Here is a 107,549-nt window from a genome sequence, read left to right as displayed (position 1 = left end):
TCTGTGAAATAAGTATGGCGTGCAAATTTAATATTTAATAGTATTTCTATTAGAAATAGAAATATCTCTATTAATAGATACAATATCTCTATTAGGAATAGATATCTGTATATGCAGGTTAAATGTTAACTTTGCATGCCATAAATAAGGGAAATCGTGTGTCTTGGCGACATCTGGCGCCAAGTGGTTAATGAGGCGACACGCCTCCCGCTTTTGACCGGTGGGATTAGCTATGAGCCCCGGGTTCGACCAAGAGAGGGCGCAAGTCCTAGCAATTGAGGCTCTCGGGGTCGGACCTGCACTTCATGGGTTCACGATTATGAAATGCGAGCGTATAACGGTCGCGTCCTCCACTTCTAACCAACCTGACTCCATGGGCGTAGCGAGGGAGGGCAAGAGGGGACACTCCCCCTCCCCCCTTAAAAAAATGGAACTAAAAAAAAGCTGTGTAAAACAAAGTAAATAAAAATGAGAGGAAATGGGGTGAAAGTCACAGTTTAACTTTAAAATGTCGCCACCCCCCTTCGTGTCTTTCATTTCACCACTAAACCTAGCTTGCCCTCAGGAAATTTTCCACCTACTGGGGGTAAAAAATTTTGCGCTCCCCCCCCCTTAGAAAAAAATCCTGGGGACGCCCATGCCTGACTCCATTCATCCAGCGAGAGGGGTTCTTCTGCTCTGAGGTGGCTCGAATCATTCCGCCACTTTTTCCTGGTGGGAAAAAATCAAGGCGGATGTTGAAGAATTTTCCGGACTTCTGGAAACCAAAATGCAGTCAACAGCAATACAATGAAGAAGCCATAAAGACGTCATTTTGATGTAAGTTTCTTCAGGAACATCTGTATCATGAACATCGTTCCCTATTGTCATATGGTGTGCACTGTGCAACCCCCTTCAATTTCCATGGCCAGGCACGTCGTGGCTAATCATTCCCATCCTGGCAGTTCCCGGCACAAATTGACTCGACTGGGAATCCGAGTTAATTTAAGATTGGTTTTTATCAGTCTCAGAGGACCTTCGTATATATAATTTACACAAGTCATATGCACTGATAGCGTGCAGTCTCACTTGAAGCAAATACGGCGGGGGGAGGGGCTGTGATCATGTGCTTAACCCTAACAGTCCCAAACCCCCAATTTCAATACGATTTTACATACACCCTAGGGGGTTAGGGTTAATACTCGGGGTGGGGTGGGCTACATTATCCCCCTTCCTTTTCAATACAGGCTTTGGACCATTTATTACTACATCCCCACTTTTTTGTATGTGAAAAACACTAAGTACGTAATCTGAGGGTATTTTGAACTTCCCAGAAGCTCAAATAATGATCAAATGGGACAAAAAATCTTTACTGCGCTGTGCTCGTGTAAGTTAGTAAGGGAAGACTACCAGCGATTATTCATGTTTGTAAATACAAGGGTAAATAAGGAAAATGCTTTCAAAATAAATCCTATCAGTGCTGTGAAGGTTGCTTGATCTTGGAAAGCTAAAAAAGGGATTCTACAAGTCTTTGCTGTTAAAGGCAAAAAAGGTGTTAATTAAAAGAAACTTTCCTCATACCAAAATGGGTTAGCTGTGATTGTCGCGTATTTTGCTCTGCCACTTAAAGCACAACCGTCACGCAAAATGGCTCTTGGCAAACATTCCCTTGCGTACAGAAACGCAACAGGTGTTCTTTTTTAAAGCGCCTTAAGTCCAGGTGGATTTGGGAATACCATTTCCAAACGCGCATTGGGTCGACAGATTTCGTGCATTGTGATTGGTCAGCGCGTTGCAAACTCTTGGAGACGCACTATTGTGAATCGCAAGTATTGTATGAATGAATTTTGTTATATTTTTGTTCTGACTTAATGTAATGGCTTTAACGGTAAGAATTGATTGTGGGTGGAGCAATTAACCTGCTATGTTGGTGTTCTTTGCAAAGATATCAATATTAAAGGAACTAGGAAATGGAAATATTTTTATAAATTTGACTAAAACTCTTGAAATTGCATCTTTGGTTTCAATTAACCTAATTTTAAATTTTTTGGTTTGCAATTTTAACCCATATTTTGATGCTTTTTGTTTTTTATGCTAATGCATTTTTGCATATTCGTGAGTAGAACTATGATGTCACCCAAGGCACTGAATCTCAATGTTGTACTGATTTGTGAACAGAAAATTTCTAGATTTTTTTTAACCACTGTTATGGCAGATTTCATTTTCTTTGGCAATTTATTGCTGTGTAAGTATATGGCAATAATCCAGCAAAAATCCTTTTCACAGAAATGTTCCCAGATAGCAAATTTGGGGTTCACAATTTGAACATGAAAACATGCTACCTGAACCATATCTTCCTGCATTTAAATCAAAGCAAAAGCGCCCTCACTTGTCCATAAATGCTTGGTCAATTTTTAACGTTTGAAAATGTGCACCGTTCAGTTTACATAACTCAAAAAAGGTGCCAAATAATCTTCATACATGAGGAAAATATGGAGCTACACAAAAAGTGATTCTAAGAAAAATTCATTTCCTGGATCCTTTAAGTTTAATTTTACGATACTTGTATATCTTTATGCTGCCCTCATAAACAGTTCCTCTGTTTTTTTTTCAAATCTGCGGCAACTTCTGATTCATTAAAATACATGTAGTCTCCTGCAACTTATTACATTTCCTCAATTTTAATATAATTTCGTGTTTAATCAACGCAATACAGTCGAACCTCGTTAATTTAATACAAAATTGTATTTATAACAAGGCAATTTTTAGGTCCCGATCTTTTCTTTTTCACCGTTTTCATTCTTGATAATACATATACAAGGACTCTGTCATAACAAGGTAATTTGCCAAGTCTGAACGACCTCTCACTAACGAGGTTCGACTGTTCTGACTGTTTTGTCACATTTCAGAATATCGAAGGTAATCGTATTGCATATAGGCCTAAGCATTGTTTCTTACATCACTTTTAGCTGATACGAATTACTAGAAGCTCCAATTTGTATTTTTAGCTTTTCATCAGTATTGCTTTTGCGGATCCATAATGGAGATAACAAAATCATAAACCTTACTGCCGAGAATGTTGCCGTGTCATGTATGTATCAGCGGAGAAAATCATTAACTGCGCAAGTCCCATATTAAGATCATTTGCATCGGACCTACATAACGAGGGCCATGAGAATTCGTGCCAGCAGGCGAGCAACGGCTTCATTTCACGAAATCCCTGAGATTTCTGAAACACAAATGAAATTCTTGTCTGGTCACTTATCTTTCAATTTCTTTTCAATTTTTTGTGGGTTAACCAATTACATTTTTAATTATTCCCACAAAACAAAATCACCCCCCAAAAAGTGATTTTTCCGAAGTCTGATTGCAGCCATTTTTCAAGTGGCAACCCTCAACTTTCTCGGGCACTTAGGACCATTTTTCAACCGTAGTTTTCAGCCCTTCTGCCCTCATATGAAAGCTCAAAGACCCAGGGAGTTGATCCTGGCGACGATTTACACAATCTCACCATTTTGGGGGCCAAACAATCTCTTTTTTCAAAAGATACTGTGGAAGGGGGCACTTTTAATGCTAATGAGCTGGTCAGAAATTCTCACTTGAATTAGTGGTCTGCACCCTTTAGTCGAGTTCTCCATCTTGCGCCGCTAAGCGGCGCTATACAATCATATGGTTGGGGCGTACAGATTTAGAAACACGCCTGTCGTTCGCGTTGGCCCTGTAATAACATGTATGAGATGACCATTACATTAGGCCCTACCGCAGCATGCGTTGGCGCTCGCGACAGTGTGACATGTGTGAACGAGTGTGATGTTAGTTCTTTGCCTCAAGTTTGCCTGCTTAAAATGGACGAAGATGAGGAGGTGTTGCTTGAGGTATCAACTGTCAGACTGTGTACTTTATCAGACTGTTTGTTACACTAACGTTACTGGCAGTGTCGTTTTTACATGCACACGTAGGGCCTACGTGTATAGACTCTAGAGCAAGACTGATGTTGACAAACAGTTAAGCCGGGCTGTAGGCCTAACTTTTTAAAAAAAAGTATATAGGCTCAATAGAAGCATGGCAAGTGATAGGCCCGATCGCCTCCAGACACCCGACATCCAGCTTCACGGTCAGAGCGCAACCTGTCCCTGACTCGATATCCCGCTACGTAGGGGTTGGGTTATATGTGTGTGGCGGGGTAGGCTATTCTGTCTGTGGCATTTTCCACAAATTCTCCAACTTTACTTCCTTTTTCGGGGATTTTAATTTGGGGACTCTAGTCCTTTAATAGAAGGGTGAGCTACATTTTAACTTTTGGATGCGCTTTGCTTGGTAGATGACTATGATATCGTGCTCAATAACTGCCATGACTGTAGGGTAGATGTCAAAAAGGGCTGTGGTTTGAGTTTTGAGGGAAATAATCAGGGGAAACTGGAGGTGTTTTAACACACGACACATGGTGGATTCAAATTTGCATGGTTGGTTTATCAGTAAGAAATTCACATTTTCTCACAATTTACAATTTGAAATGCCGCTTGACACCCTGTGCATAAACGCTATGGGACTGGTCTGAAAAATTCTAGGCCTTTAAAAAAAAGTCGTTTGAGTTGGTTTTTCTTGCCTAAATTGAACTTTTCTGGAGGACATGGTTTTGGTTTCTGACGGCTAATAGGTCAGTGTAGGGAATAATTACTGGCATCCGTATATGGAACTCTTCCTGTCCCCAAAATACGGTCAGCACAATAAAGAGAGCATTGCTTTTTTTGGTTGGTGGGACTGACCAGTTTACAAGATTAAAATGACAAAACACTAGGGGTCCCCAAGCATACAATCCCCCTTTTTTGAGACAGTTGTCCACTACCAATGAATTACACTGCAGTCTGTGCAGATAGAAAAGACAACTGGCAGAGTAACCTTTGACTGACCTCATAAGAATCAAGCAGTCTTGCACAAATGAAAAGATTTTGCCCAGCATTTACACAATTAGGGGCCTATGAACAGACAAAATGATCAGACATCTTTCTTACTGTGTATGTCATCTTTCATACTGTGTATATGACAATCGGAGCAGTGTTCTCAGGTCATTTTGGATGCACTAAAAATATGATCAAAAATTGTCTCCTCCTTGGTTAGTTTTTCTGCCCTTCTTTGGGCATTTTACCATCAATGGCTGGAATAATAGTATTGCAGAGGCAGAACCGAAGCTGCAGAAATTGACTGATTAGGCTTACTACAAAATAAAAAAATTCTCCCTCTCAAAAGTTCTCAACAGCAAAATGTGCACAAGGTTGTCAGTTCACGATCGTATACCTGTGCGCAGTTTACAGTTACCATGCGCAAACATAAATGGCCTGTTAAAAATCATTGCATTCTGTTTGCACACTGGATGGACTGGCATAAATTTTAATGTGGATCACATACATATACGCACTAACTTGCTCACATGTGTATGTGTACCTGTATGTACATGGATGGTTGATGCATCCGGCCATGATGCAGCAGAGTGTAATGCCAGGCTTACACAGTGTGATGTGGAGGATAGTAGGCAGTTTTGTCAATGAACACATGATTCCCCATTGTTATTCCTGCAGACTTCTCCTCTGAGCCAGTACTTAAGGGAAGCCTGCCCAGATGAGGATTTTGAGACAGCCCCTGTAGTTGGTAAGAAGACAACGCGGGGCCTTATGAGCAAGGACTGTAATGAGGAGGTCAGCTTCATCCACCAACCAGGACTTAAGGTAGAGCAATGCAGAGACCTTTGAGTTGATAATTAATCCAAATCTCCTTGATTCTTCAAACTCTCACTGGAGATTCCAGAGGAGTTTGGAGGATGGAAGAGGGTAGACATGGTAGGCCATGTACCCCTGCAGGGTAGGATGAAGAGGGAAGATGCATAGAGAAGGATTTAGGAAAGTTCCTAACGCACTGTACGTGTCCAGGGAGATAGGGTGACGTTGAGTGGAAGCGCTCTTTGCTGATCTCCCAAGTTGTATTTCTAAACTTCAAAATTAAATGGTGTCAGGAGAGATGCAACGTTAACCTTGAGTGTTTTCTATTTATTGTTCAAGGTACAATGTATATGCCATCTGATTGGGGTATTGGGCCCCTATAACATCTAGGCTTTTAGCATGTCAGGAGAGTACACAGCTTCATCTGTAATTCAAATTCAGTGCAAACAAATCATCCAGCACAGCAGCTGTGTCCTTTACTGCACTCACTCAGGGACACACGTACATGTAACGTCCCCGCACACACATTGGCACATGTACCTGTAGAGACTAAACTCATTTCTCTGCAGATGAGAACCCCAGGAGTTGAGTTTGAAACTCCTTAGCACAAGGGTGTGGTACGCCATCCGACCAATATTGAAATAATGTCCTGGACTTTCGTTGAACTCCAAAGATTTTGAATTTATGGGGGATCATGTGTATTTGAATTGTTTTAGTCAGGAACATGACGTGAAGTTGTGAACCCTCCATGGTTCAGCCTCCTAAGACATCTGTCTTGTTTGCTTGTGCAGCCTTTGTTAAGGGAATAAATGTACATTTATAGATGTGCAAGTGGCCAGTGTGATATTAAAGACCAGCTCAGGAAAATGAATGCTAACCATGCCCCTTGCCTTCGGCTCAGGCATGATTAGCATCCTTTCTCCTGATTGGGTCTTTAACAAACATTCATAAATACCAGTGACAGTTTAGCTTTCCATTGGTCGAGAGCCCAGTCACATGGCCAGTCTTAAACACCTATGAAGGCACATGTACTCGTAAGATGGTTAGATGGGTACATGTACAGTGTATTTGGAAAAAAATGAAGTACATGTATAAATGTTACTTCAACTTCAAACCCAAGTGTTAAAAGATTAATGAAATGTTTTAAGTTGCTTTGACTTTACAACTCACAAAGTATTTGTGAATAAGAATAAATATGTCTTAAAGAGTTGTTTATTGCTGGCCCTAACCTTCCCCATTCACACAAAGTCAAACACCCATATGGGACTTTGTGCACTGAGGCTGTTGGACAAACCCAATTGCCAAACCCAATGCAAAAGCCAGCTGTTATGGGCCTACCAGACCTATCCCCACAGAATTAAACACTTTACTACTGTTCAGTTCTGTGTGGTTGGGGAAGGTTAGGGTTAATAGACTTAAACTGTACCTGTCACAATGTAACACATTGTCACGAGGCAGCACCCCAGTGAACCTTAGGTTGGTCAGGTTCACCCTCGTGAAGAGGAGTTGAGCATATCGAGAAGAAAATGTACCACCAGACAATAGTTGCCCACCAGAAATTTATTTTCATGAATTCCAGATCAGGAAAAGAAAATCAAAACCCCCCGATGCACTATGTAATGTAAACAGTGAGTGCCTCTCTCCTTGTGCAGTGCCAATAATTATTGTAATAAGGGGCACCAGCCGAGGAAATGGCCCCCTAAATCCTGGAAAAGAGAGTAATTTGTGATGCTATTATGTCACCAATATAGGCAGCAACAAAGCGGTAGCGAGAGAGCCCGAAACCATGTGCGTGCTATTCTAGTGTTGGGTACCGCCCCCCCATTGTTCATAAAACCCGGTTAAAATGTATCTGTCTTCTAAATTATTCAGATAATAGTGACAAAAGTAATCTTACCTAAAAATTTCACTAATGAGGTAAGTAGAAAGTCCAACTCTTGCACAATATTTGAGACTATTCAAAAAGAACCCAGTAGTTGTAATAGCAAGTACACTGAAACAAATAGCCACTGAATATTCATGACCTCTATGAATGAATTACTGTTACTTCAACTAGACAGCTGCTAAAACTCATATCCCTACAACATGATGCAGGATGTATGCGCGTTCTTATGTATTCTGCCAGTTTGCATTCATATATATGAGTACTTTGTACCTATGCTGTATTGATTGAGTGAATTGTTGTGAGTCATTGATGTGTTCTTTGTCTATTTCAGGAGTCAGTACGACAGGCTTTTCAATGGATGTTTCCACCAGTTTCTACCTGCATTCTAAATGTGGTAAGCACATACTGCTGTGGTTGGATATTGAGCAGTTGCGTCATTAGAAATGGGCAATACCGTATGGCAGTGAACAGTGTCGTCTGGAAATTTGGCTAGCATGCATTAAATCTGAAAATCTCCAATGACTCACTGCGCATGTGGGCAAAGGAGAAGTGTTCCTCTCCAATACCACCCTGGTCCTTTTAGCCACCTATTGTCTGACACGCTTGCATGCGTGCCGTCTGTTTGAGTATATCTGTTGGATACACCTGTGATTCGTAAAAACACTGGGATGGGACTTAATGGACTGGACTGTCTTTGCCAATTTATTGACTGCTTAATGGAAGTGAGTCTTACAGATCTGAACAGTGGTAGGACATTAGTACCCAGTACATTCAGGGTTAATCATATTTAGGAAGCATTGATGGCCACATTGCAGGATGAGTGTAATACGTAATAGCTGATCAAGGTTGCATCGCATCAATAATGAATCAGTTCATGGTTTGTATGACTCTTAATTTTCTCTACCCATCCCCAGGACAAGGAGTTCTTGCCACAGTATTCGTCACTGGCATTAGACAGCCAGCTCCTCGTGGATGCAGACCAGCAGATCGTTCAAGCATACCGCCTCAAGAAGAGTCAGGATAGTACACACTTTTCCCCTGCCCACCTGCAGCCTGTGGTACGGAAGCATGCCCATGTTGGGTGGTAAGGCTTATAGATGTGTCCGTTGACTTCAGAATTGTGGTCAGGTCGGCCACAAGTCAGTTACATGTCACTGGGGATAACAGTGGCCAAGATGCTGAGTTGTGAGGACATGTGGTTACACTCATTTGTGCATGCAAGCAGCCGGCTTCTACCTGAAAGTGACTTCAACTACACCCAGACTAAAACCTAAAGGTCCTCAATCTTGTAGCAAGTGAAGGATTGAGACACTACAATACTTGGCAGGTTGTTTGCACCTTTTTTGACCACACGAGCAAAACAATGGTCTCTGTGGCCAAGCGAGGCTGGAATTCTTGGAGTCGGCTTTCAGAAAGAAATTCCCGTCGTCAAGGGGTTAACTGTATTGATTCATGTAAACAGACTAATCTCTGACATTATAAATAATACAGAGCTACTTCTGTTTTTATCTCGTCAGTACTCTGGCTGTCCTGTGTGCTGCCTTAGCTGTACTTTTTCAGGATGTCTTGGATCGTAACTTTTCCTACACATGCGCCATCCTCTGCTTTGCCTTGCTGCTGTCCTTTGCCGCCTATTTATTTCACTCGGCACGAACCTGCTGGATTTCCAACAGCCAGAGGAGTTTGCATAGAAACAGCATGAAATGCTTTGAGCAGTGCCTGAAGCTGTTGAATCGGCAGGGGGTGTTACTGAAAAAGAGTATTCGATATATTCAAGAGGTGGAGGTTATATCAAGAGGATTCACCATGTAAGTAAAATACAAACCAATCTTGCAGCCTTCCTCCCTACTGTACCAGTACATACAAATTATGTTGCTCATAAATTAGCTTGGGGAGATTTGACAGATATTCACTGCTTGAATCAATGGTAATGACAAGGGCCATTTTTTTTATCAGTTCCTTTTTTGGTGCAAGTCTAAAATGTCCCAAGGGTAGTTACATGTACAGTGTACATGCACATGTATGTATCAAAGAAAAGACCAGTATTTGGAGAGTAGGCTCAAGGGTAAGACCTCAGCCAATTGTGGGAGCAATTGTTTGTGGGTGGTATCTGTTGGCTAGAACAGGGAAGCTGGGCCCTCGCATAATGATTTGCACATGTATTTACAAAGCATGTACATGTATCCACCAGCACACTAATGCCCAAAGTGCACACTGTTATCATTATTCCCTTTCCCCATGCTTGCTGGGCCCATAAGCCTTCCCCAAAACAGCTTCCTGTGGAATTATTTACGATGGCTATTCAGGAGCTAATTAGGTGCTAATTAATCAAGCACCCTAACCATCCCTGCCCTCAAGGGAACACATACCCAGTTATACACCTGGGTGGAGAGAGGCAAGAAGGGTTACAGTGACTAAACTGAGGTCATAACAGACAGCACCTGCACAAGGTTTCTGTCGCTAGGCCAGCTTGAACATGACTGATCAGTTTTTCATCAGTGGTATGTTTAAATTCTCAACACCTTTTTTTATGCACTGCACTGACCAAATCCTGTACAAACCAGTTTAAGTGCACAAACTTTGAATTGAGATTTGTTACAGTTAAGTTATACTTGCTCTTAAGGTTTTGGTTAATAAGCCCTTTTATAGATTTCAGGTAATTCAGCGTGGCAACTGCTGTCATTTTTGTGATTGCATTAAAAAAAATCTTTTTCTTTTAAAAATTTCTTTCAGGGTGAGCCCTTACACGCCTGTTGTCCGTCTTGAAAGGGCAGTAACCACTCGACCAAACCGTCAGTGCGTGGCTCTCAGGGAAGTCTGCTTCTCTGTTGCAAGAGCTCAGTTCAGCACCCTCCGGGATGCCACTCTAGAGGTCATGGAAGAGCTCCCTCTAGTGGCAGAGATTGACCACGTCAGTAACTACCTGGCTATGGTTAGGCTGGAGGAGACCGCTCCGTGGATAAATGTGGTAAGTCGACAGAGAAGCTAGGCACTGATGATACTGCCCTCTGTTGATTGTGCACAATTTCAATATTGCCCATTGTTACTGTACATTTTGTTATCTTAATCGTTTGTGGTATTACAGAGCCTCAATTTGTTCTTTAACTTGCCTCCATGGATTCGGTGAATGAGGCTTGTTCCACTGATGCCAAAAATACCAATATCATGAAACTCATACACAGGTTTAAACCAAAATGACCCAAAAAGTTAGCTTCAAATCTGCTTATTTTCTGGTAGACAAATTTTAAAAGCAGTGATGCATGATGTAGGTTGGTGTCAACCAAAATTTTGATTCAGTTGCTTGCCTGTTTCTAATTAAAGCTTGTGGACATATTTTCATATTCCCACCACCCAATCCAAGGAAGTCTGTGACCTTTTAATTTCATTTAACTTTCACCAATTGAATTACACATCGTAGCCTGCTCTGTGAGGACACACCGTCACATGCAAAGTAAAAAGAGGCTGATGAGCGACTGTTTCATTTTGGCATGCAGAACTCATGCGGAGACTACTTTCTTGTGAAAACTGGTCAGCCGCATATCAGTGGTGTGTGACCCCCAAAGAGTTGTTTGTGGAGTTTGTGAAGATTGTAGGCAAACACTTATTTTGTCTGCAAGGCTAGCCGCGATGTGCACAATAAGTTACAGATTTTGCCTTCGTTTGTTCAACTTTGCTGTTGTACATGTAGATGACTGATGATACTGAGAATGGTTACAACTCCCTTGAAGAGCTCACCGGCTTTTTCTCCTTGGCTGCCCTGAAGGTTGGTGAATGGTGTTTACTTTTCTGGCAGGTAACAGGACCAAGCATTGACTGTGCAACGCGACTGAGCAGACTTGTTCACTGGAGCTGTTTTCCCGTTGAACTTTTTTGTGTAAAACTAGCGTGGCTGAGCGGAAGAACTATAAATATCAGAATGCCCAGAATTGGACATCCCTGGTTGGTAGTGTTATGGGCCCTCATTAAACCAATTGGAACAGGAAACTTCTATGAATGCACTGTAAAATGCCTTGTGTGAAGAAGGATCTCTGGTCCATTTGTGTGTTCAATACAGTGCACGTACTGCTATTTTTTCATGGCCAGTGTGACAATGTGTAAAATTCTGTCAAGGCGGTGCGGTCCTCTGCATCAGGAATATTATGGCAGATTTAATTGAAATGGTGAGAAACATGCCCGGGTTTTATGCAATTAAAAACCAGGAAATTGAGGAAATGTGGGTCTCATAACCACTTATACAGCATGGTAGCGTACAATTGTAAGTGCTCAAAGATACGCTTCAGATGTTGTCACTGTAACCCAATCCGGCATAGAGAATTAATGTTCTAATTTGGAATGAGTGGGAATGCACAGGTGTTTTACACAAAGGAACGACTACCAAGCAGTTGCCATAAGTTTCCACAGTGGCGTAGAAGAGAAATTCCAATGGTAACACAGCTTTTGACAGCTTGGGCAAGGTTTTCTCACCAAGTTACTTGGGAGGGTTAGAGTTGAATTTTTTAAATGATTTACTGAAAATTAAATTCTGTGAATCTTAGTTTAAAGGGAAGGATTTTTTCTACAACATACATGTATACTTAGATATTAAATTTTTTACAATTGATAAAAAATACCAGTTAACAGAAACATATAGATGTATCCTGTCAAGTCAACATTCAAGACATCAAAAGAAATAAAACTCACATTCACAAAAGTCACATTTATGTATCCCAATGTTTTGGTACTGATGACATTTTTATGTGTGGAAATGATCACTTACAGACAATTCAGATCAATTGTTTTTGTTGTTCTAATCATAGGCAATGAACAGTTTGTTCCTGGAGCAGAGGTCAGAGTTCATTCGCAGGTTTGTCCTGTGCACGTGCTCTGATGCAAGGCTGGAGCCAAAGACAACAGGTCAATCATCAGCAGAGTTGTTAATGTTGAGTCCCTCACAAGTTTAATTGAAAATCTGTTCACTTTTGACTGAGGATGAAAGTAGAAAGGAACACCCCTGTCGTAGTCCATGTCAACATCTTACACGATAACTAAGACTTGTCTTTGGGCTGGATGACTGATGCCAAGAGTGCTCATGATCATGCTTCAAGACACTGCAATCATAGTACTGGGAGATTTTAGCACACACTGGAAATTTGTGGCTCATTTTGAATAGGCCGAGTCATACTCTTACTAGGCTATTAGAGCAGTGCTCTACTACCAAATTCAAAATTCAAGAGATTCAAAATTATAGCTTTGTAATGCTTTTCCTTCGTTTGCAAGGTTTATATCTTTATTTTTGGTTTCATGTTCCAAAACAGCAAATTTTCTGAACTCGTGGTCTGGCATTGTCCGCAAGGTCAGTGCATCGTGTGAGACAGCACTTGGAAAACTGCAACGAAGCTATGATTGTCATAGGCAGAGGCCCGACCGCAACAGAGATCAGACCCCTGGAGAGAGGCCCTCCCAGGGCGATGACGAGATGCAGAGGGTTGGCTGTGCTGTGAGAAGCTTACGACTTCACCTGGAGGCAACACTAAACAGGTAGAAAATTTGTTCGTAAAATTTCAATGGTAACCATACAGTTAAAAATTCCATATTTAATTCTAACTTTAGCATCAACTTTTTGGAGTTTGCAGCAAAACTAATGTCGTTTGAACCATCTCCTAGTCAAATCTTGGGGCACACTGATATGTCATTCCCCCTGTGACTTGAGCCCCATGATCAACGGCATTGATAGTTTGGGCAGTTGCCTTTATCAGGCTTGATCACTCAGGAGGTACATGCGCATGTACAGTTCATTGCAATTGAAAGTTCAGACTGAGAATTGGAATGGGAAAGTTTGTGAAAAGAATTCACTTCCACATTCACACTCACCTTTCACAAGGCGTGAAAATAATTTCATAATTTCCCACCTGTGTCAAAAGGCTGAAAATGTTTTCCCACTTGAGGGAAAATCTGTGAAAATCTTTTCTCATGTAGGGAAAATCTGTGAAATCTTCTCCCAAGTTATTGAAAATCTTTTCCTCCTCTTGTGAAAATCTGTAAAAATTCACCTCCCACGTGTGTGAAAATCTTTTCCCTCTTGTGGGAAAATCTGTGAAAAACTATTCTCACTTGTTGAAAATCTGTAAAAATCATTTCCCACCTGTGTTAAAACCTGTAGTTTTCCATGGTTTGTGAAATGAAGAGGAATTACCTTGGACGAAAATTTTCCATTCCCAGGTTAACTTTCAATGAGCTAGTTCAATATTTAAAAAAAAAAAGCAAGGTCATACGGAAACAAAGCACGCGCGAGTCCAACAAGGGCCTTGCTGATAGGGCACACTCCCACACACATCCGAATGACCTCTGACGTGCTTCATATCAGGCCTGTACTGCTGGACTACCAAACTGGCACGTTGCAGTGTACTGTAGATTGCTAGTACAGTGGTTGCAGACAGTCGGTTTCTAGGTTCAACAAACGTGGTTCTTGCTCTCGTGTGCTAACACAGTGCCGCTCTTGTGTCAGACAGCTGTTGTGCCGTTCTATGTTCAGCAGGGCCCCTTGCAACTGTTGCGATCTTTATAGGAAGACATTGATGGTTTAACTCTCAGAAGGCAATGGGTTAATTATCTCTTTTCCACCCCCGCCACTCCCCCAAAGCATAAACTTGAGGTTGGAAATCAATCACAAAATAAAGACTGAGAATTGGTTGGGCCTTGTTGGAATTTGTCCCAGGGTGATAACCGTTGAGGAGGCTCTTGAGGGGGTTGACCGTCAGCTGGCTGGTGGGAAGGATGATGTCGGTGCCTTGATGTGCGAGATGTTGGATTCCGTCCGGAGGGAATTGACTGCATCCCAAGACTGTCTGCAAGAGGCTGCATCGTCACTGGAGAAGATGAGCCATAAAGACCTCAGTAAGAGCATCCATTTTTTCAGGAATGGACCAATGTTGCATAGAAGGGTCATTCCATAAATTCAGAGTCCAAAAGTGTGACATTTTGTTGTCCCTTTTACACCTGACCCGTGTAATTTGACATGAAACTATCACTGAAATTGATTTCAAACTATTTTTCTTTGTTTGGCAGGTAATTTGCATTAATTCATCACTCTCGAAAATTAGAGAAAGTGTTCTCAACTTACCAAATCATACGTCAGATGTGAAAGGGACACAAAAAATTGGACCCCAAATTTATAGAATGACCCAGAAAGGGCTTTGCCGTGTCCACAAAATGTGAATATTTAGAATGTGAGGGAGGAGATAGACTTGATGATGAGTTAGGGGAGAGTCGAGTCTTGTCTGTTAGATTGACTGAAATTTAAGAGCTCTTTGCAGGGTTTGGAAAGACCTTTGAAGTTCCTGTAAGTTTTCTAATAAAATGCCTATGGAATCTGAGTCAAAGCAGAAGTGATGCATTGTTTCATTCCTGTACCCCCATCCAAAGTTGCATAGACTTCCATTTTCACCAGTACCAAACATTTTAGCTGTTTATCAGATGTGAGAATTTTTATAATACCAATTGATAGCCATAGCTAACTGAAGAAACGATTTCTTCGCAGAATGGGTTCTTCGTACATGTATGTAAATGTCGATGTATTGCTTCTGAATTTCAAAATGGAAAGGCTTCGTGCATGTTCTGTTGCATGAAGGCCTAAATAATATTCCAACTTTTTGGGTGGTTATTCCCCGTAGGTTCTAAACAGCATAAGCAAGATGGTCAGGGAGGTATTGTGCAGTCCAGTGTCAGTGCAGAAGGCAGGGAACCCATCCTGTTGTTTCCAATGAGGGACAGTGAAATAGAATTTGATGATCAGGTACGGGCTCAATGATGTACAGTCAAGCTTGTGATTTTGCAACCAAGGTTGTGTATTGTATTACAATTTAAAGCAGATCTCTCTGATTTGTGTGACATCTCATCCGATGGATGAAGATGCCCAATTTTTCTCTGAGCCCCTGTCACACAGAGCTGATATTGAGTTGGGGGCCAAGCACAGGTAAACCTTGAAGAAATTTGCAGAACTGTTGGAACAATTAAAAGAATAAAAGAGTTTAGTCTTCGGAAGTTGTTGGTAAAATAGTGGATGACTGGCTGTAACCCTGCATTCAGCTCCAGGGTGGCTTTTATACCCAGAAATTTCATGATTTTTACCCTGAAATTCCCCCCCCCTTTCATGTCTTTTTCGTGGTTATCAAAAAGCTGTGATCCTGCGTTGATCGTGCAACCTGACGGCCTAGCACCTGTAACAAGCCTGCAGGCCCTACCCAGGGCTGACCTGGCCCAGGTCTGCCGCCGCAGCATTCCCCTTCATTAGTGTTGACTACAGCCCCGTTGTAGCCCGTTGCTCCTTCACAGGCATCATGCGTGACATAAATGTAGAACCACCACCAACAACCTGCTGGCTTATCTGCAGTAGAGAGATGGCAAATCTGTTGTAGCCTCACCACAAGAAAAATTGTACATGCATAGCTTAGTAAGCGTTGCGGTAGCTAATTTAAGCCGGCGGTCGCCGGCAGGACGCACTGCACCGATCTGCACCGACCTTCACCTGCCCTGGAGTCATTTTACCGGCAGTCATGTTTTTTTCCTTCAGATTTTGAAAAATTTGGTTGCAATCAGCGACTGGCTTAAAGACTTCTGCGACGGCCTGCATCGCTTCCATATCACTCCGCAACTCCCCGCAGCGATCTTGAATTCAACTTTCTGCTCATTCTCGGTGTTCACAAAGCACGCCGCAGCCTCTGTGTGAAAGGGGCTTCACTGGCCCCTCTCATGTATCCAAATTGTAATGTAGGGGTTTGTCCTTCATTGGTCAAGGTGAACCCATGTAGTTTTCCAGTATTTGCTCGTTGATACAATTGAATCCTGACTCATTCATTTAGAAATTTGGACTTACATGTGCATCGGGGGGAATTTAGGGGATAGAGTTTTATGAAAAATGAATAATTTTAAGGTAACCTTTGCCCCTTAGCTACAGGCATGTAGCTCATTATTTGGTTTACTGGCTCAGTCAGAATGCACGCTCACACATTTCAAATTCGAAATATAAGAGTAAAACCTTGTCTGACCAAGTATTATTGTTGCATGTGGTCCTCAGATTTTTGAAGCATACACGGACACTGACCCAGGGCAGAGAGATGATGAATTTTGGGGAGAGGAAATCTCAGATGCCGAAAAGGTTTGTTTGTGGTTCTCGGTAGTTCACGGAGCAAGCTTAAAAATCGCATACACTATATCGCATTTTGTAATGATTTTTCCTTCCAGTACTTCAAGACTTAAAAAAAAAAAGGGTTTTGTACATGTAGATGTGGATACTGTATACGGTAATGATGCAGTAGTGCTGGCAACCACCAATTCAAATGCGAGAGCTGTCACTGTGCATGATTATTATTATTATTACTGGTTTATTGCCACTTACAGTGGTACAGTGCACAGTGATACATCAAAATATATTAAAAATCATAAAAAATGCGTACAAGAAATATTACAATAGATAATAAAATAATGAAAACATCAAAACCATAAACAACGCACATAAGTTCTATTATAATAAAGCATTGGGATCATGCAGTATGCATTAAGACGCATTACATTAATAGACATTGCATATACTAGGACACCAGAGGAGAAATAGTCATCAGTAATTGTGATTGTACACTGCAACATTGCATTGCGCAGCCAACAGCAACTGTCAATTCTGAGGCCAAAGGAGCTAGCCTAATTCAGCAGTTTCACTGTAGGATCCTATGGTGGCTGTTTCACTGTAGGATCCTATGGTGGCTGTTTCACTGTAGGATCCTATGGTAGCTGTTTCACTGTAGGATCCTAGGGTGGCTGTTTCACTGTAGGATCCTAGGGTGGCTGTTTCACTGTAGGATCCTATGGTGGCAGTTTCACTGCAGGATCCTATGGTGGCTGTTTCACTGTAGGATCCTATGGTGGCTGTTTCATTGTAGGATCCTATGGTGGCTGTTTCACTGCAGGATCCTATGGTGGCTGTTTCACTGTAGGATCCTATGGTGGCTGTTTCACTGTAGGATCCTATGGTGGCTGTTTCACTGTAGGATCCTATGGTGGCTGTTTCACTGTAGGATCCTATGGTGGCTGTTTCACTGTAGGATCCTATGGTGGCTGTTTCACTGTAGGATCCTATGGTGGCTGTTTCACTGTAGGATCCTATGGTGGCTCTTTAGTCGTTTGCAGCCTTTGCTTAGATGCTTCATACAGGACAGTGTTTCCACTTGGGCAAAATAAAGCTCTCTGAGTAGGGTACTTGCAAAGGCAGTCCTAATCGCCGTAGTGTTTAAGAATTGTTCTTGTGTGATTTTTTTGGTCGGAAGAGTGAACAAATGGTGTGAGAATGTAAAGGTTGCATATTGCTCTGGTATAAATCCCACTGTTTTTCCCCCGCAGATGCGACGGAGGCGGGAGGCGGAGGAAACCAAGCGCATGCTGCAGGAATTACGCTCTGTCCTGACGGTCAGGAAGGCCCAACGGGAACGCATGAAATCAGAGAGGATCAAGACGTCCAAGAAAACCTCTGGCAGGGTCAGTCCCAGCGACTCTTCCAAGACTGATGGCGGTACTGAGCAAGATCAGTGCACAGGTAGGGGAATCCCAGAGAGTGACATCGGTACAATGGATACCCTGAGTGAAAATGCAGGAGGGATCCTGGCCAGTAATAAGGCACTCAACGCTTCTGAGGATTCCAGTGATTTTAGAATGCTTCGATGCATAAATGCAGAGAATCTGGGCCCAAGAGAGAATGCAGGTGGCAGAACGAGTGGTTCCTCAAGGGATTTTGGCCCAAATTCTCCCCTACATGATGCTGCAGATGCTAGGAAGTCAAGTATTGGTGCTACAGACGATGTCGGATCAGTGGGCCTCTCATCAACGGACGCTGGAGAAATGGAAGTGGCAAGGTCCGTCACAGCACGTCCTCCCTGTTCCACCTCAGAGAGTGAACTTGTTCACAACGGCGAATTCAATGAATCAAACTGGCAAGAGGGAACAAGTGTAGGTGACTCCCACATGACTAAACTGGCCGGGAAAAGTAGCGTGATGGCATATGACATGGATCAATCTGAGACAAATCTACCTGGTAACGAACCTCTGCAAGACTCTGCTACAGTGAAGTCCCCTTTCAACCTGACGGAAGGGCAAACACAATTTGGGATGTCTTTCCTCCCATCCCTAGCAGCAGAAGCTGCCAAGAGATCCAGGCAGTGCCGGCAAGAAGAAGAAACTTTCATTGGAAGCGACGATGACAGCGAAGCATCGGAGGTCGGGGTACAGGAATGAAACATCAAAACATGTATACATGTGATTGCATTACATTATATGCTTCATCTGTTGACTTCATCAATACAGAATGGTGTAAACCCGGTTAAGGCATTCCTCCGTCTTCTCTCATCCAGAGGAAAATACAAGTATATCATCCATGTAAGCTAGTGCTTCCACCCAGCCAATTCGTCCCCTGGGGCAACACGGTAGGACCTTTTGCGGAATGGCTCATTCATTTGTCAGGTGGATCTCATGAAAGACCTTGTTGGTAGCACCAATGTCCCAATCAGCCCTAGCAAAGACATCGGCCCCTATGATAAACCATCCTGGGGATTCTCTGTCTTTCTTCATGACTCACTGGGCTCCATATGTTATGTTGTCAGGCCAGTGTGTGACGTCATGTACATGAACCCTGTCAGCTCCGCGCGGAACGAAAGAGGGCGTGCTTTTTTTGGTACTCACCGCATAGGCGCGCGTTTATAATGGAGATCAATGGCACCTTTGACACAGAGCGCACTGAGTAAGCGTAACAAATTTATTCCTTAATGTATGGTCTTTGCGTATACGCAGAACGCATGCAAGAACCTGCTTGGGAAACTTACAACCATCTGTCTATCTTTTGCCACTTGGGGATGCACTTCAGCTCAAGGCAGATACATGTACATGAAGATACAAAAACAGCAGTATTCCCTGTGTAACCAAACGACGAAATAAAGAGGCCAAGCTTCATCCCGGTGGATTTTCTCTTTTCATATACTTTTTGTCAGATTGGGTTTGCAAAATGACAGCTATTCTATATGCACGTGTATGTGTACATGCATGATATGTGAAGAAACAGAACACCTGAAATAAAATCTGTTGAACAAAAGACAATTTTACTCAGTTTACTTGTCTTTTTATAGCTATCCAGCCTGTTCTCAGTTAAGGGAACATTCCCCACATACACTCTACCAAGCCAACTCTTGCAACCGGTATACATTGTAGGCTAGCTACATGTATTAAGCACCTGGCTTTAATTGTCTTTGCCGTAGAGTCTGGAAGACTAATCTGGTTCTTAAAGGTGTTTTACTTTAATTTCAATGTGCAATAGTGAGACACATCAGGCAGCGTTCATAATGTTGTGTTTGGTCATATTCAATGCTACCCAGAATTTGTGTTATGGAATACTTTTATGTTTAAAAAAAGGCTGACTTTTCAGGTCATGTATACATAACAAGTACTGACAAGTTGCGCTTTATACCGGATTCAAAGTAAAGAACATGAACAATATTCCGGTCTTGGGACACAATCCAGTTTTTAAACCATGGCATAATTTCTATTCTTAACACCAAAACGTACAAATTGAACAGTTTGCAATAAAAAGTATCATAACTTCATGACAGGTTCATTTCAGCAAATTGTAAAGCCAAATTGATTTCAAGATGTTTACGTGTCCACTTTAAACATATATTCTGCCCAAGACCCCGATGGAAATGTTTCGGTTACAAGCTATGGAACGATTCATGTCTCAGTTTCCTGGTGTTGCATGTAAGTACTGTACACTGTAAATTAATAGTTTTCATGGAAACAAATTTTTTCCAGGTAACTTTCGCTGACAGGTAAAATACAGATCTTTTTGAACGTTCAAGGCTCTGGTGAACATGTAGTGTCTTTTTTTGTTTGTGTGGTGAAAAAAAGCTCAAGTTCTGGAAGTTAATTATCTGCATTAAGTTCTCTCAACAGTTTGCTGGTTCAAAGTGATACAGGACAATGCTAACACATAAGTTCAATACTATTCTGATACTTTTATACAAATAATGCTGAAAACTATGTACATGTACACAACCTTGGTTAGAAATTTATGTACAACCCTGGTAAACCAGTTCTGTAAAACAGCATATTAACATTTGTAAAAATATGTACATGTTATATTATTACCAGTGTGCACAAATGTCTTAGAAAAAAATGGCAGTTTTCTCGAGTTTTTCAAAAGGGCATTACACTGTACACTGATGTCGACATCTCTTGGTTGTCCAGGGTCAGTTTTATGTGCATATATAAAAACACTAAGGTAAAGGATTCCAGAAATGCCTGCACTTCAAAGTATACTTAAAAATGAGCACTTTCTTTGCCATACAGGGTCTATGGGAAATATTTTAACACCAGAATGGTTCATTTTGATGTTAAATCAACTCGGGAAGAACCCCCCAAAAAATCCACAAACTGACAAAATCTGTGCATTTGTGTATTAAGAAACAGACAGTTCAAAACAAAGAAGTCCTTTGTCTTTACAGCTATGTCTATGAATCCCTGTGGAACAAAAGCAATGACCTCAATGATGGCAGCCATGCGCAACCTCTAGATACAACCACACAGCAAAGCCATTATAAAACTCTGTTTTCACTCAGCGATGCTGGACACCAAGCCCTACTCGTGCAACCCAAATACCAAGTGCATGTATGTAGCACTTAATTTCAGACTCCAGATGTGGTCTCAAATACAAGTATAATCGTGATAATGCTCACGTCATTATAAATAAACTAGCCGTGAAGCATAAAACAGAAATACACACAAATCAATGAGTTGTTTCTTGAACACCACAAACACTAAAATATTAACATAAGCACGCTGCACGCTGAGGATAACGGTGGGAATTTACGTTTAATTTGAAAAAAGTTTATGAAAACTTTCCCATACCATTTAAACATTTAGCAAACACTTTACAGAGACCTCTGCTGCCTACATAGGTGTTTCCATATGCATAATTACATAGTTCAACCATGCACATTGTCCCAACCAGTGTAAAATGTAGCTTGATGATTGGGTATTTAAAACAAGTCATGTTTACTGTTGGTTTTTTTACTGAACTGTTTTCGTTTAAACATATAAAGTAACATCCTACCCTATTAAAGCTGAGGCACCGGTACATGTAAGTCCATTATTGGCATATTTTTACATACATGCGATTTTCGATGAAGCCATAGTAGAAACTGAAATGAATCCTCACTAGTTCGGAGTTCCAAGTATGACGGCAGCAATTCTCAATACGATTGACCCTCAACTTTTATCCTGTAAAAGGTTTTTTTCTCTGATTTGCGATTCAATATTGGTAATGCAGTAGTGCATGACGCTTTACCAGGTGATGCACTTTGAAGTGGGATCGATGGAAGTTGACAAATGGAAGAAAGTTTGGAATGACTGCGGCATGCCAGGAAGTGACAAGAGAGGGAGCTGCAGGGTTTGACAATCAAAGCATTATGAACAAGGTACGATATCCGAGAGCTGGATTTGATCAGAGTTGTAGCTATGTTAACGAGGCATCGCTAAGGAAAACATGTTTTCTCTGATTTCATCTGTTCAAATAAGTATGGAAGCATCCAAATCAAACGCAGTGTCATTTGTCTTCAGAGCTCAACTACAAAAAGCTAAAAGGGGCTTTTTTCTGTTCATGCCAAGATGTGAATTCTGAATGTAGATTGCGTCATTCGGAGAAAACACAGAATACGAGGGGAACTCTCGCCCTGTGTTAGTAGTGGATAAGCCCTTGTTTATGCCACACAATGGCTACAAACAATAGCTATATGCGCTGTTTGGCAAGCACAAGGGTTTATCCACTATAAAAGCAGGGCAAGGGTTCCCCTCGTTTTCTCCGAATGACGCAATCTGCATTCAGAATTCGCATCTTGGCATGAACAAGAAAGCCCTTTCAAGCTTGTTATAGTTGAGCCCTGAAGACAAATGACACTGCGTTCGATTTGGACGCTTCCATATTTATTCGAACAGATGAAATCAGAGAATAATGTTTTCCTTAGAGATACCTCTTTAACTTTTTTCAACAGTGTAGTGTTATTGACTGGCCCTGAAATTCCTGACAAAATGGCACAATGCCTATGAACCGATGTCTTATTTAGGGCACATCACACGTGAACAGCGTCCTCATACCTGCGACATGGCACAGAGGCTACACAATCACCCAAATGTTCCCACACCTGTACCACCAGCAGGTGCAAAGCAGAAAATAGCAATGGTGCATTGAAAACGACAACACACATAGATGAAGTGATGTAATATAAACTCTTAAAGAGCACCATACAAACAACCTTTATATTAATTCCATTCCACAAAATATACAATCGCTCTGCAAGACCATTTTGGCAAACTTCAAGTCTTCAAAACAAAACACCACAAGAGGTCTTTGATGTACCGGTACAGGCTCACTGAAGTTGTCAAGTTCTATATAAAAGATAAACCCACTTCCGAAGGGCCTACTGTTGCAGACCCTGTCAATAGTTGCCGATTCTGACCTAGGAACAAAAGACCTCCTTTGAGGTATATGAGGCACTTCTATTGCATCTCGAGAGCCAACTCCTGTAGAATCCAAACCGGCCTGTGCTTCTCAGAGGCCTGACACACTCGTCCAGTCTGGGTGTACCGTCCGTCTGGATTTCTCCTCACGAAGCTACTTGCATACCGCCGTTGAACGAGAGATTTAGTGACATGTACTCTGCTGCTGAGCTTTCTGGGTGCCTGCAGAACCAAACCAAATGAATGCATTACAAAAGGTAGCACTCCCAGATCCTTCAAAACCTACCAGGCTTTGAGAAATTTAGTGAAGCAAGGAAGACAGAGGAAATGAGTTAACTGCCTCTAGTCTTTCAAATATTAATGCTCGTATCCCGAAGCCAAAGTGGCCACAAAGCGTTCTATGTAAGAAAATCAATCTTCTTATATGTGCAGTCTTGAGGTAAAACAATGATTGTGGTAGGATTCCCACCTCGTGGCTGTACTTTGTTGTATTAATACATGCACATAATTTTATGCACACCAAGAATTACCAACAGCCTAATATGCTCACTGTGATTACTTGACTGCACTCCAATTGGCACATGCCAGCATACGAGGAAAGAAACATTCTAGCTTCAGCAGCAGAGCAAACGAGAAGTCAGTTTTGGAATGCCTACCTTGTCCCGGGCCTGAGCAGCGTTATTTGCTCCAGGCTGGTGACGGTGCTGGACGACCTGCTCTGCTGGTCGAGACTGGACGTTGATGATGACCTCTGCTGGCTGCCGCCCTGGCTAGAGTGTAGCCGAGGGAAGCCTGAGAACCGACGTTCCCTGGCCCCCCCAATCTCACCGCCCCAGGCAGAGCGAGGTCCACGACGGCCATAGGTGGGGCTGTGACAGGGAGGAATCAACTGCAGGTTATATTTTGTGGATGGTATATTTGCTCCCAAACCCTCAAGTATTGAAGAAAGCGAGACAAATTGGCCCAAAATACAGCCAGATGCCACCAGTACTGTCAAACCTGCTGTTGCGGCCGCCTTATTATAGCGGCCACCTCTCTAAACTGGCCGCCTTAGCTGGTTCCCGTTTCATTCTCACGTAAACATACTGTAACCATGTCTTGCTATTGCGGCCACTGCATAATGCAGCCTGTGGCCAGCCCGGAGTGAATCATTTGTGTACAATTACATTGCAGTGTAAATCTTTGTACTCTGGCCTCAAAAACGAAGTGGACCCTCTAGTGACTTTGAAATTCTCCCCGTTGTTTAGTTCCCAGACTGTACGCTTGTATTTTTGACAAATGACACCGAGCGCACAGACTAATCGTTCACTTGGCATGAAACATGCAACGTTGCTGCAACGTTTGTTGTATTAAAATGTGAAGTGTTTGTGAGCTAGTTTTTAACATCGTTGAGTTCGATTTGAAGTGTCCAACTTGTGTAAGGCCTACATCACAAACAAATGTCAAAAATGTATGCTGATTTCTTCTTGCCATTCTTGTGTCTTGAGAGCAAGAGATACATGCAAAATAAAATTTTTGCCTCAGACTGACACATTTTATCAGCATTGTTATTGGTACATGTATTATTCAAATGGAGGGTTTACTTGTACATACAGTGGCACCAATTTGTGTATGTACATGCACATGTATATTGTGAGCATGTACATGTACATATGTACAGCCTTGCTATAGTAGCCACCTGCCCTAGTGGCTGGAAACAGCCGGTCCCGCAGGTGGCCACTATGTCAAGGTTTGACTGTATGATACAATGTAATTACAATATCTATGATAAGCTAATAGTTTGCAACACTCCGAGGCACCAGCACAAAGCACATATTTGCTATAATGGCAGTGATCAAGTTCAGGTTAAACACTCCTGGCTCCAAAGAATTCCCACATGGGTGTACAGAACATCAGGGCATCAGACGTGTATAGATGTCTGTCCTGCAGGCTTAAGAAGCTTGTCAACTCAGGTTCGCTGCCAAAGCAGACTTCAGGGAGTGCACGCTGTACAAGCTGAAAGGAGGGGGGGGTCCAGGCCTACCTGAAGTGGAAGTCCGGCGGCAGTATTCTACCCAGTGTGGCATCCCGCTTGGATTTCAACATCTGCTTCTCAAAGTCCTTTCTGGCATTGCCGTAGCCGTTGAAGATGTGGTCGCAAAACAGGAGCCTGGAGTTGGCATAGATCTGTTGGGTTGAAGTAATGTTTTGTTAAGACCTTTTGCTGTGCTTTGTTTTGAGGCACAAACTGAAACAGTGCCAGGTTACTGAGTCAAAAGTCACAGAATGTAACAGAGTGAGCCTTAAGTTTTACACAGAAATCAATGTCACAGGATGAAATAAAGAAGTCACAATCATTACTTTTCAATAATGTGTATGCATAGTCAGTAAGGATGGCATCCCTATACAGAAACCACTCATGCACATCATTTTGACAAAACAGGTGTTCACTTTGTCATTGGTTGTTTAAAATGTTGTCCATTTCAAGGGTCATTTTTGATTGGTGGAGAGTGCTTTTGAGTGTGACTTTTGATTCAGTAATCAAGTTGCTGTGCATGTCAATTTCTTCTTTGTTATAAAGATAATCACTTGCTTTTGGGCATGTGATTAGTAAGGGGTATTGCAGCATACCTGTGTACAAAAATTGTTTATTTCTATGGAGTGAATTTTTATGTGTGGCCTTTGACAGAAGTGGCAAGTTTCTTTTGCTGTCCGGTGGATTTGATGTGAAACCACAGAAGTCTTGAAAACTATAGGTGCTACCATCTTCTGTTCAAAACCACCCACATGATGGCCCTCTATCAATTAGACTGGGCAAACTGTCAGAGGTATGGTGACTGTTTACGGTATGAGCATCCTGCTCGTGACTCGTCAATTTCAGCATGCCAAATCACCCCAAGCATGTTTCCAGTGTGCTATATTTTAACAGACAACTCAATGAATGTTATGTACATGTAAGACTGGCTGGCCATTTGCGATTAAATTTGAATAAAATCTGGTACATTTGATTGCACAGAAGTTCATGAGTGTTTGGTTTTATTTGCCTGTATCTGTAAAACTGCTACACCTGGCCATTTGTTCTCGATCAACTTTCATCATTTTCACCCAGTATTTGGGTAGTTCATTCACTGAAACAACATGCAGTCCAAACATTCCCGGGCCATATTATGAGGTATTTCTATCACCGTGTAAGTTGATTTGTGGTAAAATTGCCCAGCACGGTAAGATGTAGAAATACAAATGAGAATCTGAAAAAATGTTCAATTTCACAAAAACTTACCAGAAACATTCCTGGGACGGCATTGTGTCGGGTGAAGAGCTCTGGTATATCATTGCTTGTGTACTGGGCTGCTACCGCCACATCGTACAAGAATAATCGATACGGATCACTGCGGCTCTAGAAATGAAACAAGCAGACAGGAAATTATGGAAGTTTGAACACTGGAAAGAGTAAAAAATCCTCTTGCCTGCATGTAGTGTGGGCCCAGTGTACATGTTCCCCTACCTGGTAGCATGGTTTGGTTCTGTTCTTATTCTGCCGTTCGTACAAGTGTAGCAGCATGTCGGCGCACGGCAGTCCATCTGGCAGCAGGGAGGACGTCATGCAGACCACGACCAGCTGGGACCGAGGCACCTCCGAGGCCAGGAAACGCTCCAGCTCCAGGTCGTTGATGCTGGGGATGCGGTGGCGGCTGCAGCGGCAAGTTGCTATGGTATCACCCAGCATCTCCGCCCGCAGTGCACTGCAGTGACCTTGTTAAGGACAACGTGGCTTTATGTGTATAGTGTTCTCACTATACCGCTCATGTTAAATGGACGAGCAAACCATGGGATGCTAGTCATTTATACTGTTATGCCTACTGGCATTAACCCTAACTCCCTAGGGTGATTTACTAGCAAGCTTCCTCATCCTTGCAAATCTCAACAGCGTATAATATAACTGTGCACATAAACAGACTGTTTATTTCTGGTATGCCTAATCCCACATAAAACACAGCCACTATACCAGTGCTGTACTCATTCCAACCAACCCTGGTGTTGGAGTTTGGCTGGTTTGGGATCGTTAGGGTTAGGCATAACAATGGTACCATACCCAGTGTCCACCTGAAAGTATGTTAATTGATAGTTCAGTATTGGCGCTACTTTTAAAAAGGTGTATGTACCGGAAATATTAACCATGCAAACAATGTAGAAGGGTAAATGAACAAAACAAAAAAGCATTTCGGTCACTAAAAAATGACGTCTTCATGGTTCAGGATAAAGACTAAGTGACGTGTGGTTCTTCCATTTATATAATTCTATGCGCTTATAACAAACTCACGGGCTTTCTCGTATGTGGAACTTTACTCGAACACAAAACTCACTGAAACATTGAGTGAATAATATACGGCATGTTTTTACAACCACGCAGGCATGCAACTTCGACTCAGACAAAAAATGAGGAAATTCCAATCTTTACAAGACTTTGTAAAGTGTTTTCAAATTTCAGTAGCCTGAAGTGTGAAGTGAATAACAAGGAAATCGCTGATTCAAGGAACAGTTGCGTGCCTGTACAACTCTTCAGTGGGACGAAAAAAGACCACTGGTTTGTTTGCATTCGGAGCCACACCAGTCAATGAATGCACATGGGAAACCACCTGCACTTGAGCTCTCTCACACAGTGGCCATCTACACGGTCAACAGGAATTCCAGTAAACGGAAACAACCCCAAGTTTACATCTTTTTAATGGGACGAGGAGAGGGGTCTGCATGCATGTTGTCAAGGATACACAGGGCAGCCGGTTAGCGGAGATGGTTTCTTCCTGTCAGTGCTGACAGTGGACATGGCAATCCTGCTAGCTGGACTACGAGACCGATCACCACTGCCAGCCACATGCCTGCAAACAGGAGATAATGTAACAACTGAATGCAGAACGATTGGATTGCAAATTGGACTGAGTTGACAAGTTTATATCAAATGTCATACTGGTCTGAGTACAATACAGCATTTGTAATATTGCTGACAGTGTCAAAGGTCAATACCTGAAAACCAGAAAGTAAAAAAAAAATGTTTTTTTTTTTCATTTTTCACAACAATAGCCACGCCCAGTCCTGTCTCATTTTTGCCAGAATGCCTCAAGCACTGGCTTGATTCCTCACCCGCTTATGGTCGAAAACTTTGCGGGCGTGCCTGGTTTGGACACACCCCTGTGATCTTCCACATCCACGCGCACCCTCTCCCGCCTCTCGGTGGCCCGTGTGCTCGTGGACCGACTGCTTCTGCCCATCGACAGCGATGATACCGTGCTGAACGGCCGCTTCTTGTGTGAAGTGACCGCCGGTGCGGAAGGCACCCTGGCTTTTGCAGCCTGAGCCTTGTGCACTTGCTCCTCCTCGGCCACACCCTCCTCCAAATTCTGCGTGGGGGCCGCCTTCGCAGACTGGACGCCTCGTTTTCTCCGCTTGGACGGAGCAGCTGTGCTGATGAGTTGCATTCCGACTGCCATACGGTAATGGTCCATCCAGTCCTCACAGGCAATCCTACATAATGGTGAGTAGACACAAAATGTGACTTTCTCCTCTACACTTACCAAACGGAATAATGCATGTTTACATAACCCAACCTTAAGCTGAGTTGGGGCCAATGTTGAGTTTATAAAGGCTAGAATATTTCACAATGTAAACCAGTGCAACCCCCCCCAAACCTTTTCACCAACATAATGTTCATTCTCATCCTTATACCAAACTGAGATTTACTAAAGATTACAAGTTCAATGTGCTCTTTCTCAAATGAACTATGAAAACTAAACTTACAGAAAGTACAGCATTAAGATTTATTGCATGAGATCCAGTGATATCTACATGTATGCAGAAGAAACCTGAATAATGTTTGAGCTATGCACCAACAACTTCACACAGATATTGCTGCTTTCAGTGCTTTGTTTAAGCTGTGATGGACACTTCTATATGCTTTAATTGTGCCAGACAGTAAATGCCTGATGAAGAGACAGATTTGACAGTCCTCTTAATTTAAGCATGTACATGTACCGTAGGTCCTACCCTTTCCCCAATGAATGTGAAGAGGTGTTTATCATATCATTAGGAGCAATAAACAATGCAGTGCATACGCCTAAATGTTCATCCCCCCCCCAAAAAAATTCTTTTTCACTAATTTGCTGGCTGCCAAAGCTCTTAGATGGCAGACATCTGAGTGAGACTGATGCTAGTTAACAAAGAATTCGAATGACCTCAGCATTGAAAGCTGTACGTAATGACCCCTTCTTAGTCCTACGATGTCAACTTTTCCCAACAATGCAGGGCATGCCTCTGCTGATTTGTTCCCTCTAGTGACAGTTGAAAGTACCGTGGATCACTAGGATTCACTCTGGTGACGACAGCTGCATTGAGTACCGAAGTGTGACGTCACTGCGAACCAGAAAGTGCAGTGCAAACGAATGGAGTACGCGCGCATGTTGGTTCACGCGCTGGTTCTCGCGCTAATGCCTTTTACACACTAATTGTGCGCGTGACGTATTCACTTCGGTACACTATACCAATTGCTGGTGAGTTTGGCAGTCAAATGGTACCTTGTCTTTCTTGCAAGCACAGTCAGCTCTTTCTCAGCTGGTATCCCGTACTCCGTCCGGTCTTCAATTACCAGGTTCTTGACGATCTCGGCCACCTGTTCCTTGAAAGCATTGGGCTTGGGCGCTTTGGGATTCAGGATGGGCGTGCCCTTGGCTTTCCAGCGCTGCGGCTCACGTTTTGGAGGCTTCTTGATGATCGGCGGGGGTCTTATGCTCTCCTTGGCAGCGTTGGACTGAAAATTCTCTTCCATCTCCAGATAACCCTGAAAAGCCAGAACAAGGTGATTGCAGATGACTGCTATAAATCCTTTCTAATAATAACTAGCGTATATGTATAGTTCTATAACAAACTAGGCTGCAATTACATGTGCATGCTTTTTTCCAGCCTATTGGACTTCTCAGATGAACAAACTAAACTGGTCAAACGATAATACAGGAAACAGGCGATCCTTCAGCGTCTACTGCCAGAAAGGGGATGCATGATTGAAACAGGGAAAATGGATTGACCCTTGTCAGCACACATCATATGCAGTCTGTGCACTTACATGTATGGTATCTTGATCAAGGATGTAAGTGGGTTCTATGAAATAAGGGGTAGATAATGGCATAGTATGCATGTGCACTACCCACTCGCAACTGAACTTTGCAGAAAGCCTGGAATTCTGCAAATGCAACAGCTAACCTCTGTGAAAGTTAAGAGCTAAGCATGAAAGCACAGCTAAGCGACACGGAAGTGGGCAGAAAAGGGTAAAGCAGTCCATCACTAAGCAACACACCTCATGCAGGTTTTTACAACAACAACTTACCCTCTGACAGGATCGGCACATTGGCTATTTAGGACCAATATGGAGGAAGGATTTTGCTCGACCCTGCAATCATTCCCTACTGTACAAGGACAATGCCTGGTGCTCAGTGAAAATATGCACACCTCAAACCCAGTCTGCATACGAACATGCAGTGTGCTGGTCAGGAAACACAGAAATGGAAACAAACTGCTTCCAGTAAAGTTATCAGTTGCATTTAAAAAGACTGGGCCAGGACCATACAACGAAAAAGGCCAGATAAGGCCCCCCGGAATATCCCATAGAGAATTAATCAATGCAATACAACTCACCAAGTCCTCCTGGGTGACCGGATCAACGGCCATCAGCACCTGGCCCACTTGGATCTTGGCCGACTCCTTGTGGCACAGGAAGGACAGTGTCATCTGGGTCCGGTTGTGGCAGCGGAAGCTGATGTTGTGGTTGAGGTGGAAGAAGATGGGCGTGGCCATGCGCAGATGCGGCAGGGGCCACTCCCACTTGCGTATGACCGCACCCTCGGTGTCCATCTGCATTCCCATTTTCTCGGTGCTGAGAAATCTGGTCGGTAGAAGTTGGAGCCAAACTTTCAGAAAATAATTTGGACAATCAATTCAGCCTTTCTGATTTTGTGTTGAATAAGAGTCCAGGATTTCTCGGCCTATTCTTATGTAGGGAGCATCAGCTTTAAGGTGACCACAGATTCTGGTCTGGGCAGTTTAGAATTCTCAATGCACAGTTCTCATAATTGATCAAAGACATCAAGAAGAAATATTGGAACAAAGCATCCAATACTAGCACAGATGGCCTCTATCAAGAAGATGGCAGTATCAATGGGTCAAACCTACTGTTTTCATGACAACATTATTAGCATTATTATTTCTGATGTAATACACAGTTTCTGCAACAGCAGATTAATGACACCAAGGACAAAGACAGTAAAAAAAAATCTCTTTTAAGACCCCCCTACTGCTTTGATAAATCCTGATACAAAAGCCGCAGGTTAGTGCATGCATCCAAGTGCCATGGACACAGGGCAGAACCTCACCTGACCATTCCGTTTGGGTGATAGCATGTCCCTCTACCGGTGGGCGTAAACTCGGCCAGCATGTCGTGGCTGGCGTTGTCGTTGTACACAATGGTGTAGTAGCCTGGCCTGCCAAAACCGGCCTTGCTCAGGATAATGGCCAACTTGCCCGAAGGGTAGCTGTGGCATTGTGTGAGGTCAAGGGCAAATGTTGGCCCACTGTAAATGACTCAGGGATGCATTTTCACAAATAGGAAGGTTACTCGTTAGATACCAGGTACATGTACCACTGATTAATATGTACATAACACGTAGCAGCTATGCATGTGACAGATATTAAGACTTATTAGCTGACATAACAGTGTTGGCAATGATTTTGGGCCCATAATTAGGATGGCTTTCATGGACTCTATTTGCACTGACAGGTGTGTGCATAAACTTGAGGATGAGTACTACATACAGAATTCACCATAACAAGACATCCTCCACATTTAGACACAGAGTCCCTGCATGCTTGGAGGTCCTACTACACAAAGTGGTTAAAAGGATACAAGACGTTCATGGTTCCGTCTGGCAGGCCCGTGATAACCTTGTGCTGGCTGGCGCTGCCTGGCGGCAGCGCCGCCTGGCCGGGCAGCCTGGGAGCGACGATGCGGCCAGCGCTGTAGCTCTGCGGCTTGCTGTTCCCTCGCTTGCTTGTGTACTTCAGCATGGCTTCCCGCTTGGCGTCACCATAGTAACGGAGCAGCAGCGGTCGATCCCGCCCCACGTCCTTCTCTCTTTGCTGCTGCTCCTTTCTGGGATGAGAGGAGATACAGAAACCATTATAAATGCAAAATGTTCGTGAATGATGAGAAAGAGAAAGTTTTCTTTGTTCACTTTTTATCAACACCAATTCAAACTTCAATATTCAAAAAGTTCAAACACTGGCTCAAATAGCCACATCTGTGAGACTGAATTGTTCTAATTTCAGAAACTGTTCCATTCAGAAAACTGTTCAGTTTTGTGGTCTAGGGACCAGCAAAAAAAACATTTCAGCTCGTGTTACTCAATACATGTACATGCATACCCGTACATGTATGGCGTGCAAACATACATGAACCTGTACTATTCCCACACACTAATATTTTTGAATTTTTAAACCATAAATACCAGTTTTATGTAAATTGTAGATAATCCAAGTAGGAATAAAACAGAACTGAAAACAGTAGGGAATCTACATGTACATGCAAGTGGAAAAAAACAGAATGAATTGAAAACAGTTCAAATAAACTGCATGATTAAGCCACTCCTGTGATTTAATTACAACACAGCTCTGCTTACTTGCTTTTTAATCTCTAACCTCCAACTCACATATCAGCTTCTCCTGGAGCCATCTGGACGTGTTTATTATCAATGGTTTTAGGTTACTCTGCTGAATAAGGCCTAAAACTAAGTCTCTGTTATTCAAGCGGAACTCAAGTGAGCTGTGCTTAGTGACGTATACATTGTAATAGCAGATACTGACAAGTCTGGTTATTAATGGCCATGCAGAGTCATTTATAAACACAGATAATATGCTGTCTTTTGTTCGATGCCTGCCTTGGCCATTGAATTTCGATTAAGGTTCAAGTATTTCTGAACTGAAAAAATATATATCTGTTGGCATTATCTGCTGGTACATGTGCACCTACTAACAAAACTGGATTGCGTTTGACAAATCACTGGTTAACAGAATTTGGAATGAAAAATACCTGTAGCTTTCAACATGTTCAAATAATATTTTTTTTATATTTTTCTTTCTGAGGAGAATGCATACAAGTCATACATGTGAACCACTTACATGTAAATATCAAAAATATACCCATATGGCCCCAAACAGTCCGAACCAAATCAACTGGGCTTCACAGCTCAAACTCCATGAGATAAACCAAAACACTGTCATTTGAAATTGTGTATTTGAGTCGAGCCATATACAAAAGTATCTGATTACAGACTAATGTTTGTAACTAGGGAGAGGGGATTGTAACTAGGCAACACTAGCAACTACCGGTTTATGTTAGCAACAGCAAACCAATTAAAACAGAGTCAGATGGCATGAGCGGCATTAATTTCCAACCACAAAATAAAACTTCATGCGGTTACAAAAATACACAAAGGATCTTGATTTTGCAATGGTTTAAATAACAAGCGGTGCACCTGTGCCAATGACAAACTGGACAAAAGGGCAATTACTGTGATTAATCATGGCAACGGCCTGTGACAATTAAGAGAACACATGGTGATGCCAGGGTATTTCTGCAATTCCTGCACTCGAGAAACGGAAAAAATGATGTCTATTGAATGCCTTAGTAATGCATGTAGGTGTGATTCTCTGCTGAAAGGGAGTTTAAAACTCAAAAGCATGTGAGTAATTATGAAAGCTGTACAATTTCTCTTTGGCAATGTGCCAAACCTGTCTGTTTTGATGGACTGAACCACAACACCTGTACATTACATGTACATGTACAAGAGACACATACTGGGCAGTAGCACTACAGTCCCTGACAGGAGTCCACATATTAGGCAACAAGAAAAGAAAACAAACAAACTCTGTGTCTTACGCTAGACCCATGGCCTGCTGGAGCCGCTCCCGCGCCCATTCCAGAACGGTCCGCTGCTCAAACTCTTTCTCCGTCTCCTCCTTCTCAAGGATCCAGCCCTTCTCCTCGCACACCTTGGACGACATGGAGAAGCTAATGACCTGTAGGAAGTTGGGCTGGTGCACAACTGTTCACAGAGAAGGAAAAACAAAAGAGAATGAGTTCCTTTAGTTAAGTGGGGATGCTTCACATGCATATACATGTAGGGGCCAGAAATTCACATACATGTACCTGTACATAGATGTCACAGAGCAGAAAACTTGGCAAACAAGTGGTCAGCCAATTTTTCATCAACTCTGTTTAAAAGTGAGAGCAAGCACTTGGACAAAAGCCTTCTTGCCTCTGTGAAAGTTGAAAATTATCCACTCCTGAATATTTCACTGAATTTTGAACAGTGAAAATAAAAACCACAAAGCACCTACCGGTACATGTCATGATCACATGTGCGTGTAAACAAGGTGGAAGGTCATTCAAAAAAAGGGGATACAATTAAGGGTAATTAAACTTTTTTTTTCGGCAGCATGAATAATCCTGAAATCTTTGGACTTGAGCTACTAATGCTCACAGAATTCTTCTTTCCAACAAATCATCAGACGACAGAACTGTTATTTCAGAAAGAAAAGAAACCAAAAGCTGGAATTTCTTGTGACCAGTTTAATTTGACAGCAAACTGTCACCAAATAAATTTTTTTGAGAGAAATGAATGCTGAAAGCCTTAAATAAACTATATTTCTGAGTGGGAAATGTAGCAAGTGAAAACAATGTTAATTTGAGGGTGCGTTTCACTGGACGGTTTGTCAATATTTGTGTTGGGCTACACACTATTAACTGCCTTTTGAAGTGATTTAATATTGACACTGTGCAAGCAGCCTGTAGATGCTTCAGCATGTTAATTACAGACAGCGGGGGAATAATCAGTTGTCTGGTCATCAACACCTTGCAGATAGATCGAGCCTGGTACGGCGCCTCTACAGCTGTGTTGAAAACATGTGCTATGTCACAATCAATTCTGTTTAACATGTTTAATACTCTGTGCACTGTAAAACAGTGTCCGCCACTGGTGACAACGAACGACAACTTGGCAATGCCACGACTTGGTGGAGCTGGAATGAAGGCTACATGTATTACAAACAAAATTTCTTGAAATCCCCTCCAAAAAAACAAGAAGCCAACAGGCATCTACTGTACATACCAGGATTAAATTGAAACATTTAAAATGAGTTTGTAAGGATAGCTGGGCATACCTTCTGAGGGGGCTTCTCCAACTGCGGTGCCTGCATCGCCTCCCACCTTACCTACGACTGACAAGCGATGGTTGGAGGTGCTCGTAGATGCCCTTCTGTCAACTAGGGAACATAAAAAAATTAACACGCTCAAAGTTTTCTTGCAATTGATGCATTGATTCCAATTCATGTCCCACAGACTTATTTTTAGACTGATGTGTATATGAACTTGTACCTTGCATACGGCGTGCTGTTTCACAAGGTATTTTTTTTACATCGTGAAAGCCACGACTACATCGTAGAACAATCCATTTCAAATGTAATAATGGTCACAGATAATATGTGCATGTAAAAGGGAAACGATCCTGCAGAATCTGTTTCTATATGTAATTGTATCATGATAATCACGGGTATTGTGCACACCGCATAAATTAAAATTCCATACTTGACCAGTTTTGGAGATCCCACTTTTTCATTGTTTTACCAACATTCAACTACAACAGCAACCAACAACTATCATTTACCCTTTTATTTTTTGGGAGGGAGAATTACATGTAATTAAATCAATGCACTAATTCCTGTAAATATCTGATAAAGCATGCACAATCTGTTTAAGTGGTTGTTAAGAGGGAACCCATAAAGTCTCCACTTAAACTCGGTTGATATTTTCCTAACATTAACAATAAGCCCATTCTTCAACAACTTGCATCCATCGATGGCACACAGTTGCACAAGTGTAAAGACTTAGAAACCAGTCATATCACTTTTGTCACCGGTGACGATCAAGCAACTTCCTCTTGGAAAGTGATGACAATATTAACTTTGCAGGAGGAAGTTACCACAATGGGAATTTGTGCCCATGAATATTGTAACGTAACGTACACAAATTAGTTTTGAGATGCATAATTTTGGTCTTGAATAAAAAAGAGAATGAAATGTTCAGTATTCGTGGTATTTAAAAACATATGTACATATGCAGAAAATTCAGGGACTCCAAATGATTTGGAAAGAAATCAACTGCATTGAAAATTGGAACTCAGATGTACATGTACATGCACATAGCTTCAGTTGGCATACATGCAGCTCCTGAGGCTTAATAACGAGTTCCTCTATCAAGGTACATGTAATAATTACGCCTTCAATACCTACATGTCGAACAGCCCTGAATCCCCTTTCAGAGAACATGTAGGATTATTAAAGGAGCATAGGTGAGAGTTATCAGGGAACCTGAGTAACTTGTAGCCTACATGTACGTACCTTTGCCCTTTTCCGTCTTAGGTTTGATTCGTTGAGATGAGCTCATTGCTACACTGCTGGCACCCCCTTGTGCATCCCTGACACTCCCTAGGGTGCTGTCCATCACTGAATGAGACCCCGCCCTGCCCTCCTCCTCCCCGTCCTCCACTTTCTTCTTCCGCCGTTTCTTTTTCTCTCCCTTGTCCCCCTCTTTGCCATTCTCGTCCGGGGGTTGGTCTCCCTCTGACTGCTTCTTAGCCCCACCCTCTCCTTCCTTGGCATCCTCCCGGGGGACGTTCTCAGGGCACTGCCACTCATAGCGTGTGTACTGGACCTCGGCCGTGAGGTCGCGGTAACTGCTCTGGAGGTAGTTCACCAACTCCCTCGGGAGGTCCAGCTGCTCGTTCTCAAAGAGGTAGAGGATTTTAGTCAATTGGACAAGGAGTGTTGGGGCGGCCACCACGGCCTCGTGGTACATCTGCCGCTGGGAGTACTCTCCCTCGTCGAGGCTGTCCAGGCTGCCCCGCCGGGCGTGGCCATGCTTGAGGAGGCCATCCGCCCCCCTGTCATCTTCCGCATCTTGCCCCTCCTCCCCGCCTTCCCCCTCGAGGGCTTTCTTGTTCTTCTGCCTCTCCTGGCTGGACAAGAATGCAGCCAGGCGGGGGTTGAGGTTGGCAAAGCGTAAGCTGCGTGGAAGCTCATCCGGGTGTTTCCGTCTGCGCTTCTTACGCTTCAGCATGATCTTCTGATCAAAGAAGAACACCTGTGATGAATAGAAAGCCATCTTCACTTGGTGGTGTGGGCTACTTGGCTCTCTTCTGGAAACCTAGGAGAAAAATCACAAGATGGAACTTTCAAATTTGTGTCAAATTACAATAACTTGCGAAGCATCATAGACGTACATTTACATGTACATGGACTCAGTCATATAATTTTACAAGCTTCTCTACAATTTCATTGTACCATTGTCAAACTAGGTTAGGGCCGCATCAATTTGAATAATTCACTATTTGACCTTCAATTTGATCGAATATCCAAATATTCGGTTGTACCAACCGGCAGATTGTTGATGAACAAACCATATACCATGTATACAAAATCAGTTGCAATAACGCACACAATTGTCTATTATGATCAATATAATAGCTTCTCACATCTAGGAGTACTTGTACATGTATCTCCAGCCACGATTTAGCAATATTTAAGAGAAGAACAAGACTTCTTGCCCTGTTGAAAATTTCTATTCCTTTTAAATTGTTTAATGAATACATACATGTACATGTCATTTACTTTTTAAATCGCTGTAAGATCCTGATGCTTTTCATTTGAATCTGCTTGAAACAGCCTCTATAATGCATTTTTCTCATTTAAAACAAACATGACAGAAGAAAATTTTCCCTTCCTTTTCATGAATTTTGCATTCGAATATTCAAATTTGAAAAATAATATTCGAATATTCCACAACCAATTAAATCTTCGGTTATGTGGATATTGGGCAAGGCCCTTTGTCAGACTGTACTCTCCTGCCATATTTGAATACCAGCACCTGAAGCTCTCAAACATTACAAGAGAAACTGAGCCAAGTCATCACTCTACCCTAGGGTATGGTGAACTGAACTCTATGAGCTGGTGTGCATGCATGAAATACACATTTGCAAATGATAGGAACACTAAAAATCAGATGTGACCTCATCGTGTTAAGCAAAATGTGCGGACACTTCTTATGAGGGTGTCTTACTTACTGTCTCTTTGTTTCAGTGAAATGAAATCTCAAGTACATGTACATGCGGTAATTAGGATTGTGACAAGTGCCCAACTCCCGATTCATACATACATGTACATGTACATCTGCAAGAAGAGATTAAGCCACAGCAAGATCAAGTCAAGCCCTCGTGGCACGAATACTACCAAAAATTTGATGAAGAAACACTAAGGAGAAAAAAACCTTGTGTCTTCTTTGAGAACACTTGGACTTATTCTTTCACAACCTTTGCCTTTGAGGTTTTGTGCAAGAGGTGTGGTAGGATTATGGAAGTTATCTTTCTTTCCATATTTCTCAAAACCATGTATAAATGTAGCCTTCCCAGTCCCATTTCTACATTACTGTGAGTCTGAGTATAATAGGTTTTAGGTCATAAGATACAAAACAAGTTAAATTTCAATGAGCTTAGTTTTTAGATGTTAATTTTTCAGATAAGAGTCTGGGGGAAATTCCCTCACATAAAAAAACAGAAAGTCAAACTTTCACAAGAAAGTCACAGATGAGTTTATTGTGAATGGGTTTTTATAGGGACCTACATGTATTTACATGAGGCCCACCATACATGTAGTTCTATTGATAGGATTATCAAACCTAATTAACTACATGTGCATGTTTGTTCAACAGTTCTCATCAGATCCTGCATTTCCTGCTTGGGAATGACTTAGCCCTGTTAACCCAACGTACATGTAAGGCCTGATTGAGTGGTTTGCTTGGCAAAGTATGAAATCACCGCAAACAATCCATTCTTGAGCTGAGGACTTTCTTTTTTATACGATTTGATTTATTCACTTCTCCATAATGAAATCACATGTGATACATGTACAAAAGTGGAACACTGACAGAAAAGAAAAAACAACAGTCATTGGGAAAAGCAGGAATAAACACAAAAGGATTGGAAAAACTGCCTGGTCCCAAACCATTACCCTGAACTTAGGTCCAATGAACAAACATACGTAATCATGACAATAGTTTAATAATAAAGAGGAAGAAAATGTGTATGTGTCTACAGTTTAAAACGTCCCAATACTTAGCGATTTCAAGTGTTCATGAATTTTAAACGTTGTGAATACAATAGAGGTCTACCATTATGACCATCGTGACCATGCTTACCTGTCACTCATGTCGGTTTGTCATGTCAGAGTCTGAGTTTTTCATCATCAATGTTCTGCCACAACTATCTCCATGTTCTTGATGCGATTTACTCGCATTTAATTTAAACATCACGTAAAATACCACAAGGCCTGATGGCAGGTAAGCTAACTTCACACACTGCATTCATACAGTACATTGTAAATTCTGTATCTCAAATAGGCCATCCCTGAACCCGAGCTGCTCGAGTTCAATCAATTAGTTTCGTATACTTTGTAAGGAGCACGGTTGATTGCGCACACATTGGAGTAAGTTGCCATGCAACTAACTCAATACTGTATTTCTATTAAATGTCGTGTAGTTCGGTGTGATAAACTATTTCCACAGAGGGCGCTATATCGAGGCCTCTCCTCAAGCAGACATGGCTGCGGACAATCAGACACTGAGAGGGAGGGTCGCCTCGTTTGCCACAGATTTGTATAAGAATCCTTTCAAAAGGTATATTTTGGTATGAAAACTGTTTTGTTACATCCATTTGCCAAGCGAAGGGGTAAAATTGGACAGAATGTTGCATCTTGCCTCCACAATTTTCATTAAATAGGCATAGACCCTCCGGCCAACTTAAACTTCTTGTCGACATGTTCGAGAACCCACCCCGCGCGTCGTCATGCCCGTTGCCTACATACAGTGGGGTCCGGACAACTCGACCGTCCGTGTGTAAAAGGGAGAGACAACTCGACCGTTGAGACAAGTCGTCCGTTGAGCATGTTGAGACATGGACATGGTGGAGGAAGGGCACAAACATTTGTTTGTGTCCTTCCTCCATGGTTGAGACAATTCGTCCGTTGAGACAAGTCATTTGTTGGGACACTGCCCGCTCAGCCCAGTCGTCTACTGAGGCCACGGTGGAAAATAACATACATGTATGCCTTAAGGCTTAAGGATGGAATTTCATGTAGTAGATAGACAAGCTTAATTTTGGAGGTACTTATAAAAATGGTGGCTCTAGTAAGTCATTCTTTGCACAATCAACTGATCTTGCACCCGCGCTGCACGTATATGGCCCGTATGCATTACAGTCCTAGCTTAACCTACCTACTTGGTGTTGTCCTTCAGTTCTGCATTCTCAGACAGAATTTGGTTTAAAGTAAAATGTAAACTTCTTCTACTTCTTGAACACAACTTGCTCTCGGAAAATTTTGGCCAGAATTCTTATTTGCACTTTCCAAATCTTGGAACGGTAGCGGGAAAAAAATGATGCATAGTCTAGGGCGATATGTCACTCACTGCGAGTGATTCCAAATCCTTTTTGTTCTTACTCAACAGTCATATAAACTCTTGCATCTAATGTCTGTTTAATCAAAATGATCTTCAAAGTGGCGTTTTATTAAAACTGGCCGAAAACTGAACGCATATTGTTTCCTAGTTTTTTGGTCAAGCATTAAGTGCATGCACGAAATATACATGTACTTTGCGAACTCATCTTGCTATACCGACATTGCAGAAATGTATGTGATATAATGAGTTTATCAGCTGTGCAGCACGATGTAGTATCGTTGATGGCTCGTGCTGTGCAGCTGAAAAAGTTGAGTCGAAATTTACACAAGATTTAATTTTTTAAAAATTGATTGGAATTCTTATTTATGAACCAACTTTTCTAATTGAGGAATTTTTCATTAGACAATAAGCTTTTTGCAATGGTTCTGGCTGGAAATAGATTTGCCGCTCACGTGGTTACTTTCTGGAAACGGATCCAGAGCGAGAAAAAGTGTCACCACTCTTTCGTCGATCCTGTATGTCTGAATTAAAAGTTAAAAATTTGAAACTGATTTAGTGGTAACCGTGGTATCTCTATCACACAAGGTGGACGGTGACCACAGTTCACTGGAATTAGAGGATTTTTGTAGAGCTGCAATCTGACTGTATAATTTCGCTATCTTGAACTGGGAAAATGACTGTATTATGTGAGAGATCTCACTGGTCGAGTTATCTCTCTGTCAAAGTCGAGTTGTCCTTAGGGACGACTTGGCAAACGGTCAAGTTGTCTCAACGGTAGAGTTGTCCGAAGTCAAGTTGGCAAACGGTCGAGTTGTCCGACATCCCCTTCAGTAACCGGTCACTTCGGCACCTTGCCAGCTTGGCACCTGTACACAAACCAACATAGTACCTTGCCAACACGGCACCTCTCAAACTCGGCAACTACACGGATGGAACGTACGCGGTACGTGGTTGATAGAGTAAGACTAAGAGAATGAGGTACAGGAACATCGCACTAACCAACTAGCCCATTGTTTGGAGATTTTATTTTTATATTAATGGAATCTACACCTCCAAGTCTTTTGACAAAAAAGTTTCTCAAATACATGTAGCTGCTTTCTCAAATAAGTCTTTTTTTTTGAGTGGGTGCCTAGTCCACCACTGTCTTACTTTAGCTCTCCTTGTTAGTATAACTGGCCAGGCCCAGCCGGCATGGATCACCCCGCCCACCCATAAGCTGTGACCAGTCGCTAGCGTTGCATGCACAGCGGGCTGGGCCATGTATTTGCAGAGTAGTAGGAGTATCTAGTCGGGCCTAGTAGCTGCTCGGCTTGTGGGTTAGGTCAGGTCTGCCAGGGGGGCCGGGGACACGGGCAACTTCGATAACGAGCTTTCACAGAATTGCCAAGATAAAGCAAGGATTATTTTTCTCTTTTTAAAATTAAAATCAGACTTAGATTTCAAAAATGGGTTTCCTTCAATCTTCTCTTTTTCATAAGAAACTCGTTTCTTTATGAATTTCTTTGTTGAACTAATTGGGTTACCATAATCCATGCGGATTAGCCAATCTCAAAATCAACCAAAATTAACTAAGTGCCTGTACGGAATTAGAACCAATTGGTTCGGTTCGAGTGCCGAGTCGGTCAGGTGCCGAGTTGGACAACGCAGACCGAAGGTAAAATTGGAGGTGCCGACTGGGTGCCGAGTTGGCAAGATGCCGAAGTGACCGACATTCTTGCCTACTCCGGGTGTCATGGGTGTCGATCACTTCACCCTGTTTCCACTTCGCCCCATTCCCACTACGACTGATTTGGCTGGGTACCCAAACCGTTGACATTTTTACTTGTTGCATAAGCCTCTCTGAAAGCTAAAAGAAAAGAAACGATAATCAGTGGGGTGTAGTGGAAATGAGGCAAATTGGAAATGGGGATGTCAATATTCTGACATCCTGCACATAATTGTCACTAGTGCTGTGCACGTCTATCATGCCTGTACTCCTGAGGGATATTGTAGGAACTTCCGCTGGGGACTCGGGCTTGTGTTTACAGTACAGCTGTCCTCAAAAATAAGAAACGTTTCCAGGATTTTTTAACTGATATCACTGTAACAAAATCAAACATGCAGCCGCAAATTTCAAGCACTGACATGCAAGTATATTAGCGAATCCCATGTGATCATGATGCCAACCAGGATAAAGAACCAGCAAGAGGTGTGGTACAAGTCAGACTTAGTACATGTATTCCATGTCTTGTGGCCCTTCATTTGTAGGCAATTTATAAAGAATGCTGTCCTCTTTGGTGTGGGTGTGTGGCTAGCCAGGGAGTTTGCTGACATAGATGTTACGGGACCAGCAGTTCCTGCGTCGTGATGCAGTCACGCAAGAAGTTTAGACAGGTAAAGCACTATGCAAGCCAGCAGCTGATTTCATCCCCCTGTGCCCACTTCTGTGGTGCTGCTAAACAGATGATTTCTGTTGGCTATACATGTACGTTGCACGTTGTCCATGTTCAGTTGATCTTTGTACCATCTGTCCATTTCAACTTCATGAGATTGCATCGCTCTGACCCACAGTTACTGAAGAATGTCTCCCAAAAGGAAAGTGGGGTTTGAGATTTCACTCAGGATCGACGGAGAGTGCAATGCAATTGTGCTGATTGACCGATCGTACCAAGCATGTACTATTTGTGTTTGCCGAGCTCGTTCATGATGCATGTAAACGTATGCAAGGACTGCAAACCCTGTTTCAATTGAAAACATAGGGAGCACAACTTTATCTTTGTGGAGCGTGCGCTGTGTATAAGAAAAGTGATTTTTCCAGAACAGATGCCAAGTTTTTAAGCATGCCTAAGTCAAACTTTTTAACTTCTTGCCTTGAAATTCTTACCTCCTTCCAAAAAGATAGGCCCAATCATCGACTTCAGTTACATGAAGACCAAGTTAATGATATTTGCCAAAAGTTACTTATTCTGTTTTTATATTGGCAGCCATTTGGCCATCATTTAGCAATCCAGCCGGAATTAATCCCCATAATTCGAATCACCAACCAAGAACGTGCATGACCCCAGCTTACTACCAGCTGACGAGACTAAAGGAACCGGAGAGAGCAAGGTTATGTTCAGCAGTCATTATGGGCAGACGTGTCAGATACGCCAGCCGAACTCCCAACATGACCGATACCACACCAATGCCATATTTATCGTGTAGCACACCATGGATGTGCACGGATGAGCCCAAGACAAGCTAGGTGAGCTGCAACTGTGATTCAGGGCTCGGATTTTACAAAACTGGAAGGAGGACTCTCGTAGTACTTGGAGGCACCACACCACAGGCCCTATCAAAGGACACCTGTACTACTTTTCCTATGTTGGTCCAAGTTGGTATTGGCTGGAGGTATTTTTCTTCACTGTCTTCTGTATATACCCGGGAGGGGGGAATTTAGTGCTATTTGTATTCGAATTAAGCAGGGGTGCGCTCTATACTTCCTTGAATTTGTGAGATGAAATGGCCATTTTAGTTTGCATTTTTTTATCAAAGTTTCCAAAATTGTAAATTATTGTTTCTGGCTTTTGACAGAGGTACATGTAAGGACACCAACACTAAAATAAAAAAAAAAATCACATACACCAATAGAAGGCCAATTTATTTTGGAACACTTGGTTCTCTTTGATGTGTTGACCATTTGAGAATGCTCAGACCGTAAAATCTGTACCAGGTTTCTCTCTAAGGGGAAGTTAGATCGGCATTTGTCGGCCACCGGTCGATCTTCCTGGAATCCAGAATGCACTCGTATTGTGTGCACAGGTTACCAGGGAAATCAACCGGTGGTCAACAAATAGTCGCTTGAGGTTTTGTGCGTAATCAATCGATATCAAACTGTAAACGGATGGTATTTTGAAGAGAAAGCAAGTTTGCTTTTACTCAGGTCAGTTTTCTTGGGCGCTTCGCTTTGGTTCTGTTTTCAAATGTCATTTCAACCATGCTAACATACAGTAAAAAACAATTGTTCTGCCCTTCATCACCATGCTTTTTACTGGCATTTACAGGACTGAGGCCAATTATATGGCAGGATTTACCAACTTCGTGTACATGTACCACTTGTATGTGCAGTGTCATTGTTTCAAATTCTTCTTGTTAATAAACTGAGCCATTGGTCATGGAATTTAATCAGCGACAATGCAAAATTGGAAATGTGTTTGTTTACTGAATTCACAATACCAAATTTAAAACAAAGAGAAAAGTGTAAGGGAACATCTAAAAAGTTCAGATATTCCACCGGAGCAATCCTTCTGGCAACACCACAAGATTCTGTTGGGAACTTGCTTTCGTTCCTAATAGGACTGCAATAAGCATGTTTTTCCTCTTTTTTTTAAGCCCAAAAATTCTGTAGTGTTCAGTTCAAGACCCTTGTTGCCACAACTCTGCATTCCTGTACATGGAAAAGAAGAAACAAAAATGCTAAAAATAGGGGGGGGGGGAACAGTGAGCTTTATTCAGGTTCAGAAATCGGTTACTGGATACGGCTGTAAAACTGTGCAAGCAGTCTATACGCTTTTAAACCCTTAGGTTTTTTAATATAAGATGTGTTCATTATCTTGCATTGATAGACCCATGGCTTTCAAAATCAACTCCTTTTGGAGGCAATGGTTTGGAGAACATCGTGGCTTTGTTCGAGCTCTCACTGGGTAGAGTTCATCTGAATACTGAGACGGATCAATACTTTGGCATGCCCATGACTCGTGGGCACTGTATACATTGGCATCGATACAATGTAAGGGCAGCAGATATCCCACAATGCTCTGTGTTTCTGTAACTTTGACTTCCTTCACAAAATTCTGTGAGAGGTATTAGCTCAATTCATTGCCCAGTAAGGCTCTCAATGCGCAAGCAAAGTCATTGTCTGCAGTGTAATGAGAATCAGAGCCAATGAATCAAAAAACATGATTGCTGCTGTTCACCAGACGGCCACGTGAAGTTACTCAGGTCATGCGTGCATGTAAGTGCTGCATTCACTCAATTACTCGCAAGCTGCAGTAGGTTTGCCCACCATCATGCACACCACTGCGAGGAACATCCTCTCCCATTTGTTTAACGGGTCCATACTCTTGGAATTAATCTACAGCAGGACATGGATGTGCACTTTTGTGACCATGCCTCGGCCACATTCCTACATGGCAGGGTTCACTGTGGCGATTTTTGGAGGGCTTTGATGATGACGAGCTGAGGGCTTATTCCCTTCACCTCCCGGCTGATCCCTTCTTGAAGTTATTGAAGTGCTCCAGGTACTGCACCATGGTGTCAATGGGAGTGACGGGCATGTCCTGCTTGGACAGGAGGGTCGTAGGCAAGCTGGGCGACTGGTTGCCCATGAAGCTCTGCATGAATTCGTGCAGAAGGTTCCAGCAGTCTGGCACCACAATGCATGGGGTGTACTCCACCTGTCATAAGCAAGATTTGATTGACTTGTCAAATGACCCGCAACAGGGGAACCGACTACGGTTGCTCTGTCAATGCAAGTTTGAACAAAGAAACTGGAGTAGTGTTACTGGCCCTGAACTGAACCAAGAAAGGGCAAAACTTTCCTAGCAATGGAGGCTCCTTTGGTAGTAATGGCACAAGGCTGGTTCATAAATGACTAAGAAACGCAAGTGTTGCATTGCTACCAACAAAATACACTCCCTACCAACACAGCTCTTTTCAACCAATGAGGGGGTGCTTCTGCTCAGAGCGAACAGTCAGCAGGTACATGCAGCTGGTGAATAGAGTTGATAAATATTTGTCAACGACAACACAAAATTTGTTTGACTGAGGTTCCTTTAATGCTATTTTTGTCCATTACTTTTGGATCACGGATCATTTGGGGGAGAGGGAGGGAGGAGAAATTAAGTTTATGGGTAATAAGTCTGAAGGTCTCCGAAGCTACCACTAGACCAGGTATTTCCCCCCGGGAGGTCTTTAATCATCAATTGGATCAAGTCAATAACTAACTTCAGAGTGGTGAGTTTACCTCTACAAGTATCCCCTTGGTGTGTGGACCGATGGACACAATGCCAATCTTGACCAGAAAGTCCCCCAGCTCAAACCGTTGACCCTTGGACTCCACGCGGGCTGACTTCCTGGGAGTGTAGAATCCTGAAAGCGGAGACAGTTGCGGTTAACAAATGAGTCAGTATGCACGTAAGTGGCATTACGCCGGGCACCGGTATACACGTATTGAAGACTGCGAGTGGCAAAATCCAGGAGCAGTTTGACAGTTTCGATAACCCCAAAGTGTTGCAGATTTGGGCACTTGTATTCCAAAATGAAAAAAAAAAAAGACTTTTTACACATTACCACAGATGAGAAAACAAAGCATATTTGTACATGTACATACCATGCATTTTATATTCAAACAATATAATCTGCTTTGAGCAAACTGGGGACAATGACCATATCGCAGTTGACAGTACTTTTTGTTGTAGTACGGAGCAGGGCCATGAGCCCATTGCAACCAGACTTGCAAAAAAGCATCAAGTTCCTGTAAAAACATATACACCTACACAAGACCAATGTAAACGTAATGTGCATTTTAAGTGCAGTTCATTTCTGCATGTGTGTATACATACGTTGCGGAGAGTGCTCACTGAGGACTGAAATACATTAAATAGATGCAGACCACAAAAAATACTTGTGGAAAGATGGCCTTACGCCATCTTGTCAAATATCTATGAAGAGCAGCTTACGAACTTCTTGAGCCTAATCCACCCCCCTCATTTTTTTTTCACAAGTCGAGCCTTTAGGAGTTTTTTCAGTAACTCTCTGTGGTAATTTTGAAAGCCCTTTAGTGAATCGAGCCTACCATTCTCACGCAGCAGCCATTTTCCAAGACTGGTCAGCCTAAACTGCTATGCTCAAAGCAAAGGGGCTAGCATGTATGTGGTCTTCAGCAAAACCGTACGATTGAGTTGAAACTTCATGAAAAGTTCCTTTGCGTGCACGGTAAGTGATAGATAAAAAAATGGGTGTGGGATAGCAGAGGGCTAAGGGAATCTGCACCCCCCCCCCCGAGGTTGTGCCGAATATCCCAAATAACCAACTATTCAACCAATTATCGAATATTCGAATGCTATTTTCCGAACATTTGCTTTTGTTTTAAAGAAGAAAAATTGCACTGCAGAGGCTTGTTTCAAGCAGATTCAAATAAAAAGCAACGGAAATCTTACAATTCAAAAAGGAAATTATTCATTAAGCAATTTAAAAGGAACAGAGATATTCACGAAGGCATGTTTTAAATCTTGCTATATAGTGGCTGGAGATACTCCTAGACATGAAAAGCTATTGTATTGATTATAACGTACAATTGTGAGCATTATTGCAACTGATTTTGTATACGGTTTGTCCATCAGCAATCTGCCGGTTGATATGACCGAATGTTCAGATAGTCTATCAAATCAAAGGTCGAATATTTGAATAGTGAATGATTTGAATTGACTCAGCCCTCTCCCTGACCCCACCCCCAGTGTGAATGTCCAAAATAACCAAGCTCTTTTAGGGTTAAGCAGTCTTCTCCATTACATGCTACTCTGGTCACCAAATAACCCCATCATTTACATTAGGATGCCCAACTGAGTAATGCATCAAAACAAGGACAGCTCTCGGTTTGCTCCTCCTGATGGCAATAACAACACAAATTGCCTAACCTTACTTTAATTACTCATTTTGTGCGATCTGGTCACAAATTACAACAACATTGATCAATACCGTGCCTTTGCCAACAGACTCACCTTTGAGCTTTTGCATGATACCCTCAAACTGACCGTCGGTAATAAGACATGCCCCAGTGTCTGTGATACCAAAACACGTAAGCGGTTGCTCACTGTTATGCATCAGATGCACTAACTTGGTAGAATCTGGATTGATAAGTGAAAAAGGGAGCAGGTGAAAGCATTCAATTAACAGAGGAAAGCAGAAAAGAGTTCTTACATGAAGAACAAGTTGTTTAAAGAAAGTTTCTCCTCAATTTTATTTCAGAGAGGAGGCCACCCTGTTTTTTCTAAGATGACATGTTTTTCCTTGAGTACTACACTGATACATGTATAAGTCCTGTGGTTTCTAAATAAGAGGAGTTTTCATCAGAATCACTATGGAGACAGGGACTTCCCCACACAAAAGAAGTTGCCAGCTTTGTACCGGTACTGGTTTGGAAAAAGGCAAAACTAAAAATTCAAAGGCAGGGAAGGCTAGCATTATAGGCTCATCAACTTTACTGACTGATCGTTTGCGTAGACTGGTACGTTTCGCAGTCCACGCAGAAGTTGCCAGCCTTGACAGCTCCCAGGACCTCGATCCGTCTGGTCAGCATCTCAACAGTCTGCTGCACGGTCCTGCTCTCCGTCACCGGCCACTGGCAAACGCTGTGGCAAAACGGGACCATGACAGTCATCAATCAATCCTGGACATGGCAGAATGGGCCCTGATTCTGCGAAGTCAAACAACGGACAATGGACCGACTTGCACATGGGTAACGTTCGGTGGCGTATCCAGGGGGGGGCAAAAATTTCCCCCAACAATTTTCTTTTAAAGAATAGGGCTTTCATAGGTGAGTATGAAAAAGAACTTGGTAAATTTATCAAATAAATAGGCTTACATGTAGGCTTTTGATAGTTTTCCCCCAAAGCCGCATTGGCTTTTAAATCCCCCAAAGGCAACTGACACCAAAGGCTGCATAGGCCTATGCCACTACGTCAGGCCTTGTGCGACTGGGTAACAAGGCCCAGTGCATGTACTTTGTACCATAAGCTAGCCATTGACATTTTGTAGGACCAGAACTGATCCATTAGTTAAATACATGTAGTTGGGCACAATTGCAGAATATCCCACCAATCACCTTGCCCACCCGTAGCCACGGATACGGAGACGCACTTCCATCCACATGGCCCACTTGATATCTCCGTATCTGCGTAGCCGCTCCCCAGGACCCACACTCATGACATTGGACTTAGTATATTCTTCCGCCCTCCCCATTCACTTTGCGTTGCACGATGCACAAGATCCAGGTGCTTCGTATCCCTGTATCTGCGTAGCTGCTCCCCGGGACCCACACTGGACTTACAAAATTCTTCTGCCTTCCCCATTCACTTTGCGTTGCAGGACACACAAGACCCACTTCGTATCCCGTTTCTATCTGCGTAGCCGCTCCCCGGGACCCACATTGGACTTAGAAAAATTTTAGTTTTCCCCTAGCATGCCTAGTGAATGTAAATTCGAGTGAGTGCTTCATTCTCAAACATAACGTCAATACTGTACACCACAAATACATGTACCTTGACGCAGCAAGGATAACCCGGAAGTTGAACCACCTCAACTCGACAACGTAGCCGTGGATTTTTAGGGGTATTTTTGCATGGCAGGGTATTCTGCAATTACTCCAGTAGTTGGGCTACCGCGGGTCGCGTAATATTGCGCATGCTCACATCTGTCATGTCACATATTATTAATATTATTAATAACAGTAACATTTTGGAAATTTAGGCCTATGACCAAATATTAAAAGAAGCAATTCGTAGAGTCCTACTTCCTATTGACCAAAAACAGTTGAAATCATGTGAAAGGGAATGCCACGAACCAATTCGCTGTCATTTGAGTTCTCAGCGGGAATAAAAATTCAAAACAACTCACCAAGTCACCCCCATCGCGTTCATAAGATCTGCTCTTTTGTGACTGGAGTGAACAGTGCCCTCTACAGTTCTCAGAAGAGTAAGAAGTGTTACGCCCCAATGTAGTAATGGACCCAACTACAGTTCGGTATCCCAATTACAGTTGGGATCACCCTAAATGCGTCGGCTGGCGTCGTGCACTTACATAATTGCAGTTGACAATGTTCAAAAAGTAAAACTGATTACCTTTTGATTTAATCTGTATTTTTGTCGGCAAGTAAATGAATTTTTGAGAAATCTTCGTCGAAAAAACTTTTCAAAAAGTCTTAAGCCTATGGAATGGCCATTTTGTACAGCAAGATGCCCACGTACTATTGTATAATACTACATCATACATGTATATAGCACCGGCGTAGCTCTGCTAAGATAGAGGGGTCAAGATGTTCCGAAGGGGGGGGGGGCAGTCCCCACCCAGTTTGCTACACAGATAAATTTCAATAATGGACTTTTCTTCCAATCCTGTTTAAAAAGGTCTATGCCCTATGGGTGTCAATCGGTGAGGGGGGGTGTCATATCGTTGCCCCCACACACACTTTCTCCGATCCCTAATTTAAAGAAATATAGGGAGAACATAACACTGTACAGGCCACGTTGAATTCATAGTTCAGGTTACCTGTTTAATGAATCCCAAATTTAAGAAAAAAGTTTTTAAATGTTGATTTACATACACCATTGAAGTGGTGCACCTACTGTCAGGAAACAGGACGCTTTCGATAAAATAGTTCATAATTACAACTCAACTCTTCCCTTAAATGAATAAAAACTAAACAATCTTGCAAGAGCAGCTGCTAAAAGATAGTTAAAGTGGTTAGAAATTGCCTAAGACTGCATCTCAGAGGAATCCAAAATTTTCCAAGGGCATGGCCTCGCACACGTGCTGTTAGGGCCACTTGCTTAGCATTCGCATTAGTTCTGATCAAGATTATGTCCCACCCCCCCTTTTGAAAAGTAATTACGTCCCAAGTTATGCCCGCACTAAAATATCACAAGCCAACACACCACAGATAGCGTGGATCACCATCTCCCCTGGCGCACTGCAGGGGCCGGGAGGCCTGAGTTATCCCACGAGCATCCTCCGGCCTACTGCGCGGCCACTGTATGAGAACAACTTTGATGGCACATTCTTTCTAACCTTTGCATTCATGCACATTTGTAGTCCGATTCAGGACGTTAAATCTTTACGGTGTTTATTCCTCCATGATTTTACAAACCCTCCAGTTTAACGTCATGGGCTACGACCCTGCCTGTACAGTAGGTACAGTTGGGATTTTCCAACTTCGGCCGACGGCGCAGTTGGGATAGTTTCAAATAATATTTGTTACGCGCCCAAGTGTAGTTGGGACAACTACCGTAATTGGGGTGTCAGAGCGACGCGGAGGGAAAACGTGGGAACAACGCTCGTCAACGCTTGTGAATTTGGTCTTATCAAGAAAGTTTTCAGATATACTTCTTCAACATGTCTGTAAGTCAGGGTGCTTTTATGCCAGTTGTGCATTCCTCGACGAGTAATTGATTTTTGTAACAGACGTGGCAAGAGTTAGACCTAGGAGGACATGTTGTTAAGATAACATTTAAGTCTTTTGTTTGCGTGTGTAATCATACTAGGCCAATACTGTAAATCCTCCATAGGCCTAGTTACATAATTACCCCCCCCCCAACTGTGGGGTACGACGTCCGCTCCTCTCCCAGGAGAAGTGGACGTCAAACCCCACAGTCATGACAGTTCTGGGGGTAGGGGCGTAGTAATACTGATTATTAGTGCGACTACTACATGTATGCGAACTACGTCACTACAATGCATACTACTTTGTACTAGCCTACTACTACTAGGCCAATGGAGGATTCTTATTCCTCCATGCTAGGCCATAGTCCTAGTAACTTGAACCCTACAAATCACCTTTTTTTAATATTTGGACATGGTTGGGTGATAGTAGGGTCCTATTACCTTCCATCATGTCCATAGGCTTTTACTTCCATTGATACATTTTACTCAAAATAGCTCGTACCCCGAATCAAAAATCTCAGAATTCACCACCTAAGTGGTCCTTAAACTGTCTAAAGTGCCTGGCTTAATAGGATCAAGCGAAAATCAGGGATTCCAATAAGGATGAGGTTTACTCAAATTGGGAAGAAAAGAGAAAGTTTCCTTTCAAATCTGAAACGGTCTTGTCATCAAGCTTGATGTCCCCATCTTTTTCAAATAGTGATTTGAACTGTATGTTAATGTCGTGGACAAAGTCACGGCGAGCCAACCTCTAGCGGGCCATTCATAAAAAGCATGCCTTGTCAGCACACGCACATTGACAACTGATTCCTGAGTGCCGTATGTCTGGTAGCTGTGATCACATCGAAACTGTACACCTGACACTGCGGCGCTAAGAAATCAGTTGTCAGTGCGTGCATGTAATTCTGAAGTTAAGGTAAAAAAATGCAATCATTTCCATAGGCCTACATGATGTTTCACCGGTGAATTTTCATGTAAAAAGCTAGTAAATATCATTTAAATAGTTTTTCCAAAGCTTTAGTCAATATGCCATCATAAAAATTGGAAAAACTTAAGAAAAAATTGGGTTCATTTTCCATCTTTGCATGGAAATGCCCTGTGGGTCATTCATGTCGGAGCAACACACCTTGTGACCTTAGGTCTTCCAATTTTGACGAAAAAATGCAGTGGTTTTTGACGTGATCTCCTGTTCCATGTGGTCAGAGTGCAGATCACCCGAAATAGGCAATTTCAGCTTAAAACACCACCCTTTTAGTAATAATAAATTACAACTCTTGTCAGTTTTCATCAAACATACAAGTATGCACATACGGCATCAAAATAATGGGAATTGCATGCTCCAATCAACAGTTCTGTGAAAATGAAGTTTTGTAAAAAGTGGGTCACTATGACCTTTGACACATCACCTTGACTTTTCACCTCATTTTAAAAGTCAAATGTCATTTTGAAATGCCATTTTTTCCTTCTCTTTTAGAAACCATTTAAATCTTCCTGGGGTCCCTGCAACTGAACAAATTGTGGCTTTTTTTAACAGTTGGTAGGCTGCAAATACATGTACATGTACATGTATGTCAATTGACCGGAACACGAATACCGGTACAAGGTATAATTATTATCAGTTCACAAAGTTACAAAAATTGTTCATAGCGTTATCAGGAAAATCTACTCTCTTAAGTTTCACTCAACACCTAATATGGATGTTTCACAATAGTGCCCTCCAAGAGTTTGCAACGCGTTGGCCTGTCACAGTGCGCAAAATTTGTTGCCCTTTCCAAACATGCATGGGGTCGACAAATATCGCACATTGTGATTGGCCAACGCGTTGCAACCTCTTGGAGGCGCACTATTGTGAAATGCCTGTATTAGGTGTTGAGTGAAACTTGAGAGTGTAGATTGTGTAGATTTTCCTGACTGTACATAGAACTAATTTTGGGCCAGACTAAAATTTTGAAATCATGTTCATGAAAGAGATGCCTGTGTTAGTGGATGTTAACGTACATGTACATGTACATGTGTGTACTGGATTCCTGGCAACTGGGTTTCTCCTCTTATGGAAGACATGCCAGTTGAATCCCTAAAATTCAATTGGATGTTTTCTTCAAAAAAGTTTGTCTAACTCACAGCAAAGCTGAGTGTTCAGTTGATCTTCATTTGTTAACAGTTGGCTTACCTGTTACATGTACATGTAAGTGGCTTCTGGTGATGAACAACATTCATTGTACACGTACACATACATGTACATTGCCATCGTGACTGGAAATTATGCTTGATTTTATAAGTTTTTTGTGCCTTTCTATTCTTGGACAGGCCATGGGATTACCCCTCAACCCAAAGCCCTTCCTGAATGGGCTAACGGGCAAACCTGTCATGGTCAAACTCAAGTGGGGTATGGAATACAAAGGCTACCTCGTCTCTGTGGACGGCTACATGAACCTGCAGGTCAGACCGCTTTCTTCTTTGAATTTCCAACTGACCTAATGATATGCAAAGTACAGAGGAGGTCTCATAACCCTACCTCCTTCAGGCAGTGTTGATCAGCAGACTTTCCCACTAGTAGATCCCCTGTAATCTGCTGCTTTGCAAGAAGCCAGTGGGACGTTGTTTTGCACTTCTAAAGGTCATCACTTTAGCTCTAAACTTGCCCAAAAAACCATACATCTAATTCCTAAATTTTATAATGTATACGTGTATACCCTTTGTCTATAAGATGGACTTTTGACAATCGTAAAGGGTTTGGGTTGATAACCTCTGCAGATTTTTTTTTTAATTGCTGGGACACTCAATCAATTTGAAGATTTGCAGCATCTTCCTTGATTTAAAAATGTTCAGTGTTTTTGGAGAAAGCAGTAAGGGTTTGCCCCTCACCTATGCCCTTTTATTTTCTCTTTTGTATTGCAGTTCATTTTTGTATTATGGAAATGGGAAATGTTTTACTGATGTCTCGACGTTGATTTGACACCGATTTTTATGAAAATTTGGAATATTATTTCAGTAAAATGCCCACTTTTTCAAGACAGGTCGGGCCCCCCCCCCAAAAATGTGAACTTTTTCCATTGACGGTGAAACCGTGCAAAGTTGAACAAAAGATTGGTCATTGGACTGCTGAGTTCTAGCTGGGGGGTGGAATGGAATCTGTATCCCCCTGCTCGTATGGGATGCCATTTTCAAACTGCTCAGGGTGCGTGGTGTCCCTCAGCTTTGAAATGAGGACTGCGTTACTATGTCTTTCTTGTTAAAGCGGGTACTGTGCATCACTGCATCTCTTGTGGATTTGGTTGAATAGTTTACCTTACATGTACATGCATATCATGTGCCTGCATCAGTGTGCATGGAAAGACATCATCAGTTTTTATTTTGAAACTGACTGTTAGTAGATTTACATGTACTGTACATGTTCTGGCATGTGCCTAAATGAGAAAGAACAGCACAGCTGATCCTAAACTCAATCAAAGAGCAGAGGCAAGGGAATCTTCATAACAAAGGGGCCAAAGTGAGTGAGATACATGTACAAAAAATGCAAATCCAGAATTTAAGCAGAAACCGTATTTCGGTCGAATTAACAAAAATATTTTTCTTTTGTCTTTTCTTCCTCAAATCCCAGCTTGCAAACACGGAGGAGTACATTGATAGCGTGTTTCAGGGAAATCTTGGCGAAGTCCTCATCAGGTGAGAATTGCGTGGTGATTGTGGAGAAATTTATTGTACCCGTCGTGTAATAAAAGCACGGGTCCATCAGAGGCGCAGTACATGTAATTGACAACTTTTACTGATTTTGACTGGTAATATGGAAAGCATGGACAAAAACCTAAGAGGCCACATTTGCAGTTTGTTCAGTTTTGAAAAGATTTTGATATTTTAACACAGCTTAAAATGTTGAAAACGAAGTGAATTTGCAAAGTGTACAAATAAGATGTGAAGCTTTTCATAGCGAAGGTGGCAGGTTACATTGTAAGTAATAGGTTGGCAATAACTCCATACAGAGTATCTCTTTTACAAGTGTGCAAGTTTTTCATTTTTTTCTTCTTTGAATTTAATGGAATTTGCATGGACATGCTGCCTTACTGATTTGAGTGGATGCAGGACTTGTGTAACGGTGACGATGCATGTACCCAAGTGATATTTGCAGAACTTAATGCATGTATCGCCAAAACAAGTAAACCAAAATTCAAGCAAAAACAATAAAATACAGAAAAGGGAACAGGTGAGCTTGAATGAGAAACAAAAGATTGTTTCACGATATTTCTCATGGCTGTAGAGATACAGTACATTTATGTCAAAGGCAGCTCACAACTCTTTCAAAAATGTTGAAAAGAGTTTTGTTTTAAATGGAAGTGATAGTGGCACTGTTTTTGTTGTCCCTAAACAGATGTAACAATGTGATGTACGTCAGAGGCGTTGAGGAGGAAGAGGAAGATGGAGAGATGAGGGAATGATAGGCAGTCTCCATGGCAACAAGAGGATACTAGGCACTCTCTGTCTTCATCCCGCTGAGGGCCGCACAGCATCCTGGACTCAATGCTGCTTGTGTGACCTGAGCAAGCATTCCCTGCCAACCATTGAGACTGTATCCTGTCCGTGTAGATCCCTGTATTATGTACATTCATATCACTGACTTCAACCTGATGATCCTTGAAAAAAATGATACCAAGGCTAATGACAGGGATTTAAGATGGAGGTGCCTTCTGTAAATAGTGTAATGGATCCTTTTCTTTATACATGTACATGTTACTACAAGCACATTTTGTGTAAGTTTAGTTTTGGGAACTGTTGGAAGATTTGTTTCTTTCATTTTTCTTCATTTCAGACAATGCAAATGTAGATGACCAGATCCCACCCATTTATTATGCACTTGTTGCGCACCCACACACTGTGAAGGATGAACTTCAATTTTTTTTAGTCATATGTTGTGGAGTGTTTGTGCTGGGAGGGTAAAATGCACATGCTTTTTGCCAGTTAATGTCTTTGTGCTGGCCAGTCACAGTCATAAGGTCAGCAACGCTGGGAATTGCATTGATTTTCTAAATTACATTGATTTTTCAAAATTACATTGATATTCAAAATTACATTGATTTTCATGCATACCGAAAAATACAAAAGAAAATAGGTGAATAATTATATGATATTTTGAAATGTCTCTTCAGCAAGTTTTTTATAAAAATATCTTCTACAAGAGGAGTTTTTCACTTAGAGAAAGAAAGCCTTTGGTTGCATTAGTACACTGTGGATTAAATTGTTTTGTTTTGCCCTTGGTAATAATAGATATCCTTGTTTTGAAAAACATGGCTCATCTCATCTTTGTTTCTTCCTGTTCAGAACACTGGGAAGGCCAGCATTCATGCAAAATTATGTTACTTTTTGAGAAGAATAGAAATCCTTAAAAGTACACCGCTTGTAGCATTTGCGTTGTTGCAATGGCGACTCGCTTTTTTTTTTAGTGAACCATCATCTTTTCGGCTTCTTCAGTACGTAGCAACAGATTCACTGAATCCATGTATAGCCACCGGAGAAGACGGAGTGACACAAAATTAATTTCAGTTCCTATCCCTGGATCTGAAAAACTCAAGAACCTGATCCCCAAAAGAGCTGATTGACATTGTTGAGACTATTGTGTCAGGAAGCCTGTATCAGGAAGCCTTTAGAAAGCGCTCCCCACCATAACCCAAATGGCGTTTACTGAAAAAGAGTTGCTAATGAGGTTTCTCGGACGTGCCACTGTCAAATCAAATTAAACAATGTCGATGTTGAAGCGTTGGAAACATTGAAACCTCTGTCGAAGATGGTGTCACTTCACGTTTTGCGTGCAAAAATGGATATAAAAAGATCAACGGGAGCAAACGTGCCTTTCGGGGGGAGCAGGTTAGCGTAGCGGTTCTTTCCTCGCTTTGCACCAATGAGACCTGGGTCTAAGTCCCGGCTTGCAATGGCCCAGGCTTTAATGAAGTGCATTTGGTTTCTGGTCCATTTCGCAGGTTTTCTCCGGGTACTCCGGTCTCCTCCTGCCTCTAAAACGGGACCATCTTCCTAAATATCCGTAATTGATTGTGACATTAACATTTGCCGACTTGACTGTTACGTAAGCTTACTATTTTCAATACATGTACAAAAATGTATAATGTACATGTAGTCGCTTGCAGTGGCGTAAATGTCCAAGGGTGCACACATTTTGTTTACAAGGGGACACCACCAGAAAATAAGCTGATGCTGCATTTCAACGGAGATTATTCACAGATTTGGGGGGGGGGAGGACTCGGGGGACTATGGGGGTGCGGGGGCCTACGGGTGCCCCCGTAGCCATGCCACTGATCGCTACATGTAGACTGTTTTAGAGTCCAAGGAACGACCTAACCCATTGGAGCTATTTAATGTCAGGTAATTAACAGTTGCCTCAAGAGTGCAGATGTTTCGATGCTGCTCTCGGGGCCAGTGGGACTTGGTGGTATCATCAATTTTGTGAGTTGTCATTTGAGCTTGTTTTTGTTAAAAGCAACAAAATGTACTCAAAAACTTGAAATTAACTTAAATCCGATGAATCTTTCACACAGTGATCAGCGTTTTGATATGTTTTAATTATTTTAACACGATTCCACTTTTTAAGATAATTTGAATCCACATAAAAATATTGCCACCAAAATTTGATTATCATTGAAAATGTCTGGATCTTCGTCAATTCTTACCTGCTTACTTGGTGAGAGCGGTTGTGACATGTTTGCTAAACGCGGCAGCCTGCCACGTGCCCTGTCTGCTCTGGAGCTGTACGAGTGAGAAACCTTTCTGGTTCAACATTAATTTTGGTTTGAAATGCTTCACGACTAATTACTGTAAAGCAAAGGGTTTTTGCTGTACAATTTATAAACCTAAACTGGTGTTTACTAACGTTTATGTACCAACTGTGACGGCTATTGGCGGTAATTCAAACAGCGACAGATAAGCTTTTAAACGAAACGTCTGGTATTTTTTCGTGATCAGTTCAGCATGGTACCACTAACGGGAGACTTGCTTCAACAACAAAAAAGCCCCCTAACCAATGACATATAAACGGTAATGAAAGCCTTGACAACCAATGGGAAAAGGCCAAATATACATTTAGGTGTTTGGGGAAAGGGTGCTTTGGGTGGTCTTTTAATGGCATGTAAAGAGATTCACAGGGCTTTCATAATCATAATTATAGGCCTGCTAGTCGTTTCAGTGTCACGGACACGAGTCGACTGCGTTCCTGGGCGAAGTTTTTTTCATGAATCCACAATGCTACATCGTTGAGGAGGCGCATTACTCCAAGGCAAATTCACTGCGTACTCCTTACCTTTGAAAACTGCTCCTTTTTAAGTGAAAGGGAACCTCGGTCATGCCTGTTTCCCACCCTGACCCAGCGGACGTTGCTCGCTTACTACGAACGCTTTAGATTTTACGTAAGATAATCACCGGTAGGCCTACAAGATCTTCGATTAAGCGTTGAAAATGCCGCGCTGTTTTTCTCGATTGTTCACTAAGCAATTGACTCAAACATGAAACATGTGAGTGGGATGTAAGTTGCCATGAATATTATATACCGCAATCAGCCAATCTGGTGGAAATTACGACCAAAAAAAAAAAGAAAAGAAAAAAATGGTGTAAACTACCTTTAATACGTCCTACTTTGGAATGAAAAAGTTTTAGAGGTCGTTACTTTCCAATGAAGAAAGAGAATTTTAGGTTTTTAAGGGTGAGCGCGAAGATTAATGGACGTGTGTTCCTGTTGGAGATATAATTCCATATTCTTTATAACATGTTTTTCTTTTGTTCAATTTCTGCGCGTGGAGTATTCAGATCTTGATGTTGGCGGCATACGACTACAGCTTCCAGACGTCTAAATGATTCAATTATGAGGAGTCACTCGATTCCACTTGTAAAAAACAGCCAAAGTAGCCAGGATATCATAATGGAGCTCATTTGCTGGAAATGGCACTGTTTGTCAAAATACAGACATCCCAAAGTACGAGATTCAGCGGTTGCGTCATGCAGTGTGGTTTCAATTACGTTTCTGATGTTATTACGCCTGCTAAATTAGATTGGGGATGCGCGTACAGACAGACAGGTGTCGTTATTAAGCAAGCAATTTCCTTAAATGGTGGCCCAATAATAAGATCTCGAGTACAAACGCTCTGTGCACATAAAAAAGTCATGCCCATAACTGCAACTCCAATTAGCCTACTACTACTCTGTCTGATGTTGACGAATCCTGAGTATACGTTTATAACTCTCGATTATTTTGTCTGTTTATTGTAATTGTCGTTCTCATTTTTCCTCTTCAAAATATAAACAGAAGATTCTGCTGTTTTCAAATGTTCTCTGAACACACAAAACTTGTTCCGTCAATTTTAAAGGGCTGGTTTCATGTTTTCAAATGTTCTCTGAACACACAAAACTTGTTCTGTCAATTTTAAAGGGCTGGTTTCATGTTTCAAATGTTCTCTGAACACACAAAACTTGTTCTGTCCATTTTAAAGGACTGGTTTCATGTTTTAGGACTTCTTCTTTGTCTGTTAATTTGAATTTTCTTTTCTGGTGCATTGATGTATATTGAGATAACTGAAAATTACAGGAAATTAAACCTGGATTTATTCTTTCTACACATTGAGTTTTAAATATGCAAAGCGACTTACATGGCAACAGAAAATGGACTTGTTTTTATGTATGCCATTGGAAACGAGTTTCCTGTTCGGAAACGGATACCGGTTCATTTTCCTTTGCAAATAATTGTTAGCAACTAGCCTAGAGTAGAGTTTAGTGTGAACATAGTAAGAAAAAGATAGGTAAAATCATCTGTGAAAAAACAGTTACCTCTGTAACGTCAACCGACAATAGAATGTATTTTGAATTTGAGCTGTTTTTTTTACATGCTTCCTGTTTTGAAATTCAAAGCACAAACGCAAGTATCTCAGGAAAGTTAGACTACATTAAACAGTACGTCCATTGGTGCGATCGTTCGTCATGGGTCCCATAAAAAATCTTCCGCTAGCGGAAGATTTCTTGAGGGCCAGCCCTCATCCAAAAGTTCTTAAGGATTTGACAAGAATGTTTGTCACTCCTGAACATTGGTGTCCTTTCACACGATGAAACTTTCAAAAAATTTTCCAAGCATGAGACAACTTTTCATGCTAAACCTATTTGTACGGAATGGTAGCGTACACCCGGTTCAACCACTTTGTGAAAAATAAACAAAGATAAACGACTGAACGTTCTACGATTAAGTCTAATTTTCCACAAGGCATAGAAAATCAACAGCTTCAACTTCAAATCAACCGTGACAAAAGTGGCGAAAAGATGCAAATACTATTTCGCTATGAATATATTGTATCATCATGTATGGTGCGAGATCTACATCCCCTTGGGAAAACCAATGTCTTAATTAAGTTAAAACAGGAATTACGTAACGTAATACGTTTTGATTTGAAATATAGAGCACAAATTTTGATAATCAGATGGATTTCCCCATCTGTCTTTTATACAATGCCATCAGTACGAAACCTTTGACCGCAAAACATCTCCCGCAGGCCGTTGCGAAACTGGTGATACTTGAAAGCGTAGATGATTGGATTGACGCAGCAGTTGGTAGCCACCATCGCCACAGAGAGCAGGTAATACCACTTGTTGGGCTGGGTTTTCCAGCCAAGGTTGAACATGAAGAAGATCAGCTGGTTGGGCGTCCAGCACACCATGAACGTAATGAAGACGACCAGGAGCGTCTTGAATGTATTACGTCTAGCCCGGAGTAGAGATTCTCTCATATCGGACTCAGATGTCAAGGCTTCGCCGCTGGATGGGCTGGGAGCGGTTGCCACCGCTGCGGGCTGTGGACCTAACCTGGATGCTGCTCTCTTCAGCTCTAAGCCGATGCGAATGTGGGCAAAGAACATGACGCCAGCCGGTAGGAAATACACCAGGACCACCGTCAGGATGCCCACGGCCTGGGAGCGAGACACGACTTTAGAAATGCACCTGCCGTCCTCCACCTCGAAGATGATCAAGTTGTAGATCTTGATAACCAGCCCGATGAGCCAACACGCCACGAAGACCGCCCCGATTTTGAGGCGGGCATGGCTGGCGAAGGCCACTTGGTACTTGAAAGGGTGCACAATGGCGAAGTACCGCTCCAGCGTCAGGGAAAGCAGGTTAAACGTGGAGACTACGAACAGGCAAAACAGTAGGAAGTTAGACAGCCAGAAGAGGCACAAGAACCGACTCAACAAATCATCGGGCCGGAGACTAGGCAGCGGGACCTCACTTGTGAGAAGAATGACGGTAGAGCCCAGGAAATCTACCACTGCTTGATGGAAAATGAAGGCATTAGTACGAGTCTGTATCGCCGAGACTTTACAGATGACAACGCACACAAGGCCGTTGCCTAACATACCAAAGATGCCGATGAAAGTCTTGTAAATACGCAACACCAGTATATCTTCCATGATTACAGTTATCAAACAGGCAACGCGTTCTCTTATAGACAGCGATGTGTTGTCGTTACAGCTTCAGTGTGGTTGTCACCAGGATTTTTTCCAGGTTGGGACAAACCTTTTTTTCCAGGGGGGGATTTCCCAGCGGGAGACAATACACAAATCAGTCGAAAATGATAAAAAATTAATGGAGGGCGGTCGATTTTTTTTGATTCCAGGAAAAAGGTGATCTTAAGCCCTTCATCTCTTGTTTGTCATTTCTCTCGTTTTATTCTTTCGGTTTATTTTCTTGTTTTTCATTCTTAATATTTGTGGCGGGAAGCTCACCTTACCTCCTCTTGCGACGCCCATGAAATCCAAATCAATTTGTATAAGATCTATTTGTATTACAGAAGATTCCATTATAGCGCTCCCTGATATAACGCCCTTTCCGATGTACTGTTCTATTTTCATTTCCCCAACTGCGCACTCATTCACTGTGTACGTTTTTCTGTGGTTAAAGCGCTCCCGTTTAGCTTCTCAGGCTATTAACGTTCACCACTTTAGACCCCCGAGAATCATAATAGCCATATGAAACGATTCCGATTACTGCGCTCCTTTCCCTTGAAAAGTCAGATTCTTTGAAAATCTACGAAACTACACTGCGAGGTCGTCGTGATTGGACATCCTCTGGGACACCGCCAGTAATAATATAGCACAAGCGATCGCACGAAGTGAGGCACATACCCGGAAGTTTGTACACAGACCCGAATACCGTCCATAAACTTGATATCCTGCAGTGTTGTGTTGGTATACCTGTACAACCTAACTATCTACTCCGAGCGGAACAAAAGAGGGCGTGTATTTTTTTGTACTAAACTGCACAGGCACGCCATAGGGCACGCAAGTATGCGCGTGTTTGACGCGGAGCGCGCTTCGTACGCATGACTAATAATTCTCCTGGCATGTACGGTCTTTGCCATTGATCTCCATTATATAGACTGGATCGGACATCGCGCATTGTTTGTGCACAAAATGCGCGGCCGATCATTGGCGGCGCTTCAGGAGGGTAATGTGATAATGTATGCCGTGCATTTCTGGTCAACATAACCTTTTTCCTATGGGACGATGGCTATTAGCCCTCGGCCTCCCTCCCCAAAACAAGCTAAAGCTAAACAGGAAATGCAAGAATATCATTTCCGGAAATAACTGACCATTTTCTTATTAACTAACGCACTCGAAAGCGATAATGTTAACCTGTTTTGTGTTTGTTTTTAATCCATATTTTACACCTATTGTCTACGGTCTCACTTTAGAAATATTTCAACTTTGGGTCAGTTCAGTTGTGATTTGTTCAGTGTGTAAAACTTTGAGAATTCCACTAGGACATGCAATAGGTTTTGTCAGTAAATATGATGTCCAAATTGTCCATGTGTTTTTCCGTCTTGCTTCGACGAGCCAACACTGAAAAACTCGTCAATAAAATGATTTTAATTTTACACACTCTCAGGAAAAATTGTTCTAAATAAAATTCATTCATATATTTACTGAATTTCATTGAAAACCGACATGCAGCACACGGAAGTGTGAGAATCTTCTCTGTGAGCACAATATGAGCCCAGCTTTAAATGACCGACCAAACTAACTTACTGCCGTTTCTAAAACAGACACTCATTAATCAGGTTTAAAAAGTTGAGTTCACAATCTGAGTTAAAGATCTACATTTAACAACTACTTTCCGGCATACAAAGTAAGATTTAACAGAGAACGAATAATTTTGCTAAAATTATTGTGTTGACTTTGAATTCCCTTGTTTGTAACTTCATTCAACAGAAACGTCAGCACTCTGCTTCTCACTTTGGTTTCGTCTCTGCCCCGAAGAAGAATTATGTCACTGATATCACATCGTCTGTGACACGATTTGGGTTCAGTACGTCTTTAGATCCGACGAACACAAATCCTGGCTGTCTGGGAGATTTTTCCGGTGAAATCTGGGGAAAATAAACGACAAATTTTGAAACCACTTTTGCCAATAAGTAACATCTCAGACGGTCACAACTTCGAGATAGTGAAGTTTCATGTGCAAAGCCTGATAGGTTAGATAGACTGTCATAAATTTTTTACCGGACCTAAAAAGGCGTAAAGCTAAGCATTATAAAGTACAACTTGAAAAACGTTCTGAAACTGAAAAAAAGAGCGACTCACAGTTCTTTCTGTTCCTTCTTCCAAACTTGACGTTGATCTCCGGTAATTCACTGCTGCGTACACCAACCATTATTCTTTCCAAATGTATCCATTCCAAGTGCAGAATTCAGGTTTTCTTCTAAATCTGACGATTGAAGCACAAAAACCTCAACCGGTTTTTGAAAAACTCCATTTGAAAGTACACATAGAACGCGTGCAAGAACCTGCTTGTAACCACATGCCTTTCTTTCCGCCGAATGGGGATGCACTTCAGCTCGGGGTGAATAGTGTGCGTCTGCCAGCCAGCTGTCTGCAAAAGCCCTGTACATTAGTATGGGCGGCCAAAAGGTCCAAAATCAATTAAGTCTATAATAAACATTAAGAAATCTACAAAGGTCAAAACAAAAGCCAAAGATTATTCTTGTGAAAAAACAGACAAACATTAACAAATTACAAAACACCAAGAAAATGAAATTGTGTTTAAACAAAGTCAAGAGGTGACAGAACACATTCACAAAAGATATTCAAAATCAAGCAAAGCATTAAGCACAACAAAAGGACAAATTTACAAAATGAGAAAGTCAAAACCAAGCTAAGGGCAAAACAACAAGAGGATCTATTTACAACCCCAAAAGTCGAAATCAAAAGACGAAATGATAGGAGGACCATAGAGAAAAGACATAGAAGGGGTTGCAACTCAGGCACTTCAAAGCGTTCAGTGATGGTCGCCGCCGAGTTAGACGAATAATAGAAAACATTCAAAAAATGCCCGATTACTGCCTGCATCTTAGCCGGACAAGCGGGGCCAGTAAATATCCTGTTAATACTTGTAGTTTTTTGCTTGCAATTAAACACAAATTATCGATGTGACCAGGAAATAGAGAAAAATTCCTGATATTAGAACTACTTTTGCTATCGTAAATGTACTTTTTAAAGTTTGATACATTGTTCCATTATTCATACGTCCATCAGTGTCCAAAGACTTTGTAAGAATTTGGCTACTGGCAAACAAAAATGTGCACTACTGCTGGAATGCTTGGTTCATTGGAAAAAAATCTGTCTGTCAGATATAGGTTTTGGGTTCAGTGAGTTGGGGTAGAAGACAGTTGGAGCATTGAGCTACAAACCCCGTGTCTGATGTGCCTTGAGGACGTGAGCCTAGCCATGAGGTGCACCAGATCAAAAGAAGGTGTGAATTTTTTCTACTTTCTCCAAAGTCTTACATAGGGCAGAAATGTTCATGTAGTTGGCCTCAAGCTCCTTGCTAAGCAGGCCAGTTTTCCTCCGGATTTTTTTTTGTTATTGAGAAGGGTACGGTCAATTGAAGCAGGACCTCCCATGTGCAACCAGTCCCAACAGGCGATCACCATCAAGAGGAATTCTGTCCTAGCTTGCTGTCATATGTTCAGGTCCTTAGGCCCCCTTTGTCTCACGGCACAGCAGAGGTGACGGACTGTGAGCACCCGGTGTCCCCTGAGATTCCACGGTCATTGCCTATACACAGACATGCGAGCACAAGATACCCCTGAGTGACCCAACACCCTTTCGTCTGCCATATCGGCGAATTCCCCCAGCAGACTTCCAAAAAGTGAAACAGCATATATCAATGACCTCAAGAAGGCAAATGTCACCAAAGAAAGCCGATCTTCTTTCACCCCGCCGCTATAGTTATCGTCAGAAAGAGGGACGGAAACTTCAGATTGTGTGTCGATTTCCGAAAGCTGACTTCATAATTAATTTACTCTCACCCCATCAGGGCGCTGACGCAACCACAGGCCACTACAATAACATGGGTAACCTTTGCTTCAACAAGACTCTTTAGCAAATGAAGCGTCGCTGCCGGAGTTAACGTTACACACTGACGCTAAGAACTGTGTTTAGACATGCAAACGTTGAGCACTACAAAAATCACCGGATGGGAAGAGAAGTGCTACCTTACATAACCTCAAAACATCACATCCACTCCAGTTGATCTGTATAGATTTTCCGAGCTTAGAGAAGTCGGCAGCCTGGGTATGAACACTTGTTGGTCATCACCGATCATTTCACACGCTACTCGCAAGCCTTCCCCTACGAAAGATCAGATGGCTACAACTGTTGCTAAGGACTTTTGGCAGAAGTTCCTCGTTAACTGCTGCATCTCGGAGAGGATCCATTCGGACCAGGGGAGGTGTTTTGAATCCAGGGTCCTCAAGTAGCTCTGCTGCCTCCTCGGTGTAGGCCTACTTTAAACCAAGACTACTCCTTATCATCCCCAGGGTAATGGTACGACGGAGAGATTTAACCATACCCTCCTCTCTATGCTGGGCGCCTTAGAGCAGTCTTGGAAGAAGAATTGGGCAATGCATGTAGAAGCCTTGACCCACGCGTATAACAGCAGTGTACATGAATCTCCTGCGAGACCCAAACTTCTAGCTGATGAGCTGCTTACAACACACCTGCAGTCAGATGAAAAGGAGAAGGATGCAGAGTGTCCAGTCTTTGTAGTGCAACTCCAGCAAGAGCTCCATGAAGCCTACCAAGCAGTAGAAGCCAAAGCAGAAGCGTCACGGCAGACACAGAAGGCAAACTATGACAGGATGGTGAAGGAAACCACATTCGAGCCTGGAGACAGGGTACTACTGGCAAACAAATCCGTTCGAGGAAAGCAGAAAGTGAAGGACAAGTGGAAAGAGATTCCCTACATCATTGCTAGATGACTGCCCAACATTCCGGTGTACAGGTTGGCTCCATTAGCACAAAGGCTGTACACAGAAACCTGCTAGTAAGATGTCCCTTTGAAGTAGCTACACCTGCAACTACTCCCAAACGGGACTCCCAGTATCACCAACTGACCACCTGAGTTAGAGGATGCAGAGTTATCATCCGGACCATCAGTGAAACGCACCTGCCAGGGTGGATCCTAAAATCCTTCTCCAGCCTCCACGACGATTCTAGTGATGACGAGGCCAGGGCATATAGCTCGGACGACTCAATCCTCTTCAGCAGGCCTCGACGTCACATCCGATTGTCAGCTCGGTATCACGACTTAATAATTTAGTAAATCAGTAATTGTTTGTCGACTTTTGTTCCATTTGTTGTCAGGAGCCAACACTTTTGAGATGGGGAGAGTGTAGACCGGTGGAAAATTATTTGGATATTTTCTGTATGCAAGTTAGCTAATGAACCGTTTTTCGCCGCTACACTAGCTCTCGCTACCAATTACCAGCTCCTCAGTCCTGCTAGCACACGGGCTTGTCGCTTTGAGACTTGTTGCTGGTGATCTCTTTCACATGTTTATTTTAAGTATGGTGAGCATTGTGCTGGTGCTCATCCCACTCTCCTAATCCAGAACAACAACTTTCGGAAATATTCAGTTCGGCTTTAAAGCGGCATTATGAGGCTGCCTGCATACCTACTATAAGTACTTATAATCTTGCATACTTCATGGAGGCAGAGCAATTAAATGCACGTTCTTTGGTGGGGGTTGGGCATGGTCTCACTTGCCCCCACTTACGCCCCAGTTCCCTTTAGTTATTTTTGTATGGCCATATTTCGACGACTTTCTTTTCTGTTCATGGTTGCGTAAATAGGCTATTCAGACTAGAGAGAAAGCAAGTGTCATCATACCGAGCACTGAACTGATCACGAAAACTAACTTAACTTCTTGTTACTTAGCTTATCCGACGCCAATTCTGTTTTATTTCCAGCTGATATCCGAGATAACTAGTATAAATTTCACTGATCACACATTGTGGATAAACACAAGTGAACAACATTTCAGGATTATAAACTATGTAAACACTGAACAATAAATTTCCTTTGCTCTACATTTAGTGCATTGGCTGAAGTGCGTGTTGGTCAACCAAACTGAACCAGAAAAGCTTCTACTCTTCCAGCTCCGTGGTCTTAGTTTCAACAGCTTCTTGTACGTGCATAAGAACCATCAGTGTTAGAGGGCGCTATCTTGAGACAACCCGCTGTGAGGCAAGAATCTGGAGCAGCAACAGACTATGGCATTTAATGGCTAGCATATGTATTATTCATATCCGGGAGAGATGATCTGCGGGAATTTTGAGAAGTACATGCAGTGTGCTTTGCGTTCACGCCTGCCGTTTTCAAATCAAACAGTCACCACGGTTCCCTCGGACGCTCCGAACTAAGTGAGCTTGGTGTAGACCTTGAGCACTGAGGTTGTCGAGTCAGGAGCCGCCAAAAGGTGTACTGGGTGGACCTTGCCTGTTTGTGACTCGTGTTCTTTTCCTACTTGAGGCTCGTGAGTTTTACTCCTGAATGCACATCAATCTCGATCTCCTGGACATGTCAGTTCCGATCTCAAGATTTCAAAGCGAATTTTATGCCGTTGCTGAAGCAGAGTATGTTTTGAATAGAGCTTCCCAAGACTTACACTGCATGAATTTCACTGTGTCGAGTTGGCATACATATTTAATGTTAAAAATCTGGCAAACTTCACTTACTCGTGATCAAGCAGGTATAAATGCTCATCGAATTTTGGTTTCTTTCTTTGTTCAAATAAATATTGCTGGTGATTGGTGGATTCCATGCCTGGTCCTTTCAGAGTCCTTGTTTACATAATTATTAGTCGCAGTAAAATACAGTCAGTCTTCCCTCGACCAACCCCGTTTAGACATTCTCGGTGTGCACGTTTATGTAATGCCATGCAGTTTCCCCGCTTGCCACGTTGGGCGTGGGAGATTCCGAATTCAGATGTGTCCACGCTCGCGACCAACACACCTCCTCCCATTTTCTGTAGCCACCTTTGGTAAGTATGGTTTTATTAATATCAGCTATGTCTATCAAGATTTAATTGACCTCAAGTTTATATCTTTTGTCTATATCATATTGTTTCGCTTCGTAAGCATAGACAATAATTCCGTTTACGCCAAAATAGAAACTCGAACATTTCATAGGGCTTATGCCCTTATTTCGTAGATCTTCATCCGCAATAATTAATGCACATATATTTTGGACCTGTAGTGTTACAGTACTAATTGTTTAGACTTAAAGATGAGGACAAGTACTGATGTACTAGAAACGTGAATATGAATGTGTCGCCAAGAACCTTCGCCTCTATGAGTGTACTGGCGATTCCTCGCCCCAGGAACGATTGTAAGTTTATATTTTATGAGGTATGCTTGATTTAAAGTAATCAATTTATCAAGAAACTGACACTCGTGCAAAGAGGTGCTGCCCATTTGCACTTGATTAAGTGTTCCCACAAACTTGTTTAATTGTTTATCTGGGATTTAATTTGCACTAGTATGGTTATATTGCTCAGTGTGCGTTTATGCATTTTTGTTGTTTTTAAGGTTTCACCTGCATCAGCGGTGTGCGAACAAGTTGGCCTTCATGAAGTGACCATTTGAACATTGTGAAATTCTGTTGAGCAGTAGTACATAAAGGATTCGTGTATTACGAATTTTAATGCATCGTGGCTTGATTGAAAAGGCGAGCTGCACGAGGATATGTAGGCCTATAATTATGATCACGAGCAGCAATGGAAGGACTAATTTCAGGAGAGGAAGTCAATATTCCTCAATAAATCTAATGATGCATTGGAACACACAGCTGAGTGGAGGGAGATTACGGATGATTGCCTTCGTTTGGAGTGTATTGCAATTCCACATTCACGGGATAGGCCTGCAAATACATGTACAGTCATCGGGGCTGGAAAAATGAGATTAGGAAGAGAATGATTTATAGCAAAAGGAGTGTAAAACAGCCGCCAGGTAATCCCAGCGGAAAACTACAGACTGTGCATGGCCAAACGTTTTTGATTGGAAGGTAGCCCAGCTATATATATTCCAAGCAGCTTTTGTATCGTCCGTCAACCTCAATCAAACTGAGACTGAAGATAGCTTGTATGCATGTTTGCAAAAACAAATCTGTTTTCGTTCGAAGAATTCGTAGAAATGGAGAAAATACTTGCTCTACGAATTTTGAAGACAATAACTGGAATTGTAGGCATCTTAGGCAACGGTCTTATTTGTGTTGTCATCTGTAAAGTCTCAGCGATGCAGACTCGCACTAATGCCTTCATCTTCCACCAAGCAGTGGTAGATTTCCTAGGCTCTACCATGATCCTCGTCCAAAGTGAGATCCCCTTGCCCGACCCTCTGCCAGACAACGGTCTTGGGTGGGTCATATGCAACGTCTGGCTCTCCAACTTCACCCTGTTTTTCGTGTTCGTGGTCTCGACGTTCAACCTGCTGGCGGTGACAATGGAGCGATACTTTGCCATTGTCCACCCGTTCAGGTACCAGGCCGCATTCGTCAGGTATCCCCGCGTGAAAGTCGGTGCCGTTATCGTTACCTGCTGGCTCGTCGGGGCCGCCATCAAGCCATACCTGATGACCATTTTCGAGATCCGAGAGGGGAGCTGCCGCTCACTGTCAGGATCGAAAGCGGTGGGGATCCTGACCGCATTCCTGCAGTACATCCTCCCCGTCGGTGTGATGTTCTTTGCCTACATCCGCATCAGCGTGGAACTGAAGCGGGGCGCTGCTCGTGTGGGCCCGCCGCCGCCTGGAGCTGCAGCGCCCGCAACAGAAGCTGCTTCCACCGCGGAGCCGGTTCCCCCGGATACGGGAATAAGGGAGTCCCTTCTCAAGGCTAGACGGAACATCTTCAAGACGCTCTTGACAGTTTTCATCACGTTTCTGGTCTGCTGGACACCCAATCAGGTGATCTTCCTCAGCTACAATCTGGGTCTGTTGGACCTTAATTTCAAGGAGTGGTATTACCTGCTGTCGGTGGCCATGGTCGCCGCAAATTGTTGCGTTAATCCGTTCATCTACGTGGCCAAATACCGCCACTTTCGCAACGGTCTTCGGCAGATGCTCTGCGGAAACACGTGTCGCAGTGATACATGTACTACTTTGGCTTAGGCTTCAACATCGGCCTTCCTCGAAACTATTAGGCCTATAATGACAGTCCAGTGTACAAACTTAGCCCCTGTGTTTGCTTTTCAAAACTGGGGTGCAGCCCCACCCTATCCACTTTATGGAGTACAGAGTGCACTGCCTCGCACTTTACATCAATTTAATATGAATTACGATCAGTTTGACTGTTTATGCACTTTACGACAAACATGCCCGGCGTAGTCACCGAGATCTATTTTTTAGATTTCTTCGGAATTTCAGGTACACTTTCTGGTGTGGACGAGAGGGGAGCTCGTAATTGCTCTCAAACTTAGATCAGAGTTGTCTATAGGCCTAAGGGCATTGTTTTTAATGAGAAAAATACATTATTTACATTAACGTGTATGTGTAGTGCTGTGTATGAATGGTACATCTCATCAATTTGATTATTGTAGTAATGTGACCAGTTACTGAGAAGATATAACTCTGTTTAATTAAGCATGCTTTCAAATACTAACAAAAATTAATTGGCGGTTGCATCCTTCTTACACGAGTTTCCATTATGTCTGCGTCTTGATTGCGTAGCTCTCTGCGTTTCTTACGTCGATACGGAAACCAGGTTTAAGACCTGTTCAGGAGAATGGACGCGACTAACGCCCGAGCTGCAGGTGGGGGCATTATTAGCGTTTGGTCTCTTGAGCCGGTCGTAAGCGTAGATTTAAGACTGGCCAAGCACATTCCTTTTTTAAGTGAGCTAGTCTAAAGAACTCAATGTATGATCGATTTCTTATGATTTTGTTACAGAATTTTACTTTCATTTTCCCGAACATCCCCGTCCACTGCATGGTATATTCCTTGTGCAAGTTGTCCAAAAGAATCTCCTTATATGGACTTGGCGCACGTGTGGCAAGCTGCGTGCACACAGACTCTTGACCAATAATTATCGATTAAACTGTCTCGTTTCCAGGTGCCAGCGCGTGATTTACGCAGCAGGCTTTACATGTATCAGTTCTAAGCAGGTATTAATGTTAATACACTGTGAAGTTGCACGTTGTTAAATAGGGAAACTGTCTAAGGTATTTATGAATGTGAGTTCAAACAGTAATAACTTATTTCAAAATCTCACTTTAGATTCTAAGGGTTAAGAGATATTATACGAATTAAGCAAGACGCTATGAATAGACGTTTCAATTAGAAAAAAATCAAAAAAATTCTTCTGACCTTTCCAAACCTGTTTGGCTTAATTTTATTCTTTATTAAATCAAGAGTCAGTGCACAAGTTTGGTTTATCTCTTATCAGTGATCCGCATTATACTGACTAGATATTCCTTTTTTCTTAACGCTGGCCCACGTTTGCATTTTTCAGGAAGGTAAAGAATTAACATAATTCAACTTGTAGACCAATGTTACGAAGCATTTGGATTTCCTCCGTTTTTACTCGCTTTTCCGAGTCCATTTAGGAAAGAGATAAAAACTAAACAGAAACGTTACGGTCGAGGCGTGTGCTATAAACACCTGGATAATGAAAGGAAGAAAAGTTAAATAAAAGGGATGCCATTCCGTGGGGATTCATTTCTTGGGGAGGGGTGGGGAAAAAAGATTATCATGTTGGTAGTATTCGTTTCACCGCCGCCGTCTTATCTCAGTCGTTGATAAGGTAACACGATGGAGAAAAATAATGGACGAACAACCAAAATTGCCAACGATGTTATCGGTATCTTCAATGAACTTTTGGTTATAACAGCACCAGCCTGTGCAGGCGCTCAAGCCGTAGTTTAGACGGAAATTATCAATTTCTCCACTTTAACGTACTAGGAAGGTGGGTTAACATTTAGCCCGATCGTTCAGTTCAAACGAACTTTGAAGTGGCGAGCACGTAATACAAGTTTCTGTGCACGTCTTTGGGGGAATATATAACTATATATATAAAGCATGGCGACAAACGCTCCTACCACGCAATTTTTGGAGTCAACATGTTTTAACCCTCCAAATTGTTATTGTTTTGTAATTGCAATTACATTCTACTTTTAAATGATCTTTCATATAATTATCAATAATTATAATTATGCTGGCTCGTCGGGGCCGCCATCAAGCCATACCTGATGACCATTTTCGAGATCCGAGAGGGGAGCTGCCGCTCACTGTCAAGATCGAAAGCGGTGGGGATCCTGACCGCATTCCTGCAGTACATCCTCCCCGTCGGTGTGACGTTCTTTGCCTACATCCGCATCAGCGTGGAACTGAAGCGGGGCGCTGCTCGTGTGGGCCCGCCGCCGCCTGGAACTGCAGCGCCCGCAACAGAAGCTGCTTCCACCGCGGAGCCGGTTCCCCCGGATATGGGAATGAGGGAGTCCCTTCTCAAGGCTAGACGGAACATCTTCAAGATGCTCTTGACAGTTTTCATCACATTTCTGGTTTGCTGGACACCCAATCAGGTGATCTTCCTCAGCTCCAATCTGGGTCTGTTGGACCTTAATTTCAAGGAGTGGTATTACCTGCTGTCGGTGGCCATGGTCGCCGCAAATTGTTGCGTTAATCCGTTCATCTACGTGGCCAAATACCGCCACTTTCGCAACGGTCTTCGGCAAATGCTCTGCGGAAACACGTGTCGCAGTGATACATGTACTACTTTGGCTTAGGCTTCAACATCGGCCTTCCTCGAAACTATTAGGCCTATAATGACAGTCCAGTGTACAAACTTAGCCCCTGTGTTTGCTTTTCAAAACTGGGGTGCAGCCCCACCCTATCCACTTTATGGAGTACAGAGCGCACTGCCTCGCACTTTACATCAATTTAATATGAATTACGATCAGTTTGAGTGTTTATGCACTTTACGACAAACATGCCCGGCGTGGTCACCGAGATCTATTTTTGAGATTTTTTTGGAATTTCAGGTACACTTTCTGGTGTGGACGAGAGGGGAGCTCTTAATTGCTCTCAAACTTAGATCAGAGTTGTCTATATGCCTAAGGGCATTGTTTTTAATGAGAAAAATACATTATTTACATTAACGTGTATGTGTAGTGCTGTGTATGAATGGTACATCTCATCAATTTGATTATTGTAGTAATGTGACCAATTACTGAGAAGATATAACTCTGTTTAATTAAGCATGCTTTCAAATACTAACAAAAATTAATTGGCGGTTGCATCCTTCTTACACAAGTTTCTATTTCGTCTGCGTCTTGATTGCGTAGCTCTCTGCGTTTCTTACGTCGATACGGAAACCAGGTTTAAGACCTGTTCAGGAGAATGGACGCGACTAATGCCCGAGCTGCAGGTGGGGGCATTATTAGCGTTTGGCCTCGTGAGCCGGTCGTAAGCGTAAATTTAAGACCGGCCAAGCACATTCCTTTTTTAAGTGAGCTAGTCAAAAGAACTCAATGTATGATGGATTTCTTATGATTTTGTTATAGAATTTTACTTTCATTTTCCCGAACATCCCCGTCCACTGTATGGTATATTCCTTGTGCAAGTTGTCCAAAAGAATCTCCTTATATGGACTTGGCGCACGTGTGGCAAGCTGCGTGCACACAGACTCTTGACCAATAATTATCGATTAAACTGTCTCGTTTCCAGGTGCCAGCGCGTGATTTACGCAGCAGGCTTTACATGTATCAGTTCTAAGCAGGTATTAATGTTAATACACTGTGAAGTTGCACGTTGTTAAATAGGGAAACTGTCTGAGGTATTTATGAATGTGAGTTCAAACAGTAATGACTTATTTCAAAATCTCACTTTAGATTCTAAGGGTTTAGAGATATCTTACGTATTAAGCAAGACGCTATGAATAGACGTTTCAATTAGAAAAAAATCAAAAAAATTCTTCTGACCTTTCCAAACCTGTTTGCTTAATTTTATTCTTTATTAAATCAAGAGTCAGTGCACAAGTTTGGTTTATCTCTTATCAGTGATCCGCATTATACTGACTAGATATTCCTTTTTTCTTAACGCTGGCCCACGTTTGCATTTTTCAGGAAGGTAAAGAATTAACATATTTCAACTTGTAGACCAATGTTACGAAGCATTTGGATTTCCTCCGTTTTTACTCGCTTTTCTGAGTCCATTTAGGAAAGAGATAAAAACTAAACAGAAACGTTACGGTCGAGGCGTGTGCTATAAACACCTGGATAATGAAATATAGTGGGGATTCATTTCTTGGGGAGGGGTGGGGAAAAATGTTGGTAGTATTCGTTTCACCGCCGCCGTCTTATCTCAGTCGTTGATAAGATAACACGATGGAGAAAAATAATGGACGGACAACCAAAATTGCCAACGATATCTTCAATGAAATTTTGGTTACAACAGCACCAGCCTGCGCAGGCGCTCAAGCCGTAGTTTAGACGGAAATTATCAATTTCTCCACTTTAACGTACTAGGAAGGTGGGTTAACATTTAGCCCAATTGTTCAGTTCAAACGAACTTTGAAGTGGCGAGCACGTAATACAAGTTTTTGTGCACGTCTTTTGAGGAATAACTATATATAAAGCATGACGACAAACACTCCTACCACGCAATTTTTGGAGTCAACATGTTTTAACCCTCCAAATTGTTATTGTTTTGTAAGCAATTACATTCTACTTTTAAATGATCTTTCAAATAATTATCATTTCATAGTGAACGCGTTACATAGCCTTAAACGGCACAATCCAGGCCCTTAAGATTGATAAATGTTTTGTGGCTCTGTGGTTACCGATATTTAAGGCAATCTCATTGATTTTGATAACAGTCACATGACCTGGCCTGAGAGCAACGGAGAGGGCTGAGTTTGGACCATCTCCCCTCTCCTCCCCCTTTGTCCAGTGACAACTTTTATTGTAAAAAAAAGGCCAGAGGTACAAAATGAAATGCTTAGGGCTTTGCGTGAGAATACATGAGGGGGCACATTTTCGGAAGAGGGAAACGAGGTCCGATCCTGGACTCCTATTGCAGAGACGTACACGCCCTCAATCTCACCCCAATGTCTCCTGAAAGCTATATTACCCCTTTGAGTCAAATCTCGGCGGCCGTCCCTTGCGCCTGTTATAATCGTCATTTGCAGTGAACCGGTTCACTGAACTATTCTCTACTATTTCCGTTTGAGTCAATATACATGTATAAATAGCTTGCTTTTACTTGTTAGTTCACCTTGTCGAGAACGAGCACACGCTGCACCGAAGGAGTCAGATAACTTTTTTTTTTAAAGTCAATTCGCGTTAGAGGCGTGGTTTTAAGCTTTAATTATACTGATTTTTTCCAGTCTAATTGGAGGAACACGCATCCACAGACCTGTCTTCATAAGAGAAACACACATAAAGTACAGATTATTCAGACGCGCCAAAATCTGGTGATGAGTTGGGTGAGGGTTCAAACAAATTTGATTGGCAAATTGAAGGGATGCGTGAAGTCGTTTCATGAGTGCCTCAATGATCAAGAGAAAGACTATGTCTATGTCTTTCACCCCCAAAACCTTTATGGACTTAAGCGCTACCAACGGCTGAGATCAGGAGCACCGTCATCGATCCTGGGTTACAACTCTAGCTCAAATTCATTTTAAACTCGAACCCGGCGTAAATTTTCTATTACAGACATTAGTCTTAGTTGCCGATAAAAGAAGGCGACAATATGCTAAATTTGCCAAAGGAAAATTGATACAAAAATCGGTTACGAACAGAATCACCACGCAAATCGTCTCTGTTTAACGTCAACGCTTCTGTTATATGACAGCACAAGCATCCACAACATTTAACCTTGGGTAGGTAGAATTGGTGCCGATCACGGAACCTAAAGACTCAAATAAAACGATTCCATAGTAAACGCTTGTTCACACAAACTCTTTACCTACAAAGAGGCTTGCAACCCGTTAAATTTGATTTTTTTAATATTAAAAATGCGCCTTTGGTGAGCAGCAGAGGCGCGGGCGTGCCGAATTTGGAAACTGAGCAATATTGAAACGTATACGTTGAAAAGCACTGCAAATATTTAGCCAGAACTGCCTTGTGTAAACAACACGTGTATGCTCGAACTGAGACAATATATTAATAGGCTTAGAAAACCCCCTAAAAGGTTAAATCTTTTATCTTGGAGCAAACGTTAAATCCTTGATCTTGAAAAAATACGAGATAAAAGAAACTCAATCCACAAACATCGCGCTTTTAAGCTCATGTTTACACCTTGAGTACTTGGTCATTTTGGCGCTAGAAGCTGTCGTTGGCAGGGGTGGCCTCGAAATGCTTTCAAAATACTCTCAACCAAATATTAGGAAAGAAATTGCAAAACTCTGTATGGAGATCAATGCAACAAGACGTGCATTAGTAAGCCTATCGTGCATGTTGTGATAAAAATGCAAAACTTGGCACACGGCAGAGATAGACAAATAAACAATTCTGATAAGCATCGTTGATGTGGCCCTTAACGACTGTAGCGGCCGTCAATATTATAACCAGCGCTGTGCCGGAGCTTCTATGAGACAAGGTTTCTTTTGCTGTGTGAAAAAGTGTTATTCGTCCCATCTCTTTTCATCTACTTGGATTCAAAACGACCCGAATAATGTATTTTCATTCAATTTCTCACTTAAAATCTATTTTTAAAAATGCTTATCAACAGTTGTAAAAACCTTCACTATCATGTAGGGGACAGATGGCAAAGCGACCCCGCTGAAATTGAAACTTCACTCTTTGAACAGTGTTAACAGTTTAAAGTGTTTATTACACACTTTTAACACAACTTTACAACGGTGTAACCGAAACTGTGCCTGCATTATTGGGAACCCAGAACTCAAATTGTTATGTTTAACGAAATTCAAACTAGTGCATCTTTATATTACCTACAGGTTTTGCAAATCTATTGCATGCAGTAAATTTTGGACTTTTGCCCTGCCCGACGTGTATTTGAACACTGTATACACCCCGAAGGCTTGTGAAAAAAAAACACAAGTGTACGCGAACCCACGACCTCCTGCTTAGTAGTGCAGACGTCTTAATCACTCGACCACCGAGCTTGCCGGTGTCGTCTAACTGGTTCGAATCTGATGTAGAAGCGGGTATTGCAAAACAATTTGTTACGGCTGGCTTGCAGCCTTGTAGCCCTTCCTTTGACTACATAGCTGCCCTTCCTCTTTCTTATGTTTGACACACAAAGTATTTTACTTTGTTTGAATAGCGAGTGTGGTGGTGTGACGGGAGCAGGTATTTATGCTCCGCGCTGTACCTTGCCGGGCTCTCAGTCAGTGCGTACCACCATCGAGTGAGGCAGATCTTCCAGCAGAGGCCAAGACTTCTACCAAGCCAAGCTGGCAAGACTTGGTGTGGCCATCTCCGCCGAGATCGTCTGGACTGTGGAGCGTCGAGGCTACTACCGCAATGGCTTGCAGCTCACCTCCAGTACCCAGAGCCCGACGCTGATTATCACCGGTCTCTTAAGTCTTCACCGTCCTGTGGCGCTAGCCGAGCAGTTATAGACCATGACGGCCCTGCCCTGCCTCCCCATGCCTGACTGAGCGCCCGACCTAACCTCATTTTTAGTTCCGTGAGCTCACATTAATTTCATTATATCCGCCCGAATATTGGGTTTTCATGTCATATATTTCCCTTGTAGATATTAATTTCTGGATGTAATAGTTTGTCCTCAGTTCTTTTTGCTCGATCTATTTATCTAAAATAACTGATTGTTACTTGTTCATAAGTTAACACCTGCCTGATGCATAGGTCCATTGCCAATTCTCCAATGTACCGATATTCTAAGTTTGTTCCCTCCCTCGTCATGTAATGTCTATATTATTTTCCGTTAGTTTGTCTTTTCTCTGTCGTACGTCCGAGTGTGGTTGTCAGCAAGTAACAAACTATTTCAAGGATGACCGTGCAGTGCAGTGTTAGTGATGTTTGCATGCAGTGTTAAAACTATTGAAGTTGGTAACCCTGCTTTGTTTAATACGTTCTGCATGCATATCCCATTTACAAAAGGGCGGGAAACATGTCTTTCTATAGAAAATTGCAAGAGAAAATGTAATCAAACAGTTACTGACCAAGCACTTTTTCTTTAAAATGGCTGTTACAACCATCGATGCCTATTCTCTAGATCTATTTGCTGTATATTAGCTTCACTCTGTACCAAACTTGCCTTCATCAAAATTGTTCATAATTCTCGCAAATGGCAAAACCTATACTACGTGACGATTTATGGAAAGACGGCTCGTGTGTACGTACTTCCTGTTGGTAGTGTGGTGTCCCAGGGGAAATCGCTGCCTGGTAAACCTTTACTCTCTCTTGTTCAGGAACGGAGCCCATTTCCAGAATGCATCTTGTGGCCTTATTACACGATGCAATATTCTCATCCTATTGATTTGATCGTCCGATCAATACTGACCCCTGTGGGCCATTATGTACACGTCCAGTATGACTCCTTTCAATGAGCATGGAGTATCAGGAACCAACGAATGCTGTTAAATTCAGTCAACCATATCTCAATGAATATTTTTCGTCACTTTTCCGCAAAGTTTGGGACAGGTGTCAATTTTGAAGCACCCTGTAACTGATACTCTTAAGCCAATCAGTCACTGGGAGGTGACACGTTTTCCTTTTCAAATGTTCAACTATACCGGCCCTATGCGTTCCCGTTTTCGTAATGTGGAGGTGAAATCATCAATTTTGTTGCCAGGCTTTACACACCTTTCCTTTATTGAAAAAAAAAGTGTTGGCCTCATGGGCGTCCTAAGGTACAAGGAAAGGATCCTTGGTGGACAACAACATTTGCCTCCAAACGCACACACTGATCAGATACATGACAGTCTACTGTAGCGCCGGCGGGTCCGGCCGGTGGGGGCGCCAGCTCGGACCCGCATGGAGTTGGCTGGCTGCCCGCGCTGGTTGCGAACGGCCCACGGTTTTCCCGCCTCGCGCCTGCGCAGTCCCTGCCGTGAGGCGCCATGTTGTCAAAAAAAGGATTGTCGGAAGAGGACATTGTGGTGCTGTCAGATTGCGACAGAATAAAGCAGAGATTTTTGTGACCAGAACAGTGAGTTGCGCCAGCGTGTCGTTCTTACAGCGTTGAACCCTGTGCAGCGGGACACGCTACAGTACTCAACACACCACGCTGAAGGATCCCACTTTGTTGAGCTCACGAGAAGTACGCGTATTGCACGGTGTTGAGAGGTAGTCGCAAGTTTATGCTTGAACTTTGAAGTATATTAATTTCTGTCTGTGTGATTATTGTACGTGTACATGAAAGAAGACTCGAAAATCTAGTTCTGTGCGGAATAACGCTTGCGTGTTGAAACAAAGGAAGAAACACAAACTGTAGACATTCACTGTTTAAAATTCCACAACAACGACAATCAGGGGTGGATCCAAGATTTTCCCAAGGGGGGGGGGGTGATCCCGGATTTTCCAAAGGGGGTGGGTGTTAACAAAGGCAGCAATGGTAAGATGCCCGTGAGAGCGTAGCGCGAAGCCCTTACAGCATAGGATCCTGGGCATTTTTTTTATTCTAGGCCGCTCTGTGGTGCAATTTCAGGCAGCATGACTCCTCTTATTTCTTCTCCATCTCTATTCTTCTTCTGTTTGGAATTAATTAATTTATTTATTCATTCAGTTTCCTGGGTGAAAAAGGGGGGAGTGCGATATCCACGCCCCCTGGATCCACCCCTGAAAAAGGGTCTAACCAAATGCCAGTGCGCACCGAGGACGTCATCACTACATGAATATTCATTGAAATCCAGTTCGTAAGTGTGACGTCACTTCAGTTAGACCACGTCCACTGCAAATGCACTGCACATGGAGTTACGTGCATTGATTGCTGTTCACATGGAACCATGGAACTGGAACTTAATGAACAACTTCAGTGATTGTTCAGTGGGAGCCTGCTAAATCGTTTCGCGCTCATGTGAATGACGAAGTAACTTACGAACCGGATACCACCGCAACAGATAACTATTGGTTGTTGGTAGACAATAGATCGTGATATAGTACAAACACGCATGCGCCGGATTGCAAGAAGATAATCAGTGCTCGCTTTGGTGCATTACTCATGAGCGATGTGCCCCAGGGGGTACGTTACGTTGATTTCTCCAATGGTAGAAAGTTTCGATTCCACCACGTTGTATCGGCGTGACCCTGGGTGCAAGGTTGTGTAACCACACTTGTACTGCGTCAGGCCATGATGTGTATGAAATGTGCTATAGGAGACACTGAAGCACTCTCGTGCGGTTCCAAAAACCAAGATTTGAATTCGATTTCCGTATCTGCACGAAGAAAAGCACGAAATATTCTGCGTGTGTGGTAATACGGCGTACAAAACACCGTGGGCCCCTACACGGCAGAAACAATTGTAGAATGTGCATATCTTATTTGCACGCAACTTTGTTGACACTTGGTATTGTTCATATGAACTCTACCCAGTGAGTGCTCGACACAAAAACTATGTCATGCATTTGCCCTTAATCCCTGAATAACAAGAGTGGGAACAAGCGAACCTGCTCTGTGGCAAAGTGACCTCTCTTGTTCACTCAAGGACTGCACGAATAAGAAAAGCCAACTGACTGCTCAAATGCTTTGCCAAATGACAATCCTGTAAATGTAAATTACTAATGGATAAACTAAATATGAAAACATTAACAACAACTTCAGGCAAAAAGACGCTTTCTTTCTTTCCAAAACACAATTCATTGCAGTCTTATTAAAGACAAACACAAGACAAGAAAAACCTACAAAAAGAAAAATCCGGACAAAAAGCTACCAAAAATCGCCTACATTGTTTTCAACGACACAAAGACCAGATATTATTGTTTTTTTTATATTCTAAAACAGTGATAGAACTCGAACACGTGTAGAGAGAATTTGTACGTTAGAAATACAGATATCTCTACGTCCAGCGCGTCTCCGCGAATTGTTTAACAGAGCAAAGCCCTAGACCTTGCTCTAGACAACAGACTCGGAAGCTGCCTTGGTTTCATAGTGTGGTTGTAGATCGTTATCCACATGATAGCGATGCTTCTTGAGACAAAAACCCTCTCACTATAACATGGCGCACCACTATTGTATAGCACATTGGGAATCGAGCCTGTCGTTAATATGATGGGATTTCTTCTGCCAGGAGCCCAATATCTCAGAAATATCAGATTGCCCAGTTAACAACAATTATGTTATTGCTCACGTCTGTAACTGATCGATGTAACTTATTAAAACCCAGGACAAGGCTAATCCTCATGATCATAGCTACCCCAAAACAGACCTTATGAAACGTAGCATGCGTATATAAAGCAAGTATCATAAATACATATGGAATGTTTCCAGAGGTTTGTTATGGCTTTTATTCGTGTCACACAACTACATCAAGATTGGTCCTTGGAGCAGGAATATCATTCAGGCAGTAAAATGCTTTGCTACAAGCTTGCCTGCTATACATTATAATCTACGCAAGGTATACATAGCAGACAGGCGGCATTATTCAATGTCATAAAGACAAAAGAAGGAAAAAAGGGCTGGCCTAACTTGCCCGTGTGTGTAAAAAGATTCGCACCCAGGAGTTTAAATCCTGTGGTAAACTTTAAAATATGTGGTGAATTATGTATTCATATTTTTGGGTTTAGTGTTTATTTTTCTTTAAATTTGTTTTCAGTTTTTTCCCTTTCGAAAAAAAGTTCTGACTTGAAATAAATTCGATTTTCTCTTGTAATTGTAGCCCCCTGAGCGCGTCTCGTCGACATAGGTTTCAAGCTATGCTTGACACACAATGTGACTCACAAACCTACGGCTTGTATTACCATTCTAATTGAGAAGCCCTAAAAACCTATTATTAACAAGATCAGTACAGTCAGTGGGGAAAATGTTCCTTCGGTTCTAACGTTTACAGCAAACACGAGACTTGAATCTTCAGTTCCTGAAACCCCTTCAAATATAGCACGTTCCGGTCCGTTACCAACGAGGTGATCGCAACTCCTCATTCCTTCCATGAAAAACCCGAACACATCTTGACAAAAGTCTCCCCTTGAAAACTACTAGATCCGCTAATGTTCTGTTCGCGCCGGCGAAGCAATGTCACTGCACATGCAAGAGTAAGCATCTGTGGTCACGTGATCAACAGGAACAAGACTTAATGGCACAAAGTGACTAGTTATTGTAATGTCCATAAAAGAGGTTGGATGCATTTGGCTGTGCAAGGATCCATACTTCTTGTTGGGGAAATAGTGCGAAGGCATTAGGCAAAATAGGCATTAAGCAGCACGGAGGAGACATTAGCACTCCGTATCTTTAAGACCTTCGTGGGAATTGTCGGCATCTTAGGCAACGGTCTGGTGTGCGGAGTCATCGGTAAGGTTTCAGAGATGCAGACTCGCACCACCGCCTTCATCTTTCACCAGGCTGTCGTAGATCTACTCGGTGCAACCATGATTCTCCTGAAAAAGCGAAGCGCCGCTGCCGGACCCTGTGCCAAATGACGCACTAAGGTGGATAGTATGCCAAGTCTGGTTTTCCAACTTTGTACTTTTTCTTCTGTATGTAATATACACATTCAACTTGCTGTCACTGACCATGGAGCGATATTTTGCCATCGTTCACCCGTTCAAGTACCAGACAGCCTTCGCCAACCATCCCCGGCTGAAAGTCGGTGCAGTCATGGCGGGATGTTGGGTGTTCGCCGCGGTTATCAAGTGTTATATCCTAACCACCTTCGAGATGGAAGACGACGCGGGTGTTTCAAGTGCCGAGTATCGGTCGAACGTCATAGGGAGTTTGATAGCCATCCTTCAGTGTGTGGTGCCAGTGGCAGCCCGTTGGACCTGCACCAGCGGCTGCCAGTGGTCCTGCTACCGGAGCATCCGCAGCGGATACCGCCCAACCGGCAGGCATGGTGGAATCCCTGCTCCGGGCCAGACGCAACACTTTCAAGATGCTATGGATCGTGTTCGTCATGTTCCTAGTGTGCTGGACTCCGAACAAGGTGATCTTTCTCATGTTCAACCTCGGCTGGACGCTGCAGTACGACGAGTGGTACTACCTGCTGTCTGTGGCGATGGTAGCCGCAAACTGCTGCGTTAATCCGGTCATCTACGCCTTCAAATATCGCCAATTCCGTAAGGGCTGCGGGAGGTGTTTTTCCGCGCACGTATAAACCGCGAGAACCCGTTAAATTCAGCAACATTCACGCAAACAACACGATGAACTTCACAAAAGCATTCTTTAATCGTTACATCGTTTCCCTCGGAAATCTGAAAACAATGCATTTTGCAGGCTAGTCAATCTAAGGACAAAAGGCTAGTTGTGAGTAGGTATGTGAATCGGGGACACCAACAAATAACCAAATCAAGAACTTGACGAATGAACAACAGCACGAATGCTCCCCCCAGCATATAGTTGATATAAATGACACCGCATCGACTGTTCGATTAAACGGCTCTCCAAGGTCATGCCGTTCAGCGTATGGTGCTCTCGGATACTTTCACCGATGTCTGTCTTGTAGCATGCATAGTCTGTGCAAAAACTTGGAAGGGAACTAAAGTTTGGGTAAAAAACATTTTGTTTTGAAGAACAGTAATGGGCACGTTCGTTTGGACTTCCGTGTATACCCCGAGTAATCCATACATAGTACCCACGAAAGGAAGAATAAATAACCTTATTTCAAAGAGTCAGGAATTAAAATACATATTTTTGTCTGTTGTTGAGGTTGCACATCTTATTAAAGCCCATTTCCTCATCTTTTATTTTATCTTCGGTTTTTGATAGGTTAACCCAATGACGTTTTCAGATATTGCTACCCAAAGACAATCAATTCAAAAACAGCGGTTAAGCCTCTCGCTATTTTGAAAATCGATGCCAGCACTCTGTCACAAGGTGAATTGTAGTTGGGAGATAACTCTTCTGAGTTTCGTCGTATTCGTTATATATTTGTATGGTTTTTGTGAGAGTACAATTCCATTTTATGCCCAACGTATTGGAAGTGTAACTTTAGTACTCCTTTTTATGCCAAGTGTATCGAACGTAACAAGTCTTTGTGTACGTTTTGGGGTTGGCGAGCCCCTGTTACTATTATTATGTAAATTACCAACGTATTTATTTAGTGTCATGTGCAATTATTTTACGGGGATTTCAGTTTTATCTAAGGACAACAATTAAAGATTGGGGATAGCCAGTCGTGGTGTGCTTGTCTTCTTTATTTCATTCATGCATGGATGCAAGGACACTCACGCTCTCTTCCTGGATGTGACCGCACGGTCCCTTCGATCCCAAGGGACGCTGCCACTTAGCGTTGCCTGTGACCTTACATTACGATACCGTATTTCTCCTCTGTTTTTTTCTGAACAAGGATTCTCCACACCATTTTTCAATGTGGCACAACGCATGACCTTAAAAGCTGGTATGAACATTAATGCATTTGCCGTGAATTCCCTAGATTCGTTTGTTTTTCCTTTTTTTGCTTTGGCCTGGCATATTGCCCTGTTTTTGTTTTTTGTTTTGTTACGGCCAGTCAAAATTAATGTTTGCCAAATAATCTGCCGGCAAAATCTGTGCTTGTGGTGTAGCACATACAGAAAGATCAATGCCTGGTAGTACCAAAAATCATGTGACTCGTCGTCACGTAGGCATAACCAGCTCACAAAGAGAAGCATCTTCAAATGCTATGTCAAGAGAGGTGCACTTTCAAAAATATTACCGGGAAATTCAAGAATTGAATGACAGGACTTTAAAAAATTGAGCATTAATTAATTAGCAGTCAGGTATCCGTTTTCGGCTACAAATTCCCGTTATGAATCATCAGTGGCGTGCCTATCGGGGGCGGGGGGGCAGGGGGAACTTCTCCCCCTCCCCATGGATTTGTTTTTTCAAATTTATTTGTTTTTGATGTTTTTGTGATTTTTTTTCGACTGAGATACTTCATAGTTGAGTACGAAAGACATTAATCGGTGTAATTCTTTTGAAATAATTACGCTATAATTTGTCTCCCCATTATCATATGTTAAATGAAAATGCATTTGCTCTTGATTTGCCCCCCCCCCCCGACCGAAAAACTGGATACGCCACTGTCAATTATGTAAATTTGTTTTTAATGACGCCAGGGACTGATGAACAAACTTCGCATTCACCTCTGCATTTTTACATTAAGCAGGATTCTATTTCACTTAGAAGCCGACCTTGAATAAATCGCCTACATTATACCTAACCCGCTATCGGGCGAGTGCAGTTAATTGCGTTCAAAGACATTTGCATACGTTTCCATAGAAATGTATGTACTTCACCGTGTTCAGGATGAGTGTCGATGATGTAGCATGGTCTGCATGGGTCTATAGCTTAGGCCCAATTTAATAGTGTTAACTAGAATTTAAACAGCGCTTGGGATAGGTTGTTCTCGGCCTTTGCTTTCTTATTTCCTATTCAGTGTGTTGGTATGATATCAAGCATTTCACGAAATGTTGAGGGCGCAAGGCATTGCAACGTAATTTGGAAGTTGACTGCCTTAATTAACCAACTAAGGTTAGAGGCATTAACGATTGGTCGAAACGAATGGAAGGGATGCAATTACAGAATCTGCGTGAACAGGAAAGTGGAAGAACCGTCTGTACTTTTGACTTCTTAAATATTAATTTATAGAGAACTATTATTTTTGTTTTAAACTTACACTCAAACAATGGTTCTAATGATCATAAAGGATTATAATGAATGCACATCTAACCTTTTAAAGTCATCCCGAGAAACGATACAAATGTGTTAAGAAATTGTGCAAGTCTGTGGGCGTCACGGGAATACCGAGGATTATTCCGTGCTAAGTTTGTCTCATAATTCCAAGACGATGGATGGGTCGCTCTTTAACTCCATACGTTATATGTCTGTCTATGCCGTCGTGCTTGATGTTGCTGTCACATCACGTCCAACACTGGTGCAACATGAACATTCGACTCCACGAAGGAGGGACTCAGTGGCAGTAGCGCGCCTGATTACTGGACAGAATAATTAATGCGCGTATGCTACTGGAATTAAGGCTGTCGTTAAGGCAAGTCCAAATTCCACACTACATGTATTTCCAACGTTGTTTGGTGTGTTTGTTGGTAACAAACACCTGGCAAACTTTTGCCCACTGTAAGTAACTCATCTGCGTGTTTATTTTGAAAGCGAAACACGAGGGCTATCTGAAATACCTTTTGTTTCCACACAAAAATGTGCCGTTGTTGCACTGGAATCACGGCTTAATGCAGAGGCTTCCGATTTTGTGGTGTGCTGATGGTGGGCTCTACTTGCGTTTTTGACCATTTCTATCGTGCTCAAGGTGAATCCGTGATTTCACTGTGCTTAACTTTTACAGTCTTGGAAGGTGAGTGCTAAAGTAAAAGATTTTAATTTTATAATTGTGGCCGGACGTGGGATTCTAGGCCGCCCCTGGTAGTGGGATGGTAGGTCCATCCTCCAGTGATAGAAGATGAGGCACTCTCCCTTGACTGATTCCCCCAAAGAATTCAGTCGGAAACCGGATGTTGATTTAATTGATTGATTGATTTAATTATTATTTGTGGCTTTCATCTCATCAGCTTCTTTCGGTAAACATTTCCCTGTATGCCAAATTGTTGCATAAGTGGTTACAACCAAAGATATTTATTGTATACAAAATACAACACATTTAATACACTTATACATCTAGTGTACACAATGTTGTAAAAATGTCAAGTTGAAACATTGTATCAACACTTTGTGGTAAATAATTACCCTGGTGTTGTGGCTTACCAGTGATGTAGCCTAAAGTGGTGCAGGAACCCTGTGGCAGGCAAGTTCCCCAAAAGCTTGAGCTAATGCAAACATAATTCACAAAAGTGGCATGATAAATAATATTCTTAACTACAGGGATTGTAGAACTGCAGTATGAATACTTGTATAGAATGCACACCGCATAAAATATAGACAGCGTACCCCATCTTGTAAGTAAGCACACTATGAAAGCAATGGCCGCGCGACCCACCGATGCGAGTCGTACGCAGCCCCAAGCTCCATACACAGCGCGGTGTTGCACACACGAGGCTTACAGCGCACACCACGTCCAACGTAAATGTAACGTAAAGTGCTTTGTGTGTATACATATACATGTGTATAACGTATGCCACACAGCAATCTATCGCAGAAGAATCCCCAACAATATGATCATAAAACCACTCAAAAAGTGAATCAAAATCCCACTATCCTTATGTATAAGATCAACTGACATGCTCTATAATGATCAGCAGTTATGATGATGATAAGCCCTGTGAGGGTACTTAACCACAAAAAGTACAGAAAGTGAAGAATTTTGGAGCAAAACTTTCTTACCTGGGCGTTGCTCGATCAGCAGCGAAATGGCCGCACCCGAGAAAGTTCTCGAACGACCAACGCCCACAGCCATAAGGCACTGTTCATAGCGAGGATCCCGGACATATTGCTCCGCCATTCATAAAAAGTGTAAATGCAGATCATTCCAAACCCAAACTAAGGTAACGCATTGGAACTTCCCATGGAACACTAGCAAAACAATGTTTACAATTAGTTAATTTATAATTGAATGTCAATTAAGGGGTATAACCTTAATTGGGACATAAATCGTGATTCCAAAAGGACTGTTTGTTATGGTGGATATTCAGGCTTATGTCATGGAAAGTGTAGAGTGGTTTTCGGGCTGCATATTTATTAGATGAATAGTTTTCCATGCGATAAATTAGAACTACAAAGTACAGGTCACTACATAATTAAAATAGAACAGAGAGTTCGGTCGAAGCCAAAGACGCCCTTTAGTAATGAAGGACGCCCTCTCTTTCTGCGTTACAATGTGCTCTTTTGAGTGTCCTGATCCCCCAGGTCATTGGCGTTATCCTGAGGGTTGGGGTATCACCCCACTTTTTGTAAGGGGATGGGCTATTGAATCATTCCCCCACACACTTTCTGTGGAGAGCAAAAAAATTAAAGTGCATTGTGAGGAATTTTTTAGACTTCTAACGGCTAAAACATTCCATATCACTTAAAAGGAAAACTGTTAACAAGCCATAAATATGCCATTTTGAATACTTTACAGATGTACATCAATATAATGAACATCGACCTCTATAAAGATTCATATGGTGTCCCACCCTCCCCTCCTCCCGGCTTTTAAAATTCCGGCACAAATTTCACGCAAATCGCCCTAAGTCTCAATTTATAAGTTCCAGCGTCGTTGGTCGAAACAAATACAGAAAATAAAAGTTTAGTTTTCAACTCTTTAAAAACTGACGCGGGAGGCAGCACTAGGTGGTAATCTATGTCATTTGGTTCGTTCAACCGCAACAAACATGGGAATTACACAATTAATGTTTGGCGCAGTACCCTTTGCTCACATGAGCCTGGGGTAGCCGGTCTCGTAAGGTCGGTGATCGAGCGGCAAGACATCTGCACTAGTCAGCATGAAGTCGTTGTGGGTTCGAGGCCCACTCGAGTAAGCTTGTGAATGTTTTTGAAGCCTTGGGAAAACAATGAGCATGTCGGCGTGACCTTGGGGGGCGAGGTTGTATAGCTACGCTGGTACTACGTTCGGTCATGTAATTATATGAAATGTGATGTGGTTCCAAAAACAAGTTTGAAATTTGATCTCTATGAATTGATTTGATTTCATGCCAGCCCCTTGAGTATTAAGAGTGGGAACGAGGAAACCTACTGTATGGTAAATTGTCCACTTCTTTCACTCAAGGACTCCACGCCGGCAGAAGAAAAGCCAACTGACCGCTCTAATGCTTTGCCAAATGACCATCCGGAAATCCCGAACCCTAATATTGTCTTTCTGGCTCGCAATGCAATGCTCTTTCATTTCCAGATCAATTCAACCGTCACAAATGGTACTTGTATATTGTAACATTAACGTTAGTACCTTCCAGAAGCAACCAGAGTGAGATTTTTGAAGGGGCAGCCATTGCTGCACACATTTTGTTCGGGGGGGGGCACTGAAGCGAAATGAACTGCAGTTCACACGTTATGCACATTTTAAAACTTCAAGGGGAGAGGCAAGGATTTCCCGGAGTCACTTGTCTTCCCTGTCCCTACTCTGCTTGAACGCTTAAAATGTAGCTACAATAAGCTTTTCTTAAACACAATTTTGCTGCAACTTCGTACTCTTCTTCAATGCATGAAAATTCTTTTACACTCCTATTTCAAAACGGCAAAATGCCCTTTAACACAGTGTAACGAGAGTTAAAATAAGGTTTACTGAGACACAAAGGTACATTTTGAAGGTCTGTACTTAAAAAATTGATTGCATCTACCCTTTTACTCCTAAAAGGGCACCACAATAATTTCTGAAAGTTTACCAGAATTCCATCCTCTCAAGGTCTGACAACGCAAAGCGTTGAGAGCAAAGTCACTTTTACTGTTTCCCTTAATGTTGGACAACGGGACCTGAAAATAAACACACTCTAGACGCTGCTAAATAAAACTCGGTTTAAGGACGAGTTCACTCGACATTGCTGCTTTGTTTTGGGTGTTCGGTTAATTATAAATAACACTTTAACCCTGCTACGCTAGAAATGGACAGGGGGCTGTGGAGATCTCTGACGCTTGGGTCAAACGTCGTGCTTCTGTCGGAATTAAGTAAAATTTTCAATTTGACGCAGCAGAAGCACGACATTTGACACAAGCCTGACTGTCACACTGTCCAAGCTTCCGTCCTTCCCCCGACCATGGTTATCGGTTGCTTGAATGGCGATGATGATGATGATAAAATGAAAATTTATTCGGTTGAGTGTCAGGGCTAACAAGAAAAAATCTATTTTAATATGTAAGAGCAACGGTTGAGTGATCACAGGAAAGTATAAAGGGTTTATGGTGCAATGTTTTGGGATATTCTCGCTTGCTCGCCACTTTTTCTGACGTATGTGTAAGCCAGGACGACTGTTTCAGGTATAATTAGTGTTGAAAAGTTGAGAACCAGTAAATTTCGTGATCGTGCCATGAAGCTACTGCATTTGGTCTTTACTATAAAAAACACTTAATAACAGAACCGCTCATTCTTGAGCTCAAGTCCCATTTTGTTTGCTTTAGCTTAATATTTTTAAGCTACGCATACAGCGGAAAACTGAAAACCCAAACCTTTTAGCACGCGATCTTCAGGGTTTAATGAAAGCGGATTAATTCTTCCATTATCGCAAAACCAAACAGAATCGCTGTGCGAGCGAGGAATATTGAGTTTGAAAATACCAAGGCTGAGTCAATAACTCAATATCAATCGAATTTAACACCGGACCGAAAAGCTTACTATTTATTTGAACTTCCGACTCTGGCTGTACGATTTATCCACAAGCCTTACAAACCTGCTATCGCCCGGGGAGGCCCCTGAAATGCTTTTTTCTCTCTCTCTTTCTTATTATGAAAGAAAGCCGATTTGGGGGATTAAATTAATTTCCCCTCTTCCAAAATCAGTAAAAGATTTCGAAATGTTTTACATCCCCCCCTTGAAAATATCCAGCTGAAAATTTGTTTCTGGATCTGTCCTTGGACATACTACATTTTATAGATTTAAGCGATAAAATGATTTATACACGGCGAACGCTGTCCGGTCAAGTAACAACGCTGGCATAACATGGAGTGACAGTGAGCCAGATAGGTTGGGCACGCACTCGTGGCTAAACGCCGACTCCTATCAACAGCGTTACACTGCTTATCACTACGTACGCATCACCCATACATTTGAATAAGCAGCCTCCAGCAAGTGACACGTGTCATATGTCTCCATCACTTCCTTCTACTCTAATATAAAAAAACATGCAATTTAGTTAAAGTTTCAATCAGACACACAGACAAAAAAGTGGATTTTCCATAATTTATCTGAAGTTAATAAAATCCGTTTTAAAGGAGAAAAGTCGCGTGCATTATAACTCTAATGAGATGTAATTATTAAAGGGCGCGCACAGAGTGGGCCATTAGGACCCTGAACCAATACACGAAGTTGAAGCACACGGCAGGGAAGCAACAGGGCCTATATTAAGATTTATGACGTCCAGGTTTTGCAATGGCCACTGTTTCAAAAAACCATACTGTTTACTCAAATTCAATCCGATAAAACCAGTGGAAATCGTGATCGAAGCCCAAATTCCATAAAAATACCTGATGATGATATTTGTTTTAATACCAACCTCTCTACTTAAACAATACCATAACAGGCAAATGCAAGCTCCTAAATGGGCTTAGTTCTGAACAAGAACTACAATTTCAGCATTCGATTGACGTCCACGCGTGACTGGATTTACTAGTATGTGCTCGCTACGAAAATTGATGAAATCATATGAGGGTCTCGTGTTTTTGCCTGGTGCTGGTGGGACGCCATCTAGTTAATTTAGTTGTATAGTTGGAATAAGCTTAAGGTCATTTCAAACCAGATTCATTTCAGGTATGACTCACATTACTTTTCGTAAAATTTAATTTAGTTTCCATCTTGTGGCCCTCACTGCGTGTGCGTCTTTGTGTTGCCTCCAAAACTGGCTTCCAGAACTTATGGCTACATCTATTGTCGGCGCGTCTCCGCGTATTTTCTTAATACAGTGAAGACCTACACCAATAGCTCTAGACAACCGATTTGGATGTAGCCATGGTTCTAGAGTGTGGTTGTAGGTCGTTACCATCCACATGACGGCAATACTTTGGGATATGAATAGTCCTCTCACCATAACATGGCGCACTGCAACGGTACAGTGGGAATTGAGTGGACTACTCGCAGCCACTAATGACAGTGATGGCATTCCTTCTGCCGGCAGTCAAATATCATCACTATGACCCAGATGCAGGTTGCATTTGCGGTCTGTAAAATATTGATTTAATCTCAGAGTTCCCTTGTTGACTTTGTTTAAACCTTGGGATGACACCAGACTGACCCTCATGATCGCGGCTACCCAAAATCAGATCTTGTGAAACGTACATGCATCATAAATACATATTGAATGTTACCAAAGGTTTGTTGTTATGGCCGTTTACTTGTATCACGCTGCTGCCTCACGATCGGTCCTTAGTGCATGAATGCCAGTCAGTGAGGATTAGTTACACATTCGTGGAAAGAACAGTATACCCATTTGCATGAAACTGAGCTGCGAATAAAAGAGGGACGCCAAAATTCTCACTTTTACAGGTATGCCCTGCTTGTATATGTTAGTGTTCAATTCCACTTAAAGCGCCTCTTCGAAAATGCTACGGCGCCCCTTCCCTTTCTGTTTGTGCTGGTATACCGTTGAAGTCTTTAAAGTGACCCCAATACATGTACATCTACAAGAAAAAGATAGACTTTGCGCGATTGTCAGGCCAGGCCCTCTCAAGATAAAGTGATGGTCGCGAACAGCCCGACCCGACTTCCCACCGTCTATAAGCGAGGCTTTAGCAGTAACGTACTATGCTACAAGCTTGCCTATTGTATCGGTACTTTATAATCTACGGTATACATGCGGAACTGTGTACACAACAAAAATACTTCAGATGACATGAAGACAAAAGAAGGGAAGAGGGCTGGACTAGCTTGCCTATGTGTAAAAGATTCGTATACAGGGGTTCAAATCCTGTGGCGAACTAGAAACTTTAAATTAAAAAGCAAACCAATAAATAAGTAAATAAATAAATTAAACTTGTTTTACCACATCTTTTAGTCTCCCCTTGGGAAAGGTCTGATTTGAAATAAATTCAATTTCCTCTATTAATTTGTAGCTTTAAATACTCTTTAACGCACACTGCTGACATTAGTCGCAAGACTTGCTGTCGGCTTTATACACAATGTGATTAACAAGGCCACTGCTTGTATTAGCATTTTATTTTAGAAGCCTAAAATGTATTATTAACAAGATAAGTACGGTACGGTTCCTTCAGTTAATATTTTACAAAATGATTGAAAGACTGAGTTTTCAGTTCCCTTAAAACCCCAAAATATCGCACGTGCCGGTCCATGCCCAACGGGCTTTGGTTCATGTACGATCTGACCGCAGCTCCTCACTCCTTCGCTTGAAAAAGCGAGTGATCCCCTTGAAAAAATCCTTGATTGGCTGCTGTCCAGTCCGCACTGTCGACCCAATACTGGCACTACATATGCAACACTGAGCATCCATGGTCACGTGATCGAAAGGAACAAGATTTAATATCACGAGGTGACTACGTAGTTATTTCGTGTGCATGAAAGAGGTTGGATGCATTTGTCTAGACAGAAATAATACCCAACCTGTGTTGAGGAATAGTGAGAAGTACAATTAGGCAGCATGGAGGAGATATTAGCACTCCGTATCTTTAAGACCTTCGTGGGAATTGTCGGTATCTTAGGCAACGGTCTGGTGTGCATAGTCATCGGCAAAGTCTCGGCGATGCAGACTCGCACCAACGCCTTCATCTGTCACCAGGCTGTCGTAGATCTACTTGGTGCAACCATGATTCTTCTGCAAAGCGAAGCGCCGCTGCCGGACCCCGTGCCAAACGATGCACTAGGGTGGATAGTGTGCCACGTCTGGTTTTCCAACTTTGTACTTTTTCTCCTGTATGTGATATCCACATTCAACTTGCTGTCACTGACCATGGAGCGATATTTTGCCATCGTTCACCCGTTCAAGTATCAGAAAGCCTTCGCCAACCATCCCCGGCTAAAAGTCGGTGCAGTCATGGCGGGATGTTGGGTGTTTGCCACTGTTATCAAGTGTTACAACCTCACCATCTTCAAGGTGAAAGACGGGGCGTGCGCTTCCAGTGCTGAGTATCGGTCGAAAGTCATAGGGAGCTTGACGGCCATCCTTCAGTATGTGGTGCCCGTGGCAGTGATGCTGTTTGCGTACATTCGCATCGGTGTAGAGCTCAAGCGAGGAGCTGCTCGGGTTGGACCTGCACCAGCGGCTGCCAGTGGTCCTGCTACCGGAGCATCCGCAGCGGATACCGCCCAACCGGCAGGCATGGTGGAATCCCTGCTCCGGGCCAGACGCAACACTTTCAAGATGCTATGGATCGTGTTCGTCACGTTCCTTGTGTGCTGGACTCCGAACCAGGTGATCTTTCTCATGTTCAACCTCGGCTGGACGCTGCAGTACGACGAGTGGTACTATCTGCTGTCTGTGGCGATGGTAGCCGCAAACTGCTGCGTTAATCCGGTCATCTACGCCTTCAAGTATCGCCAATTCCGTAAGGGGCTGCGGGAGGTGTTTTGCCGCGGACGTATAAACCGCGAGAACCCGTCAAATTCAGCAACATTCACGCAAACCACACGATGAACTTCACAGAGGCATTATTTGATCATCACCGTCCAGGCTTTCCCTCGGACATCTGAAGGGAAAAAAAACAATTGCAAGTATCTTGCAAACTAGTCAATCTAAGGACAAAAAGCTAATTATGAGTATTTTCTCTGCACTGCACGTTAAGAATTTAACTGTTAAAATGTATTACCAGGACGGCATATTACAAAATGAAAATTATAGGTTTACACTAAACTTAGAAAGATTGCTTCAAAAATTGTTTGGTTTTGATGGAATTCAATGTCCATTAAAATTATATCTGAAAAAATGTAATCATTGTATATGACACATGCTGGATAAGGTTTGAGATGTTTGTTTGTTAACCGCTGTAGAAGTTCCACGGAGATATTCGCTCACCTTTCGGGATATTTAAATAGGAACAGTTCCGAAAAGGCGCCCCACTGCTTCAAACTTTTCCTTGTGATGTCACCACCAAAACGAAGATCGCTATGAAAAATGACCGCGATTCTAAATGCCGAAAGGTGGGTTATGGTGCAATGATTCAGAATAATTATATAGAGCGTTCATCGTGCGCAGTTTCAAGTAAATTGATGCCGCGACCCTGCGGCATTGGTAGGATTCGATGCCTCAGATTAGAGTGTTTCAAAAGCGAAGATTGTTCTTCATTTTTGTTCCCATGCATGCACATGCATGTTCCATTTCTACATAGATTGGACTACTCATATTTAAGGCATATCTTATGTAGACACTTCTATACGTACGTTCCCTTATATGACAATGGCGTTTCGCAGTTTCTCTTGAATAATTCTTGCCACAAAGGTTATTTCAGTATTAGGGGAAGGAATGCAGCAGACGGTATTCCATTAGCCTAAGGTTTTCGTCCCATGATATTGCTTGGTGAAGGAAAAAAATTACGGAAGCGTATAAGGGCCACTTGCAACATTTTTTTCCGAGTCACTGTCTCTTTGGGGGTTTTTTTTGTACTCACCCCACAGGAGCGCCATTACGCGCAAAAATATGCTGAGTACGTGTAACTACATCACTTAGAACCAGTAAATGCCGTACAAACGAACTGGTTCACGAGCTGGTTCTTGCGCTAATGCCTTTTACACACAAGATTGGGCGTGTGACGTAGTCACTTCGATGCTGTACTCTATGGTCTTTGCGTATATGCAGAACGCGCGCAAGAACCTGAGGGGCCAATATCATAGAGCTGCTTAAGCACAAAATTTGCTTAAACGGGAAAAAACTCTGCTTAGTAAACAATGGTTACCAGATAAAACTCTATCTGATTGTCATGCTAGCCAAAAAACAGCTAAGTACAATCTCAAAACATTATACATCGCATGGAACTTTGGCTGGTTACCTGATTTATCAAGCAAGGTTTTCAAATTTTGTGCTTAAGCAGCTCTATGAAATTGGCCCCTGCTTGTAACCACCAGTCTTTCTTTTCGCCGGTTGGGTGTGCACTTCAGCTCGGGGCGGATTATCTAGCCGTGGCGAGTTAAATTGTTGAATGTGTATCTTGCCGCAGCAAATTATATGATCTTGCCGCGGAGTTAAATTGAAATCCCGCGGCTTGAAGTACTTCAGTAGTTTCACAAATCTTATTTAACGTGCCGTCTTACTCAGATGTTTAATCAGGGTGGAATGCAGTGAAATTGGGCTTCAGATTGATTTAAACAACCTTGATTCAACCAACACAAAAGGAAACTAACGAAATATGTTTTGGTGGTATTAATTTCCATATCAAGAAGTGGTATAGACTACTTTAACTCCCTCGTAGACTGCCTGTTGAAAGGATTACGGCGCCTTTTCATTTATACTTTAAACAATCCTATTTACGTAGGGGCCGCGAGGGGGAACCCTGAAAAGAACGGGAAAAAAGAAAACAGCCAAAGAAATGAAATAGAATATAATTATTTGCTGGAGAAAAGAAGAAAATCGACCCTCTTCTCGCAGTTAAATGTTATTGTTTTAACAAGACGGTTCGCCCCCTCCCCCGCCGAAACAAAATCTTGCGACGCCCATTCAACTTTTTAGCCAGTGTTGTACGTGTTGGGAACAAACCTCAATGTTGATATCATTCTCACATTAAAATCTGCCATGATTTAGGAGATTTCAATAGTCAAAAAAAATGAAGTGAAGGTGAAAGGGAAATCAACACACACTTTTTTATCAACTGGATCAAAACCCCCAGCTTCTTTGACCTCACGTCCATACCTTCACTTGTCACAAACTACCCACACAGCGCTGAGCGCTGGGAAGGGCAAATGCATAACATATATTTTGCCGAGAACTTACTGGATGGAGTCTATTAACATCGAAACACGGGTCGACACTTCTGGCTCGGTGGGCATGACGCGTGTACACTTATACTATAAGTATTAGGGCACTAAGTAACCTAAAATGCTTTGAGTGTCCAAAGCTGTGAGTTATTTCATGCATTGCCTTCGTAAAAGTTTTGTTTTTATCTCCATTTTAAGTACTATAAATTAATAAATTTCGACTGATGAAAGTTCAACTGTAACTTTCAAGGACGCTTGCCTTTGTATGGCATTGGAAAGTATAGGAATGAATTAAAAACAGTTTGTCCCTCATCTGAATGCGGAAATTCACACCACAAAATAAGATTTTGTTTTCTTTTCTGTTGGAAAACAAGCAAGGTTGAAATGTAACATCTTTTTTTGTTCCAATTAGCAATCTAAAACCAAATCTCAATGCATTTCACCCTAAAGATACATTTGAAAACGTCGCGCTGAATAGGACTTATCAAACTATTGAGATATTCGCTGTGGCTGGATATCAATTTGACGCCGCGGGAAAATCTTATAACTCGCCGCAGCGAGATAGTAATTCAAAAAAAAAAAATTGCAAGTGGCCCTTATACGCTTCCGTGGAAAATACAACCATACCTATAGTCTACAGGATTATTACCTTGGAAGTTTTTGCACAACTAAATCCCCGGGAAACACCGCTAGACCCTCCCGATCGTTTCCACGTGGGGAAGTATCAGAAAAGACATAGGGACTACCTACCGGTTTTTCCAAGAAATCCCGCCTTTCAATATGCACGTTATTGATCCGCTCGGTACATCAGCAAGCGTTAGCCGCGTTTGAATCTCCACATGTGCAAATTCAATGAAAACTCTCTAACTTACACGGACACAAGGCTCCCTGAAAACGCGTTTATGAAAGATTCTTTAAACTGTCATTGCATATGAGCAATGTAGGATTTATAAATTTTCCAAATTTTGTAATAGTTACGGGAATAATCTTTAAACGGGATTCTTACCGCAAAAATATTACAACATTTTAATGTTTTTTTTCTGAGAGCGCGGTTTTGTGATGAGTTCTTTTGGAGGAACTGTTATTCACGCTATTTCCAATAGAGAAAGTACCACATCTAACGTATGTTTAACCTTTGGAAAAGTTAATTGTTTCGTTCCTTCACACACAATAACATTTGACTCTGCATACGAAAGGAGATGACTGCTTAATTTTTTGCCATGTAAGGGCACTGCAGTAAAATGGCATTTACGGTATTTTTGTCAGTGGGTAATTTTTCGTCGCGCTTTGTGGGAGTTCTATTTGACTTTTGAGTTGTTTCATGAGGAAGCGCCCTTTGTGTAGACTTTAGTACGACAGACCATTTCAGACGGTGCGGTTTTGTGGTGAATTCCGACCTACGAGCTTTTGTTGTTGATATTCACAACATGCCCGGTAGCCTACCATTATAGCTAACACATTTTAGGTAACTTCGTTATTCAATATTCTTGTGAAAGTTGTTTTGTTAAATTAATCTTACACACACAATCAAAATTCTGAAATGCATTTATAGCAAGCGACTGGCGACTATAGCGACTGGCGGAAAGCATCTGTCCTTGGTAAGAACTTCAGAAGTACTCATACAAACGAAAGAAGATAATTGCTTGATGCTTTGCCGAGGGCATTGTAATGAAATTATTACCTCTACGGGTAGGCCTATTCCTTTCATTTGTCAGTGGGCAACTTTACACCGAACTTTGTGAGCGGCAATAATTTATTTGATTTGTGATTTTTGTTGTTGGAAGCGCTCTTTGTATCGATTTGCGTGCAACAAACCACAACTTTTCTGATCCACACAGCGCAAACAGTTCCACAAACAGTTTGGCCTTTAAGTGAGCCAAAATGCAAAACACGTTAAAATGTGATTACAAGATGCCGGTCGGGAAATAAACCCTGTCATGTCATTTGTTGTAATCTAATTTGACTTAAATTTACACTGTAAACTAAAACCTGTAACAAAATTTGAGGGGCTCTGAATTCCGGAAGGGAAGAATATTTTGCTTTATCAGAGAGATAAGTAATTACCTAATCTACACATTCCCCATCCTCCTCCGCCACAATACTCTTTTGTTCCTGTTTGAACGCTGTGGCGTAACAGAGGCGTAATAATTGTTTTATTTACTTTGCATTTTGCACTTGAGAAGAACACCGCCAATTGAAAAAACAATCATTTCATTGCTGAAACTATGAAATAACTCTCTACTTTATATAAATAACTCTCTTATACATAAAAATATAGTTATACAAATAACTCTCTACGTTATGTAAATTTCAAATCGTACATAGTCACTTCTACAATAAACCAGTTTTTCAAATGCATGATGGTTGATGTACATTTGTGTTAATTTGTATTGCACGATAAAGAGAAAAAAAGTTCCAACGTAATACAATTGTGTATAAACCTTACTTTGAGTTTGATCAGATTCAGTAACATTTCATATCTGAATTGATTCAGCCAAAAATCTTCAAGCCAAGTACAGTGTCATAGAGCTTGTGACTTAAAGCTAATCTCTGAACGTACACACTTTTGATAACTAATTAACCATGTTGATTAGACCAAGATGGATTTCGTGTTTTTGGTATCTTCTGTGTTAAAATTAATTTGTTCAAAGTACCCCCCGTATTAGAAATTGACTTATGCTATTTCAGGAGATCGTATCTTGATCCTATTTGTTAAAGGAAAAGACGAGCAATTTTGACGATACCGAAATGCAACAACAATCAAAGAGTCAATCACTAATACGATGGAATTTGAAAGCATTACATGTATCATTTTTCCTTTTATAACAAGAAACTAAATACAGGTGCATGATTTTACACTCCCAGAAGAAAAAGGGTAAGAGTTACTACAACACATCTGACACACGTAACAAAAGATAAACGTAAAAATGAATAAATGCTCGTCTTTGTCTCTCCTTCCGAGACGATCGAAAGTGCTTTAGCGATTGTTCACTTTACATTGCTCCAGAGCGTTGGGGCACTGTATAGGACAATGACATAATGGTCGATGAGTCATTGGAACTGGGCTGCCACGTCTCAAGGAGAAACTTCTCGAAACCTAAAGCACTTTCAAAGAACGCTTCACAAGCAATTACAGCATACATTAACACATGTCTCCTATATCGTCACTGTTTTCACAAAGAGCCACTCATTGATTTTGACGGACAAAATGCAAAATTTGCAACCCTAAAATGACCGGAGAGGTAAAATGTTGGCTGAATCCACTAATTAGATTGGACAAAGTGGTTCATTAGCCAACATCAATTAGTAAAGATGTGCGTCTGTTAGTGGAAACGAAAATACATGTTTTCCTACATTGACGCTCTTTTGTTCCACAGGGAAGGGGCACGCATGTTTACGCGTGCAGCTTTGAATGTCATAACGATTTTTGTTATACCACGGCCCCAGATAGTGAATTTTTATTGGTCGAGGATTGATCGCGTGCACGAGCACGCATGTATCGTTTATAACCGAGTGTATTGGCGATTGTTGCCGTGCGATAAAAATTGATAACCTTGATCGTACCCACACTAGATGTGTTGTTTCCGATGCCTTATGATTTTGTAACCTTGGGTACGAGGTTTTGTAGCCGCGCTGGTACCACGTTAATTCGTGTAGGGATGTGCGGTGGGGGACAGTGAAGCAGTTTTTTTTCTGCAGGGTTCTGCTTCTTTTAATTTCTAACTGGGCCATTTTTTTCGTAATTTCTCCGTAATGTTACTGTCGCAAAATAACAGCAGGTCGCCTGAGAGAAAACTTTTTCTCTCGTTCCCAAAGACGAGATCAAAAATAGATTTTTTTTTATATTACGGCACAGCACGAAGAAAATGTAAAACATTTTGTGAGTGCAAGGATACGGGTACCGCGGCACTGCAACATGGCAGGACGGGGAGACCCAACTGTTGTATACGTTGGAGAATTGAACAGCTTACTCGAAAATTTCTTCCGAATTGTGAAGACATAAGATGGTACTCCATACCAATTGCTTAATTAAGTTGTGTTTGTTCGACTTGGCACTTTGATGATGAAGACAATCAATGAAATTAAAGGCATTGGTCCGCAGTAATTATTTTACTCTGCTCTCTTGCATTCGTAAAATCTGTGACCGTGGTAGAACGCGCCTTAATACAGGCGATTTACAATAATGCACCTCCAAGAGTTGGCAACGCAGTTGACCAATCACAGTGTGCGAAATCTGTCGACCCTTTACGCGGACTGGGTCGACATATTTTGCGCACTGTGACTTGTCAACGCGTTGCAAACTCTTGGAGGCGCACTATTGTGAAATGCCCGCATTTTTGGCTGTTGTGATGGGGGCTGTTCATATAGCACTTAAACCATCGTACCAGAAAGCTAAATGATTATGTACCTCTCTGTGGAAGCGAATCTCGGTTGACTTACTTTTCAACTTTTTCGGGTAATACGCTGCAAAAACTCTGGTGTTAGTTTAACGCTCCAGGTTTTATAATGGGACTACACCAGCCAGGATGTAGTCGTCTGATAACACCCAGGTAATTAAATAAATACCAATTTAATACCACTGTTCTTGCAGATTTGTGTCTCTTCGTGAAAATGCAAAATTCAGATATCGAGATGTTAGCCCCTGGCATAATTTTTATTTACATTTATTATATTATGTGTATAGAAACGTGAAAATTGTTAAGTACGATATTTCAAAGTAGGGGAAAAGTGAAATCGGAAAAGAATGCATTTTGACATAATCTGCCTCTTCGTGAAGCTTTAACGATGTTTTCTTTGAAGTCATGAGAGGGAAATCTCCGTTTGATTCTGTTGACGTTAACCTCATTCTGTCTTCTTGTACACTTAATCATGACCACAATATGCATCAGCAGCATTATCGCCATCGTTGCTATTTCAGTAACCCGGAGGGTCTTTGGGTATCAACGGAGACCCAGGAGGCACATGCCAAGTCTCTCTCCTTTCTCGCCCTCGTGGACGGAGTCTCTTTTCCAAGGCAACTCTGTAGGCAGAGTTCTGCAATAAAAATTGTAATTGGCACCGTGCAGACCTTTGCTTCACTCTCTGCATTTGTCTGTGGACAATCTGGTATGCTTTTTGCCGGAACAGGCAATTACATTCTTTCTCCATTTGTGTAATACATATCAAAAGTCCCCCTTGTACGAGCTAGAAATACATAGCGATAATAACTCCCACGTGAAAGGCCCCCTACCTTAAATTCTGACTTCTGGCAAAATTGAAAGCCAAAAAGCTAAATGATTGAAATCACGTTCTAAGAGTTTGCACACGTCTAACATTTCATTTAACGTTCTCATGTCACACGCATTCGGGTCTAGCGGCAAAATAGAGCTTCAGACGAAAAATCTTGAGGATTGTAGAGATAAATCTCTATTCTGCAAATGCGTGGATAATAATGTAAAATTAAATTCGAGGCCATACCACTTACATGTAATTTGTGCTATTCCAACTCTAACAACCACGACGAGTAGAGTCAACCACATTCGTATTGCTCTCCCTTTACTTACACGCTATTGGAGTTGCCCCGTTTTAGAAGCACTTAATTTGATGACTGTGGCCAACATTTTAGCGGCCTCTCTTGTGGATGATGAAATTGATATTCCATCGCCTGAGTTGGGCGGCAGAGGTTTACACAGGTGCAGGTGGGACCCTGCGGATTACTGCGACACTGTTGAGGAATGAACTAATCTATGGTCCATGAAAGTGAGAGAATAAAAAATAGCATGGCTTTATTAGTAATATAATAATCGATGAATTCCACCCTGAACATCTGCAGAAGGAAGTGGCGGGGTCTCAGCTTAACCACGCCGGGGAGCAACGCAGCGGCCTCGGTATTAAACAGGCAATGATTGGGTTGATCAAGGGGTTCCGCTCCGGAATGACGACGGAGGAAGCTTAGCAAAGGGAGGAACACAGAGAAAAAGAATGCATCCCCGAGGCAGGTGCATAGCTTTATAAACTGAACAGTGTGCTCTCCCGTTAAATAGAGAATGTCGATATTCTCTTGAACCAAGGATTTCTTTATCATTAATAACAAGGGGGAAATTATCCGCCCCATGAATATAGGAGACACAGTATAGTAAGCACTATGATGCTATAACAGACGACTTCAGAGCAAGTCATCCACGGGGGGCCTGAGGGGCACGTGCCCCCCACAAATTCCCGGTGCCCCATGTGCCCCCCTCCCCCACTGAAAAAAAAGCAACGGATGAATGGATATTAAACAAGGCTAACCAAAACCTGCCCAAAAAACCTCACCGCTGAAAGCTGGTACCCACCCCCAGATGCTGGTACCCCCTTCGTGCCCCCACTAGTAAAATCTTAGTTATGCCACTGATTTCACAAGATATTTATAAGATAATTCCTTTTTCATCGGTTGTCCGTGCGACTGGCCGTGCGACGGACTTGTGAAAGGATTTTCGATTATGGCCTGGTCTGTGACACTTTCGGTGGAATTTGACATTTTTTTATAAGAGCTCAATACTGAGAAATATCTGGACCACAGAAGTAAATATTACAAACCAAATTACCAAACAAGAGCATTCATGACCCAGCGATTTGAGAATTACAGCAACCAGCTTTGCCTAATAACGAATTTCTTGCGTTTTCCCCACTTCTCGCTAGAAAAACCAGGCGCAAAATTGGCAATTTACCGTCAAGCGGCAAACATCAGACAGCGCGGGTGTGTATAGGCAGCGCTGTATACAAAGCCCGTTCTCCGTTCTTTTCTTTTCCCCAGCGCCTTAGCATATTTAACATATTGCCTAGTGCCCCATACACACCTCTGTCAGCTTCACTGACTTTAACTTGGCAATGTCAAAAAAAAGATTTTATCTTGAGGGACCAAGGCACTGTAATGTTTGATACACTCTGTCTCCATTGTCCCATTTAACGTGATCATAAAGTTTTCTTATGCCACTTTTAGGGAATTAGATACCTTTTAGGTTTTTATGCGAACGCAGAAAGATATACGGTTATATTTATTTCTGCATCATAATTTGAACTGTTTTGGGATATTTTGCCGTCTGAATTTTATTTACCTGGGTGACTCTCTGTTGTCTCAGCTCAAGAACATAGGCCAGTGATGGACGTTTTCCTGAAAATAGTTTTATTGAACAGCCTGGAAATTCACCATTTTGATAGAGAATAATGTTTCTACAGCGCTCCCAGTTCTCAGGAACATCACAGAATGTTTCAGTATGTTTATAATTTGAGTGCACTTTTTCATTGGGAGGAACAAAAAGAGGTGTCAGTTTCCTTACATTGAACAGGAGTTGAGAATTTCACATAACATGTTCCCAAGTAAAATTCAAATGAGGAATCCTTCCAGATCATGAACTTCAATTTCGACGTGTTCATGAAGTGTAATAAAGTGTCAAATAATCGGAAACGTTACAAGCTCTGGGAAACTGGCGGGACACAACCAAATCAAGGAAACCTACTCACGTGAATTCGCTGTAACAGAAGGTGGACGGACACCGAGCAAGTTTGGAATTAAATGTGACGTCAAGACGCTGATAAAGTCAATTTGTTCTTCCAGCACGGCAGAAAGGGATTAGACCTTCGGTGACGTCTCCGTCATGACACGCTGGATTGTAATTTTATACCGTACTTTGCATTAAAGGTACACACGGTCCTTTTGGACTATAAAAAGAAATACATTCTTCAAACAACCATTCCCTCAGATTGAGCAATTTGTGTGTAATTGTTGAGCAAAGCAATTTTGAAGGTAGAAATATTGACTCCTGAGAATCGAGCGGTTGGAGCCGGAGAGCCGCTGTTTCCGTATGTTTCCTTCAGTTCGGTTCAAAATGTCCAAACATGTGTATTGCCTGTCGCTGTGAGGTCTGTACTAAAAGCCGTCAATTAGTGGTTTATTTAGGGCAATAATTTTGATTGTCGTCCATTGTGCTACGAAATGGGCACTTCCTATCATGCTGCGACTGACACGCCTAGCCTGCTTCCTGGGCCAACCACTGCCGCGCTGATAGGGCTGTATGTTCCGGCCTCGGACCCGGGATTTCTGGGTCATTCTATAAATTAGGGGTCCAATTTTATCGTGTTCCTGTCACATCCGACATATGATTTTTTCAATCCAGAACATATTCTGTAACTTCCAAGAGTGACAAATTAATGCAAATTATTTGCCAAACAAACAGAAATGGTTTGAAATCAATTTCAATGATATTTCCATGTCAAATTACACAGGTCAGGTGTAAAAGGGACACCAAAATAACACACGTTTGGACCCTGAATTTTTAAAATGACTCTTCTGTGAGTACGTGTACAGCTTTTGCAAGAAACACGTTTCTGAATGTTGAGGTGTACGGCATGGAAGTTAGAGGAGAGACAGTAGATTCCAAAACAAAAATTCACAAAAGAAGAGGGTGGCCGGGCCAATCGTCCGTTAAAAATGAGTAATCACTGGCTCAAAAATTTAAAGAGAATGCTACTGAAGATGAGGAAACAAACTTCTACTGGTCGAAGACATTGGTATAAAGGGCAACCACATTCATCGTTGGGTGGCTTGAAAATACTTTGAAGTAAGCTTCCAAATGGCAGCAGCGTCTGAAGCAAACAACTCACTTTTCATCATTTCTCCTTAACTGTAAGGCATGAGCTGTTTCCTTTTACCCATCTATTTCCAAAGTAAATAATTGGAAACGTTGAAGTTTGAGTGATTTTATCAGGGCATTGTGCACCTTTAAAACCCGAGTCCATTATAAGCACTGATGAATCCAAGCTCGAAGTACGGTCTATAACGCCCGATTTCATGCGTGCGTGATTTTATTCAGTTGAATTCCTCAGAGGGAGCGAATGACACGCAATTCTTTTACAGGGTCTTAAAAAGCAGAAATCGATTTTTACATATCAGTCTTGTTGACATGCATAAGGCTAGCAGTTACGTATACCATCAATTACAAGCATTTTGCCCGTGTTTCTATGAATAACAACGCAGTAAATACTTTGGCTGAAGAACATGGCTGAAAACGAAAAGTATTTAATTCTTTTATTTGTTCAGCTTTTGCTTGACAATTAGCTTTTTCTTCGCTTTGTAAAAATCAAAAATGAGTGAGTGCTCACGCAATATCGATAATATATTTCTTAAGACTTAGGGCAACCTTGGAAAAGCATTAAGAAGCAAATGTGACAGTGTACAAGATATAGCATCGTTTATGAATGTAGATTTTATAAGGAAAAAAAGACGTACATGTAAGCCATCAGGGAGAAAGTCAGTGAAGAATCCTAATGCGAGACACTGTACCGATTTCAAGATGGTCGACCAGTTTCCTGGAGCATTCTGGGGAGAGGAGGACGAATAGCACTGAGCAACTGTTTGTTTCTTTACAATTTCATTACAAGTTTTCAGGCAATGAAGTTTACGTCCCCTTTGCCATGTATTCAAATGAATAATATTATGATAAACAGAGTAGTTTCGGTCACTATATTTCCCAATTACATGGAGAGGTGTGGACGGAGTGGGCGAATCTTGTGTGGGAGTATTATGCGCACCAACGACACATTAAAAATTGGAATGAGACTTTTTCTTTTCAGTCTACTTATCAGAGCAATTTTATACGAGCCAAGCGTACAAAACGAACGGGCTATACGGAGATGTATTTATTCATTTCAAACAAGGTTTAGGGTTGTGAAACAGACTTCAACGTTCAGTATAAAATTCACCCCCTGGATTAAAAGTAGAAACGTTAAACGGTCAGACAGGTAATTGTATTTGTAAAGAAAAGTTACGTAAACAAAGGAGTTTGA

General features: G+C 42.1%; 7 protein-coding genes, 2 long non-coding RNA genes and 1 pseudogene across 13 annotated transcripts; 6 read left to right on the top strand and 4 right to left on the bottom strand.

Moving 5' to 3' along the window:
• Window positions 1-3,667: 3,667 nt before the first annotated feature.
• Window positions 3,668-19,689, top strand: LOC110989182 (vezatin-like). 2 transcript variants are annotated; one of them, XM_022253364.2, is made up of 13 exons: window positions 3,668-3,854; window positions 5,556-5,702; window positions 7,910-7,972; window positions 8,493-8,662; window positions 9,096-9,386; window positions 10,312-10,546; window positions 11,267-11,341; window positions 12,375-12,471; window positions 12,873-13,095; window positions 14,273-14,451; window positions 15,228-15,349; window positions 16,631-16,711; window positions 17,947-19,689. In XM_022253364.2, exons 1-13 carry the CDS (start codon window positions 3,708-3,710, stop codon window positions 18,832-18,834), a joined length of 2,718 nt encoding a protein of 905 aa, XP_022109056.2. In that variant the 5' UTR covers window positions 3,668-3,707; the 3' UTR covers window positions 18,835-19,689. The 2 variants fall into 2 exon arrangements, with proteins under 2 accessions (XP_022109056.2, XP_022109057.2); XM_022253365.2 differs by lacking the exon at window positions 3,668-3,854 and having other exon boundaries at window positions 5,625-5,702; window positions 8,493-8,636.
• LOC110989186 (uncharacterized) lies at window positions 19,690-39,708 on the bottom strand. Its single transcript, XM_022253370.2, has 15 exons — window positions 39,425-39,708; window positions 36,574-37,378; window positions 35,338-35,439; window positions 34,055-34,220; window positions 32,024-32,269; window positions 31,494-31,652; window positions 30,760-31,006; window positions 29,646-29,908; window positions 28,219-28,599; window positions 27,849-27,956; window positions 26,585-26,822; window positions 26,360-26,476; window positions 25,124-25,266; window positions 23,757-23,969; window positions 19,690-23,322 (listed from the first exon to the last, which is right to left on the bottom strand). Exons 2-15 carry the CDS (start codon window positions 37,334-37,336, stop codon window positions 23,247-23,249), a joined length of 3,222 nt encoding a protein of 1,073 aa, XP_022109062.2. The 5' UTR covers window positions 37,337-37,378; window positions 39,425-39,708; the 3' UTR covers window positions 19,690-23,246.
• A 72-nt stretch (window positions 39,709-39,780) lies between these two features.
• Window positions 39,781-44,824, top strand: LOC110989180 (uncharacterized). The gene is made up of 3 exons (XR_002599564.2): window positions 39,781-39,901; window positions 42,929-43,054; window positions 43,645-44,824. It is a non-coding gene; the product is annotated as an uncharacterized LOC110989180 (long non-coding RNA).
• Window positions 44,265-50,378, bottom strand: LOC110989178 (mediator of RNA polymerase II transcription subunit 20-like). 3 transcript variants are annotated; one of them, XM_022253360.2, is made up of 5 exons: window positions 50,315-50,378; window positions 48,908-49,050; window positions 48,421-48,546; window positions 46,665-46,789; window positions 44,265-46,095 (listed from the first exon to the last, which is right to left on the bottom strand). In XM_022253360.2, exons 1-5 carry the CDS (start codon window positions 50,335-50,337, stop codon window positions 45,895-45,897), a joined length of 618 nt encoding a protein of 205 aa, XP_022109052.1. In that variant the 5' UTR covers window positions 50,338-50,378; the 3' UTR covers window positions 44,265-45,894. The 3 variants fall into 3 exon arrangements, with proteins under 3 accessions (XP_022109052.1, XP_022109051.2, XP_086992277.1); XM_022253359.2 differs by having other exon boundaries at window positions 48,908-49,115; window positions 50,315-50,363; XM_087136151.1 differs by lacking the exon at window positions 50,315-50,378 and adding an exon at window positions 49,960-50,078.
• Window positions 50,379-51,668: 1,290 nt separating this feature from the next.
• Window positions 51,669-57,134, top strand: snrpf (small nuclear ribonucleoprotein polypeptide F). The gene is made up of 4 exons (XM_022253361.2): window positions 51,669-51,814; window positions 54,164-54,295; window positions 55,458-55,522; window positions 56,223-57,134. The coding sequence occupies exons 1-4, from the start codon at window positions 51,809-51,811 to the stop codon at window positions 56,287-56,289; spliced, it is 270 nt and encodes an 89-aa protein (XP_022109053.1). The 5' UTR covers window positions 51,669-51,808; the 3' UTR covers window positions 56,290-57,134.
• Window positions 57,135-60,515: 3,381 nt separating this feature from the next.
• Window positions 60,516-62,456, bottom strand: LOC110989188 (RYamide receptor-like). The gene has a single exon (XM_022253373.2). It carries the CDS (start codon window positions 62,296-62,298, stop codon window positions 61,336-61,338), a length of 963 nt encoding a protein of 320 aa, XP_022109065.2. The 5' UTR covers window positions 62,299-62,456; the 3' UTR covers window positions 60,516-61,335.
• A 964-nt stretch (window positions 62,457-63,420) lies between these two features.
• LOC147799331 (uncharacterized) lies at window positions 63,421-88,862 on the bottom strand. Of its 2 annotated transcripts, XR_015425094.1 has the most exons (4): window positions 88,571-88,862; window positions 87,995-88,056; window positions 64,471-64,770; window positions 63,421-64,256 (listed from the first exon to the last, which is right to left on the bottom strand). It is a non-coding gene; the product is annotated as an uncharacterized LOC147799331 (long non-coding RNA). The 2 variants fall into 2 exon arrangements; XR_015425093.1 differs by having other exon boundaries at window positions 87,995-88,862.
• LOC110989177 (galanin receptor type 2-like) lies at window positions 69,818-74,377 on the top strand. Its single transcript, XM_087135414.1, has 2 exons — window positions 69,818-71,319; window positions 73,377-74,377. Exons 1-2 carry the CDS (start codon window positions 70,317-70,319, stop codon window positions 73,946-73,948), a joined length of 1,575 nt encoding a protein of 524 aa, XP_086991540.1. The 5' UTR covers window positions 69,818-70,316; the 3' UTR covers window positions 73,949-74,377.
• On the top strand, window positions 81,312-84,528 carry LOC110973666 (allatostatin-A receptor-like; annotated as a pseudogene).
• A 5,042-nt stretch (window positions 88,863-93,904) lies between the features above and the next one.
• On the top strand, window positions 93,905-100,082 carry LOC110973689 (neuromedin-U receptor 1-like). The gene has a single exon (XM_087136266.1). It carries the CDS (start codon window positions 94,483-94,485, stop codon window positions 95,473-95,475), a length of 993 nt encoding a protein of 330 aa, XP_086992392.1. The 5' UTR covers window positions 93,905-94,482; the 3' UTR covers window positions 95,476-100,082.
• The last annotated feature ends 7,467 nt before the right edge of the window (window positions 100,083-107,549 follow it).

The sequence above is a fragment of the Acanthaster planci genome, linkage group LG04, assembly GCF_054643075.1.
Source record: "Acanthaster planci isolate LZ-2023a linkage group LG04, COTS_SCS, whole genome shotgun sequence".
NCBI classification, from domain to species: domain Eukaryota; kingdom Metazoa; phylum Echinodermata; class Asteroidea; order Valvatida; family Acanthasteridae; genus Acanthaster; species Acanthaster planci.
Note: the sequence above shows the minus strand (reverse complement) of the source record. Positions and strands in the feature narration are given on the sequence as shown.

Excerpts from the sequence above, each read along its gene's own strand:
- LOC110973689 (XM_087136266.1), top strand. The coding sequence starts at position 94,483 with ATGGAGGAGATATTAGCACTCCGTATCTTTAAGACCTTCGTGGGAATT.
- LOC110989186 (XM_022253370.2), bottom strand. The coding sequence starts at position 37,336 with ATGGCTTTCTATTCATCACAGGTGTTCTTCTTTGATCAGAAGATCATG. Across the intron at positions 31,007-31,493 it reads CACCCAAACGGAATGGTCAG|ATTTCTCAGCACCGAGAAAA; the intron begins GTGAGGTTCTGC and ends TCTACCGACCAG. Across the intron at positions 28,600-29,645 it reads GTGCTTGCAAGAAAGACAAG|GATTGCCTGTGAGGACTGGA; the intron begins GTACCATTTGAC and ends ACCATTATGTAG.
- LOC110989177 (XM_087135414.1), top strand. The coding sequence starts at position 70,317 with ATGTTTGCAAAAACAAATCTGTTTTCGTTCGAAGAATTCGTAGAAATG. Across the intron at positions 71,320-73,376 it reads CACGTGTCGCAGTGATACAT|GCTGGCTCGTCGGGGCCGCC; the intron begins GTACTACTTTGG and ends AATTATAATTAT.
- LOC110989178 (XM_022253359.2), bottom strand. The coding sequence starts at position 49,079 with ATGACTGTCATGGTCCCGTTTTGCCACAGCGTTTGCCAGTGGCCGGTG. Across the intron at positions 48,547-48,907 it reads CCAGTCTACGCAAACGATCA|ATTCTACCAAGTTAGTGCAT; the intron begins GTCAGTAAAGTT and ends TTATCAATCCAG. Across the intron at positions 46,096-46,664 it reads CCAAGGGGATACTTGTAGAG|GTGGAGTACACCCCATGCAT; the intron begins GTAAACTCACCA and ends TGCTTATGACAG.
- LOC110989182 (XM_022253364.2), top strand. The coding sequence starts at position 3,708 with ATGTATGAGATGACCATTACATTAGGCCCTACCGCAGCATGCGTTGGC. Across the intron at positions 10,547-11,266 it reads CCGCTCCGTGGATAAATGTG|ATGACTGATGATACTGAGAA; the intron begins GTAAGTCGACAG and ends TTGTACATGTAG. Across the intron at positions 16,712-17,946 it reads AAATCTCAGATGCCGAAAAG|ATGCGACGGAGGCGGGAGGC; the intron begins GTTTGTTTGTGG and ends TTTCCCCCGCAG.
- snrpf (XM_022253361.2), top strand. Across the intron at positions 54,296-55,457 it reads ACGGCTACATGAACCTGCAG|CTTGCAAACACGGAGGAGTA; the intron begins GTCAGACCGCTT and ends CTCAAATCCCAG. Across the intron at positions 55,523-56,222 it reads CTTGGCGAAGTCCTCATCAG|ATGTAACAATGTGATGTACG; the intron begins GTGAGAATTGCG and ends GTCCCTAAACAG.
- LOC110989188 (XM_022253373.2), bottom strand. The coding sequence starts at position 62,298 with ATGGAAGATATACTGGTGTTGCGTATTTACAAGACTTTCATCGGCATC.